Source organism: Emys orbicularis, chromosome 1, assembly GCF_028017835.1.
Source record: "Emys orbicularis isolate rEmyOrb1 chromosome 1, rEmyOrb1.hap1, whole genome shotgun sequence".
Taxonomy (NCBI): domain Eukaryota; kingdom Metazoa; phylum Chordata; order Testudines; family Emydidae; genus Emys; species Emys orbicularis.
Window position 1 is genome coordinate 232113064 of NC_088683.1, and position 144179 is coordinate 232257242.

General features: G+C 42.6%; 1 protein-coding gene across 1 annotated transcript; it reads right to left on the reverse strand.

Annotated features, from left to right (window-relative positions):
* Positions 1-541: 541 nt before the first annotated feature.
* Positions 542-73670, reverse strand: EGFL6 (EGF like domain multiple 6). The gene is made up of 13 exons (XM_065423369.1): positions 73594-73670; positions 52622-52731; positions 48097-48189; positions 44083-44202; positions 38106-38225; positions 35487-35579; positions 33314-33448; positions 31356-31478; positions 21185-21502; positions 7309-7389; positions 5695-5781; positions 2524-2789; positions 542-652 (listed from the first exon to the last, which is right to left on the reverse strand). The coding sequence occupies exons 1-13, from the start codon at positions 73668-73670 to the stop codon at positions 542-544; spliced, it is 1734 nt and encodes a 577-aa protein (XP_065279441.1).
* Between the last annotated feature and the right edge of the window lie 70509 nt (positions 73671-144179).

The window sequence follows — 144179 nt, forward strand, 5'->3', positions numbered from 1 at the left end:
GGTAACAGTGAAGAATCAGGACCATTGAATCTCCTAAAAACACTTAAAAACATAAATATTACAGTTTGAGATAAAATGTTATATTGTTAATAATCACTGTTAGTAATCACACTTGAGGCACTTAGGGGAGAAAAGTTGTTCTCGGGTCACGTAAATGTCATTAGAGGTAACAAAGTTCTCTTAAATACTGCTTTGTGCTCCTTTGAAGTGAACAAAGTGGAATATAAGACATAAGGACATCATTAAAAAGGAATTTTATGTAAACAAAGCATACATACTGTAGAAAAGCAAGACAAATAGCGCCATACATTATAAACCCTTACCTTGAATTATAGAATAAAGTAGTGCTAGACTCAAAGCAAGTATTAGCATATCTGATAGAAAAATGTGTGCTTAAAAGGATTTTGCACACTTTGTGCATGTCAGTTTGCATTATTGCATTAAGTTCAAGACATTTTCCAGATTTATTTCCATCTGTCATGATGTAACAAAATACAGTACTAGTAAGGCAAATATTAAAATAGGAATAGAAATAACAAGCTCAGATATCCATTATCAAGTGATCTTTAGGGCACAAGCCTGAAACCAAACTTACAGTGTCCACTCCAATTTCTCCAGTTTTGCCCTTCCCACGTTCTGATTCAAAAATGATCTGACATAAGAAAGGAAAAGCATTAATTATGAGGCGGTAGCAAATGTGAAGATTTAACCACTGTTAAAGAGGAAACAAAGTTATTTAACTAGATTGAGATGATGCATCAACTGAAAGTTGTATTCTTATCACTATCCAGGAAGATTTACCCACTTAAATCCTTGATCTTTTTATAACTCTTATAATATCTGAACTAGAGCTAGACTGATTGTCCTCTATGCTAATCTACAATACTAAATTGATTCTCATAATGGAATTTACTATTGTTATAGTACAAACAAAATGCTGTCTCTCTCAAAAAACTAAGACTACATTATAATAAAGTAACAAATATATATGTTGCTGATATGTGATGTTTGTGTGTATTCCTTTCTTTGGGGACATTACAATTGTGAGTTTGCCCTCTATTTGTATGTTTGGTTATTGAGTGCAATATTTATTTTAGATATTTCTTTGTGCTTATCTACAGGGTATTTAGGCCCAGATCCTCAAAGATATTTAGGCTCCTAACTTCTACTGAAATAGTTCCATTGAAATCAATTGAAGTTAAAAGCCTAAATACCATTCAGAATCTGGGTCTTAGTATTTTAGGGCCTGATAGTGCAAAAGGGCCTTAAAGTGGCCACAGATGAAATGTATGTCCTCATTAAAGCCCTTTACACTTCCAAAGCTGTGTAAAGGGACTTTGACCTAAATGAAAATCTGACCATAAAGTGTCAAGAGGAAACCTTAATTATACCTGTTGCAATTCTTGGAGCAGGTTCTGGCCCCTGCTTGGCTTAACTGGCTACCTGTGGATTCTCCTTTTTTTTTTTTTTTTTTAAATAAGGGAATCCCAAGGTGGTGAGGGCTGGCAAAATAGCTTTACACCACCCATCTCCTGTCCATATTGGGAGTGGCGTGTATTCTGGTGATCCACAGCTGCCAGAATAACCCCTTGGAGATATGGGGTTTGGGCTGCTCTAACTAATTCCCAGGACCATCCCGTTGCCTCACCAGTTCCAGGAACTAGGAGTTGCAAAGGAGGGATAAACTGACCTTTAAAGTCACATCCCCTCCAGTCTGGCACAGAACACCGCTTATATGGACAGAGAAACTGGCCCCTAGTGTATTTGTGTCATATGGAGGAAGCAAGTCTGTGTGTATGCAATATCAGGAGTGGAGGTACCACCACATGTATCATGAACTTAACTAAAGGAGACAAAACTAGTAAGCATGTCAACACACACTGGAAACAGGCTCTGGACAAACACTGAGGATTGCATCTGCATTAGATGGCTTTCCCCTCCCCCCTTCCCTGATTAAAGGGCATTCATGCAAACACCCAAAACCCAGGGTATCTGATGATGAGGATCATTCTGCACACACGATCAAATTATCAGGAAATGTTGCAAGCAGGACTGAAAGCTCTCATCCTTCACCACCTATGCCATAGTTCAATCTTTAAAAGCAGTTGTGGTGGCGGTAACAAATCATAATCTCTCAGTGCACATATTTATACCTTTTTTTTGCACTGAGACATAAATCAGAGGCCACAACTAGTTGTGATCATTAAAGATCTGATGGAACTTTCACAAAAGGATAAGGTTCTTATTCTTAACATCCTGAGCAACTCAGGTAATTAAATTCTCTCTAGTTAAATTGCACATGAAGACGAAGTTTCAAGAGAATATTATTCTTTCTTTTGTCTCCTAGAAATTATTTGGTGGTGTTGCTAGCATAGAATGGCTCCCATTTTCTAACTTGGGGATGGCTTTTATAGTTGGTAATTGGTATACCTACAAAACGGTCTATAGGATGCTTAAAAATCAGTGAGGATGAAATGTAAGCTATTGTGTTAGTTATTGTAATTGGTTTCTGTCTTTACTTACATTCTTAGTAGTCTCCGCTCCCTGAAGCATTTCTATTTTTCCAGTCCTCCACCTTTCATCTTTTCCTCTGCTCTGCTCCCAGGCAGGAGCACTTCTGTGGCTGCCCAGGAATACTCTGAGTTTCCCCACCCTGTCTCCAGCAAGGCGATAACTGAAAATCAAACAGTAGCTCCTCTTCGGCTTGAGGTCAGTCAGAAGAAGTTTCAGACGGCCAACGTTCTTTTTGTGCCCCACAAAGGCTGGAACTGCCATATAATATCCATCACCTTGTGAGGGGAAGAAACAGACATCTTCATACATTTTGTTGCGTTTTGTGAAATACTTTTCTTAGTAAATTGAATAACAGTTTGCCAAGACAATAATAAGTGCAAGTTTCATCACTTAAATAACTAAAATCTAGCCTACAAAAAACAGCATCAAATATACTAAGTAGGGAACAATCCTGCACTGCTAGAAGGATGGATTAGATAGCTTAATCTTTTGTCTATACTTACGCCAATTCTTTGAACAAACTTGCATTTTGTTTTCTTATATGTTTCAAGGGAAATAAAGACTCAACACAGCAGTTAATCTCGCTCTGTATTGTAAACAGTCTGAAACATCCAAAATTTGTTTTGAGTGACTCTACATATTCTCCTTCTTAACATTATTGATTATATTTATTATGGTAATACCTAGGATCAAACAACATTGGAATTTGATTGTGCTAACCACTGTACAGACAGAGTAATTAACAGTCCCTGTCCCAAAATGCTTACAATCTAAATAGATGAGACAGACAAAAAATAGGGAAAAGGGATCGAACACAGGAGCAAAGCAAACAGAGTGATTGATTGGGAGCAAACATCATATTAGTTCCATTGTTTTGGGATGAGGTGTTCCTGGGAGGGAATTTGTAGATGGAAAGGCACAGGAAGGGAGAAGGGACATGGAAGGGAAAAGGGTAGGGGGAAAGAGGAAGGGAAGGAAGGAAGAGGATATGAAGGCCAAGTGGAGAGAGGCTGAGGTGAAGAGACTGTGAGGGGGAGCACAGGAGATAGCTGGACCAAATGGCCAATCAGTACAAGGAAGAGAATGTCCAGAGTGAAAATTGTGGTGTGTGACAGGGAATTAAACCCCCCACAGATGGCTTGGGTCAGCTGACACGGGCTCACGAGGCTTGGGCTGAAAGGCTGTAAAACTGCCATGTAGACATTTGGGCTCTGGCTGGAGCCTGAGCTCAGGGACCTGTGAGGGGGGAGGGTCCCAGAGCCTGGGTTCTAGCCTGAGCCCAAACAGCTACGTAGCAATTTTACAGCCCCCAGCCTGAGTGCCCAAGTCATCTGACCCAAATCAGTCGTGGCTGTGGCATGGGTCTTTTATTTCAGGGTAGACATACCCAAAGTGGCCTGCCCTGCGCCTTTAAGAGCCAAGAGGCCCTGGGGCTAGCCAGCCGTGCATAATTAGCCTTATCCTGAGCTGGGTGTAGGGCTTAAAAAGGGAGGAAGCCGAGCAGGCAGGGACTGGCTGTGGAAGTGAACAGTTGAGCTTGGTTGTGGCTGAAGAGCCAAGCCACAGGACAGGAGCTAATTCCTGTGGTGGGCCCAGAACAAAGGGACAGGATCCAGGGAGGCAGTCCTGGGCCCAGTATTCAGAAGGAACAGGGAGCTGACGAGGAGACCAAAAGGGATGAGAGGCTCAAGCCTAGAGAGCGGTGAAAGATGTTGGGTGATGTTTAATCTTGTTTGGAGTTTTGGAGTTCTACGGAGGGGCCGTGGGACAAGCCCTGGGACCTACTGCTCTGCAAAAGGAGAGTGAAATTCTGTTTGATTTGGAAGGGCTTTGCTGCCAGACCAGGGAAGCCAGGCAAAGGGACTTTGAAGAGGCCAGTTGAGAGAAGCCAGCCTGGGGCCTATCCAGTTACAGCTGCACTTGCAGACCCTAGAAGGGGACTGACCTGGCCGGAGGGCTGGTCACAGAAGCCCCAGACAGAGACAGGCCATTGTGTGAGAGAAGAGGCGACCAACAGGCAGAGCCACCAAGGGGAAAGCCCAGCAACACCATAATCTAGCCATATGCACTGGCAAGCAATACCTTTCTGTGTCCGTAGGGTTTGCTCTGGGGCAGAACCCTATAACATGGAGCAATAGGACAGCAACAGTGTGAGCTGGTCCCTGTTGCAATATTTTTTGTATCTCAACAAGAATATATCTAATCACTTTAGGTAATGTCTTCAGCCATGCTTTTTGTTATCTGAATACAAGAACATTAATCACATGTAGCACTCACGGAATGTTTTGTCATGTTTTACCAGGGTCTGGAATAATATTTGTTATACGTTATATGGTTTTGAATAGTACCTTACCATTATCTCTCTGTCAGGAGTGGAATACCTGTACACTTGGCTATCTTAACTTGTAGTGTTTGGCAATTCTGAACTGTTACCACAGTCACTTGTGTTCAATATACATGACTATAAACTTGAAATTAAGGGGAGATGTGTGGTTAAGTTCCTAGCTGTCTGTGGAAAGTCTCAACTGACATCTCTAATACCTTGTCTCTCTTACTACTTTATTTAAAGTCAGTTGTGCTGAAATAGGTTGTGGAGCATCCATTGCCCCAAAATAGATTAAAACAACTTCCCACCCATCCAAAAAACCCTCTTCTATTTTTTTTAAATATTTTTTGCATTTCCCCTCTCCCCCCAAACCTAAAACACTGATTGGAATTCCAACACCTGATTACAGCCAGTTTCTTATTTTTGGACTAGAAACTCATAGGCGTCAACTCCATGGGTGCTCCGGGGCTGGAGCACCAATGGGAAAAAAATAGTGGGTGCTCAGCACCTACCAGCCACCTCCCGATCAGCTGTTTGGTTGGCCCCGCTGAGCAGCTCCTCTCCTTTTCCCCCCGTGCCCCCTGCCCACCGCCAGTCAGCTCTTCGGCAGTGGGCAGGAGGTACAGGAGCAGGGTGTGCTGAGGTGAAGGAGCGGGGAAAGGGGCGGGTACTTAGGGGAGGGGTGAAGTGGGGGCAAGAAGAGGCAGTGCAAAGGTGGGGCCTTGGGGGAAGAGACAGAATGGGGGTGGGGACTTGGGGCAGAACAGGAATGGAGCACCCCTGAGGAAAGCTGAAAGTTGGTGCATGTGTAGAAACTATACATTTATCTTAGCAACAGTATATATTTTAAATACCATTATCTCGATCAGCAGGATTCCAGTCAAAGTCATCGTCAGTACCTTGTTTCCAGTTACAAATTCCTTGACTGAAGCTGCAATCAACTGAAAAATTTGAAAAACATCATTTGAGGAAAAAGAGAAAAAAGGCAATACCCTATATTATGATGTGACTCTGTTATGAAGTTATGTTTGAACAGTTAATAATAAAATTATCCCAAATCTGCATTCAAATAGCATTGACCTAGATTAAACCCGATAAAGGTATAGCATTGAGATCAATGAAGCAATTCCTACCTTAACTCTTAATATCATCTGCGGTGTTTAGTTACTGCAAGAGTCTCCCACCTGCACATGATTTCATGCTGTTTTTTGTTCACAGGTGGCCTGCTGGTTTCCTAGTGCAGTTTAAAGTGTTAGTTTTGAGCTGGAAAGCCTTGAATGACCTGGGACCTGCCATTTTGAGAAACTCTCTCTCTTGTTATAGGATACTGCTGCAGTTTTGATCAGCTCCTTCCATTTAAAAGAGAGCCAGGACATCCACTGTGAGGGGCCCTTGAGTTTGTAACTCACTCCCCACGCACCACTTGGTTTGAAATAGCATTAATCGATTGACTTTTAGGGCATACCAAAATGACCATATTGTTTGTCACAACATAGACTTTCTAATTCTGTTTTTTTAATTTGTACAAATTAGAAGAAATGAAATAAAAACGGCACTGTACAATGCAGTAAACAAGCACAATGGGCCAGATTCAGAATGGTGTATCAGCCATTCCTCTGAGTTTACTAGCTTTTGTGGCTTTAAACCAAACCATTCCAATTCTTTTAATGTACTTTATTATGGGGCTGAGAGAGAGGATTCAGAAGACATTATCTCTGGTGCCTATCATTACTGTAAATGCCCATTTTCACATGATTACAGCTTTCTGGAAAAAAATATTATTCTTTGGGCTGAAATGTCTCATGCTTGTTCTCAGAGAAAAAGTATGGTGGGTTTTTGTTTGTTATTTTTAAGATTTGGTAAAATGTCACTGGGTCATTTTTTACTCAAATCCTACCCTTGAAAGACACTCAAACTTTAGCTAGCCCCAAATTCTCATCCCACTGCCCAGCCTAAGTAACTGTGTTGAGTGCTCAATAGCTCCACAGGAGACCTTTCCCCCAGCTACACAGCATGGCCTGTGGCAGCACTGAGTATGTAGTTGCCCCCCTGCAACTCCTCTAGCCCACCACATGGGTTTGGGCTTTCTCCACACCTCTCAGCATCAGGCCCTTAAATATCTTCAACTTCCTGACGTTCCCAGTGTGCCCCACATCATGTTTGTAATTGATAGTTGGTTTCACCTTCCTCAGGAGTGCTGAACAGGTGAAAATCAGGTGGTCAAATCACACATGATCAGTTTACTACATGTACAGAGTGGGTCCTGTTGACCCTTGGTCCCTCCCATCTTTTTCTATGTTCTGCCTACTGCAAAGTTGCAGTGCCATGCATTATAAGTCCCAGCAACTACTGGTGTTCTTTGCAGCCACAAGCTTGGTTTGAAACAGGAGAGGTAGGGAAAAAAAGGGTGCCATGAAAACACACACTGCACAAGAAAATCAATATTGTAGCAAAGAATAATAATTTACCTTCCTGCTCTGGTTTTGATACTGGAACTTTTCTCTGTGCCAGGACAGGACCAAAGGCAGCTGCTTCTTTAACCTTAGGAACTAATAAAAAAAACTTGTCAGTGCCAAATAATTTACAGGGAGCAGAGAATTAAACTTTTTCAGCATATCAGTTACCATCATATAGGTTTCATGATGTAATATGTTTACCAGCAACACTACCAAACCCACACACCTAGCCACCAGTTATATACCAACTTTAAACTTTAAAAGTTTGTTGTTGTTTTTTTTAAATGTTGACCAAGCTATCAAATGAAATGCATTTAAACTGCAAACTACCACCACCTTATATTTTACTCTGGAGCCGAAAGAGCAACAGAGTCAAGTATCCATGAACATTTTTTTGACGTAATGATCAGACCCCTCTTGCCGCAATGTTTAGCCCCGTGATTAAAGCACATAAGCTGTGGGATACAGCAAAGTCAATGACATCATGATTTGGCAGCAAACTGAAAACAGTAGCCATAGAAAACTCAAGATGTTAAAAATTTCACAAAAGCCATAAAACATTGTAGGCTCAGTTGTGCTTTGAATGTGCAGCCCTGCATTAGGGTCAGTGGCAAGTGCACTGCCAGAGTAGGAGCTTAGGAGGCACTGTATCTACAGAGGCACCACCTGTTAGAAGATACAGTGCATGCTCCCCTCCAAACCTGGCCGGCTCCGCTGGCTAGTGCAGAGGGAAGGGAGGGCCATACCCCTGCCTTCTTTGTGATGTCTGTAATCAATGAGCAGGTTTACTGCAGCATTGGAGATAGGCATGTGTTCTCTGTTATCCATATCAGTGTTGTTCCATACACTGTCCAACAGGGGGTGCTCAAACAAGTCACGGTGCTTTCCTCAGCATCAGCCCAAGAGATGGAGCCAAATTCCCTTCAACCTGCATGATCTACACCGCTCTGGGGAACTGGAAAACAGATTGTTTTCAACTGATTGTCAGCCTGATGTACCGTAAGTATTTTTGACAATTTGAGATACAGTCTGTCGTTGTTTTGCACTATTTTAAGTGATTACTAGAAGAGGAACAGTGTTATTGTAGAAGACAGGTGGCATGGAGCTCTCTACATAGAAACAGTACAACTACTCACAAATGGCATGATAGAGAATTCAGCTTCCAGTGATGGAGGATATAATAATGCATATATGATAACATTAAGAGCTTGAATGTACAACTTTAAGGTGGAAAAAACCTTGAATTATTGCTTATTAACAGTGTTGGCTGGACAGTTCTCTAGGCAGGAGTCCACTAGTCATCCACAGAACACATGCAGCGTAGTGAGGAGAATTTCAGGTTTCCTTCACACTGCCAGATAACAGGAGGTACAGAATTATAAAATTGCTTATCTGTGCCTCAGGATTATATTGTTCACCTACATTGTAATGTTTTAAAAACTATTTCTTTCCCATGCATAAACATGACATATACACCTCTGACCCGATATAACACGAATTCGGATATAATGCGGTAAAGCAGTGCTCCGGGGGGGGGGGGGGGGGGGGGGGCTGCGCGCTCCGGCGGATCAAAGCAAGTTCAATATAACGTGGTTTCACCTATAACGCGGTAAGATTTTTTGGCTCCCGAGAACAGCGTTATATTGGGGTAGAGGTGTAGTTTAGATTCAAGTATGTACCACTAATCTAGAGCTTGTTTCACCAAAACACTTAAGCATGTACTTGAGTCCCACTGAAATCAAGATCTTCTGAATCTCTCTCTTACTGCCAAAATGACAAAAAGATTTTCCTGTACCTAAGTCTGCTTGAGGTTTGTGACAGCTGTTACTAAAAGAACCAATCCCACAATCCTGTGCACCCATTAGAAAACACACACACATACAAATAGGCCCTACAGGCAGTTATAGAGGTGCTGAACTGAGCAGAGAAGAGAGACCTTCGAAATGCTATGTGAACTTTGATGGATTGCTAAGAGCTTGTCTTCTCTTGTTGCACTTGCAGCCTTAGCTCACCAAGATCATTGCTTAAATCACTTGGATAATGATCTTACCTCAAGCTAAGACTAATATATATATTTTCTGTTTCTTTACTTAGGAACAAGTACATAGAGACTGGGTTTAAGGCCTGCAAAAACATTTTACTGTCATTCCACATAGCTGGGCCCACCGTTAGCAAAAGGAGCTGAGACTCTAAGAACGCTTGCCAAACTGAAAAAGCAACTTCAGTATGACCTGTTCTGGGAAGAGCAAAGTGATTTTACTAAAGACAGGAGCTACCAGAATGATTTGTTTACTGAATACAGTACGCCTTCACTTGGGAGACATACATGCAAGTGTATGCAAAGTGTGCTGCAAATGCTCCAAGTGAAGAACTGTCTTGTAAATACAGTATAACAAGGAGGCAAACTTTGTCTCTGAGCCTATTTTTTGTTTTCAGTGTCAAGTGTTACACTCAGGCTCTCATTCTCCAACTATCAGGTGCCTTCAGGGAATTACAAAAAAGTTTGTGACCTTCAGACATATTAGAGCATGTAAAAAGGAGAAGGACAAAAAGCTGCTTGCAAAACTTTTATACAAATACAAAAGTTCTGCTGACTTACACAGCTATGGTTATGTCAGGAGAATTTATCCTCTAGCCTGTCAGGGTAGGTAGCTATCTCTGGAACCAGAAGAGAAACTGTCATGTTCTGCATATGCCCAAATAAAGGCACATTCTTTCTGAAGTGCCCAGCATGGCCGTTGCTTTTCAGAGTCTTTGCAGACCTCAGGTTAGGTGTTCAATGTTGTTATTGTCCATGACATTTTTTTAAATGCAGCACCAATCTTGTGTAAGGCCCCTGTTCTAACAGGACACCATGGCATTTCACAGATGACAGTATTAGTACATGAAGTACATGAGTTAAGGAGAATTGTGATTTCTGCACAATGGAACAAACAATCAGCACCACTAAGACTTAGGCTAGCTAGAGAATTGTATTGGATCAAAAATAGCAGGAATGACATAATGCAACACTGGAACAATTCAGGAAAACTGCATTCACGGAAACACATTTTTAGCAACTGTTTCAGATAGTAAGAAAACAGTGCAGCCAAAAAAGGGAGATCAAACATTCTGCCATTATAAAAAGGCTTGTACAAAGTGCCACCAAGGGAATTTAGGAATACGGTACGTGGTCAAGCAAATATCAAAAGTCCATCTGAAGAAAATGCCGGGGTTCAGTGCTTGGTGGCAGTGTTGCATATTATAGCGCAAAAGATGCAGGTTTGAGATCCATCTCGTAAGCCATTCCTTGAGGCAGTGGATTTCTGAGTAGCTGTGTCAGTGGAGGTGACAGGGTGGCCCTCTAGAGTGTTGGTGATCACGTTAGCTCACTTTGAGCACATCCTTCATTCCTATTCCAGCAGGGCCTTGGCACAAACCTTAGAGGCAGCTTGGCTAGACACTGAAGGGTCAATGATCTAAAGATGACAAAAGCAGTGGGGAATTTTCAGGACCCCATCTGGAAAAGCATAGGTTGGACAAAGCTACAGCATGAAAAAGCCAAAAGTAAAAATAAAAAAATTAATAGATAAAATGAGATAGTTCGCTAGAATGTGATATGGAATTGGTGGAACAATATTTTATAGAATGCTGTACAGAAACAGTACGGACAAGTGAGTCATTATAGAGCAAAAGGCACTCATCCAAAACAAAGATAAGTTTTCCTTTACCTGCACTTGGTTTCACCTCTTTGCATAAGCAACTACTGTACATAAACTTATTTGTAGTACATTTTGTACTCACAGAAGTGTCATTTTGTTTTAAAAATAGGATTTGGTTTATAATTTGAAGGTAGTTCTCTATTTTTCCTCCAGTAATGCATATGTTATCCTTAAAGTTTTAGTCTCCACCTGCCTCTGCACACACACATAAATATGATTATATTTCTTATATCTCATCTATGGTATCACAATGACCTCTTAATGAGGCAGCCATCCTGGAAGAACAACTGCATGGCAGAACAGAAGCATTGCCATTTATTTAAGGGAATTTGTAAGGAATGTAGTTTCTTTTATTTATTATTAGTAGTAATATCATAACACATAGGAGCCCCAGTCATGGACCAGGACCCCATTGTACAAGGCTCTGTACAAACACAGAACAAAAAGGTGGTCTCTGCCCCAGGGGTTTTTCCTGGCTGTTACAGCTGTTTTTGCCTTTTTCAGGGAATGGTGAAAGCATTCTGAACAGGTAAGCAAATCAGTAGTTGATTGTATCTCAGTGTTGGGGTTAGTGTAATTATAAAATGAACATACAAATCTTTCATCTTGTGAAGCAAATAAATATGTATATTAGTTGTAATTACACACATTTCTAAATAGTCTGACACTATAATACAGGAACCTCTTACAAAACAGTACCTTCACCTACTCTCTTATGTTTGGGTCATATAACAGCTTCAGAAAACACAGTCATTGGCACTATTTTTCTTGCAATTTTCTCCATGAAGCATTTTAAAACAGTAAAAAGCCTTGCAAAAATAAAATAATAAAATTAAGTTCAGCTGCCTAAATCTACAAAGTCGCCTAGAAAATGTTTTAGAAACTCTAGAAAACCTTGAAGAACTGCATCCATATTGTATCACTATGTAAAAGAAATATACTCCATCTAGAGTTGCCAACTGTCTAATCGCACAAACCCAAACACCCTTGCCCCACCCCCTTCCCTGCCTCTTCCCCAAGGCCATGCCCCTGCCCCACCCCTTCTCCGAGGCCCTGCCTCCACTCACTCCATCCCTCCTCCCTCCCCCCACCCTCACTCACTTTCACCATACTGGGGCAGGGGGTTGGGGTGCAGGAGGGGATGCGGGCTCTGGGCTGAGACTGAGGGGTTTGGAGTGTGGGAGGGGGCTCTGGGCTGAGGCTGGGGTAGGGGGTTAGGGTACAGGAGGGGGTGAGGGGTGTGGGCTCTGGGAGGGAGTTTGGATGTGGGAGGGGGCTCGGATGTGGGAGGGGGCTCAGGGCTGGGGCAGGGGGTTGGGATACAGGCTCCAGCCAGGCGGTGCTTACCTTGGGCAGCTCCCGGAAGCGACCAGCATGTCCAGCTCCTAAGTGGAGGGGCCAGGCAGCTCTGCACACTGCCCCGGCCTGCAGGCACCGCCCCTGCAGCTCCCATTGGCTGAGGTTTCTGGCCAATGGGAGCTGCGGCACCAGCGCTTGGGGCAGAGGCAGTGTGCAGAGATCCCCTGGCCACTCCTGTGCCTAGGAGCCAGAGGGATGTGCCTGTCGCTCTGGGAGCTGCGTGGAGCCAGGGCAGGTAGGGAGCCTGCCTTAGCCCTTCTGTGCCGCTGACCGGACTTTTAGCGGCCTATTAAAATCTCCCGGATTGGTTTCAGTAACCACCGAGAGATCGATTCCGATTCTGGGAGACTCCCGGCCAATCCGGGATGGTTGGCAACCCTACTTCCATCTCTGCTGGCACCATCATGTCCATCTCCCAGATGACTTCATTTGCCAGATGGCTGACATTATGAGGCTTTTATCTAGTTGTGGAGTATCTAAGCATTATTTGCACTTGTAATGGGTCAATTATCAAAGAAGAATAAAACTAGCGGCAAACAACCTGCTTAGCTGAGATGCTTCACTTGTGATTAAGAACATAATAATGTAGAATCTGTGAGAGAAGACGATTGTATTCAATATTGTGAAAAAAAAAAAAAAGGGAAACCAAAACCTTCTTAACTTTTGGTGCAAGCAAGTCAAGAGGTCCTGTTATTTTCACAGTATGCTAGGCCATTTTGTGGTTGTTTTAAACACACTGTATTTCCATAAACGGATACAGTTAATGTAGAACATGAGATTCAGCACAAGTTAATAGCACCGCTCTCTATACCTTATTCAGCGTACAGGGTGGACAGTGCTCCTTTAATGGACTGCTGTTCAAAATTCTGTTTTCCCCTCATTACTCAATGTGTAGCCCATGCTGTATCTACAGCACAGTATCCAAATCCTGCTCTGAAGGATTTCAGGTCTCAGAAAATGAGGGACAATCAGTGAAGAGTTTATTTTAAGTGATTTGCCTAGCATCACATAGGAACTCTGAAGCAGAGGCCGGGATAGAACTCAATTCTCCTGGGCAGCATTCAGCTCCCTTATCTATCAGTCCATCCTTTCTCTTCCTGCAGTCCCCTGCCTCAGCTGCTAAACACCTTCCAACATCTTCAACAAATGAAGCAGGGACCCTTCAGACAACAGCCTCTCTACGGATTCATCCCCAGAGCAGGTCTATCTTGTGCATATTGTGGCATTTCACTTTTGTGTGCTTGACTTTGCAAATTTTAAAATGTTCTTTTAATATTGTTTTAGGTGTATAATTTAAAGGGTGGCTATCAAGATTGATAGGCCCTATGTTTGTTGTAACTGGCCTGGGCCATTTTTAATCATTTCAATCTCCATATGGTATTTCTGTTGTATTTCTCTGCTGCTCCTTACAGCTATATTACACAACTGATCCATTATGCATATAAGTGATCTACTGTACTTTCACGTAAACCAGTGGTTCTCAAACGTATTTGATGCACCTCCTTCTTTGTGTCTGTCTGTAGTAGTTTATGCCCCTCCCCTTCACCACCCAAGTACATATACCGATAAAAAAAAAAAATCAACATGCAACTCTCACTAAATACTAAAAACAGTAAGACATTGATTCAAACAGAGCCAATGATCCATTGTGATAAGAGCGCTCCTCTCCCCTTTCCCCTCAGTGCCTCCTGACCCCACGAAACATCTGATTTGCAGCAGGCAGTAGGTGCTGAGAGGAAGGGGGAGGCACTGATCGGCGGGGCCCACCGGCGGGCAGGAGGTGCTGGGGGGAGGTTCTGGTAGAGGGGCTGCCGGTGGCTGCCGCTCGCCTCCTCACCACCCCCTGCCCGCCGCTCTCCTCCTCGCCGTCCGCCTGCCTGCTGATTGCCTCCTCACTCTACTTGCCTGCCCGCCTCACCTCCCTGCCCCCCGAAGCGCGGGCTGCCCTGATTCGCTGTACCCAAGGGACAGCTCTGCCTACATTGTTTGGAGGCAGTGGAGTAAGGCTTTTGTGAATCCTGATTCTGAGTTTTAGACACCTGAAGAGGCAGTTAGGTGCCTACATTCTTTTGTGAATCTAACCCTTAGGCTCCTAAGTCCCATTAACTTTTACTGAGACTTATGTTCCCAAGTCCCTTAGGCCTTATTGAAAATTTAACCTTATTCTGTAAGATTTTTGATTGTTTATTTGAGGAAATTACTCGCTGGCGTTCCCAAATTAAATGGAATTCTGTCTTCAAGGGATGCAGAAAAAAACCCTGAACCAGTTAATGGCACAGGAACACCAAGTAATCTCAGGAAATGATATTCCATCACAATGGCTTTGTCAGTGGAATGACACTGGTGAAAAGCTGGAGTAATGTAGTAGTGAATCAGGCTCAATAATCCTATATTTGATGTATAATATATGATTTTTAAAAATATATATGCAGATTTTTTCAATTTGATCTTTTATTTAAACAGAATACCATTTTAGTTTTGACTTCAGCCTATTCTGTTAGTATTTTCACACTGAGATCAAAGAGACTGTGGCTTTGACTGTGTATTTTGTACGGTAGATAGAGGAAACACTTATGTTAAATACACACTGGGAGTTAAACCAAGAACAAACACATGAGCAAATTATGACCAGAAATATACAACCAAATATGAGCAAAAGTAAATGTTTCCTTGTGTTTGCCTTAGAATTTGCTAGGAAAACACATGACAATTAAATTTTTTTCTTATGAACCAGTCCTTGGCAGCACATTTTATCAAATTAAATGATACTAGGTGAAGTGTCTGTCCAAAAAGCCAGGCAGATAACAATCTGATACAAACCATGAGGTAACATGCAACTTCAAGAGATCATGATATTGCCTGAAAAGAACATTAAGGCTTTGAGAGAAAACAATAGAAGCAAGGAAATTCCATATTTAAAGCAGAAATGTATCCTACTCAAACGTATATAGTGAAACAGGAGGAAGTTAAGAACAATTCTGTAGTGCCAAGGTACTGAAGCTAATTAAACTCCACCTCAAATGAAGAGCAGTGCTTACATATGCCCATGTAGAGCTGGGTGAAAATTTCCAGCTGAAACTTTTTTTTCCCCCCTGAAAAAAATGCAGATTGGTGTTGATTATAGCAAATTATTTTTGCTGAAATGAGCCTCCCCACCAAACCCACACATCGGAAGTGTTGAAACAAGAAACATGTCGATTTTTCAGGCTAGATTTACAAGAGGATTTATGTGCTAGTCACAAAACTGAGCAGGAGGAAGAGAAGGACAAGCAGCCAGAAGATGAGCCATTAAGAAATAGGGAAGGTTGTGAAATAAATTTCTGATACAACAGAAGACTTTTCCCTTTTTTTGGTGGAAATATACAAAAACTACATTTTGATCCCTATTAAGGGGGGGGGGGGAACCTAGTGTATGTGTGTACTAAAGCATATGGTACAGCCACTAGGAGCTTCTTAAAGATTGTCACCATACTGAATCCCTCTCTCATAAAGAGTAACTTGTTTTGGTAATATAGGATCATGCCTTCCCCAAAGTTTTTCCTATGTTGACTTATCAACAGCACATATAATGAGAAAAATAAAGAGATGTATTTATACAGTATGCATCTCTAAGCGAGCTGTGTGCTCCTAAGCATCCAGCAATATCATAAAAACTAAAGTGATTTCATAGTCCAAGGTTCAAGCAAATAAGGCCCTAAATCAAGACTGGAGTTTGTTATAACAAAGTAGGTGAAATATAGTATTTGGACATTATACAGGAATGGAAATACAATTAATATGTATACCCTGAATTGAAAGAAAGGCTGTTTGAATGCCACAAAGGGTAAAATTTCTGACGTCCTGTTTATAGTAGGGATCAAATCAGAAAGCCATAAAACACAACACACACACACACACACACACACACACACACACACACACACACACACACACACACACACAGAGTCAGGCTCTGGACTGAGATTTATTGCATAGTACTCTTCCCATATACAGCAAGATGCCAATTTGGTTACCAGTACCCTTCGGCACAACAAAAATTCCTCTGCAATATTCAGTATCTAAATACGTTAAATTATTAATGGAAAATTTCAGCCAATTAGAATAGAACTGGAATGGCACACAGTACAAACACAAGCTCTGATTGTGCAGTAAGGTGTATGTGGACAGAGCCCAGCACCTGTGCAGAGTAGAGCTGCCCAGAGGGGGGGGGCAAGTGGGGCAATTTGCCCCAGGCCCCGGGCCCTGTAGGGGCCCCCACGAGAGTTTTTCGAGGCCCCTGGAGCAGGGTCCTTCACTTGCTCCGGGGGCCCCGGAAAACTCTCGCGGGGCCCGGGCCCCCGGAGCTTCTTCCGCTCCGGGTCTTCGGCGGCAGTTCGGCGGCGGGGGGTCCTTCCGCTCCAGGACCCGCCGCCAAAATGCCTTGAAGACCCACGGCGGGGGGTCCTTCTGCCCCGGGACCCGCCGCCGAAGTGCCGGGTCTTCGGCGGCGATTCGGCGGCGGGGGCCCCCTGCCGCCGAAGACCCCAGGCCCCCTGAATCCTCTGGGCGGCCCCGGTGCAGAGTCTAAAGAAGCTGTGCATTAAAGTAAACGGAATTCTGTGCTGGGATCCACCCGGCCGCATCGCCTGCCAGGTTCAATGAAGTGAATGCCATGCACTCAAAAACAATACAGAAATGTGAAAAGTGAGCAGAACAAATTCATCCAGTTACTATTCTGAATCCTGAGCATGGTGTGTAAAATAAAATTAGTGGGCACTTAAAAAAAAGTACCAAATATGCAGCTGCTGGCATGATATGAAAAGTCTGGCAGTGATGGGAGAAGGATAAAAAATAATAATAATAAATTAATTAATATATAGCACTTATATAGTGCTTTTCATCAGTAGATCACAAAGAGCTTTACAAATGAGGTCAGTATTATTAGCCTCATTTTGCAGATAAAGAAACTGAGGCACAAATAGATAATGGCACTTAGGAGCCAAAATCCCCTCTGAAAATATTTAGGCTCCTAAATCTTAGGCATTGCAACCCTGAGTGTAGCAATGCCTAAATACCTCCAAAAAACTGGGTTCAACTGGCATAGTCTGGAACAGAACCCAGGTCTGCTGAGCCCCGGTTCAGTGCTCTATCCACTAGGAAACACTACATTCTCAGATGACCTAATAGTTCATTTCCATTTCTAATTTCTAGGATTCGGTTATAATTGCGTAAATTATTACTCAACCATTTGTTATAAAAATTCAGCAACTTTTTAAAAACAGAAGGAATGACATACTTCAAGAAATTATACTAGATACCTAAACTAATCAGGTGGATGAAATAATATGTTATTCTTACCTTCTCTGAAAGATATCTTATTTTAGACACCCATGATTATTACTGTAGTTAGCCTGTTCTCAACAGCATCTTACGTAGATATCTTTCTTGAAGAAATTCATACTCAATAAACTTCTTTCTAAAAATATGTAGCCGGTAGGAAAAGGCCAAAAATTACTAAGGGATATTGCCCCTCAGCTAGAATGTATACTATATTATCTTATTTAACAACCTGTTATTTGAACTTCAAAGCCAGGCATCTGGATGTGTTTATGTATGTACTGTATGTCTCACAGTACTAAATGTTAGCTCTATCGATTCAGGGACTGAATTTCGTTCTGATCCATCATTCTGTTTCCTAAACAGCTGATATCTTGCTAAAATTGAATAACTATGTTGCCCTAATTTCAACCACACTAGTTAGAGCTTTATTCTCCCCCTAGCTCTTCCATGGCCTTCCATGTAGGCCCTGGAACAGGCCTGCATATGTGGTTGAGCTATTCCTGAAGCTTGTCCATATCTTGGAATAGTTTTTCATTCATTCATCAAGATGTGCACTGCAGAGTCAAAAGGGCTAGGAGATTTGATCTGAATGAGTTTCTTCTACTCCACTGCACCTTTCCCCAGATCACCATAGCCTAAAATGTATATACACCTCTACCCCGATATAACACGAATTTGGATATAATGTAGTAAAGCAGTGCTCCGGGGGGGAGGGGCTGCGCACTCTGGCGGATCAAAGCAAGTTCGATATAACACGATTTCACCTATAACACGGTAAGATTTTTTGGCTCCCAAGGACAGCGTTATATCGGGGTAGAGATGTATATAAAATCTATTCAGCTCTACAGTGACAACCAGTGGATATCACCCAGCAATACTACCCTCCCAAAAAGACTTGAATACTCGTATTTCTTCTTCATTCGTGTGTAGTGAAAGGAATGGGTCTTGCTCCTGCAGAAAGCAGATCCTCGGCAAATCACTCCTGAAAGTCATGTTCTGATGGTGTAATTTTCTAGTGGAAGCATGCGTAAGGCAGCCTATTCAAGTGATTAGAGCATGAGACTACCACTCAGGAGACCTGGGTTCTATTGCTTATCCAGAGTGAGTAGGGACAAATCACTTAATCACTATGTGCCTCAGTTTCTCCACCTTTGTAAAGTATTTTGAGATCCTAAATAGACATATGCTGTAAGAGCTCAGTATTATTAATATGTGGTGGAATGGAAGGGCTTTGAACAAAGGCCAGATTTCAGACTTCCTGTTGGCTCTGCTGCACAATCTTGTGTAATATCTGGAATTTTATCCTCTGACTGAGCTGAAATATCCTCCAATTATCACTGAACCTTGAAAGAGGGTAATTTTAGGAGAATAGTGCCTTCGGCAAGTAGACTAGTATTCTCAAATGTATTCCATGTTAATAAATGTATTTGTACTTGGGTTTATTGCTACTGCAATAAAAGACTTTTTGTTCTGGCAGCAGCAAACATAACCTTTTCCTTAAAAAAAAGCGTTGATATTATTTGAAAGGGTTTCTTTGACACAAGAAGGGTTTCTTTGATTCTTTGTATCAACAATTCCAGTGCTGGCTAAACTGAATATGTCTTCATAAATAATACCATGGGACATAAATATATCATTTTAATCAGTTTAGGAGATCACTGATACGTTATTATGTCCCTATTCTTGGGAAGGGAGAACATTTCCTGGATTAGCTAAGAGCAAGGCATGACTTTTATAGTATCTGTTTAGTTAGCCACCAGCCTGAAGAATCTGAGCTAGAGATATTACAAATATTATTTAAAAGTGCATTTAAAAGTTCCTTCAACAAAGGAGATGACTTTCCAGTTGAACAACAGAGAGGAACACTTGTTTTCCAAGGAAGTAACTGAACTGAAATGCTTTGAGGGCTTGCTGAAGAAATATATGTACATCTTTCTGATGTCAGACTAGTGTTAGAAATTCCCATCCAAGCACGACCAATGTTTTCAGCTGTATCCTTCTGATAAATTTCCACATTCAAATTAAAGACCTGAGAAACTCTGTAATGTATAGCTAGTGACTTTTATATGACATGAATAACAATGATTCATGTTGAATAAGCCTTGCTATATGAAACACAAAGACACAAAACTCTGTTTTTCTTTTCTGTATGATGCCTACTCGTCATCTAGGATGACAAACATGGAATCAGGAAACTAACTTAATGTAGAGCTTATTCTTAATAAAGCAGCACAATTTGCCAGGGGCTTTTGTAGAGAGGATGGGAAAAAGCTATTAAGCTACATTCCTTTGTTACTCTGCTTTGGCTGGGCTAGGTCTTAGTTACAGTTGGAGGTTCTGGACTTAATGGTTATCTCCAAAAGGAATTATACTAGATAGCTTTGTGAAACAGCCCTCCTCAAGAAATGTATCAATAAAACAGCATTTCTCCAAGTGAACATAGGCCTTGGCTACACTTGCAGCTGTACAGCGCTGTGAGTTAAACCTGTCTTCGTACAGCTGAGTAGGGAAAAGCGCTGCAGTCTGTCCACACTGACAGCTGACAGCACAGTGGCGTGGCCACACTTGTAACATTTGCAGCTGTGTTGGGAGCAGTGCATTATGGGCAGCTATCCCAGCATTCATGTGGCTGCAACGTGCTTTTCAAAACGGGAGGTGGGGTGGATTGTGACAGGGAGTGTGGGGGGAGAGAGAGTGCTTTTTGGAGCATGTCAGCTCTCTATTTTGCAAGTTCCGAACTCCCGGCCCCCTGCTCATTCATTTACTCACTCAAAGCAAGCTGCAAACTGTTTGCTTTTCTCTGTGGTACGAGCTTTGAAACCGGCACTTCCGCATTCCTGCAGCGGGTCACAACAATGGAGAGGATTGGCCACTTGACAAGGTGATTAGTACAGCACTGCAAGCATTTACACTCACACCCGTGAGTCGTAGCCACTCCGCTGCAGCTGTTATTCCTCTCGGGGAGGTGGAGTACCTGCAGCGGTGTACCCAGGGAGATACAGCGCTGTACGTGCCTTGCCAGTGTAGCCGGTCAGTGAGTTACAGTGCTGGGGGAGGCTTTACAGCGCTGTAACTTGCAAGTGTAGCCAAGGCCTCACTTTCTCTCTCTCTCTCTCCTCCACTCCTAGCCTTTGTCTCTCTCACATTACAGTCACCCTGTATTTAAGTTTATCTATTTCCCTTAGGCATTCTCAGAACACCCATCACTGAAGAATGTAGATGCTAATGTGCAACTAGTGTCACTAAAGCATATTATTAATGCCATTGATTTATGTCTCCACTAATGGATCTGTTTTAAACACCTAATTGTCTGATACCCTATAAAGGAGATTCAAAGTTTTTAATCTTTAGACTATGTACCTGTTTACTTTTCCTCCTTTGCCAGTAAACACATGTAAAGTATATGATATATAATATTTGACTGTAATCTTGTTAATATTTATATGTACTTTCACATAAAAATCAGTACAGATTTATTCACATAAATAAGAAATGATGGTAACACTTACTAAAGACATCTCCTCTAAGGCTTTGTTCATGACCAATCTGGTTCTCAAGGTCCTCTTGTTCTTCCTCCTGTTCCTCCTCTACAGCATCTTCAGTCTCTTTCTCCTCTACATCATATGTCCCTCCAATGTAAACACCATCTTCATAGTCAAAGGATGGCAAGTGAACCTTAGAAGCTGGTGTCATGGCTGGTTCTGGGATCACATTCTTGATCTCTTCATGTTTTTTCACACTGCTCTTGTGTGCAAGAAGTTTCTTGATTGTGTCCTTGATGGCTCCAGGGATTCTTGTGACTTCCTTCACCAAATTTTCAGGGATAACTAGAACCAACAATGAAATGTCAAATATACACTTGAAGTAACTGGACCACCCCAGAACCTTAGTGCTTTTAAACCGATAACACACGATCCACTGCAATTTTCAAAGAAACTATATGGCCAAATTCACTGTTGTCATATGTAGGTGGAACATAGAGCTGAACCTGCGTACGCTAACCAGTGAACTTGGCCCATAGTACATACAACCTTTCCCCACTGTTTGATTACATTTTAGTGAAAATGTTCTAGTCTTATCTGCTGCAATTTAAAAAGCAATACTCAGTAGTGATGGGTGAACGTCAAAATGTTCAATTCAAATGGGCACCCAGAAGTTCAGGAGCTTATCTAGCTTATCATAACTTCCTGCTTTTGCAGGAGTTGCCTAGAAGTCTTACACAAATATTCTGTCTCCAGAGATTTCCAATATTTCTGCTGCCAGCTGGCCACAAAATACCATAAGAACATCCAGTTTTGTGGTATTTTGGAACTTCTGCCATTGTCCAGAATCCAAAAACTACAGAAGCTGCTGGAAATGAAAAACCATGAGTGTGTATGTGTGTGAGAGAGAAAATATTAACCAAGCTTTTTCAAACCTGAAAAAAAGAGGGAATGGGATTCGAATTTGGGGTGGTTTTGCCCATCCCTCCTACCTAGTAGAGTATAATTAAGCCAAATATCATTTATACCTAGACAGAAAACTACAAAGAACATCACTGGTAAAATTTCCTAAGGGATGCTTTTAAATTTAAGCAGCAGCCCCATTTTTCGTGCAATGTTTTCCTTGGCAATGTTTTGACCTCCAAACTTAAATTTATTTCTTAATTTTTGTTTTTACATTCCTCTCTCCTGTCTCCATGAACCCCAAACTATGCTGGAATTGCACAAGTGGTGGGGTGAGGGCAGCTTCCTTAAAAGCCTTCTGCTGCATTTCCAGGGGAAGGAGCAGCCAGGATTGCTATCACACCGATGGTGGGTTGGAAGAGAAGGGCATATATTTTCCTTCTGTGAGTGATGACACAGGTAAGGAGCAGGGTTACGGTAGAGGGGGAGATCGGGGCACGTTTTGTGTCTCTGGGCCTGGGGGGGAGTGGGTTGGTTATGTAGAGCTGAGATTTTATTTAGAGTGCTTTTGTTTGGCTGTTTTTCTCCCCCTGTGCAGATATTGGGGATTACTTTCCTCTGCACCTTACACTAGTTCATACCCTTTATTCCAACCTTGGTGATGGGGGATTTGGCTCTGATGGATTAGCTGACATCCCTCCCATTTAGGTGTTCACTGGGCAGAGGAGCTTTCACCTCTCTCCTTACTAAGGAAAGCTTTAGATGTTATATCTCAGAATAGGTATCAGAGGGTGGGCCTCATCCTCTGTTATTGTTAAATGAAAGATTGGTTCTATCTAAAATACTTATATGCCCCCTATTACTGTAGCATCTGAGAGCCTCGCAAGCTTTAATGTATTTAACCTCACAACACCCGTGAGGTGAGGTAGTGCTATTATGCCCATTTTACAGATGGGGAACTGAGTCACAGAAAGACAATGTATTTTCCAACCTCACAGAGGAAGCCTAGTGGGACAGGGAATTGAACCCAGGACTCCCAAATCTTAGGCTAGAGCTCTAACCACCAGGTCACCCTTCCTGGTTGATGATAAAACACTGGCCATCCATGATGTGACAAAGGATGAAACTCTGACTTCACACATATGGCAGAGATGTGGTGGGATGACAACACAGGACCAACTTTGGCTAACAGATACCAGATGGGTATGTGGTAGAGCATGAACTGAAGGGAATAATTAAGAAGGATGCCATGGCACAACTGTTTACATCTGACCAAAAGCACAGGAAAGCCACTGCCCCAAAATTACACCTGATAGTGCTTCTCCATGTGATCTGCAAGTCCCAGGAAAGAGATGGGAACAGATCTGGTGATATAGATCACTCACTGATACAGCAGAAGTTCCTGTACAAGCTGAGGAAGTTCCTACTTATGGCATCAGAGGCACTGAGGGAGACAGTGCCTAAGGAGTTTTAAAATCCACACAGATAGGGTGACCAGATGTCCCGATTTTATAGGGACAGTCCTGATTTTTGGGTCTTTTTCTTATATAGGATCCTATTACCTCCCACCCCCGTCCCGATTTTTCACACTTGCTGTCTGGTCACCCTACACACAGATAACAAGTCTTCCAAATCAGCTCAGGACTTCATGGCTGCCATGACAATCCTAGGATTATCCCATGTCATTGTATGTTCCAGCCACACTCTGAATCTGTTTGGGTTAGGAACATACATTGACATGCTTCTTCTGGTTTGAGTTCAGAGCCCCTCTCTCCTGTTGGGGTGGGGGATCTGCTTTCATGGTCTGCCCTTAGAGGTTAATGAGACCTGAGCATTCCAGAGAGTTCTAGAGGAGAAGACTTTCTTGCTCACAGAACACTTTCAGTAGGTTGGCAGAACTTTATTATAGTCTTTGAAGACATTGGAGGTGATGGGGGATGAAGTTTCTTTTAGGAATTTGAGGGATAGGGAGAAGTGGATATTTTCCCCTTTGTTTCTGCTGTCTAGTGGTTGTATATCTGGGGAGGGGTATGCTGTTTTGAATTTATGATTTTTGAATTGCATTTTTAATTGATGGCAAGGATATCTAGAATCTAGGATAGGTTCTCTTTTCTGAGTGTTTCTTTAAATAGTAGTAGCAGAAAAAAAATCAGCAATTACAAATAAAATAATTAAATGTGTAACATGGAGAGTAGGGGAAAAGGTAGAGAGATCACATCAGCTCCCCTTTAACGCATTGCTATTAGTTTGAATTTGTCCCTTTTTCAAAAGCCCAAAAGTGGCTACATTTTCTTTGTCAATGAACTGTCCCACGTAGACAAAAACAGTTTCTCTGGGAGGTACTTAGTGATGTATTCAGGTTTTATGAGGCTGCAGCTGCAGGTATAAAGCAAACCAGTGCCAGTATAAATAAATCAAAATCTCAGATGTTATTTTTCTTTCCTTTGGATAATAGTTCCAGGCTCATTTGCCATACATCTGCATGTCATGACTTTCTTAATGTGTTGCTTAGCAAGCCTTCCCCCTGGAGGATGGTGCTATAAAGAACGTACTGTATAATTTAGCCGATATGGTTCGCTGAGTCTTTACTCAGAACACAGCAAGAAAAATTAACAGGAAAACCCCATTCCCAACAAATTTCCTCTCAACAATCAGTAACACAAAACTCGAGGCTTTTAATAAAGAGCCTATGGAGGTTTTCAAGTCAAGTCTGACTGCCCAGCAAACTTGAACATCTGCTTTCAGTTTCTGCTTTGAAGTCTTCCTTTTGAAATGAAAAATTCTTATAGCTCAACCTAATAACCTTTATGGTGCCAAAAAGAAAGAAAATAGGGGCAAGGAAACCAACCTACAGATGTGATAAAAATATGGGGACAAAGGTGCACAGTCCACACACCTTTTTGGTTTGTAATAATATTATGAAAAGCTGCATACTCTCATTTTAGAATCACGGGTGAATGGAGGTTGGGCTGGGGGCAGCTTTTTGGAGATATCACTAATCGTTTTTCCAATCGGATTCCTGTCTTAAAGTAGCCTAAGGTGCTAAATTTAAGCCTTCTTAAGTCTGGATGTCAGCAACAGCTGGAGAGGATCCTTCCCCATATTCATCTGGAAAATCTTATGATCCCACAACATGTTCTGTAGAATCTACTGTCATCAGAGTTTGCTAACTTCCACATGTGGACATCACAGGAAGGAACAACCTGAGCCTCCATGAGAAGGTGGAATGCAGTGGAGAAAGCCAAAGGCCAAACTGCTTAAGACTAAGGCTGTGAGGCTGGAATTTTTGAGACAAACCCTCAATATATAATCCTATATTTATTGAACACAAACCTGCATGCATTTATCAACAACTTTGATCCATTTCTCCCCTGCCATTCTTTATAAATCTCATATCTGGCAGTATATAGATTAGTACCTGTCAGTCATTCTTTTACATTGTGTTTATAATGCCTATAGGAAAATGCATCAGCTTTCAAAGGTACTTTAATTCACAGAGAACTAAAACAAAAGAGCTGTGCAAGCAACAATGCCAGTGGAGGCTAAGGGCTAAAAGTGAGTTTTTTCTGTAAACACGTTCTGTGCAAGATTAAGAAACCAAGGAATTGGTGACTAATGCCAGAGTTAAGCAGGTTGAGTTGTAAAGAACATAGAACAATTGCTAGACTCCAGCTTTTCATGTGCTGTGCTATACAAAGAGGGATGTTGTTCCTGAGAGCAAAAACAAAAAGATGGAGATGTACATTCCTTTCTCTCACACGTGCCTCTGTAACCATGGCTGGGAATTGGTACATAAGAACTAACTGTTCCCAACAGAGAAGAGTGATTGCTGTCAACTCCTATACGCTATATATTGCTTCCTCCTTGACACCTAGCCTCACGTTAGGATTATCACCTGCCAGGTTTTCTAAGAGGTTAGTTTATAAAACAAGTTTATAACTTCTGTATATAAAAGTGAAAGAGTGAGCATGCACGTGTGTGTGTGTATATATATATATATATATATATTCCATAAGGTTAGGAAATTTTAAATTTAAATATAAAATTTCCTAACCTTATGGAAAATTTCTATAGAACTTAGTAGGGATGCAACCACTAGGATTCCAGAGTAATAACTCTAAAAATCTATTGCATGTAGTAGAAAATGCTTCTGTTTCTACAGAATTTTGAAACTATCCTATAAATTTCAAAAATTACATAGGTTGGTTTACAAATCCTATAGAAAGACTACCACTCTTCTTTAGGAATTATTGCAAAATAGTCTGACAATGCACAAAAACTTGATGATATTTCCAAAACTCCCATTAAGACATTTCAAGAGTTGATCCAGGAACAAGCTCATTTAATTTTTAAGATATATACAATTTTAAGTGAAAAAAGATGTTGACAACATTGATGAAAAGATGGTGGAGGGATTTGGCCAAATAAATTGATCTGTATGAATGGGTCTTTTCAGTGTGTGTAGCACATAGAAAAAAATGTATAAATTACTGTACTGATAGCCTCTGACTCCAGTGAAGATAGCAAAAATATTATGTATCAGGGAGGTGCTTTCTTGGAGGGGGTTGTGGGTAAAGGGGTACATATTGCTCATGTTGTGATTGTGTCCAGGAACTAGGCAGTTTGGGGAAGAAGTTGCTAGAGAGTTTCATTTTATGACAAAATGCCAGCATTCTAAAGATCCCTTGACCTGCTTACTTAATGCTCCAGTAAAGGACCTTCATTTTAAACAAAACTGCAAATTAATTTTTTTAAATCGTTAACAGCTAGACTGTTTTGGACATTATTGGAAAAAATGTGACCCTTCCTCCTATGGTATTGTGATATAGTAAAATATGGATTGTCCTCGTAATGGAAGAGCTTTCACACACAAGAGAAGTGCCAAAATGAGGATAGGTACTTAGGAATTTGGTCACCCTCTCTTGTGTATTCAGAGGAAGAGGGCACCCAGCCAGCACGCCAGAATCTTTATCCAAGTTCTTTGAATAGTAACCTGATCCTGAATAAATAATGTAGTATGTTAATTGAAACTTTGCCTCAATAAAAAGTTTCAAAATAAATAAATTCCCATTAAAAATCTGACCACCTCGGGTAGGGAAAGAGTGAGACTTAGAGAAACTGCGGCATTTCCACAATACTGGATTACACTTGCCTAAAGCAAGCAGCAAGACTTTCAGCAGGCAATACCTGAGACAGCAAATGGATCACAGTTATTGAATAAAGGATGGTAGCAGTACTGGGCTACATTTTAAACAGAATTAGAAGAGTCTCACGGTGACAGGGTTAGAACAGCTTTTTAAGCTTCTGGAAATCCTGTGATGTCGGCCTATGCTGTGTTGAGGATTGGTGAGTTAGTAGGAAAACAGAACCAGCCTTAGGTTTTTCATGTTCTGAGATGAACAAAATCACCTTGAACAATGTGATATGCTAGACAGAGGGGAGACAAGGACAGTTGTGTTCATGTGCTGCTATTTAGCAACCTAACAAAGAACAACAAGACAAGAATGCAGAGGTCTCCAGCTGGGTAATACAAATAAAGTACCATTGCATGACAGAATGCTGGATGAAACTTCTAGTTTCAAAGTTAGCACTGCCTTTTCCTTGCTCCTTTAATAACTTAATACAAAGAGTGAATTAAAAGAAGCAGTTCCTGTTTTCCCAGGAATCCATATTGCTTATGTAAAAACTCTTGGGATTCTATTCTCAAATAAAAGACTGAAACACACACGAGTGTGTGATGGAAGAAATGTACTTAGTCAATACACAATCAGAAGTCAGGAGAAACAGAGACCTGACAAAAGCTGTGGACTGGAATAAGATGAAGGCCAGATGTGAGAATGGTTAACAACACCCCTTTAGGTAAAGGGTTACAATTTTTGTAGGTTCTAAGAGGCAGTTCAGAAACACACTTCAACATGCCATTCAAATCTACAAACAGAGGCAAAAGTAAGCCTGAAGTACCACAGACAGTATCATGGAATCATAGAAGATTAGAGTTGGAAGAGACCTCATAAGGTTATCTAGTCCAACCCCCTGCTCAAAGCAGGACCAACCCCATCTAAATCATCCCAGCCAGGCTTTGTCATGTATACATGCAGTATTCTGTATGCAGTTCACTGTAGTAGCCATGTTCCATTCTATATATAGATTAAAAAACACCAACCCACATCTGGATTTTACATTTATTAACCTCTGTAATTATTCAGTAATTTTAAGAGGTTTAGCCACACGATTCTCATTACAAGCAATGAGAGCTACCTGGCTAACCTCTCACATAACACTTTGATTTATCATGCATTAGTAAAATCTAATGCCATTGCAATGGAAAATCATTTATAGTATCCTGTAGAAAACTGTTATCCAGACCTAGTGATTCCTCTCCCAAATATGGTATAGTTTTAGGACTAATCATGCAAGATACCAAGTACCCTAAGCTACCAGGGTGAAATCCTGACCCTGATGAAGTCAATAGCAAAACTCCCATTGACTTCAATAAGTCCAGGATTTCACTCCCATTGCCTTTTGAATTGGGAGCACTTAGCTGCTCAGTATAAGTCTGTATGTCTATTTTGCTGTCAGCTGCTACACACGTCTCTTTTAGCACCAATGCTGTCCAGGTTTGCCCTCCCACTGAGTACGTTTTAGATTATTTTCTCTACCTAGACTTGCATACATTTTCCCAATTGAACTCTCATTTTATTCCTTTCTGTTCATATTTCTAATTTCTCTATTTATCTGTGTTATTTCTCTGCTCTCTCTGGAGTTCATACCTCTTAATTCACTATCCTCTGCAAATTTTAATAATGTGCTACTTTTTATCCCTCTTCTGGATAATTAACAAACTTCAGTAAGTTAGGACAGAATACTAGAAACTGTATTGTAGTGAACAGTCCCAGACTAGCAGAGAGACGGAGTAGATGGTCTAACAGGATTTTTCAGTCTCTAACATTGATGATTCTATAGGACTAGCCCTTGTAGAATGTGCAATAACCACCGCATATGCTCAAAAATTCTTCCTTTGTTCTCATTCAAGTAACTTGTAAAATGTAACAAAGTGATGCATATTCATCTTTGAAATATTTCTGTTTAAGTAAAAATAACTCATGCATAGATTTGGTCAGAAAATAGGGTTCCCCTTTGATACAGAAACATTTTGACATTTCTGCATCTATTTTTGTTTTGTTTGTGGACCCAAATAGAAACATTTTGTTTCAGTTTAGTTTGACGTTAGACTGTATTGTAAGGCAAACTACGTCTCCCATGATGCTCCACAGTGTCCCCTCTTGCTGAACCACTGGGGTGCATCAAGGGTGATGAAGTCTGGCTGGGGAGCCCTGTCTGTAGGGGAGAATATGGGCATGAGGCACCTGAACTACAACTCCCATGAGAGACTGAACTTCCAAATCTAAATTTTTAGATTTTGGTCAAAGAATTTTTGGTTGTTTGTTTTTTTTAAAATGAAAAGTCAATATTTTCCACAGAACATAGATACTTCTCACGAAAAATTTAATTCAGTCAAAAATCCAATTTTCCATGAAAATATAGTTTCAATGGAAATTTTTCAACTAGCCATATTTATGCAAAAGTATCAATTTCACTTTTGTCTTGTATTTAAAGTACTATAAAGGTGCCCGGTGCTACCATGGTAGGTACTAGGGACCATTAAAAGTGTATGGAAAACTCCCCTATAGGGTGCGTTTCACAGGATTGTCCCAGGTTTGAGCAAGCTAGGTTTTCACTGTATTTGCACTGAGTTTTGATGTTACACTTAGAAGATGTTGCAACATCATAATTTGTCCCAAAGGACAAACTTGTAAAACTGTCAACTCAAAGTAGAATTCAGTATATTTTGCTACAAGTTCTGGCAGTATACTTTTTTTCTCTCTCACACACACTCACTCTTTTGGCATGTCAGAGTCATGCTCTTAAACCGAACTATGTACAAAATCTGACCAAAATTAGATATTTTTGCTTGATCCTGGGTAAATCAGTTTGATGTGGTCCAAATTTCTGAATCTTTAGCTGTCATGCAAGTCAGATTTACCTGATGGAAAGGTATGTCAAACAGTGGTGACAAAGCTGGGATAAGATTAACGCTGTAATCTTAACACCCTTTCAATGTTGACTACATTCTTGTCATTGGCAACTTTGAAGGTGTAGTTAGTATATAGTGTTCACTGAACTTGAAAACTGTTCTCCATGGCCATATACCTTTGCACTAGCATTAAGAAATTAAAGACAATGGGCCAAATTCAGCCCTGAAATAGTAGTGTCCTTATTGACTTCACTCATGTTGGGTCTGAATTGAGCCTAACAGATTCAGTACTGATGCAAAAAAAGGATTCTGCATAAATTGTCACTATGTACAGCATCTAGAACATGATAGGTGCTAGTCAACTTTTTAAGGCATCATTGCAAGGTTTGAGATACCACAGTAATGGGAATAAGAACCTGTATAGAATATAACATCACAGCACATTTTGGCGGTGCTAGTGAAATATAAATAAATAATAGAATTACATAGAATCATTGAAATGCAGGGCTAGAAGGGACTTTGAGAGGTCCAGCTGAGGGAGGTCCATACCCAATCACCTAAAGTTTAAAAGGATTAATGGAGCAGGACCCATGGAAAGGGCTACTGTGACATACAAAGTAGATAAGAGCTTATCAGAATATTTTCACAACATTCTTCCTCTGATGAATGGAAACATTTTCTGATCTCCCCTGAGGAAGATTTATTGAATTAAGTTGTAGGAGAAACTTTCCCCAGAAAATAAAACGGTGCACTTAAATAGGCTGCTCTTGACTTTATGTTTAATTTTTTCTTTTTTGGAGGGTCATTTTCATTTAGGAGTTGGCATACACATCTCTGTGGACAGAAAAGACATAAGACAAAACTATAAACAAAAACATTTTAGCACGAAAAGCAAGCCCTGTTCCCTCCACACCCATTTTACCTGAGCTTGTTTGCAACTCTTCTAGAAAGGTCTGAATAGTTCAAGAGGCCAAGCCTTTGAGGAAAAACTGCAGCAGATTTCTTTAGAGAGAGAAGATGGATAAGACCATATTCTGCTCACCATTACATCAGTGGGATTCCACCGGTGTAACAGAACATAATTTGGCCAAAAAAATACTTTTATTATATATGCAATAAGAGATTACTCTTGTAATATGTGTGTGACTTCAGTGGGAGTTTTGTCTGGCTAAGAAATAAAGGACTGGGTTCTAATAATCATCCTGTAGTTACCTGAGAAGAGTAAAAGCAATGCACCTCCAGGGATCAGCAGTTACTTACCAGAACATTCAAATCCACTACCTCTGTAGCCCTGTTTACATTTGCACTTGAAGGATCCCTGAGTATTGAGGCACCCTGCATGGACGTTACACTTGTGTATGCTTGCAGCACATTCATTTATATCTAGAAAAGGGATACTTCAGTGAAAATTTCAGTCAGTCATCTGTTTTCAGACAATTTAAGCACCAGCATCAGAACAAGAATGTCCTGAAACCACCACTAACAGAAGAATCCGCTCTGGGTATGGACTCTTGCTTCTTTCTCAAGACCACAACTTTTGGCCTCCGTTTCTGAGCATGACTTTTAGTACAATAATTTTAGGGCCTGCTCCTGGTCCTAGTGAAGTCAATGGAGGTTTTGCTTATGCCTTCAGTGAGAGCAGGATTGGGCCCTGAGATTGTAAATGTTGCTCTCCTAACAAAATACAAAGGGCCCATGAGAATAAGCATGACTGTGATGAAATGCAGTCATTTTGGCCCTAGTTCTGCCCTCCTTGCATGGAATAGCACCTCACTCCAAGAACAATCCATTGCAAGTAAGGGTGGCAGAACTGTGCCTGTAGATTGTAAGATCCCTAGGGCAGGGGGTTCTTGTATTTGTTTGAGAAGTGCCAGGCACTTACAGAATGCTGTTGGAAAATATAATTGAGCTATTCAGTAAGCCATTATGTTAAATTGACATCAGAACATTTTAAACAGTGGCAGTAACTGATTTAATTGTTTTGTTCCATTTGATTTTGCTACTGAATGGCACAAGAGCTTTTCTGGTTTCTCCCACATGAGGGAGCTAAGTTCTTACAAAGTTAAAGTTTTGCACCCATTCATATGTTACCCACCCATGATTCACACCCGGCAGGTCAAAGGTACAGATGCAAAGCATGGATCAGCGTGGACAAACATGTAACAGAGGAGAACTCTGCATCAAACGGCTGATGTATTTGTCAATAAGATTCAGACCTGCAAGCTTTAGGCCAGGTCTCACCATTTTGTCTATGCACATACATACATAAGGAGGTGGGGGGAAGGATATCATTTTCAGTTTTAAGGCACCTGGGATTTGATTACAACAGGAAACCAAGACTCCACTCCGAAATCTGCCTTAAAAAATCTCTCAAAAAACAAGAGGACATTAGTTCTCCTTTGTATGTGCTCAGTGTAATTCCAATTCTCTCAGGCCCTTACGACTGTATCATTAGAGCAACATTTTTCAATGCCTGCCACATCAACTACAAATTTGGTCTTCTCACGCAATATGTGAGGCCTCTAGTTAATGGACTGCAACAGGGGACTAGGGAGGTTTTTGTTTTTGCATCTGTGTATGTTAAGATGATTTAAGAGTATTTTCATCTGTATTTGTCTCTGCATCTGAAAGATCAGAGATGTAACACAGTTCTTCAAAGTAATTAAAACCTGCTTTTTCCAGCCAGTTATTTTTTCTTATTTGAGCTGGACAAACAAACATCTCTTTCCATTGTGTTACAACTTAATGAAAGCATCGGAAGCTGCACCTCCCTATGCTGATCAGAGCCAAAAAACTAATTTACCCCTTTTGGTTTTAATCCAAACAAGCGAGCTTTCAATTAGCAGCCTTAAATCAAAACTGAGCACTCCCTTGTAATCCATTGTTCCCTTGTTGCAGACTTGATTACAAATAATTGTACATCTTGTGTGAAATTTCCTAGAGAGGTCTTGGCAAGAGAAGGCAATATAAATTGCAGTTGCCATTGTAAATTTTCATTGATATCATTATATATAGTTTTTCAGTCATCACGCTGCAGAGATTAGTCAGTGTCCCAAGGAGGGTTCTAAATGATATTTTACATCTGGTTCTGAGCTGCACTCTCAAGCAGAAGCCAATATTCATGCTTAAAGCAAAATCCACTGATCACCATGCAATAACATGAAAGATTTACATTGAGGAAAGGGAAGAGACAAACCAACCTACTGCCTAAATCTTACCTACACAGTCATAATGGCCGCTGACATATTTCAGTTCATAACCAATCTGACACTTGCAATAGTAGCTTCCAAATGTGTTGACACATCTGCGGTTATAGGAGCAAATAGCTTTGCCAGTGGAGCACTCATCAATATCTAGGGCAAGGAAAATGGAAATTCGTAAGATCAAGCAGAAACAAATGCAGTGCTAGTTGTCACTTGCAAGGTGTGCTTTGGTCACAGCTGTCACTGGAACCACACGTTTCAAAATGTCCATGTTATAAAACATGTCCTGTGACTTTTATATTTGGGGATTGTTTTGCATATGATTACGTGGTAAGATGGTAACAGTAAAGCCAAGTTCACTGAAAACCTTGAGAGCTGCCAAATTAAAAATTAGGTTGCGTGAAAGGCTGGGAGATAGCAGGAACCATTAAAGGTAATGGTTTGTCATATGGTCATGCAATATGCATTAGGGAGGGGAGTACTTCACAGATTGTGATTTCTCTTCTGGGGCGGGGGCAGTTGGGAGGAAACAGCAGAAGACTCTTAAGATAAGGCCTTTTGCAGAGGTGGGAAAGCATCAGTGAAGAAAAAAAACAGCAGTTTTCTCTCCTGATTTCCTGCACTGCTGCTTGCAGGGGTAAATCCTTTGGCTCTGACAGAAAAGTATGAAATTATGGGTAGAACTCAGGCTGGAAGTCGTGAGTCCCAGGGGGTAGCAGACAGCTGTCAGGGACATGCGACCACCCTGCCCTTCCCGATAAATGGGAAAGGGGCCCTGGTATGGAAAATGCCTGAGAACCACTGTTTGAAAGGTTCTTCAATGATCTGGAGTGGCTATATGTTAAATTGGTTTTAATTTTTTTTCTTATTGCAAAATGAAGTAACATTTTCATTAAAATAATACAACTGGTGACATATGGCATTTAAAAATTGATGGTATTTGCCTTCCCTTTCCCTCCCCCCACATGACCAAATTGTGACGTTAGATAGATTTTGCCATGACAAACCACTATCCTTAACTACAGTAACTCCTCGCTTAACGTTGTAGTTATGTTCCTGAAAAATGCAACTTTAAGCAAAACGATGTTAAGTGAATCCAATTTCCCCATAAGAATTAATGTAAATGGGGGAGTTAGGTTCCAGGGAATTTTTTTTCACCAGACAAAAGACTATTTTTTTATTATATATATACATATATACACACACAAATACACCGTATAAGTTTTAAACAAACAATTTAATACCATACACAGCAATGATGATTGTGAAGCTTGGTTGAGGTGGTGGAATCAGACGGTGGGGTATTTCCCAGGAAATGTCTTACTGCTAAATGTTGAACTAGCACTCGGCTGAGCCCTCAAGGGTTAACACTCTACAATGTAGCACGAATGAAGAGAGGAGACACAGTATGATAGAGAGAGACAGAGACACACACCGTGTGTGTGTGTGTGAGAGAGAGAGAGAGAGAGAGAGAGACGTGCATTGCCCCTTTAAGTATGCTGAACCCACTCTAAGTACATTGCCTTTTTAAGTAGGTCAGCAAGTTGAGACAGCAGCTGTGGCCAGCAAGCTCCCTCCATCCTGAGCCCTGTTGTTTCCCTCCCCCGCTCTATGGAGATGGGATACAGGAGCAGGGGGAGGGGGATACCCTGACATTACCCCTCCTTTCTCCCCCCCCCCCCGCACAGCAAGCAGGAGGCTCCCAGGAGCAGTTCCAAGGCAGAGGGCAGGAGCAGCACATGGCAGTGGGGGGAGGGACACCTGAACTGCCTGGCAATTGATAGCCTGCTGGGCAGCTGCCGCACAGGGAACTTAGGGGAACTGATAGGGGGGTTGCTGGCCCACCCTGGTTTCAAACCCCCACCAGCTAGCTCCAACGGGCTGCTCTTTCTGCAAGCAGTGGACAAAGCAGGAGGCTGCCAAACAACGTTATAAGGGAGCATTGCGCAACTTTAAACGAGCATGTTCTCTAAGTGATCAGGAATGTAACAACGAAACAAGGTTAACCGGGACGTTAAGTGAGGCGTTACTGTATTATTATTACTTATGTAGCATTGTGAAGTGGTATATTAAATGTATCTGACACCACAGTCAAATATCCAAACCTGATGGTGTAGGCCAGGGATCGGCAACCTTTGGCACGTGGCCATCAGGGAAATACGCTGACGGGCCGGGACGGTTTGTTTACCTGCAGCGTCCACAGGTTCGGCCGATCGCAGCTCCCACTGGCCCCGGTTTGCCATTCCCTTGGCCCGCACTGCTTCCCGCGGCCCCCATTGGCCTGGAATGGCGAACCTTACATTAAACTAAACATTTCCTGTTGGGCTGCTTGTCTATTGTAAGTACTTACATGATCCCTACTACTTTGGTATCTGAGCCTTGCACAATATTTAATGTATTTATCCTCACAATACTCCTATGAGGTTGGAAGTACTTTTATCCCCATTTCACAGATGGGAAACTGAGTCACAGAGCAACCAAACAACTTGCCCCAGGTCACACAGGAGGTTTGTGACAGAGAAAGGAATTGAATACAGATCTCTCAAGTCCCAGGCTAATACTCTAACCACTGGACCATCCTTCCTTTTGCTCAAGTTTACACCATTTCTATTGGAGCATTACATTTATCTAAACTCCTTTTTAGTGTTTTAAGGTGTATGCTGAATGTACCGAGATACTTCATAAGCTAAACAAACATATGAAACAATCAAAATGGATGTATGAATAGCTAAAAGAAAGATTTAGGAGAAGCCCTAGACTTGTCTGTTGTATTTAAACACATGCTTCCTGACTGTCTGCCTTCAAATAGCTCTTAAATAATTCAAACAAATGTTAATAATAAAACTACAATGGGAGGCTGGTTAGGGAATCCTGCTGATTCACCCCAAAACAGGACATTTCCAATCACATTCATTTCATTTTCAAGGAAAGAAACATTGTTCCCATCATGGCATGTTTATGGTTTGGAAGCTGAGCCAAATGTCCATATGGGTTCACTCTATAGCTCATAGAGCGATAAAACACTCAGGTCATGTGAAATTTGTGTATGGCGTGCTGTTGCAGCTGTGTGTCAAAAGGACAACTCCTATGGTAACTGTCTCTCCTTAGAAAAAGTGTGTCTAGGTTGACGTGCTTAATTGATCTGTTGCTTGAAAGGCTATGCATGTTTTTTTGCCTATATAGTTACAATTCATTTCCTGTGTGTTTGACATGTCAAACCTCTCCAAGATTCAAAATATTCTTTGGGCTGCAGAGTGCATTCCTATAAAATGTATTTCTCAGCAACATCTGAAATTGAATAGCTACTGTATTCCTCTGCTTCTATCAGATATTGCCTGCACAGCTGTTCTTTATAATCTGGACCCCAACCCAAACCATGTGTAGTGTGATCAGATACAATTGTGATAGGCACTGTGTACGTGCATGAAATCATCATCATCATCATCATCTCCTCTATGTCAGAGACATTTTCACAAGTAATACTGTATGTGCAAGAGGAGGTATTTCTACTGTACCTTTGGGTCAACCACAGAAAATACAGCTTTCTTAGTTATGAGTGGAGCTATGTGAAGTTTTTTTGAATGAAAAGTTTATTCAACAAAACGTGCAGTTGCAGTCAACCTGAAACTATATGGAAAATGTCACACAAATAATTTCAGCCATTCAGAAAACAGCCAGAGAAGGAGAAGAAAGAGGTGCTGTTGCTCATGTCTGTTCCCCACCCCTCATAATCTTTAGCCCAGTGGCTAGGGCACTTAACTGGGATGTTGGGGCCCCATGTTTGAATCCCTGCTCTGCAACAAAACCAAGATAGACTTTTTCACTTCACCGCAAATTCAAAAACAAATTCAGATTCAGTTCTACCTGAATTAAATTTGTTTTTCAGTGTTTTGGAACTACTACCAAACTGGAAAAAAAAAATCAATTATTGCCCAGCTCTAGTTATGAGTTTCAATCGTCTAAATTTGCCTGACTGGAATGGAAGTTACACAAACTTTCTGCGCATTTTTGTGGGATACAGAACTAGTCTTGGAATGCCAAAATTGCAAAGTTTGCAGATGCCTGGTGCACCTAAATCTCTTGCGGAAGCTTGCAAATGAACTTGTGTGCCTAATGATTTTTGTTGTGTGAAATGGAGTACAGTGTTCTGAAAATAAATTTTTCTGATAGTCTCAAGCCAGTGGCACAGACAAACCTGAAGGAGTTCTTTTGCCCTCCCTTTAAGAAGACATAAGTATGAAGTTTAAGATTTCTGCTGTGTATCTAGTGCATGCTGTTGACTATGTTCCCTCTTAAAATGAAATAAGTATCCTTAGGGTTACCTTAAATGAAATAAAATGACCTTTGAATGTACAGATAACCTAACTGAAACAAGTGGTGATCTTCAGACAGAAACAAAGTGGAAGCCTTGCAGTCAGCTCTAAATATGCTATACAACTAGCAGTGGGCCCCCAGGTCCCAACTGTGGGGTCAATTGTGGCTTTGCCATGAGCCCTGAGCAAGGGGCTGTGCATTGTTGGGAAGGAGATTCCTATTTTACTTCTGCACTGTTGGTCATTCGTCAGCGATGAGACTGACCTTTGGATCTTAAGCACATTACTATTCTTTCCTATGTTCTGAAAATAGTAGGGATAATTTCTTTGTCACACACTGAAAACAAGAGGCCCTAACCTTAAGCCTGCGAGGAGGGATCAGTAGTCCAACACCAGCTGCCATACAGAGTTTTTTTAAGATTCAGGACTTCATTCTGAATGGGCTCTGCAGAAAAAATTGAGAGTAGGAAAAAAAAAAATCACGCCACACATACCTATACACGTCCTTCCATTTGGTCCCAACTGAAGTCCAGTTGATGGACACAAACACCGCACCTCCTCTTTGACTTCTTCACATCCATACTGGCAGTTCACCATAGCACAGGTCCTGGAATCTGAAGACAAAACACACCCTTCTTGGAATCTAGACTGGAACAAGACCAGCCCTTTTCCTAAACTAAAAGACACAAATAAGTGCCAACTCCAAAGATCAAAATGCAAAATATCAAGTACAGCAAAATAAACCAACCAACTGTCATCACCTCAGTAGTGTTGCAGTAGGGTGATAATATCCCTAAACATAACATGTCCGTTCTCCCCACTACACCCCCACAAACTGCTAAGTAGCCCAGCTTGTGACAGATTCAGGGCTGCCCCATGTAACTAATGTACCCCCATTCGTCTGCTTCTGTGATAGAGCTGGGTGAGTGGTTGTACAAAAGATCTGGACAAGCATACTGTGAATCTGTATTCCTCTGTCCAAAGTCCCAGTCAACTCAGGACTCTCTCTTCTGGGCCCAAGAGTTATCTGTCTACTTAGCCAGTCCACGTTCAACTCATAGGGCAGTAGATGGTTACAGAACATTATGGTGACCTTAATACCTGGTCTCATCAGGGGAACCACCACCACCACCTGCTGCCAGACCCTCTTACCCTGCACCCTTGCGTACACCCTCCAAAAACCTTTCCATTATCTCATTTGACCATTAGCACAAGTAGATTTCCCTGTATGCAGGTAGATTGATCACTGCTACCAGATTCACTGAAGAGAACTGCATACCCCTCAAATCAGTGTGTTCACCAATACATCCCTCTGCAGCATGGAGTGACCCAGACCCACCACTGTGAACCATAACTGCACTCTGTATTTCTCTGCTATTTCCACCCTGTAGCCGCCCCCACTTGTTCACCCCAAACAGCCTCCCATGACTCCCCACCCTCCAGATCAATCCCAAGCCCCACACTTTCTAGGCTACGTCCTTGCCTCACATTGCCACCCACAGCAGCAGCACAGGATTCAAAGGGCTGTTTGCAAGCCACTGCTGTAAGGTCTGAGGCCTTTTTCTGCAGCCGTATTAGGAGAGCAGCAGCCATGAACCAAGAAGCAGAAAGTCACATCCTCATACTCCACCTAAATTACATTAAAACAATGTAATATCAGGCTGTTCAGAAGGCGCTCCTGTCCCAATAGCACCCACCCACTCACCAGACAATGAAACAGACCTTAAGATGTTTAAAGAAAACTTTGTTTGATAGCATTCGCTCTGGCAAGGAATCGCTTATCCTTGAGGGTGATTGTGAAATCTCTACTTCTTTATTGTTTTGCCTTTTTGGACCCCCTACTTCTCCATTGTTTATCTGTGTGGTTTCTGTTTGGTTCTTTGATTGTTTGTTGCAGAACTAATTTTGCAAGATTTAAATCAACTAAGGTGGTGGGGTCTGATGGGGTAAAAAATTGTTTCATAATGGGCTAGGATTGTAATACTGTTTTGTAATACTTTAGTTTAAAATGCTTGGTTAAGGTCTAGCTAAGCAGGACTCAAGTTTCACTATATAAACTGGGGTCCAAAAGGAAGTTCTTTGGAACCAACTCCAGGAAACAGCCCAAGGTCAGAGCTGTCAGACCTCAACACCCTACCAACTATATTGTGCAGAAGCTGGAGTCCCCAGATGACCTGATCCTGACCACCAGGAAAAGTTCATCTGCTTTATTCGGAGTGGTGACCATTATATGCTTAGCGTGTGCATTCTGTTTTGGTGATTGTTAATAACTAGAGGTTAAGGATATTATTGTGTAAGGCTCTTTCACTGGTAAAAGGTACTGCAAATCCACAGATTACGCCCTGAGCCCTAGGAACTGGGTAAGGGTGGATGCCTTATACCCTAAGCCCAGCACGGGAAAGGGCCCGGTGCCTAAATTAAGGGTTATACCTTGAGCCCAGGAAGGGTAAAGGTGAGTGCCCTCGAGTATGTGGGTAACACCACTAGTCCAGTCTGTAAGCTACTGGCTTTTTCTTCCTGGGCAGTTGCAAGACTGACAGGGTCTGTTCTTCCTGCTGCTCCCAAGGTTCTGGTTTGGGCATAGACTTTGTTGTGCCAACTAGGCCCACCGCACTCCCCATCAATGGCCATGGCTCTTTGGCCCGGTTCTCTGAGGATTCCTGATCTACAATTCAAGACAGCAGAGTCCAACTGGTCCATCCAAGTCCCCTTTCCTCTCCTTCCTCATCTGATTCACCTCTTGGGCATCTCAAGCTACCGCATGCTCCACCATAACTCCCTGCTCTCTCCCCTTGAGGGAGACAGGGGAGAGACAAAGTAGCACTGTCATGAGATGCAGTTCCCCTCACTCCCCAGTCCCCTATTGTCCCCCTCACCTCCTCCCATCTCTCTGCTGGTATCTCCAGCTCCATGCAAAGGAGAGGCCACTAGAGCCCCCTCCCCCCCCCCCCCCCGCCCTTGTTCCTCAGATCCAGCAATGCTCCAGGGTGAAACTGCACCATCCTCTCCTTTGCCCATTACTAAATTTCCACACCTAATGCCAGCCTCAGGAACACATACTGGGAAACCCAGTAGGGAGACTATGCTACCATTTCCCTTTAACAGTGCTTGTTCTGCCTGCCCCATATTGGGAACAGCTGGCTTCTGCCCCCTTGCTAACTCCTCCTCACCTTGTGCTTGGGACAATGACTCTGTTACCCCAACCACCTGGCTTCATATCACTGCCCTCCATTTGGCAGTCCCTCTGGCACTGCCACCAGTGTCTCTGCCAGACCATTTTGGGACCATCACTCCTCTTCCTGGGGTGTGTCCAACTTGCAGCTGTTGCTGCCCACTCTAGGCATCAGCCACCAGCAGGTGACTCACCTTCCTTGCTGCTCCTTCCCTGGCAACAGTCCCCACAGCTACCAGTGCATACTCTGCCAGCAGGATTCTCACTTGGCACTCTAACGTCTGGGTTACTTGCAGTCACCAGTGCATAGTCCTCCATGGTTGCCTGCAGAGCTTTGGCTGCTACCAGCACTCCTGTGACAGCTACTCTCACTTCTACTCCCCAAGCAGCCATTACTGGAGCTCCCTTTGGCTGCTCATCCTCCCTCACTGATCTTGCCCTAGAGACAGTCTCTTGCTGCTCCCTGGCTACAGGCTTGACCTGCCATTTTCCAATTCCAGCAGCCACTGTGCTAGTATCCTGCTGTCCTCTGCTTCCCAAATACCTCGCTCACAACTGCATCCCTTGAGGGAGCCCACAGGACTCCTCTAAACCACCAGGCACTCCAGGGTCCCCACTGTACCCTCCTGCTCCAAACTATGGCAGGGCCCCCAGAGAAGCATGCTGCTCTCTCCACCTCCTCTGCCTCTCAGTAGCTTTACCCAGCTCTCTCTGGACAGCACCTAAGGCACACCCCTCACCTACAGGGTAGGAGAAGCCATATAGGCAGCTAAGAACCTTGCTACAGAACCAGCAGTCTATAACATCAACTTCCTCCCAGCCAAAGGTAATCATGTGGACTTGAGACCAATTAACCCACCTGCTTGCACCTGTTTGGGAGGGCCAGGCCTAATTAGAGACAAAGCCCAGCTGGGGAAGAGCTGGTTTAGTTCCACCCCCACCCACCCCATGAAGAGTTGGGAAAGCCCCATCTTTATCTCTAGAAACTAGGCTGAGAAGGAGAGAAGAACAGACAGGCTACTCAAGGGGTGAGTTGGAAGCTTAACTAGACACAGGGAACCTGAGGAGCTCTAGCCTGTCTGCACCCTTGAGTGAGGTGAGGAATGTGCCAGCCCCGGGGCTGTGGGGTTGATCAAGTTATAGCTCTTGGAACTGTGAGTAAAGACACCACCTCTTCCTGTTTGATTCCTACTGCAATCAGTAAAACAAGACTTTAGGGTATGTTCTCTATAAATAGATAGGATTGCACCAAAGAAATACCTGATTCTATCACCAAACATCTAAACAACCTGGAAGACCCAGAATGTTGGCTAACTGCTTGGGTTAAAAGGGGCAAAAGTATGAATAAAAAAAGCTTGCTTACTGTCACTCTCAGAACTCTTTGCAACAACACTGTATAAACAAGCCAACTGTGCAGTATATGGGTATATGTGTACCTATAAATGTCTTGTACATACAGTATTGTACATATTACTTCTAGATGCCTTTGTACACGTTTAAAGAAACCACACTCAGGAAAGTGAATTTTGTCTATGAAGATAAGCAATACATATCATTGTCGTCAAGTGCTTGGTGGATTCCTAAAAGTATTCAACATTTATATGGATGAGAATATTCACAGGTGCAGTAGATAGATATGATAAAAAAATTGGATGGGCCACAAGTCATTTTACTTCAGTACATAAAACTAACTTCTAAGTGACACAGGATTAGGAAGAAATTTCCCAAATGAGAAGATTACTTCCTAATTGTCCATTATGTTCACCTCTCTATGAAGCAGCTGGTACTGATTTGTTTCAGACAGGACATTGAATTAGATGGACCGATCTAGTATAACAATTTCTATGGAAGGCTGACTACTAAATTTAGGTACTAGGTTATTAATGGCTTAGTGCTTCAGGGAGGAGGAGGGCTGTGCCTAGCTTAAAGCTGGGTGGAAGACTGATTTGGTTTTTTTTTATTGTTGTAAATAAACCAGACACCAAGAAGGGCTGTGACTATGTGGGGTTTGTTCATGGAGCCCTGAAGAAGAGGAAAACGGACAGGGGACTGCATAGGGCCGCTGGCCGCAAGGGAATGCTTGGGTGGTGGCCAGTGCATTACAGTATGTCGACAATGCAGCTGGAAGCATCTTGGGTTGACAGACATGTGCTAGGTCAAGCAGAGCTAGCACATGAAAAATAGCAGTGTAGCAGGGGTCAGCAGTGGCTCAGGATAGCCACTACGGAATGTGCCAGGAATTCTGGCTGGGTTTGTGCTCTGGCAGCTAGCCCGAGCCACCCCCTGCACTACTCCTGACTACATGGCTATTTTTAGTGTGCCAGCTCTACTTGAGCTAGCGCACGTCTGTCGACACAAGCTGGTAGACAGACAACACACCAGGAAAAGAGAGATGATGCAGGGTGCTACGAAGGACTATAACAAGGAGTACTAGGATAAAATTATGCATGGGAAAATGGAGGCCAAATATTAGGAAAAGTTTCTTAATGGTGGGACTTTTAGTATGAAAGTCTTCCAAAGAAGTACTGTGAACACCAGGGCTTGGGTCGTGTCAGACAGAACTAGAGAGAGCACTAGAAAGTAATTTCTAGGATATTAAATTGGCACTTTCACTTTGGGGTGGAAAAAGGCCATTCCAAAGTGGAAGAACACTGTTTCCCCATGTTTTAAGAAGCTTACTGAACACTGTGAACCTCACTAAAAATTCAGTTTGAATTCTGTATCTATAGTTTATTGTACTGGGCTCATTCATCCCTAGTCAATAAGGATATTGGTCCCAGGATATCAGAGAGACAAGGTGAGTGAGGTAATATCTTTTATTGGACCAACTTTTGCTGGTGAAAGAGACAAGCTTTGGAGCTTACATAGGTCTGAAGAAGAGCTCTGTGTAAAAACAAAAGCTTGTCTGTCTCATCAACAGAAGCTGGTCCAATAAAAGATATTACCTCACCCGCCTTGTCTTTCTAATATGGTGCACTAGCAGAGTTGTGGACAGAGGCTATGCAAGCTACCCTACATTTGAACTAAGCCTGTAGAACTGTCTAATGATTTTATTTTTAAGGACTAACATTCCCCTAAAAACACAACTGTACCCTAGATTAGTTTAATCTATCCCTTTAAAAATACAGCCACAGGAGAGCACATCCTTTAGTGTTGACAGCACTAGGAACCTGAGAGAGATACCCTGTCACAGAAACTAGCTGCCAGCCATCATTACACAGGAGTCATTTGTGATAAGATATTGATTGGATAATCTGTGTATCTAAATTACTACCTATCCTGCGATATGTGGTACTTACTTGCACACGTGCCATCTGGCATGAGCATGTAGCCATTGAGACAATAGCACTTGTAGCTGCCATGGGTGTTCATACATCTATGCTCACAGGGACGCGGTTTCAATCCACATTCATTTGTATCTGCAGAAATAATTTGAATGAAATGAGAGCAGAGATTTTTGCTATTTTAAATATATGGTTATAATGTTGCTTCATGCCTAAAATTCCCCAAAGTAAAAGCTCTGGGATAGAAAATGAGCCAACCCTTTGCAAGAAAGGAATTCAGCAGACCATCTGCCTAAGTGAGTGCTATAAAAACTAGCAAGGAGAGCCGGCTGCACCTGACAGACTGCAGTGCAACCTCTGGCAGACTGCAAGTGGAGAGAGAACTGCAATTACAGTATTTGCTAACAGCAGGGTTTTTATTATTCTAGCTAGAGACTTTAGTCCCCCATCTGACATTCATTAAAAAAAAAAAAAAGTGAAAACAAGTCAATCACACAGCACGGGGAAAAGAGGACTAAAAGATTTCACGGGCCAAGCATCAGCTGTGATGTCGTGGCAAGAGCAAATCGTTAAGGGAGACAGAGGTGATCATATGTTAAGAATTGTCTGTTTCCTTAACAAAACAAAACAAAACAAACAAACAAAACCTCATGCAGCTGAGTTCTTTACCATTCTCAAAACCCAACCTGTCAATAAAATCTGAAAAGTATCAGTGTAGCTGAGGGTAAACCCACTTCTCATTTGGGGAATATGGAGTTTAGGTTAGTTTACCCACTTTATTTTTTTAAACTACTCCTGAAAAGGGCAAGAAAGAAACAATATTAGTTTTTAATTGCCCAGGAACCAGCTTTTGTAGACAAGGAAATCACCTAGCTGAATTTAATTTGCCTGGAGTGAAATACAGTGCTGACAATGGAGGCTACACTCCTGTTATATGTGAACAGTATCTGCATTTGTGACTTTCATAAACTGTTTGGCAACTGCCCCTCTTTCACTATTTTGAAACCTGTTTATCAAATACTGAAGAGTTCATTAACAAAATACATCACTGCACATAGTCCACACACCATGTGTTTACAGTAATGTGATTTCAATAAAAAAAACATCTCAGAGGGCTGAGTGGGCTCAATTCCAGTTCTAATGGTCTCAGCATCTGTTCATGTGTCAGTGTGGCCTGCAGGCCAGAGGAAAATCTCCAGGCCACAAAGAGCAAACCGTCTGGGTAGTGATATGTCTGCAAAAGTATTTGTCAGAGCCCATTCCAACAAAAAAAAGGAAACATGATATTATTCAAAATATTGTTGTTTCATACATCTTTAGAGACACACCAATTTGGAAATTACAACTGAAAGTTTTGTAGCTAATACAGTTCCATGTAACAGCCAGGATTACTGTAACAAAGATGAGCAGAAATTTGTTTATTCAACTAGACAATGGACACATTTTTCAAAGTTACCAAAGTGACTTAGGAGCCTAAGTCCTATTGCCTTTCAGTGATTCTTAGCCTCTTATGAAAAATGGGACTTAGGTGCTTTAGAAATTTTTACCCATTGCATATAGTCAATTTTATCATTTCCTCTAGAGTCAGTCGGTTAGTTTTTTCCTTGCTGAAAATTCCTTATAAATAGTGTCAACATGGAAGAAGAAAAATTGAAGGGCTTTTCTGAAGGGTTTTTCTAATAGCACCCTTCAAATAATGTTCTGCAGTGATCTCAGAAATTGGACTGTTTAATTTTTTTGCAAACTGTTAATATTCAAAGTTGACAGTGTCCTTTTAATCTGATTGCTTAACATTTTAAAGCAGAGCCTAAAAACACTGTGAAAAAGTAACAGTATATTCCCTTTTCAAAATTTTCAAAGGCTACCTGTAAACTTATGAAGCCAAAACTATGCACTCAAGTTTCTGAATGTACAAGTTTGGATGCCCTAATTTCGGAGTTCTCAAAAATTCAAATTAGCATGTATAAACAAAGGGTATTTGCCCATGTAAATTGTGAAGTGTCCATCAAGTCAGTTCAGAAGAAAAACTTGTGGTCATGGAACTAGAGTGGGATTTCTGGGTTCAATTCCTGTTTATGAGAAGTTCTTGTGGGTCTTTGGGGACGTCTCTAATCACTCTTCATCTCATTTCTCCATTCATAAAATGGGGAAGATAATTTATTTAATTAGTAAGATGCCTATACAAGACTCTAGGTGCCCTAACCTATACTACAATAAAATTTCAACAGCATGAAAATAATTCTGAGCAGGAACTCAGCAAGCCTACCATCTAGAGAACTCATTTCCACCCCTTAATTGTAGTGGGAAGCATGCTCTCAGCCCTGTCCACAAATCCTCTCAAACATGTGTCTTTTGAAGTGTGCCTGGGCTATTTTGAACTAGTAGGGGTGCAAATTTATAATGCTTCCTTTCTTTCATGTCTATTCTGGCTATAAACTCTTGGATTATGTTTTTTTACTATGCTTAAGCACCGTGCCTAGCATGATGGGATCTTGATCAAGACCTTTTGGCACTACTGTACTATAAATAGGGCTGCCAACTTTCTAATGGCACAAAACCGAACACCCCTGCCCCGCCCCTTCTCCGAGGCCCCGTCCCCACTCGTTCCGTTCCCCCCTCCCTTTGTCGCTCGCTCTCCCCCACCCTCACTCACTTTCACCGGGCTCCGGCTGGGGGTGGGGCCGGGGATGAGGGGTTTGGGGTGAGGGAGAGGGTGCCAGGCTGGGGTGGGGGTTGGGGCAGGGGTTTGGGCTGTGTGGCCGGGGTATGGACTCTGAGTGGGGCTAGAAATGAGGGGTTCAGGGTGCGGGAGAGGGCTCTGGGCTGTGGCAGGGGGTTGGGCTGCAGAGGAGGGGGAGGACTCTGGCTGGGGTGCAGGCTCTGAGTATGGGGCTGGGGATGAGAGATTTGGGGTTCAGGAGGGGGCTCAGGGCTGGGGCAGGGGGTGTGCGGGGTCCCAGCAGCGCTTACTGTGACTCCCAGGAAGCAGCCGCCAGGTCCCTGCAGCCCCTAGGTGCATGGGCGGCCAGGGAGGCTCCACGTGCTGCCCTTATGCCCACCCTCGCAGCTCCCATTGGCCGTGGTTCCCGGCCAATGGGAGCTGCGGAGCCGACGCTTGGGGTGGGGACACATGGAGCCTCTCTGGCTTCCCATGCACCCCAGGGCTGCTTCCGGGAGCCACAGGGAGCTTGCTTTAGCCCCAGACCCCCGCTGCACCGCCGACCAGACTTTTAATGGCCCCGTCAGCAGTGCCGACCAAAGCTGCCAGGGTCCCTTTTTGACCGGGCATTCTGGTCGAAAACTGGATGCCTGGCAACCCTAACTATAAACAATACAAAAACTGTTTGCATACATCCGATATTCTGAGCAAAGATATAGGACAGCCAACAACATACACCCCAAATCCTGGCTGCATGAGCAGAAGAAAGGAAATGTACAGGAGGGGTTCAGAACACTGAACACTTGCACTTTAAGTGGATTTTATATACTGTAAAGATACTGAAGAACAAGTATGGTTCAATGGCTTGGGCACTAGCCTAGGACCTGGGAAACCCCTAGGTTCAATTCCTTGCTCTGCCCCAGCTGTCCTGACATACCTTGGGCAAGTCACTTAGCTGCTCTGTGCCTCAGTTCCCCCTCTGTACAATGGAGCTAATGGCACTGCCCTGTCTTACAGGAGTACCGTCAGTAAAAATACATGAAAGATTGTGAGGCACTCAGATACTAGAGCGATGGGGGCCATGTAAGTACTATAGATAAGTACAGTATCTAGAAGAAAGATGCTTGTTGAGGGAACAGGTAAGTAGAACGTTTTCACTGAAGACTATTACCTGTTTTAGTTTCCATATTTATCCTTTAATCATCCATGACAATTCAGAATTCCTAAGTCAGTTAAAGTTGTAGCTGCAAACAAATGGCTGAGATTTCCCCTCCCACACACACACTTTTCCATAGGGAGCTGAAGACAAGGAGACAGACTGTCAATGATCAAAGTCTCTTTTCTGGAGAAGAACTATAATGTGTACAAACCTTGACTGCAGGTTTTCCCTGTAAATCCAGGAAAACATTTGCATTTGTTTGGCCCCACGCACTCGCCATACTTGCACCCATGTTCACAGGTGGCTGGAGGGCAAAACAGAGAGAAATTAAAGGTGTTGTTGCTGGAAGGTAGAGACCTTTCTGCATTACAAGAGAACCTAGTGTGAACTAAAGTTGTCAAAGTCTTTAATCTGCATCACTCCATGATACCCAGAGGACATTTTAATTGAACAGGACAAAACTCAAGGCAGCACAGATAGCTTGCTCTGCACTGGTAAATTTTTGTTGAGTGGGGAGCAGGAGGAAGATACTGGCTAAGCATGAGCATGGGAGGGAAAAGAAGGAATTTGGCACTGATGTGGAGCAGAAGAGAGTAGTGTTGCAGGCAGAAGAGGTTGGCAGGGCTTTGGGGCTGAAGGGAAAGGAAGGGGAGATGATGCTGCCATTGGCTTACAAAGAGCTGTATGCACTGAAAGGAATCTCATAGCTTTCTTCCTTCGTCCCCTCCAGAACAATCCCCTCACTTTCTTTCCCCCTGCCAAAAATGGGGTTGCATCAGTAAGAGGCTGCATCAATTTCCTCTTTAGCACTTTCCCTGTCCCTCAGCACAATGGAGCTTGACCGTAGGAGAGCGTGGAGCCACTGGAAGAATAGAGCTGTAGTCTAAGGCAGCTGCCAGGGTTCTGCTACATCATAGTACATGTTTCTGCTCATCCATTCAAAGAGTTTACTTGCTGTGGGGGAGCAGGTGAATGGAAATATGTAAGGCTGTTAGAAGCTTAGAAATTTGGAACTAAAATGTGCATCTCTCAAAAAAAGTCTCAAACTCATCTACATTCGTTCATTATCATGTGTTTGTAAGTGCTGTATTAGAGATCTATTTAGCATTTTAAAACCCAAGAGTCAGTTGTAATGTCTATTATTCATAAGTCAGAGGTCTGAGCTTTTCTCCCTTTTCCTCTGAATTCCCCTTCACTGTCCTTTGTCCATGCCTCTTCCTTCCTTTTTCTACCCACCCTGGAGTTCCACTTATGAACTTCTCCAGAGAGGCTTTATCTCTATAGAATACTGCTGAATTGTCTTCTTTTCTAAGCCATTCTAGAGCAGCTTCAGGTTACTGTAGATAAGCAGAGTCAGACTATCTGCCAATTGATTTAGACCCCATGCAGTTCCCTTGGAAATCAGATTACATAAAGATTGAATTGGCACAGAATTTTTCTGATGTGTCTGAACATTTTCTAATTACGGGGTCTGACATGCCACCCGAGAATTGCAGTGACTGTCTGACACAATGCCCATGTAGCACAATATCTTTCTGTATGCAGTAGTAAGATGTTTAACGTCTAATGGTAAAGCACACACAGTATTTAAAGTCTTCCCATATAGTCTGAGCATACTGGAGAAACTAATGATGTCAAGACAGCTTCAAATACACTTGTGCATCCTGGTATGCAAAGAGAGCAAAAATTTAGGCCTGGATTCTAAATTACTAACTAAATGCTTTATTATGTCTTTGGACTGGGCAGTTGTATGTCCCATCCCATGCTGAGGGTTACATTTTTCTTTTAAAAGAATACCAAACAATTTGGCTAGATTTACTGGCAGGGGGGAATTTAAAATTACTCCTTCCATCATCAAGGTCCTCCACACAAGGTTGACTCACTCTAAGGAAGGTCAGGCCAAATAGCTCGAACTCCTGCCAGGAACTTCATAGAAGCTCCCAGGTAGGTGAGTGTGTAGAGCCATCAGAGACTCAGGAGCATATCTAGTCCATACTCTAAGTACTCTCTCCCTGTGTGGGGGTGCAGGTGTAAAAATAAAACCAAAAACCTTTGCTTTGTCCTGTTCAAGGTGAAATATTGCCTACCTAATTCAGTGCCCCCAACCTACTTGCTAGATTCACCTCTGGATTCTAGCCTCACCTTTATCTATAACCTTGCCTCTGGCTTGTGCATGGTGGTTACTAAGTTGTGCTTTATATCTTTTGCTCGGAAGCGGTTTCTTTTGGGAGAAACATGCAGCGCACTAGAGCAGATTATAAATTACGATACCTCTTCCACCTGTTAAGCCTGAACATTTATGAGTTTAAGCTTTTTAATTCACAACCCAGAACGTTATTAGCCAGTAGGTGGGTGCCCTTCTTTCTACTACTTCCAAATTGTTCTGAGGGCTTGGCACTTCTTTAAAAAACCTGCTCACATGAGCAAGAAATTCAGTGTGATTACTAACATCAGTAAGTGCTACACAGCATGCAAAAGACTTAATGAACCAGTACTTTAAAATATACCCAGACTTTTAACTGTTTAATATTTCACTAACCATTATGGCTTAATTTTCAGTGCATCCAATATTGTACACCACTAAGCACTGCAGAACTGGAAAACTGCCATCTTAACATTTTTGGTATCCATGAGCTAGTGGGTTGTAAGAATGTCAGCTTTTGCTGTTCAAGATCTAGATCTCTCCAATCTCCCTTTTTGCTAAAGCAATAAAAAATAAGAGCAAAAATTTCAAATGTGTGTTCAATGTTAGGCACCTAAATTCTTGTCTAGACGCCTAAATAAATACCTTGTTTTTTTTCCCCCGGAGGTTTTGAGCACCAGACTACTTAAGGGCCTAAATAAGATTTAGATGCCTAACTTTGGACACCCAAGTTTGAAAAATTTGACCTAAACTAGCACTGGTGCTCAGAACAGTGGTTATGAGTAGTCTGGGGGAATGTGGATTTTTGTTTGGTAAATCAGGACTTAACTGATTTGTCACAAGTCTGTTGTGAAACACCTATTTCCCCAGTGCTTTACAAGTTTCTTACCCTGCTACAGAGCTGTTATTTTATTTTCCAGAGGAGCTCATAAAATGGTATTTAGTAATCGAGAATCCGAGCATTGTATCTTGAACATGAGACCCTAAAATATTTTACAAAAGCAGATATTCTCCAGTATGACACATTTTCTTTTTTAAATTGAAGACCTAATTGTGCAATGCATAGATACAAGTAACTCCTGCTGAAGTCAGTGGGATATTGTTGCTGTTGGTTATTTGCATTACCATAGCACCTAGGAGCCCTGGAGATGTGCACAAAGTTTATAGGATCTTGTCCCAATTCTCTTGTGTACCTGTATTACCAGTTAAAGCACATAGGAAAGCCACAATTTAGAATTTGCCAGAAGTAGCACAATGGAATTTTGGTCTCTTTTTTAAGTTCTTTAAAAATTTGTTAAACATTTATTAAATGTATTAATCCTTTGCGTTTAAATCACCTCGTACCTCAAATTAATGAAGAATTTCACCGTACCTAAACTGACATAAACCCTGAATGAAAAGTTGCACACTGTGAAATCAAATGAGTATAAAAAAAAAAAATCCTCACCGAGAGTGAAGAGCTACTGCATCTTTATTTACAGTTTAGATTTACATCCTGGTTGACTCAAACCAGAAATCTGCCAGGTGAAGAATTTCAAGAACTTGTGAAAACTGGACACCAATAGGAGGTCATCTGAATGCTTTTTGGGGAAAAAAGTGACTAGTTGCATTTGCTCATCCAAATTACTTTTGCTTATTGCCATATTTACCTCTGTGTATTCTTCAGAACTAGAGTTATACAAACAATGCAAAATTATTAAGGAATCCCTTTGCTCAAGTTTTTTTTTTTTTTAAACTAGCATTGCTATCTGAAAAGCATATTAATACAATTATAAGGAGAAAAGGTTTTTGGGCATCAGTCCCTTTTAGACGGCAGTCTACTGATTTTTACCAATTATACACTGAACCTTTATTAAACTTCGACAGATAGTCAGCGCTAAGTTTATCGGCACAGCAGATGGAGCAGCTGAGAAATTGACTCCTCCTAAAGTCTGGCATTTTATGAGTTCATTGTGCTTTGCCTAAATACAGCTGGGGAGAGATTTCATATTACCCTCTTCCTAGCATTTGTATGCCCTTAACAGATTGGAAGCCTCTTAAAAGCCATTGATCCTTCATGAAACCAGCTCCCCAGGGACCAGAATACTGGCTGGCAACATAAGTTCTATTCAGATGGACTTGTTGCTTGAATTTTATTCTCTTTTTAGAAGGGTGGAAACTATTGCTTCCCAGAGAATCTGAAGATAAAGGCTGCTACTTAATGAAAAGCATCTGTCTGTAAATATAGTTTTAGTGATTACAGTCTGCATTTCTGATTTTTTGGATCTTGTTCTAATTTTCGATGGCTATCTTGGTACAGGCATTCTCCAATTCTCATCTTTCGGTGTTATGCAGAAGGTCAGGCCAGATAATCCTAATGGTCCCTTCTGGTGTTAAAGTTATGAATCTATTTTACTGGGTGCTTCTGTTTATCCAATTCTGCATTTTTAAAGGGATGCTCTCTAAAAACCACTTATTTTCTTCATGCTCCTACAGGATATTGAATCCTCACTTGTTCTGCTTCCTATAACCTGTGGTGGGCCCATAAGGAGCCACATTATTAAAAGCGAAGCACACAGTCATGAAGATGTCAATGGTTATTTGCTAATGTTACCTTCGCAATGCCCATTGTTCTTTCTCCAGCCATAGCAGCACTCGAGCTTAGAACCGTAGCGACAAACCCCAGGCTGGCTCACACTCATCAGCTGCCTGTGACCTCTTGAGCTGTGCACGAAGCATAACATTAGCTGCAGCAGAGGAACACATTTTAATCCACCATCACACTGCCTCCTTTGCATGTTTTAATCAAATTTCATCCACCACCACACATTTTAATGTTGCTGACGTGCGTCACTGAAGTAGTCAGCAGGGTTCATTGAAGGGATGCTTAGTAGGCGGTTCAGGGTTTTCAAACTGTAACTAACTTACAGCTTTTCTATTAAAATTGCAAAGTAGAAAATAGGGCCAGATCCTCAGCTCGTACAAGTCAGTGTAGCTTCACTGGAGTCAATGGGGTGATTCCATTTTGCACCAGATGAGGAAATGGGCCGCCGTGACTAATTCTACAATGCTAATGACCAAATTACAATACTTATGGAAAATCAGTGTTGCATAAATCCTGAGGTGGTTACTATGCAGTGATGGTTTTGGGGTCCCCCACCCACCCATTAACCTCCCCCCAGCCCATCTGTTTTTCCTCCTCCAACTCTTGTCCATAAGGTCTTCTGCCATTCAGCCACCTATGCACGAAACTCCGTCCCTGACCTGAAATCCCATGCGTCCACCCCCTTCTCCACGCCCCTCCTTAATACACTTCTTTGACAAAGTCTACAAATATTTGTCCTTCCTCAAAGAAAATGTTGCCTCATTAGAGATAGTTCAGTAGCTAGAATTTCCAGGTGAAGGTGTGGGTATTTACAGGGCAATTTGCGGGAACATATAAGTCCTATACTGAAAATAAGACTCATGAATTTTTGTACTTCCTCTGATACATATTAACGTCATCGCTTTATCTCCTGATGATAGTGTCATTAATGCCTGTCACCCTGTATTGAGTTGTAATATAACTTTTATTAGAGCAACTATGGAGTTACAATACTCATTACAGATTTCTCAGGCACTCATCCCCACAGGAACCAGTCACATAAATTAAGAGAAAAAGAATACTTCCAAAGATAGGGAATGATATTTCCCTCAGCAAAACTGCCTTCTGAAATGGAACTGTCACCAGAGGCAGGCCAGCCAGGAGACAGGTCAGCAGAAGGAATCCAAGAGCTCATAGTTATTGGCGAGCCTAAACAAAGTGTTGCATCTCACCCTGGGGCAAAGACTTGGGGGTTTGATGGAGCTCTGTAAAGTCTATTCGATAGAGGTTTTTATAACACGCTCACCACCATAGTATCTGAGCGCCTTCCAGCAGTGCATTAAGGCACGTGACTCATCTCTCACGTAGTGCTTATTCTCTCATTCCTCTCCCCAAAGGAAGAAGCATGTGCAGTGAAGTGTCTTGGTCTGGTAGGGTGCGTCTTAAAATATAAATATACCTGTTGCAACAGGTTTGTTAGAAAAGGCAAGATCAAAGAAATGTCTTGCTGATCGTTAGTTCTTGGAAGGTCATGTCAGGTTTCATTGAAGCCTGCTACCATAATGGCTGTAGAAAGATGATACTGTAACCCACACACCTCCTGCGTGTGGTGTTCGGTCCTCTCTAGTGGCACTGAGACCACTTAGCTAATGCTGTAGCAAACTCATTAATTTCTAAGGGCCAGGTAGCTTTTAGCTCATGCAGTAGAGGCTCATGCACTAAGCTTCAGAGATCCCAGGTTCGATCCCGCCCACTGACGACCGGGGTCTGTCGGTGCTACAGTGCCACCTGTGGCTGGCTGACACCATTAACTTTACAAATGCATGTTAAAGTTTCTGATGTCATTCCACTAATCAGTTCATTATTCACAGCCTCTGAATTTGGGGCTGTTTGGCTTTTATTCAAAAAAGCTTTGCCTTTCCCTTTCTTTAACAAACGAATATTCCTTTGTAAAACTCAAGGGGCAGATGCTGAGCCAGTGTATACCAGCACAGTTCCATAGACTTCAATGATGTTCTGTGCCTTAACATTGAGGGAAGGCATTTTATGCTGCTCAGATTTAAAGAAATTCTGTTGGGGGTGTATTTTCTACTTTAAAAATCATTCTACTTATGGCTAAAAAGCTTTCTGTTAGGAAAGGGTCTTGAAAACACACCTGAGTCCGTTCTGCCCATGTAGACAAATGACACTACTCCAAAGTCATCTGCAGGAGTCAGGAATCTCATGTGTGATATGAAGAGATTAATGCACAAACCATTAATTCAGTACAAGAATCTAATGGTTTGAGGTAACTGACACTGCACTCCATATTACCATTCTTATATAAAATCCCCTGGATGTACCATGGCTTGATATTGCAGGAACTGCAGATAAAAAGATTATATTTTCCACTAAATCTTCAACATTTTTGTGACTCTCAGGTCCCAGAAGATGAACATATTCCACTAATCAAATTTTTGATTTGAGGACACACAAGGAAAAATTTATCCAGACAATCCTGCCTCTTTAAGGACATGACAGAATGCTCAGTTGGTGAGGGGAGATTTAGCTGTCTGGCCATGGATTTTGTTTAAGAGCAATCCAGCTCTAGTCTTCAATATCAGACCATACCTATGGATTCCTCCTTGGAATGGAAGAACGTAGGCATTGCTACAGAAGATCAGGCCTCTTCCCCACCGTGGTCAGTACCAGAGGCTTCACAGAGAGGTGCAAGAAATCCAGCCGAACACAGGTTGGGATCACCTGTCCCTGGAGGACCTTTTTCACTATTCCCCGCCCATCAATCAGATCTATCCCCATTATTGGATGATACCCTGAAGCACAAGAGTTTATATCCTTGCCAAACTTGAAGAAATATAGTAAATCCATCTCAGTCTCCATTTGCTCTGGAGTACCACAAGCACCATTCTGTCCACGTCACCAAGAGAGATGTCTCAACTCATCCCCCTCCTTTGAGATACACCAGGATCAATGACGAATTTAAAGCTGTAGCATTAAAGACCTGAACTGCTGAGGAATAAACCTTTTGCCATTAAGCAATGAGCCTTTCACCCCCAGCTCACAAACTTCATTGAGAACAAATGCCCTAATATAATCTATGTTCCTTTTAGTTTTTTTGTTTTTGTTTTTAAATTGGAAGGCCTAGCTACTCTGATCCTTTAAATTCCAGTGACAATATTTCATGCAAGACTTCAGACCTAACAGAACAAATCAGCAAATATTCCAATGATCTCACTTCTGGATACAGCTAAGCCAACCTCTTTCCAAAGGAGCCATTAATTTTAGAGGCCTGACAGGAGAGGCTCCAGGCCTATTTTTCTGAAGTGCTGAGGACTCAGAAGTCCCACTGAAGCTAACGGGAGCTGTTCATACTCAACATTTTTTGATAACAGGCCACAATCTTTCCTGAGATGTGCACCAACCCTGGAAGTATCCAAAACTGGAGAACACTTTTGGCCAAGTGGTGTGTAAGCCTTTGGTGAAACTGGAAGATCAATTAAAACCAGAAGACCAATAGTAAGATGTGGTATATTTTTGAACTGGAAATAAAGGGGAGTAGAAAATTATCAAAACATTAAGAATAAAGAAAGCAGAGTAGCAAGACTATTTCCATGGTTGCATGAAGGGCTGCATCCTATCACCAGCTCCAAAGTGATGCATTTCCTCACATGGTTATCTGTCTTCTTTACTGCAGCTGTAAAGTTTGACAATCAAGGCTATTTCCCACCATTTTGAATTACTTGTTTCAATCTGGTCAGTCTCAACTAAAACAAAACAATAAAAGCAGACACTCGAAAAGCTTCTCTGTTGTGCAGCTGCAGTTAGAAAGTTAAAAGGCAGAAAGAAATGGTACATATTCATGGATAGGATGAAGTGGGCATTCACCCACGAAAGCTTATGCTCCAATACTTCTGTTAGTCTTAAAGGTGCCACAGGACCCTCTGTTGCTTTTTACAGATTCAGACTAACATGGCTACCCCTCTGTTACATGGATAGGAGGTAACACAGCCTAATTCTCATTGACACTGACGTCTTTTGACATGCCTCTGGCATTGGAAAGAAGCATTAAAGTCAATGTAAATGTAGGTAACATACACCTTAAGATGCCTGCTCCATTCGCACTTTACAGAGTGGTGTAAAAACCCATAGGGTAGTTGAGAATCAGGCCCACTGTGCTGATAATAGAGGAAGCACATAGCCAGGAAGGCATTAGAAGAAAGACATATCAAGTGAAACATGGGGAAACATTAGGAATGTTTGCAGAAGTACTGATTAAATGCAACTCTCTCATTATTTCACACAGAGTTCGATGTACTCAACACTTCTCAAAGCCAGGCCTATGTGCTGAGAGGTGAATCTGTATCTTACCACTCATTTCCTTGTTCTTCCTTTTTCCATGGATATGCCTGCTGGGTTTAACATAGCCCACAGTTTCCACGGCCCTCTGTGTCCATATAACCTCCACAACCATATGGCCCCCTGTTACCATAGAACCCCCTCTAACTGTATGGGCCCCCATAACCACAGGGACCCCCCCTAATCATATAATCCTTCATAACATTATAAGCCTCTATCACCACGTGCTCCCATAACCATATCAGCTGCTCCAGAGGATCCCACTATGCTTTCCTAAAGGAAAGAGCTGAGAATTGGTCCTGGGAAGGTCATGACAGCCAGTGGTGGTTGGATCAGCATTATGGCTTGTTGCAGCAGTCCGTACGTGCTTTGTGGAATATCACCTCACACGTTTATGAAGCAAGATGTGTTTCTGCAGTGGAGATAAATCTGAACACACAGCAGGCAAGACAGTAAACTTAAGGTACATGGGTCAGTGGAATAAAAATGTTAATAATAAGCTCCTATTGCAATTGAAATCACAGAGACCCAAAGAGAGACCTAACCAGCTCTTTTGAATCCTTGTTACTCTTTCCTAAAAAGTCCTGTCTCTAAAAAGTAGAAATTTTATATATTTATATCACTAATGATTGGGATTTCCAGTCAATTAAAATAAAATGAAGTACATTGCTAGGATAGCATTAATAATGCTAGTTTCCTTGTTAGGACGTAATCTTTACTTACAAACGAGTTCAGTCCAGCATCAGAATGTGGTGCTTTGGTTTGTAAACCTTAGTGAGTCACCAATACTTGCTGATAACTAAAAGGTTTTTTTTTAATCAAAACAAAATACTAACCACCAGATCAGCTGGTGTAAATCTGCGCTGTTCCACCGGAGCTACAATGAGTTATACCAGATGACGATCTGCATCTATAATTACTTCTGCACATGAGAATGTAGCAATTGCCATGCTGAAAGAAATAAGTGGCCCATCTAATCCAGTATCCTGTCTCAGTGAGCTGCTTCAGAAGAACAATGAATTAGTCCTTCATGGAGTCAATTTAAGGAGTTTCTTCCTAAACCCTACATTAACAAGTGGAGATCAGATTTTTCAGAGCTACCCAAGGGATTTGAATGCCCAAGTTCCAACTAAAAATCAATAGGTTCCAGAGTCCCAAATGTATACCTTGCTCTGAAAATCCAAGCCTTAACTTCTAAAACATGAAAACGGGCTCACAGGTAGTTTCAGCACATCAGGTGACACTCCCAAGGGGGGTCTCTGTGACCAAACCCATCACAAGCCTCCATGGGAAGAAAAGCTAGGGGAGAAAGAAGTTCAGGAGAGCTGGCAGTTTCTCAAAGTAACAACATTAAAGGCACAATAGTCAACTATTCCTCAGCATGGGGGCTGGATTAGATGACCTCTTGAGTTCTCTTTCAGTCCTACATTTCTAGGATTCTATAGAACATAAATCCAGAGCACATAACTGTCTAACTCTTCACATGTGTAGAAGGGGCCTGTACTGTGGATGATGTAAGCCAGCTGGATGGTAAGAGAACAAACCTCAATCACACGCAATACCTCTAAAATTGTAAGAAGTGACCTCCCCACTCTCCTGATCTACCACTTTCCCATTGAGATAAATTAATTGATATGGTAGGACAGACACTCCAGATAGGATAAATACAGCAACACTCATGAAGGGAAATAGGCTACATACAGCAGTTTAGGGATGAAGGTGAGCAAAGTGCACCCAAATTTTGGAGATAACTCACCCTACGGACACCCTCTTCCCCCAGTATTTTTGTATTATTTCAGACCTGTGACAAAGGAAAAAGAGCAAATTCTACATCTGAAATTGCATTCATTTCTCATAAGTCATACTTTGACAGTGTGACACAGAGGCCCGTTAGCGGTTCATTACTCTGTGTCAGCAACTCTTGTCAGGCCTGACATACTCACTACACCTAACACACTGTTGTCATAATCTGTATCATATACAAACTGGTAACATGCCAGTCCCAAAAATCATTGAATGGTTGTCACATTCTGGAGTGCAATTCAGACCAGTGAGAGGTTGTGTCACCATCTGCTCTGTAACCCTGGGTGCCTTAAATGCTCTGCAGCTATGGTTCACAGCTCAGACACCAACACCCGTCAGATAAACATACAGTGCCCTGAGTGTCTGTGTGCAGTGCAGCCCTGGTTCAGCGCTCTGACCCCAGCAGCCTATCTACAACCCAACAGCTCCATTGTGGTCTCCACTAGCCAAGTAACCCCAACACACCCCCAGTCCCGAATTTCCCCAATCCATCTGCCCTGAAGTATCCAGCCCTCTCTTGGGACACTCAGAGCACTAATAAGGTTTACTGCTACTTAAAGAGACAAAAGCACAGCACCTTATTTAACTGGACTTCATTATCACTTCAATTCAAACACAGCACAGGGCTGGTTTAGATGAAAAGTAAAACAATTTTATTAACAAAGAGGTTTTAACTGAGTTCAAGTACAAGGGATAATGACAAAATGGTTACAGGCAAATAAAAGTAAAATACACTTCCTAGTGGCTAAGATTTAACTCAACAAGCTATAACTTTAGTTCAAGGTAAATTTCTTTTAAATCTTTTTCTTTCCTGCCATGGCTGACTTTCAGTCAGGATCTTCCACAGAAGGTACAAGGTGCTGGTTTCCCGAGCCTTACCTAGTTGAAAGATCTTTGCCTAAGCAGGTTTCTCAGCTATATTCAGTTCCAAGAGACCTCAGCCCCCTGGGCTGAAGAATCCACCCTTCTCAGCTTGTAAGAGCTCTGGACCCCTTGTGTCTGTCCAGTGATAGAGAAGAAGCCATCTTGGCATCTATCTTCCCAAACTTACTGTTTTGTCCTCAGACTCGGGATGGCCTCATGCTGTTCTTCCCTTCCTGTGGGCTACCCATTCCCCTGCTGATGCATATTGAAATGGGGCTTCCATTGTTTTTGGACACACTTTGCTTCATTTCACTGGTAACAGGTAGTGAGCTGTCTTCCCTCCTGTCTGGGAGAAAACATGTTTCTCCTTTTGTTTGGTCATAGACTTTAAAGCATAATATCAGGGAGCATCCATAATTCCTCATATAGCATTAATACTTAAATTTTACAATGATATCAGTCACTAGTGTGTCATTAGCTTTTGTAAAAGACCTTACTAGACACACGTTTATAATACAGTAATAGTGTATACAGTTGATTCAATTACTTATATTTGAGGTTCAGAGCCCCTCTCTTTATAATTAAGAGGTTACTATCTCCCCCACTTGCTAACCTGATGGCTTTGTTTACTTTTTATGTAAGTGTGCCTTCATTGGGTCTGCCTGATGATTAGGCTGGTCAGAAAAATGAATACATATTCCTTTGTCTAGGGCAGACTGGGTTTATGCATTGCTTGCCAAACACATTTTTAAAATATAATTTATCACATATCCATAACTTAGTATACAACCCATACATACATTATGCAAGAATATTAATGAGTGAGTAAGTTATTAGTTTTCCAATGTTGTATTACATGCCACCTTTTGGGTATACATCATGACAACAATGTGTTAAGTGTAGTGAGTATGTCAGGCCTGATGAGTTGCTGACACAGAATAATGAACCACAAATAGGCCTCTATGTCACAGTGGTGTGTATGGGATGAGTACAAACAGTTATAAATAGGTGCTAGAATTACATTCTAAAATGTGTTTGTCAAGCAATGCTTAAGCCCAGTCTGCCTTAGACAAAGGAATGTGTATTTGCTTGTGTGACCTGCCTGGTCATCAGGCAGAGACAAAGGTATATTTACATATAAGGTAAACAAAGCTAACCAGGTGAAGAGAAAACTTTGTCTGGGGCTTATGTCTCAAAGAATACATTTCAAAAGTTTACTGGACTATAAAAAGAAGAGGACAGAACCCCTAAGCTACCCTTCACCTTAGGAGTCAAAGAAACCAAGCACTTTGAGCTCAGTGAGCTGGGTCATGGCTAAAGAATGGGCTAGCCATGCTGGAAGAATTACTGTGTTGAGAAAAACTTCTTTGAACAAAAGACTCTAGTTTGCTAAGTTGAGTTTTAGTCTGAGAAGCGTGTTTTTACTTTTGTTTGTTTCTAACCATTTCTATTTTAATTCTTTATACTTGATATCACTTTAACCTATTTCCTTTTGTCAGTGAACTTACTTTTACTATAAACCAACTCAGTGCTTTGACTGAAAGAGTGCCGGTTAACCTCAGATAAAGGTAATCAGCTGCTGTGTGCTGTCTTTTAGAGGAGCAGCAAACTTGATAAGGTTTTGCGAGAATTACAGTAAGAAGACTTTGTGGGGTGAGAACTCAGGGCTCAAAGGGTTGTTGAGGTCCGCCTGCAAAGAGTAACTGGATGGCGGAAGCCAGGGTGTGACCTGCATGCTTGTAAGACTGGCTGTTAGTGTCAGAGCTGGGAACCACAGCAGCAGAACATTTAAGACACCCAGAGCTGCAAGGCAGGTGTTGACTCAACCCCTTACCGGCCTGAGCGAACCCCAAAGCAGCATAGATAGTATAAAAGAATCCAAAGCTAATCCATTAAAAATGTTAATGACTACTACTTGGGTCGTCAAAAACATTATTAAATACAAGAACTCTGCAGGACTATAAACCCCAAAACCCTGTTCCATACTTCTGCCTACATCCAACAACCCTCCAAGTTCACACCTAGGCTCCTTCCCTTTCCCTCAGGTCCTCCATTACCCCGACTCAGCCAAGCCTTTGCATTGCTTCAGAAGGGTGCGGGAAATACATTTCTGTATTGTAGTTTAGATGTATTACTCAGAATTCTGTATTAATATGACTAGTAAGGAATCTATTTGACAAAAAAAAAAAAACATTTCCTGGATCTTTTTTGTTGTCTGTATTGTTACAGACATAGTTGCTGACAAGTATTTTGAAATAAATTACCAAAATAATTGAAGCTGGTGTGATTATATTGTTATTTTGACAAATAAAATGTGCAGAATTTTAAAATATTGTACGCAGAATTTTAATTTTTTGGTGCAGAATTCCCCCAGGAGTAACTGAGGAAGTGACCCAATCAGTGTTAAGGATGATATGAGAGAAAAAAAATAGAGTTGGCTCTCTTCTTACCCCAGACTATGTTGCTAACTTGTGACAGATACACCCATAAATAATAGGTATGCTTTATGGTATGTACTCTATACATACACTTAAGCACTGTGTCATTTGAAGCCGTGTGTTTGTTTTACTTTGAGTTATGACCTCTCATGAAAAACAAATCAATCTGCACAAATCCTTGTCATTTATCTTCTGTTATCATTTGATTTAGTTGGGGTTGGTTCTGCTTTGAGCAGGGGGTTGGACTGGATGACCTCCAACCCTAATATTCTAGGATATTCCCAACTTTGCCCTAGCCAACTCTGGTTATGAGACATGGGGCTGGTCTACACTGTGGGGGGATCGATCTAAGATACGCAACTTCAGCTACGCGAATAGCATAGCTGAAGTCGAAGTATCTTAGATCGAATTACCTGAGGTCCACACGGCGTGGGATCGACAGCCGCGGCTCCCCCGTCGACTGCGCTACCGCTGCTTGCACTGGTGGAGTTCCGGAGTCGACGGTGAGCGCATTCGGGGATCGATATATCGCGTCTCGTTAAGACGCGATATATCGATCCCGGATAAATCGATTGCTACCCACCGATACGGCGGGTAGTGAAGACGTACCCATGGTGAAGCTTCATCTTCAGTGAGAGCTCCTTCAGAACCCTAGGAGGAATTCTGGCTGAGTCAGCAAGAATTTGCCTAAGGTTTCCATCATGCCCTTCCTCCTCCTCCTCCCAGCCCTTCTCCCCCCCCAAAAAAACCCTCTACAGCATGGTTATGCCTCAAAGGCACAACTCAGCCCTGGTTTTTTTACCCTTTAAATAACTGTAGACTGTTTTCATGCCCATCTCCCTCTAATCACATTATACAAATCTAGTTCTTTTAATTCTTTCCCTAATGTTTAGCCATTCTTTTCAGCATGTCACCATTTTGTCACTATTCTCTGAACTGTTTCCAGTTCAAATATATTTTCTGGTAATGAAAGACCTAGAACTAAACACAGTATTCAAATGGATTGATTCTACAGTCCTTTTGCTGACAACATTCCCGTCTAAATCAATGGGAGTTTTTCCTGAGTTAGTACTGCAAGACTAGGGCCTAGGGTGAAATCCTGGCCCCAATGAAATCAATGGAAGTTTTACTAGAATTTCATCCCTAATATGTAGAATAACCTGAACTTTAAAGAAAAGAACCATTTTCATCTGCTCCACAATGATGCCTCTGACCACACTGCAAAAATCGTATCGATCTTTTCTTCTTGTCTTTCTTAGCTCTCTGCAAGCTTGTTTCTTAACAATTTATGACCTGTATGTTTCCTTTTGTTATCATTTCTTTCCAGGACTCGGCCTTTTCAGTGACTGATTATTTTTCCTTTTAGAAAAATAATATTAGTATTAACTTCAGTTTTTCAAGGCTGATTCTAATTTTGCTATTTCCTGTCCATATTTCTAAACTCTATAGGACACTTGGTATTTTTGAGTCCCTTTAATTTAGTATCCTCTACAAAATCTATTTAACATGCTGTTTAACCCTTCTATCTAGATGTTTAAAGTCTGTTTTTATTAGAACAAGATGCAACTCTGATCTTGGCCAAAAAAACCCACTGGGAACCGCCACCACCAATCTGTCTTGTCATACCTATGCATTGGACATGGAGCAAGCATCAGTCTTCAAATTTCCTGGTTTAATGTTATATAATTGAGGTTTTTATACAACACATCACTGGTTCAGATAAAAAAAAAATCAAAGAAACATTTTCTGTTGAAATGCTTTCATTCTGCAATTTCAGGCCTCTGAAAAAGCTTGAAACACAAATGCATAAAACCTCAAGAAATAACTAACACAAACATAATGCTGGTTACGGATGCCCTGCTTGAAGTGCAAAATGTGTTTTCTATATGAGCAGCTCTGGAGTTCATACACTTGAGTCCCTGTTCAGTTCCTGAAAAACTGAGCACTTGACAGCTCTGAACATGCTGGAACAGCACACTTCCACTTGCTGATAAGAAACATACCAGTTCATGACCCTAATGCTAAACAAATAAACCATGCTACATCTTGAAAACTTCATCTCTAATTGCTATGAATTCTCCTTTTTAATAGTTACTATTTTATTGGGGTCTTTATGGCTTTTTGCTTAACTCTGAATGTGAAGCCCTGGAAAAGTTTGTCTGATACTGAATAACTTCGTTAATTCCCTCTCAAAATTGTATGCTGGACCTTACCTCGATGTTCTCCTTGTGGGATACAAATGTTTAAAAACCTTTAACATATGGTTATTAAGAGTGTCTATTTCTACAAGCAAATTTAAGAGAAGGACAATTTATAGCTTTCTGTATTTTGCTTACCCTCTTTGTATTCATCTATATCTCCTGAGTTTTTTTAAGTTAGAGCCAGAGCCATCCCCAGTGAAACCCCATTGACTTCAGTGGAATTACTCCAGGGAAAGTTTAGTCTATAGTCTGTAAAATAGAGGGAAGGTCTTAATAACTGTCTCTTCAGTAGCGTTATACTTAGGGTGACCAGATGTCCTGATTTTATAGGGACAGTCCTGATATTTGGGGCTTTTTCTTATGTAGGCACCTATTGCCCCCCACCCCCATCCCGATTTTTCACACTTGCTATCTGGTGAACCTAGCTATACTCAGCTTTATAAAAATCAGAGTTGTACCAACAAGAAGTTCTTAATTTAACACATCTATCTGCACCTACTTACTGGAAAATGCTTGAGGGTTTGATGCATCCAAAGCTCTGGGGGAAAACACATGAAGATATAGATGCCTATGGAAAGTCTATTAAATCCTTGTCAGTCAAAGTACCATACAAGAATCTCTCTGCTTAGGCAGAAACAGCATAAATAGGAAAAGCTGATCACCACAAACCGCTGCTTGCACCCAATCAAAGTTGAAGAGGATCATTGCCCTCCAGAATCAGCTGCTGCAACAGCCACTGATAAGAAACCAGTTAAAGAAGGAAAAAGCAAAAGCAGGTGTTCAAAACTGAATTGAATAATACACATTAAAGCTAGTGATAGGCTTGAAACAAAACTCCAGGTATGGCCACCCATGAAGTTGCAAATTCCTAACTAGAATCCACATTTCACACCCCCTCCTCACTATCGTTATAATGGATTGTTGTGGACAAAGACCCCCACGCAGTCATTTTAGTTCAAAGACTCAAGCCTGAGGCCAGTTTATTGACATACATACCAGTGCACTGGGGTGTAGTCCGAAGACTGACACCCCGAGCAGCAGCTCGCAGGCTGCTTTATTTCGTCAAACCGCAAGCCAAGTACAAACAATAGTCATGAGTTAAGAAATTAGGGTTGGGGTTAGTCCCTCCCCCAAACCGCAAGTTAAGAAAGTAGGGTCGGGGTCAGTCTCTCCCCCCCCCCCGTACCTTCCTTATTAATTTTCCGAGAAGTGGTTTTCCCCAGGGGTGGTACTTGGCACCAGTTTGGGTACATTTCTCAAGACACGTTATTTTCCGGGGTCTTTTGGTTAAAGATTGGGGGGGGGGGGGTTCCATGGGACGCCTAAAGAGGATCTATGATTGGCTATTTTTGCAGATAGCTGGAATCACGGAGTGGGTCACAGATCACGCAAAGGAGAAGCTGCATGAGTCAGTTTGCATTTAGCTAAAGTTACCTATTGCTTCACACAAGCGGTTATTATATTTCATTAGCCATGAACATATTTCACCAGTGCTGCTGTTGGGGCTTTTCACTCTTTCCCCCCTCCCCCCTCCTCTGGACATGGCACTTGACCGAGTTTGGCAGAAAACTGTGTTTTTTTAGTCTAGTTCAGGCTTTAGGCCTGCCCTACTCTGTGTAAAGGCCATCAGCATAACAGATCTCTGTTGGAGGGTTTATTTGGGGCCCACAGATTCAAAGCTCTGGCTATCAAAAAGAAGGCCCCCCTGTTCTATTTCCCCACAATTTCCCTCCTCTGATGCCATATAGGCATCACTATCCTTATTTAGAAAAGAGGCCATAGGACACTATTTAGATTCAGAATTAATACTAAGGTGGTTAATTTCCGGATCTGAGGGACAATATAGTGTGGGGTGGGGAACATCTGTGAAAATAAAAAGGGCTTTCAGTGGTGGTCGGGGCTGAACCGGGAGCCGGGGCAAATGGCAAAATTTACATAGACAACAAGCAACAGCCGACATTAATCCGCAACAAATTGCTAGAACAATTTAAAATAGAATGTGAAGGGCAGAAGAGGTTAGCCAACTGGGTGTAACTTGGGCAATTTCCTTAGAGGCAAAGCACGCGATGTCGTGGGAGAAGCATAAGGTATGTACTCGATAAGCAGTTTGGAAGGCTTTGGCCTCTTTGTTGTATTCTATTTCTATTACATGCATTTGGGTCTTGCAGGTGAGATAAGTTGGAGAGCAGAGGGAGTAGAGAAGTGAGGTTTAGGAAGCGGTTAGGGATAGGGGAAGTCCAATTAAATGTAAAAGGAACACTTGGATGGAGGGTTACATAAACCTGAGGATTAGCAGGCCATACAATAAAGCGGCTTCCTTGTGCAGTGGTTAAGTTAAGGTGAAAGGGGATAGGGATGTGGGGGTCCGATGGCAGGGCACATCCATGGCTCTTACTAAATAGTAATTTTCCCTCTGGATCTTTACCTATCGCTTCCCCTTCCCAACATGCCAAATCAAAACGTTAACCACTTCTTTAGGATGCAATTTGCGGAGGCAAAATAGCTGTGGGGGTTCCAAGGGCCATAATGACCACAAGGTTCCAATACCCACCCAGATATGTTGAGCAGCGAAATCATAGGGAGTGGTGATGAAATGGCTAGGTTTATGGGGTGGTTTAACTTCCCAGACCTGCCGGTGGATAACCCAATCCCATAGACAATTCGCCCAGGGTTCTGGCACAAGTAAGTGCACTGGAGCCCAGGTGCCATTAATAGGTTCCGAAGCTTGGAAGGTACATGCAACAGAGTCACAGCTCCATTTTGACAATGTCCACGTATTTCTCCACTTCCACAGCTCGGGTGGCACTCCCACAGTAGTGGTAAGGGTTTCAGGCCACCGCTGATTTAAAACATCTGTTTGCATTTTTTTTCCAAGAGACCGTTAAAGAAATTCTGCATTTGACTACAAGCTGAATCCCAGACAGTGTCCTTTCCTGCTAAGGCAAGGGTGTTTATTAATTTTGATAGAAGGGTTTGGGTTGTGGTTCCCAGTCCTGACAAGGCATGGACGGCTTTTATATTGGTATAGGTGTTGGTTAACCCTGCCTCAGTAAGGAGGCCTGATGCTTTTTTCAAATTTTCCAGGCGTTCTTTATGATCTTGGGCCTTGTCTATTGTCCAAATAGCGGCTGCTTCAGTTAGGCCATGTAAGATCCCTTCTACTACGCCTCCTTTTCCTCAATAAAAACTTTTCCACTGCACAAGCTGGGCCAGTCGAATGGCCGCTCTCTGAGAACAATCAGGGTACTGGGTAGTTATTTGGAAAGCAGAAAGGGACATGAGAAAGTGGTGGTTCTCATAGTAGCATTTAGCACAATCCACCACTGGAAACAACAATTCCATCGGTAGGGTGTGCTATACCACATTTGTTGTTTTTAGACCTGAATTTCTCTGAGGCCACGGCCAGACAGATTTGTATGGGAATTGGAGAAGGTATGAGGGGGAGTAGCTGGGGGGCGGGGACTACAACAATGGGCAACCATGTAGAGCCAGGGTACACTGCAATATGACACAGGCCAAACCAGAGGCTACTGATTGGCCAAGATTTAGAAGAAAAAAAAAATTACTTTTTCCCTCCCCACCCCAAGTTCGTTAAGGAGGAGAGGCTGAGGAATATTAAAAGTTTCATTTTCAGGTAGTTTTGGCTAGCTTCCGCAAGCTATTCTTCAAGATTTCGTAGTCTTAGTTCACTTAGCTGTCCGGCAATGAGGCTGCAAGGGAGGGGTTACCAGCACAATCACCTTGCTTGGTTGGAGGCTTTATTATGGCCTCAGGTGGAGAAGTTGTTTTCTTAGCAAGGTCCGAAGGCTTAATGGATTTGTCAGCGGACAAGAGTCCCTTAGCATGGGGCCAGGACAGTTCTTTGCTGATGGACCTTTATGCAGACCCAGTCTCTGGTTTCAGTGAGTGGCAGGACTGCTGTATATAAAAAGACCTAACACATTTTGTTAGTGCCTGACTATTGTGTAATTTATTAAACGGCTGTTTATTTGAGCCAGGCCAGCAGGGCACTGTTGGTAGCTGCATTGGGTGCCCTGGTAAAAAATTTTATGAGGGCTGAATTTGGTCCCTTGATTGGGAGTGGCCTTTAAAGGGCATTTGGCCATACTGGATCTGTGAAGCTGCACACATACTGGATCTGTGAAGCTGCACATAGCTTTCTTATAATCAATTTAGATATGCCAGATTGTGACACAAAATCCTTAAGCAAAAGCTTTACAACAGCCCCAGCATGACATATTTTACCAATGCAAAAACTGCTGCAAAACCTCCGCCCAAGATCCTGCATTTTCCCTTCTTGCAAGAAAATATATTACTAAAACCAACACACACTTACAATTATAACATTTAAACATTTGAATAAAATTAATTCAAATAGTTAGAAAGAGTTCCCAAAGAGGGAAAAGTGCTGCCTGCCCAATTATTACGTCGCTGGCAGTAGTGCTGGGCCACAGAGGAAAAGTTTTACTTAACTGCAGCAATCAACGGTGCACGGTCATCCGGTGATGCACGCGGGCAAATAGGGCCAGAGCACCTGAGGCGCAACCGTCCGGGGAGCGCCAAAGGTGATCAGGGTATAAGGTGTACCCAGCAACACTTTAAGATTTCTATTTGTGGCTTTTTAGTTGATATTAGCTTTTATTTGCTATTTGTTACCAAAACAGATTTAAAATTTTCCATTCTCCTGGCTTTGACTACCCTGCTGCAGCCACAACTTTGGTCTTTATTTAAAACAATTTATATCTTATAAAGCATTAAGTCACCTTAAGGATTAAATGCTAAATACCAAAACCAAACAACACTAGTTTACTTTGTTTGGCAAAAGTATTTTTCTTGGTTCTATAACCCCAAAACAACATTTATTTATCCTAAACTTATAAAACAAAAATTATACACAACAGGAGTGTTTCTTAACAAACTCAACTAACTTTTTTTTAATAGTTAAATGATTTTACCTTAATAACCTTTTGCCTGGATTATTTACAGACACTCCCAAAGGAATGGCTGCAAAGAAACCAAGAATTTCTTTTTTAACATTTATTTATAGTTTTACAGCTTATGCCATTTGTGACGGGTTGGATCACAGAAACCCCCTTGGGAGTTGCCACCCAATGTACCAAGACTACTTCTGCTCCTGTTTTCCCTGCCAGCTCAGGACTCCAGCACCCTGTCTTGCTGAGCCAGACACTCCAGTCTGCTCTAACACAGACCCAGGGTCTGAATCACTTGTCCCAAAGCTGCAAGTTTACCTGAAAACAGCTCACAGAAGTGTGCTTGTCTTTAGCACTCAGATGCCCAACTCCCAATGGGGTCTAAACCCAAATAAATCCGTTTTACCCTGCATAAGCTTATGCAGGGCAAACTCATAAATTGTTCGCCCTCTATAACACTGATAGAGAGATACATTTTATATTTCTAGTTTTAGATACAAGAGTGGTACATTTATACAAATCAGATGATTATACTCAGTAGATTATAAGCTCTGTAATGATACCTTACAAGAGACCTTTTGCATGAAGCATATCCCAGTTGCATTATATTGACTTATTATCAAGTTTTTATAAAACCATATAGACTGCACAAGGTCACACCATTATTCAAGCAATTACTATTATAAAAGAAAGAAAGCAAGAAGCCAACTCTGCAATTACTTAATTTCCACCAGCAACTATAGAGTTAACCCCTCAACCCCCCCCTCTTAACTTCCTTAAACTGTCGTTGCCTGCCCGTTTGGGCCCAATCCTTTTTTTCACGGGCACAGGCATTGTTTTACTATCAATTCAGCAAGGAGGGTGGGCTGTTTTTACCAACCCTCCTTGTAGAAGAGGATTAATTATTTAACAAAGCAATTACTATTATACTTAAAGAGTGGTTAAACAACACAACAACACTAAAACACTTGCTATCATGCTTGAAGAATAGTTAAACAACACTAAAACACAGCAATAAGCCTTAGTCTCCTTTCCAGGCGAGACCAATTTTCCTAGCCTCCGTTACTCGGGGTGAGGCCAACCCCTCCCAACATTCACACCACTGGCGAGGATTTATAAGGGGGGGGTCCTCGCCTGCACCCTGTCCGGCAACGAGTTACCAATCCGCCTCTGAGAGGAACGGGGTAGGATGCCCGATTGCCCCAGGTTTTGGCAAACGATTTACAGGGGCTGGAGCTCATTCCATACGCGAGTCCATGCTCCAAAGGAAGGGAAGAGAGCTCACTCCACACGCGAGTCCATGCTCCCAAAGGAAGATTTGGGGAAGGGTTTCGGTCGTAGGCCAACCACACAGAAGATTAGGAAAGACTTGGTCCCCGTACACCTCTCCCCCAGTAGAGAGCACCGGCCCGCCTTCAAGAGAACAGGATGGGATACTCTACTACCTAGGAGTACGTGGACGGTTTCCCGGGGCTTCCCCGCTCTCCGAGCGAGGAGGGACACAATTGTCACTTAACGGGTAGAAAAGGGTGAGGACCTACTACTCACACAAAGCGGGGGTCTCCACTATTCTCGGTCCCTTACCCCGCCCGTAGCAGGTCCCGGAACCACCTTACGACTTACAATTACACCACACCTAAACCGGGATCTTTGCTATAACAGTCCTACCCAGCCACACAGCCTACTGCTGGTGGCGAGGGCTGCCAATCCCCGGGCCGCAGGTCTCACCAGTCCACACAGCCTATTGCTGGTGGGAGCCACCCCGGCCCCTTCGGCTGCTCCGGGACTTCCTGGATTACGCCCTACCTCCTGTTAGGGTCCAGGTAGTGGATTCCGCCCCCCCTCACTATGGGGTCCACTTTCCCGGGGTTCCTCAGCAGCCGGCCCTTCACTCCCCCCTGGGGAAACCACCTCCCAGAAGGCGAGAGCCACAGAGCTGACTAAGACAAAGTAGAAAGCTTAAAAAGGCAAAGCATAGGAGTTTGGCGTACTTCTTGTTCTTATCGAGATTAGAAACCTCAATTTACACTCTCTCACGCTGTTCGTGCACAGCCTCTCCCTTAATAGGATAGTGAGCTATGCCCGGACATAGGGAGAAGGCATTAAATGCCTCCCTCTCAGTTGTTTACCTCTAGTCCTCGGGCCACTCAGTTCTGGAGTGAGTTGTGGTTTCCTTTATGTCCCGGAGAGATCACCCAGCCTATTTAGCCTCTGTTCCTGCCTGAATAATCTCCTGTCATCCGAAACTTGTTTTTATTCTGGGCTGGCACTCTAAAAGTGTTTAACTGCCAGACGGATGTCCCAGTAATTTCACCGAGGCTGTTCCAAGGAAACCGTTGGGTCTAAGACCTCGTGTACACACCACAAAACAGACAGTTCCCTACGCCCCCCCTAGCTTATAGCCTAAGGAAACAATGATAGAGATAGCGCAGCATGATGCAAGAATTTAAACAGACAAGTTACAGAACGGACACACACAAAACGAACAGGCGTCAGGCAAATGAGTCTAACCTTAAAAGGTTCGGATCACAGCGCGTTCTCACCTGAACCTAGAGCCTATAGGCAGCTCCTCACCGAATCCCAAATAGAGACAAGGGTCTCTTACCTGGCGCCTGGGATCGGTGTGAGAGCGGTCCACGGTCCTCCGGTCCGGTGGGACGTCGAGTGATCCCGGACGAGCCCCCAAATTGTTGTGGACAAAGACCCCCACGCAGTCATTTTAGTTCAAAGACTCAAGCCTGAGGCCAGTTTATTGACATACATACCAGTGCACTGGGGTGTAGTCCGAAGACTGACACCCCGAGCAGCAGCTCGCAGGCTGCTTTATTTCGTCAAACCGCAAGCCAAGTACAAACAATAGTCATGAGTTAAGAAATTAGGGTTGGGGTTAGTCCCTCCCCCAAACCGCAAGTTAAGAAAGTAGGGTCGGGGTCAGTCTCCCCCCCCCCCCCCCCCGTACCTTCCTTATTAATTTTCCAAGAAGTGGTTTTCCCCAGGGGTGGTACTTGGCACCAGTTTGGGTACATTTCTCAAGACACGTTATTTTCCGGGGTCTTTTGGTTAAAGATTGGGGGGGGGGGGGTTCCATGGGACGCCTAAAGAGGATCTATGATTGGCTATTTTTGCAGATAGCTGGAATCACGGAGTGGGTCACAGATCACGCAAAGGAGAAGCTGCATGAGTCAGTTTGCATTTAGCTAAAGTTACCTATTGCTTCACACAAGCGGTTATTATATTTCATTAGCCATGAACATATTTCACCAGTGCTGCTGTTGGGGCTTTTCACTCTTTCCCCCCTCCCCCCTCCTCTGGACATGACACTTGACCGAGTTTGGCAGAAAACTGTGTTTTTTTAGTCTAGTTCAGGCTTTAGGCCTGCCCTACTCTGTGTAAAGGCCATCAGCATAACAGATCTCTGTTGGAGGGTTTATTTGGGGTTCTATTTCCCCACAGGATCAACCTAAAACTCTAGATCCAAATGCTCCAAAACTTTGCGGTGTTAGGAATCTGATTCTGAAATGTTCAGCTTGGGTCTCTCTCTAATTGCAATTCACATAATATATGTTTTACACTTATACCTAGGTATCATGAGATAGGTACATATATTTGTAATGTACCAATGTACATATAGCAATACACATCCAATACACACACATTATATAATCCATCCCCAACATATATATTGTTAAAAAGGATCATCATGTAGAGGAATAGGGGAAAAACTTAAATTAACACACATTTGAGTAGAACTGGGAAAATACTGAAGAAAAAATTGCAAATACTGTATTAATTTAATAAAAAAAATCAACAGCCCTTTGTATTAGTTTTCTGTTATCATTAGCACAAGTGATTTTTCTTGTTCTCATGAATGGTTGCAGAAAGAAAAACAGTCTCACCAGGAGAGGTGGACAGGTGTCTGTGCAAATGTTCATAGGAAAAGTGTTTCTATCGCCACCTTGATCTCTCTGATTTCCCTCCTCTTAATTTGAAGAGATTCACTCACCCATCAGAGCAGAAACACTGGGGTGACCAATCACACATCCCCGACAGCGAACCGTGGAAGAGACGGCCAAAGCAAACAGCTGGCGGACAACCCACAGGGTGAAATACGTCCCAGGAAGCGTTCAGCAACCAGATGAGACTAACCAACACATCTGTACTGCGCCCGTTCCCTGATCGCTGGCCAGCAGAAACAAAGGGCGGATACTCGGCGCATTAAAGGTTCGCACGACTTCTGCTCTAGTCACTGCAGAGAGCTTGTCCCGCTCTCGCCTAGGGTCTGAGCGCTCCTTCGCTGGGAGAGACAGGCAGACCACCCCCCCAATTTCACCCACCCCTGCCTGGCCCCCGCGGGGCTTCCGTGCAATGCAGAGGAAGGCAGTGCCCTGGGCCGGTCCTGGTCTACTAACCTGGCTGTGTCAGCAAATCCGCGGGTAACAAAGGGCAGCAGGGTGGCTAGCAAAGCGCTGCAAGCGATCGGCCCCATGTCTGAGCTGCAAGGAGAAGCGGGGAGGGGGGGGGGAAGCTCTGTGCTGCTGCTTTTGTGGGTGTTATTTGCCTCCCCCTCCAGTGCCAGCTCGGGGCTCCTGAGCGAGGTTTAGCAGCAGCCAGGGACAGCCAGCACCGGCGGCGGGCGGGCGGGTGAGCAAAGGAGGATTGCGGGAAGCTCCGCCAGCGGGGACATCCACACCGCTGCCCCCCCACCCTCCCAAACGCTGCTAGTCCGGGATCTGGTTAAATAAGACACGGGTAGGCTGGGGGCGGGTCACTCGCTTCCACTGGGGGACCCGCCTACAGCAACACACACGCTGGGCTTTGCACGCTGCTGCCGCTTCACAGCAAGTGACATACAGTGACCGCTGAGCTTGGGATGCGGGGAAAGGTGGGCCCGGGTTGGCCCCAACCAACCCAGTAATTAACCCCCCCCCCAACCCACCGCAAAGAGAGAGAAAAGAAATTCAGCATTACCCAGATTCTTGCTTGCCGAGAGGAGGGGAAGGAAGAGAAAGGCAGACTGTGTTTAACACAGCTTCACCTGTGAAGTGGAGGCTGATGGCACCTAATTCAGGAGGTAAAACAAGGGTGACACTGACAAGTCCGACTCCTGACAAACCCCGCTTACAAAAGTGGTTAATCATGGATTATTAGCGATGGACAGTACAAATTCCCATAAACATTCCCACGCGTTTTGTGCTGGCTTTCTGCAAACAGCGATTGATTTTAGTGGTGCAAACATGAAGGAAAATGAATTTCAGGCATAAGTGTATTTACAAACCAAGAGTTTCATATTTGCCTGTATGGGTATTCTCTCCTCCAGCTGCCCCCGACCTCCCTGCCATGGCAAACATTTATTGTTATTTAACATGTTTAGTATGACAGTGCTTAAGACCAGCCAAGAATGGGACTCCCTTGTGCTAGACACTGTACAAACAGAGCGGGAGATGGTCCCTGCCCTGAAGGGCAAGAGCATTCATTCTTAACACATCCCACCAGGGGTGCTGGAACAATTTATATAATGGGGTGCTGAGCCTGTAAACCCTGTATATAATGGAAACCCCTTCAAACAGGGGGCACAGCAGCACCTCCAGCAACCCCGGTTCCAGCACCTATGCATCCACATATTTCCATTTTCTTTTCTAGATAACTTTGGAGATAAGAAGCTGTTGAACTTCCTAGGGAATCTTGGCATTTGTTATATATCTAGTATTCTCCTGAGGCATTTTTTCTTCCAAAGACATTTAGACATGTGTCTATACCTTTGGTGGATTTCCAGCTTTCACATTCCTATACTAAGGTGGAAATAACATTTAAGTTAAAGAGTGAGAGTTTGGTCTTTAAACTGTAGATTTTCAGTGACCAAGTCTTGTTCAAGCTAATGAAAGCAGCTGCCACCTTGGCAATTCATGACATTATTTCCTTCTGGACATCCCCCTGGGCTTCAGTGCTACTGCCAAGATATGAGAATTGACTCACCCTGGTATTCCTTTGCCTTCTAACATAATGTGTGAGTTCAGAGCTGCTGGGGTTCTCAGATTTATTTATTTTTTCATAACTATTAATCCTTTCTTTTGTGATACTTTCAATCTTGACTTGCACGTTGGCTGAACAGTCACTCAGAAGAGCTGTGTTGTCAGCAAAATTTAATCTTCTAGTGTCCTGTTGTTGACCCATGCAATGCCTGTTTTGCATTGGTCTACGCTTTCTCTCATAATGAGGTCAGTGGTAATGCCAAACAGAAGAGGTGAGAGAATGCATCATTGTTTGACACCAGTGTCTGTGTTAAACCATCAACATTCTTTGTAAATGAAAAGGTTTGCATCAAATAAATACCCAATTCCATCTTCTATTTTCTCCTCCTTATAGAAACAAACCACAAGACCCCAAACATTGGCTAATCACCTGATTTCAAAGGGACTTAACACAGAGGACAGGCAAAGAGCAGTCCAGGATAGACAGGGATGGCAGAGCCTTATTTGTGCCTTAATGTAGCATTTGGCTCTGGCAGCATGGGAAGGATTCAGATTCAGTTTTCTCACCAGCAATATCTGGGCAAGGGTTCGGTCAGTGAACAGAAACAATGGGCAAACTTTCAATCCCATTTATAGCTGTGCAAATGCAGAGTTACAACAGTATGGATCTTGAGTAACTGATGCCAGAATCTGACTTGATGCAATGTAACTTATCTGAGTAACCACAACAGCTCAAACTTTACCATACTATACCAAGTATATGCAATGCTGTTCACAAACAATTCAGAAAGGTAAAGTATTCTCAAAAAGATGTGTGAAATACAGTCATATGACAAATTCAAAATCTGCTATGACATTTCCAGAGCTGAAAAACCCTCCCATAAATTTGTGAAGTAATTTATTCTTTGCAGATTATTCACCCATTTCTAATCACAATAATGAATCTGACTCAATAGAGAGCAGGCAAAGCTGTGCCTTAAGGCAGTGCTTCTCAAAGTGGTGGTCTGCGGACCGGTGCCGGTCCACGAGCCATCGGCTGCCGGTCCGCGGCGAGTTTCCTCATAAGAGCGTCAAATAGGATAATAATATAGCATCGGTCCCTGGCACATTGGGAAAAAAAATTGCTGGTCCCCCACATCAGATAGCTTGAGAAGCACTGCCTTAAGGAACCTTGTCTAGTAAAAATACTTTGCACTTGTATAACACCTTCCAGTCAATGATATCTTAGCTCTTTATAAACAATTAAGTCTTGCAACACCCTTGTGAGCTAGGTAAGAAGCACTATCCTCATTTGACAGAAGCAGCAGCTAAGACAAGTTAAATGACATGCCCAAGATCCCACAGGACATCTGTGGCAGAGACAGGAATAGAACCCAGATCTTTGATAGCAACTTCTGTTCCTTAACCACAGGATCAACCCTTTCTACTCTTTGTAAGTACAAGTGTTTTAAGCAGAAATGCCTGTTCAACTCTATCTGAACTCTACCCAGCGTGATCATTAAGTCTCCCCACCATGCTCACATTAAAAAAAAAAAAACAAAAAACTTACCAAAATATAATATTTTATCCAAAACCCATACAATAGTCTGACATTTCTCTGCATTTCTCATCCAGTCTTGATGTTAAATATCCCATGATGGGCTCCCCTGCTGATTTTTCCTTTGTCTCCTGTGACTGCAGACTTCCTCCCAAAGTGGCCTTATGCAGACTCTATATCATCTCATAGATTGCCAATTTTAGTTAGGGGTATTCCTGAAGGTTTCATCACATGACAATCTTTAATTAAAGTCTAATCTTTAATTCCTGGAGACTCCAGGACAATCCTGGAGGGTTGGCAACCCTATCATCTCATCAGAGAGGGGGCAACATCAAAACTTTAGAGTTCCTTATTGAAAACCATAATTGTAACAAGATATAAAATTGTTGAAAATTAAAATGATCCATAAGCATTTTAAAATGTGTAAATGCCATCCATTGGGGGACTGTATAGGACTGGTAATGGGATACAGCCCTTTCATCTCTAGGTCACTGGTTCAAATACAGCCCTGGACAGTAGGGAAGACACACTGTTGCCATTTGACAGCTGGTCAGTGGCCATTGTGAAGTGTATTGGCATTGACGTTGATTGAATGTGTGGTGACTAACTCACCAAAGGGTGGTTACTTCAGGATAGGCTTAAGGTACTTTGGTGAGACAGACTGGGGAAATATGCATTGCCAATATGAGTGTCCTCATATTTGGCTGCCTGTGTGGTCGACAAAGAGAGGAATTCAATCAGTTCAGTACCGTTTAAGGGCACTACATTTCCTTAAAATGTATATTATAAAAACATGGAGATTTCATCATGCATGTGCACTTCTATAGACACTCAATTAATGCAGCCTTTGATGCAAGACATGCCATTAAAATAATGATCAGTGTTTTACTGAGTGAAGGTGAATTTGATTCTGAATTTTAAAATTACATAGTTGTGCACTGTAATTCTTCCCTTCAAAATCATTTTAGATTATACTAATCTATTGATAGGTAATAGCTAGACTACCCAAAGGGCTGCCTTATATTTAGTAAGATAAATTGAAATACTAGATTTCATACAGAATGTTTAGCTTTTGCCAGTACATTAATATTTGCAATTCTGTTTCCTTTTAAGGATTCAGTCCTGGAAGGTACTGAACTATCCTGTGAGATGTTGAGTGTTCCCACTCAGCATTTGCCAGATTAATCCCAAAGGCAGGGTTCAAATGAGAGGCTTTAAACAGTGAAAGAACCCAGTGAAATGGGACATAGACTTTACTCATGCTTGGCATCTGAGTTTGGTTTTACTCTAGGCCTCCCTTATACAAAACCTACCCCCAGAGTGCAATGGCCTTCTTCTGAAGCTACCAAGGCCCAATCTACATTGTTAGCTTTATTGCAACTATAAAGGAGTCAGGGAACTTGGTTACAACATATTTCTCCCCTAATCGCCAGTAGTTTAAAAAAAAAAAAAGTGAGTAAACTAACCTAAACCAATCCCCATATTCCCCAAATGGGCAAACTCCATTTTCCTGTGTTTACATCAACAACACTACTGCCAATCTGGTTACAACATGATTAAAAAGTGTAGGTGGTTACCACAGAGCCATGTCCCTTTAAACATGTTCCACAGTACAACATTAAAACAGGTTGTAATCAGGTCCCTCGATTCGATTATAGTAATATTGTAGACAAGGCTTGAGAGTGTGACATCTTCAAGCCATGTGACCTCCACTTTGCCAAACACTCCAGAGGTTCTTCCCAAACACAGACCTCCTGCTTTGCTGTGGGGCCTGCCCGTCAATGGGTTTCCTTTCAATGGAAGTCAGTACTCACACTCATCCATAGTAAATGTTTACTCAGCTAGCTCAGAGATGGTTTGGGGCCTGTCCACTTTGTGAGATCAGACTGAAGTTTATTCCGAGGACAAAAGGAAAAAGTGAGAACCCAGCTTCTAGCAACTCCTCCACCCTATACTCTTTCTTCCTGTCTTCCACCCTCAAATGCCTTGCACTAACTGGGCAATTACCTTTCAAAGACTTGGGGCAATCGGTCATCTGATGAGAGCCATCTGAGCTTTGGTATAAATACTGCAATGTCATTTTAGTGCCGGTGGAAAAGGTGACGCAATATCCTGAGAAACAGGGGAGCTGATATCAGTCTTCTGTCATTCCTATTTATTATCTGAGATCATCCTACTCAGATATGGTAGAGTCATATGAGAAACAGGTGTGTACTGCAGACTCTTTTGAATTGTTCATTAATGTCATTAAAGGAGCAACAGGATGTTTAATTTCCCCCTGGGATGGATTACTAGCCCCTCAAAGCAGAACCCTTACCAAACACTTATACAAGGCTGACTATATCCCTGGCTGATTTCTCCAGGATTTCTCCACTTCACCTCTCTCTGGGCTATTATTTTGTTTTCCTTCCTGACCTTCCACACTACTGAACTCTAAATGTTTCTAATCTCTGGTGTGTAGAAAGCTCAGTGAGGTGATGATAAAATTTCCACCCAGACCTTTCATTTTTTCCTCTCTAAACAAAGCACACAGGCATAATGTAAATTCCCAAAGTGACAGATTTACACTGCTTACACATTCTATGGCCTCCCTTTGGGTAACAAAAGTATTATGCTGACAGCATGGAAAGCACAAGAATCAACAATACTGGGAGGTTATCGCAATAAACATAGTATAGCTAAATAATTAGCACATAAAATGTCCAACCCAAACTTCCTGGATTCCAGCCAGCCCCCCAAACAATACACAAGGAACATGCATTTAATAGTCTAGTGCTTCAAAAGGCACTACTACCCAGGTTTAAAATGATGGGACAAATTCTGCTCTTTCAAAATTCAGCTGTATGATTGGGCAAAATCTGAACTAAATTTACAGCAAATTCAATTTACAATGTTTCCTTTTCAAATAGTTACAAAAATAAGTGATTTGTTTTCCCCCACAACAGACATACACATTCTCTTTTGTACCAATGGCAGCATATAATTTTAAAATTCACTAACTCATGGTCACTAGGATTAGCTGCTGTAAAGGCCCTGCATGAGTCTCTGCAGCAGTTATCCGAGGTCCCCCCGCCCCACACACTCACACACTATGGGGAACCTTAGTTAAGAGTTTCCTGTTTCTTATTCTACATAATTAAATGAACCCTGGACACAAACTGAACTTGCTGAGTGGTGTCAATGATGTCATAACCATGTCAATTATACCTAGTAATTGCTCAGATATGACCCTTTCCCCTTATTTTAAGAAAATATTTTCCAAAATAATAATAGAACATGACAGGCAATACATTTACAAAGGATTAGTGCACTTCTGGGGCCTTGTATATCTAGCAATTCATCCAAGACATGCACTAATCCCTGCGTAACAAACTATTTCTTAGGTATCCTGGCTATCTGACAGGTCGGTTTCTCCTCTCCCACACATCAGCTTTACACCAGAGTATCACCATTGATTTCAGTGAAGTCACTCCTCATTTACACCAGTGAAGTGAGAGGAGAATCAGGCCCACTGTCTGTTAGGCACAGACCCACGTTGTAGAGTTCAAGGCCCACACGTTGTAGCGTTCAAGGAAGTGCACTACATTGCTACACCCCTTCAAGGGGTCAGCATGAGCTCTTTTGCATGGTCAGTCAGCTGTGGTGGCCTATGCCACATGTACACTAACTGCTCCCTGCGAATGCCCACGGGAACATCTGACTTGTCCCACCCCCTGCTTCCCAACCCCTTTGGGAGTGGCACATGTTCCAGTGGGCATTAGCGGGGAGTAATCTCTCTGCTAAAGAAGGGCAACTGTGGGACTGCAACTAGGGCTGGCCCTCCATGTGAGGGGCTATGGAAGGACTCTTTTTGTACCCTTCCCTCGGTACTCACACAGGGCCACTCACAATACAGACCAGATGAGAGTGGTCCACAAGGTCACATTAAATAAATATGACCTTGTGGACCACTTCCACAAATCCAAAATCTCTCACAGCTTTTCTTTATTCAGCCATAGATCCCATCTTTTCAGCTGCAGTTTACTTCTGTATCAGGGCACTACTGTTAGCCCACTTTTTACTGATACACTTTATTGGAATCAGAAATGGCAAATCAGGAAAACATGGCCAAGGAATAAGCTCCTCATTGTTTCCTGAAGGTTATTTATGAGTGTTGATGAGTCCCTCATTTGGGGTTCTGGACTTGTTTTCAAGGCCCATTTCCTACCTTGGATTCAAGCAGGTTGAGGGGTATGCACTGAAAAGGCTGAGTTTTCAGTGTTATGCACACTACGGCTCCACTTCTACAAAAAATGTATGACTATATGCACATGAGCAACCCTGTTGACTTCAGTGGGACTACTCACATGTGTAAGGTTAAACACATGCATAAGCCTTTGCAGGATTGTAACCTATAATGCCATTGGCTTCAGTGGAAGTCATGTCTCTATAAAGCTGCAGGGTCAGGCCCTGTATGAAACATTGCTGACTGAGCTGAAGTGGTACATATACTGAAAATGGAACAAATTCTACACGTACGGGCCCAATCCTGTTCTTGTTAAATCAGTAGGGAGTGTTGTAGTTGATTTCAATGGTGTTTGGGCCCCATAACAAGAAAACCCTTCTCCTGGGCCTCTTTGACCTATAGAACCCTTGTCTACATGGAATGAAATCCTGCTTGCCTTACTGACACAAAGTTGCCCTTGAGTTCAACAGAGCCTTGCATGAGTAAAGCAAACAATTTAGCCCATAGACTGTGGCTGTGGGATTAACTTGATTTCTCACTAACACTGAATAATCCCTCTGTATTTCACTTGTCAGTCACATAATATCACTACCATGTTCATATCCATAAGGCTGCATTCACTCACACATACACAGTGATCTCTGTAAAATTCCCTGATCAATACTAAGGTAATGTAAAACAAGTTTTCATTTGGCTTATGTGATACAATTTACAGTGATTTAAAATACAGATAAGCCTTTTATCCTTCTCTTAAACATTAGAAAGACATTTAATTCATAACACATTTTAATTTACAGATATTTCATTGTGTTTAAAATCAACAGTTCTCTCACTGCGGGATTTCCACATTACTACACAGTTTTTTATACTCCACAAGCCAAATCTTGCTCCTAATAATCACTTGAGCAGTCCCATGCTAAGTACATAAAACTGCTCCTGTGGGTAAGGCAAGCAGGGTTAAACCTAACATAAGCCTCAGCTAGGTATTCTACTGAACTTTGTTTCTCATGGCTATGGCTACTAGCAACAATTCCTGCTGAACTGGTATTGAAATGGTTTATTACTAGTGGAGATGGGACAAATTCATTTTCAGAGCCATTACAGAAAAAAAATATTTTTGAGACTTAAAAACCAAGCGGCATTGTGACCTGGCATATGGGGTTACAGCACCACTCACGTTTGGCCTGGTGGCCCATTCATCAGGACAGTTTAACTGTCAGATCCAAAATTTAGATTCTAAAAATCCACGCTCGTTTGCCATCCAACCCCGTAGGCACCTAAATTCTCTAGATGCCTAAATTTCTGCCAATATAGTCCCTGGATGCCTAAAAATATGCCAGTGGGAATGTGCACAGCTACCTAAACCCTGATGGTTGGTGCTGAATTAACACCTAAGCCCCAGCAGCATCCTCAAACAAGGCATTCTCTCTCCTATCTCACCTGATCTAGTAGGCATGCATAGAGGCTTCCTTAGAACATGCCTACTGGAGGAGAGCAGCATCAAACACAGGTAGAGGAGATGGTGTCTCCTTTTATCCTGTAATCCCAGAGTTAGAGCATTCACTCAGGATGTGGGCAACTCTGCCTGAGAGGAACAAGGACTTAAACTCGGGTCTCCCCACCCCCAAGGTGAATCTCCTAGTCACTGGACTATGAAATATTCTGGGTCAGTTGACACACATATAGACTCGCTGCTATAGTTGTTTTCTCTCCACACCCCAGTGTAGACATACACTAAGTCCTCTTTGTGGATCTAGCACTTAGGTGTCTAACTCCTATTGGCTTTCAGTGGGAGCTGGATACCTAAGTGCCATTTGTGCCTTTAAAAACATCTATCTACCCCCTTAAAAGAGCCATTCAAGTGTTTTAACATTGGTTCCTAGGGACCCTATACTGACAACCTTTGCCAGTTTCCTTGTATAGAGTGCCAAACTAGCTGTGCACATCCACCATACCAAATCTACTTAACCGACTCAGTGGTGAACGACAATGACAACATAACAGAGGAAAAGTGCAAAAAAACAAAAAACAAAAAACAAGTGAGAATAAAAAGGACAATTTTTAAAAATTAGAGCCATTTTTACTAAGACTTTCTAGGATTCAATGTTCTTATGATAGTTTACCATTGTTACTTTTTTCTTAAAAGTTGGTTGTTTTAAGATGCTGTTAAGACAGATGAGTGAAGTTGTCATGTCTGTTAGAATATCATACGATTGCTTCAGTCTGTCTAATTTCAGCATAGACAAAAGTGCATGGATTTACCATAGGAAGGCGATTTCCACAGCCCCTGACAGGCCCAGAAACTCAGGCTCAATGGGTTATTCTGCATAGCACTGGGAAAGGAAGCAAGTTTGCACTTGGTTAGTTTTATCCTAGTTGTTCAGCCTCTCTCACTCCCAGTAGAAATGACAGAGACATTAAGGGCCAAAAGCAAGGGCCATTCAGGGAGGATACTGCAAGACACTACTCAGGTTCACCCAGCTCTGTGGCATGGTAGAATGGCTTTGACTGAGCCATGCTTTTCTCTTCCTGACCCTCCTCTTCCACTTCTCTGGAGCCCATATAGTCCATGTAAATGCTTCATTGGGAATGGGGGCTGGGGGACGGGGAAATGAAATCACGTGGAGCCAGAATTCTCCCCTTCCTTGCTTCTTTGGTCCAGGCTGCAGATGTCCCTTCCACATTCACAAGAGAAAGGGGAGCATTTAGGACTTTTATTTTTTAAAATGAAATCCTTGATCCTGAAGAATGCTGCAAGTTCAGGGTGAAGAACCTAACACCAAACATTCAACATATAAAGCCCCACATTTGAGATCATATTTCCCCCATCAGGTTTTTTAAACATTGATTCCTATGCAGTCTGCCCATACAACAGGGATTGCCATTTTCAGCAGCTTTATGAATGAATGTAATAAGAGACCCCTATGTGGTTTTGACTGAGAATTTTTACAAGTATAAATTCCTGGCTTTTGTCATGATTCTTTGGTTTCGGCTCCCCTTGCTAAAAAGCTGAGGACTATTTTACTATTTTTTTTACATACCGAAATGTAGGTCTTTTGCTCCTTGACTACATACATCTGTAACAAGAAAATTCAAGTACTGTTGATCCTCTTTATATGAGATTTTCCATATGTTTGTCTAATAAAATAGAATCTCTGTCATAGCTGTCTTCTTTCTGACAGAAAAAGATGACTTTAAAGCCCATGCAGTGAAACTACCTTTAAAAATGAAAGGGTGCAAAATGTACAAATTTACTAGGTTACATTAATGTGTTAAATGGTAACTGATTGCCTTGTAATTCAACCCTTTGGAGCTTTAAACTTTAACAGCTTAACTCCTTTTGATGTTTTTAAATAAAATGGCTAGCACAGCATGGAGGGGGGGAGGTCTAGCTCAGTGGTTTGAGCATTGGCCTGCTAAACCCAGGGTTATGAGTTCAATCCTTGAGGGGGCCATTTAGGGATATAGGGCAAAAATCTGTTGGATGATTTAATAGAGGATTGGTCCTGCTTTGAGCAGGGGGTTAGACTAGATGATCTCCTTAGGTCCCTTCCAACCCTGATATTCTATGATCCTATGGAAGAAAGGTGAAATTCATCTGGCCCCACCAGGAAGCTGGGTTTTGTACCAGGGACTAGGCAGGAATGAAAGTAACTTAAAGGACTTACTGGTTCACAGGGTGGCCGGGGTCCTAGGGAAGGTGGGGGGCAGCTCTGGCGGCCCAGAAGGGGCAGGCCCTCAGGCAGAAGGAGCGGGGCTGGGGCCAGACAGCCCTTCAGCACTGTCTGGCCCACGCTGCCTGGGGCTCCAGCTGCTGCTGGGAGCCCCAGGCCCTTTTAAATCACCAGGCTCCAGGGCAGCTGCCCCTTTTGCCCATCAGCAGCCCTGCCAGTACCTGCTGTGTACCGGCCCACACTGACGGCCACTATCTTACCGGTACACCATACCTGCCCACTTTCACCTCTGGGACTAGGCGAGGATTGTCTGGATGGAATTTACCCCACATGTTCTACAGGAAACATGACACCACAGCTACTGTTTGTCCAGTGTATTGGATAAAATAGTCACTGCTGCCCAGATCGATCCCTATAGAGGGTTTGGGCCATCAGATCTGTGTAAGCTTGCCTCCTGTGGATACTACCTGGCCTCAATGACCATCTCAATACTGGCTTGTTCAGTACCAACATGGAAATTCCTTCCTCAACACACAGGGGAAGCAGAGGACCTCCATCTAGTAACCTTGACCTCACACAACTGGTTGACAGGAGGGAGAATATGGGAATCCCTTTTTCACAGAAGTGATATCTGAAGGAGATCCTCAGTTTCTAATTAAAAAAAATTAAATGTCTAGCCCTTTCTCTTGCAAGGACAGTTATGAAAACATAGACAGTTATAAACCAGTTGTTAGGGTTATTATGAGAGCTGTCGAGAACTGGAATTTCACATTTCTGAAAATTCTTCTGTTCTGAATTGGAATGAAGAGATGGGAATGGAAAGTTTTCCACAGGAAGGACAATTTTTAAAAAAATTGCTGAACTGAAAAGGAATTTTTTCAAAGCTTCCTCCCTGGCCAGGGGGCCTAGGAACTGAGCAACAGCCTGCTTATCAGGTGGGTAGTCCAGGGAGTCAGCTAGCCTGGCAGCCCAGAGAAGGGGCCAGTCAGGGAGCCAACCAGCTGGCTTCCTAAGTAGCCTGCCAACCAGAGAGCCCTGAGAGCTGGGGATCCCGGTAGCTCTGGCTCTGTGGCAACCCACCTGACAGGCTGCAGAGGAGCCAAGTGCTTTTGAAGCCTGGAGAGCTCCAACTCAAGTCCCCTGCCCCGTAGACTGCTGGGGAAGTTGGCAGAAAATAGTTTGGTTTCCATTAAAAGTTTTAATGGAATAAACATGTTTCCAAGGAACATTTTGATTCCATTATTTCAGCATTTTCCATCAGAAAATTTTCAACCAGTTCTAGTTATTGTTCCATAACTTTTCTACTGGAGTAGTACTTATAGGCCACAACCACATTAGGCCCTTTGTAATGAACACCTGTAAAGGGGGTTTCACTCATCACAGGTGTGCCTCCTCAGGGATGGGACCAGGAATTAGTTCTCACTCCATCTGGTACCCCCTTCCGTCATTTGCTCACACTATGGTCCCGCTCTGTGTCTGTTTTGGGGTGCTCCCTCTTCATGACTCAGACCAGGTCATTATGTTGTCCTCCCACCACTTCTGGGATAGTAACATCTCCCCACCCCCACAAGCTGCCTATATGCCATCTTAGGCAGTCTTCTGTTCCAGCTTCTCCTGCTGTGCTAGTGGCTAGTAAACAAAGCTAGACCAACCCACTACTCTGGGTTCCGGCCCAGGGACCTTATGACTAGCAACATAAGTGTGCTCAGTGATAGACCTTGTTGATGTTTCCCTGGATTCCTTCCTACCCCTCTCTATCTCCTTGCCTATCTCTGGATTTACTGCCAGAGCTTCCTCTGCTCCCCATAGCTACTTCACCTCTCTAGGCCTCTTATAAGACTCCCTAGGGCTTATTCTCTTTATGGATCACCTCCTTATCCCTGAGCAACTCATTTTCCATCCTAGGAGTAGCCCCTTCCTGGCAAATTATAATGCTACCCCACCTGGGCTTCATCTGCCATTAGGCCCTAGCAAGCCCTGGTTTCCCTCCAGCTAAAGCATCTAAAGTTAATTGGCCCTTTCTGGCCCACATTAACTCACAGAGGGCTTGTGTGGAGTGGATATTCCATCATAGCACCTTAGAAGCATATAAGAAGTGACCTGCCCCCCAATCATGAAATTTCAAGTAATAATAGAGTTGTAATCTTTTGTTGTTGTTCTTTATAGAAATATTTTCAAGCTTTTCTCCACAGCTATGAGGGTTAGATACTTTTTTTTCAAAATATGAAAGCTGAGATACTCCATCAGCTAGGATCTATTTCTGCAGCAAAAGGCTGGAGAGCTACAGGTGCCTATGTAAAATGAGCCAGTTTGGGGTGCAACTAAAAAATCCTCTCCCCAATAGCTGAGGCTGACCCCAAGCACAGTGGTGGGAATGTGATTACATCTGTTACCTTTTGGAGACTGGTGCAAACTTCTTTTTGCAGGCTGGCTCCGGTTGTTAAAATATTCTGCCCTCCCTGGGTTAGTCTAAACTAGAGGATGCCCCCCACTCCCTTCCCTGTTGTAACTGGAGTTGATTGCCAATTAACTTCAGTTAGCTAACACCTTTGTAAATGTCATCAACTCAACAAAAACTCAATCCAGGACACAGCTAAAATAAACCACAAATGTTTGTGGATTATCTAGATTGTCATCTAAAAAGGTATTCACTAGAAGTCAATTTGAGCCTCAATAAAAGCAAAATCTATAGTCTAGGACAGGGGTGGGCAAACTTTTTGGCCTGAGGGCCACATCGGGGTTGTGCAACTGTATGGAGGGCTAGGTAGGAAAGGCTGTGCCTCCCCAAACAGCCTAGCCCCCCGCCCCCTATCTGCCCCCTCCCACTTCCCGCCCCCTGACTGCCCCCCTCAGAACTCCCAACCCATCCAACCCCCTCTGTTCCTTGTCCCCTGACCACTCCCTCCTGGGACCCCCACCCCCTATTTAACCCCCCTGTCCCCTGACCCCATCCATATCCCTGCCCCCTAACAGGTCCCCCGGGACTCCCACTCCCAACCCTCCCTGTTCCCCATCCCCTGACCGCCCCCCCCAGAACCTCTACCCCATCCAACTGCCCCCTCATCCCTGACTGCCCCCCAGGACTCCCCCCCCTCCCTTACTAGCAGCAGGAGCTCGCAGCCGCGACACCGGGCCAGAGTCAGCTGCACTCCCCACGCTGCCCAGCAGGAGTGGCGGGCCAGAGCATGGCCCGTGCAGCTGTGGGGGAGGGGCCGGGGACTAGGCTTCCCGGCTGGGAGCTCAGGGGCCAGGCAGGATGCTCCTGCGGGCCATAGTTTGCCCACATCTGGTCTAGGACATACTCTCTCGGCCTGGGACAGATGTGACTGTAGTTTACATGCTGTGGATGCATCTGCCCTTGTTTCCTCAGATGTTGCTACCCTCCTTTCCTGTAATCCCACCCTCCCCCAGGACTGTTTGGACTCAGAGACGTACCGCCATCTCTGCTCTCATGCCCCTCCGCTGGCTAGCTACTCCTACAGAGGGGTCAAGCTGTCACCACCTTGAGTGGGACTCCTACAGCCACTATAATGGAGCACCCTGCAGTGCTGGTGCCTATCTGGATCCTGAAGAGTTGGGATTGGGAGAGAGCCTGGTGTCCCCCTCCCCTAATACTCTTCACCAATCAAGAGAAACCAGCTTCCCCACCCACTTGGGTCAATTAGTACTGATCAGTCAAGGAAGATCGGTCTATAACAAGAACTAAAGGAAAATCATCCCCAAGTTCCAAGCAGGCCCCCAGCATGACAAGAGGAGACTTGCTCTTTTGTCAGAGTAGCTACCCCAAAGCCAGAAACCCCAGATGACCTGTCTGCCACCATTGTTGCTGAAAAATACTGCAGAGCAATTTGTTTGCTATCATCACTGCTTCTGTGAGGAAAAGCTGTAAGGTAAGGGTAAAGCCTAGAGGTACTGAGCCAGAGGTGGAAGGATTATTGGATTCTTTTGGCAGGGGGCTTAGGGTAAGAAGAGTATGGAATTGATGGGGGGGAGGTTGGTTATTTTATTTATTTTTAGAGAGAGGAGGGATTTATTTTATTTATTTTCCCTTTTGAATATTTCATGTGCCTGCCAGCTGGAATTCCCAACAGGCCAACTTGGCTTTGGAACAGAGCAATGGATGGGGTAAAGCAGGGATTGGCAACCTTCGGCATGCGGCTCGCCAGGGTAAGCACCCTGGCAGTCCGGGCCGGTTTGTTTACCTGCCGCGTCCGCAGGTTCGGCCAATTGCAGTTCCCACTGGCCGTGGTTCGCCACTCCAGGCCATTGAGGGTGGCGGGTAGCGGCGGCCAGCACATCCCTCGGCCTGCGCCACTTCCTGCAGCCCCCATTGGTCTGGAGCGGCGAACCGCGGCTAGTGGGAGCCGCAATTGGCCAAACCCGTGGATGCGGCAGGTAAACAAACCGGCCTGGCCCGCCAGGGTGCTTACCCTGGCGAGCCGCGTGCCAAAAGTTGCCGATCCCCGGGGGAAAGGTACACAGGCTGCTAGGACAGCTGATTCTCAAGCAAAAACAGTCTAATGGAATCAGTTAGATCATCCATTCAAGTTAGCAGTGAAAAAGGTGATATGTGGGTGTGTTTTGCCTAAAAAGCAGCATAAATATGTTGTGATTTACTTAGCATGCAGGCAGAACTGAATCCAAATAAAACCTTTGACTGAGTTAGAGTAAGTTACGTGTTCTGTGTGCAGCTGTCAAGAGATTTTTGGAGACATGCCTCTACTTTATACACAGGAGGGTATATTTGCCATGATACTGGCCAGAATTTGTTTGTTATCACAACTGCTGGTGTGCATACTCTACTTACAAAAGAATGAACAAAACTCAGGGCATCGGGATTTATAGCTATTAAAGTACTGGCAATAAAAAAATTCAGTAGCTGACAAATTAATTAGATGTATTGCTTAGTCTTCTGAAGGAAATCTCTTTATTAGTTAGAGTTTTTTCAGATTAAACGTGTTCCAGGTAAATTAGGAAAGCATGGATGTGATGAAGCATAAGGGGCTGATTTCATAGGAGAAGGGAGTAGAAACAATGTCCTTCCGTCAAACCCAGAGGAAGAAAGTTGAGTATTATTTATTATACCCAATGCTCCTTATCTAACCAGCAAAGGGAACTATGCACCTGACCTGTGCACTAGAACAACTAGAGAGAGTTTGGTTACAGTCTGTCGTGAACATTAGTGGTTATATAATACCTGTCAGCTGAAGCAGACTGATAGTCTTTGAAATAAAGTCTTCTCATGGGTCTCCCTTCAAACCTCTGTTTTTGCCTCCTGCCTCTCTACCCTTGCTCCTTGTGCCATGTGGGGGGCACGCATCCCCTCAAAACCCCACTTCCAGTCCTTTATAATGTCTTTCTCCCCCCTCCCCCAAAAGCAGGCACCCAAAGAGGTTCAAGCAAGCAAAAGAAAAGTCCTCTCCCTTCCCTTATGAGAGAGGGGAGTCTATAGGAAAAGAGAGAGGCAAGAGTGATGTGGATCTCAGGTAGTCTTCCTGGGTCAGCCCTTTGGGCTTAGTCTAAAATGGGATCTACCTCCAACCCTTTCTCATGAGGCATATTGCTTTGAGGCTGGGTCTTGCAGCTTTAGGAGCAGTAGAGTCTGCTGCTGTCTCCGTCTCAGCTGTCTGTGGCATGGCAGCCTTCTTCCTGTTCACCCCCCCCCCCCTTCCTCTGGCAGGTTTTCCCTTCTAAGCTCCTCCAGGCCGAACAAGCCTTCCAGGTGTGCCTTTTGGTGTTGAACAGGCCCAGTGGAGCTTGTCAGTCACCTCTTGCCCTCTGCCAAAGTGAGGGTGTGTCCCATCACATGCCAATACCATTGTTGCTCCTCTTTGACCTGAGTGGCTAGTCAGAGTTTTGGGCCCTGTGGGTGTTCCAGTTGGGAGCAGAAATTCATGGAGTCTGGTATTTGACTATGCAGTTTTATTTATTTGCACAGAATGTACAAATCCCTGTGTTTCTGAGCTCTGAGGGAATCAAATAGCAGGAAACCACTTCTTTTGCTCACAGCACTAAGAGCACTCTTTTAGCCAGCCCCCGTGACCCAAAAATCTCTTCCCAGGTTCATAGGTGCTGGAACTAGGAGTTCTGGGGGTGCTGCCTCAGTGCCTCCTCCCCTGGCTTGAAGTGGTTTGTATTATATACACGGTTGACAGTTTGGTTAAATGGCTCTCAGCACCCCCACTATAAAAGTTGTTCCAGCGCTCCTGCCCAGGTTTCTCCCAGGGTCAGTCACCATGATTTCAGTTGCCCTTTCAGACTGCCTTTCTCCCTCAGTCATCAATCCATTCTTGTTTGATCTCAGTTTCTGTATGATCACTTCCCAGGCACATCTACCCAAAACAGTACTCAGCCAAAAGCTCCTGGGTGGCTTCACACATACGTTTTATCTTAGGTGGGGTTTAGGTGTACAGTTATGTTAATTGAAGGGTGAGTTCAGACCTAGCCAGTCTCAATGAGGTTTTAACCCAACGTATAACAAGGTTTCCCCCGCTCATAACTAGGATTACCAAGTGTCCAGTTTTCGACTGGAAAGTCTGGTCGAAAGGGAACCTGTGAAGTGTCTGGTCAGATGTATTCACCAGACACCAAAAGTCCAGTTACTGCGGGTGGGGGTAGGGTCATCACCCCACGCCAGTCCCTGCTTATCTGGGGCCACCTCCTACCTGCATCTCGTGGGCAGGCAGGCTCCGTTTCAGGGGCTGCAGCTCCCATCCCAGCCCTGGACCAAAGGGAGCCCAGCTTAGGGACGGTGGGGAGGGAGGTGGAGAGGATCAAGTGACAAGGAAGGGGAAGGGGGAAGAGCAGTGAGGGAGGGGAAGGAAGCAGAGGAGCGAGCTGGGGGTAGGGCCTTGGGGGAAGAGGTGGAGTGGGTGGCGGGGCCTTGGGGGAAGAGGCAGAGCAGGAGTCGGGGGAGGTTCCTGCGCTCCTGCTGTAGTGTCCAGTTTTCAGACATTAGAAAGTTGGCAACCCTAGTCAACACTATCATCAAACCACTCCATTGCCACTATGTCTTCCCCATATATATCAAATCTTTTGCTATCATCCTACTTCTAAAAAACTCTTTCCTGACCTCCTCAGCTCTCTTAAACAATCATCCTGTCACAAGCTTCTGGAGAAAGAGGTCTCATCTTAGACTCCTACCCTCATCTCTTAGCTTAATGCCCATCACTATTTTCACAGAACTGAGAGTGCTTCTCTCTGGATGGTAAATGACTGACTTCTTGCTTCTGAACATAGATCATTCTCCAGTCATTCTATTTAATCTTGATGTGGCTTTCAATATGACTGACCAGTCTGTTCTCTTTGAACAAGAGGCTGGTGTTTCTGGCACTGTCATCCTGGTTTGAACCTAACTCTTTTATATTTCTGATTATTTTATCCTTCTCTCATTCCCTCTGAAATGGAATGTTTCAAGGCTCTTCATTTGGTTCTCTCTATCACCTGTTGTCTTCTGGAATGTCTCATAGCCAGGCTTTCACTGCCATGCAGAAGACACTTGCTGACATTACTCTTATTCATCTCCCTGTTTTCCTGGTCTGCTGAGACTCCTGCCAAAATTGCCCTTGAGATTTTTCTCCTGCTTCCCTCTCCTGGTTTATTTGCCATCAACGCCTCACTATTTGTTCAGGTCACTGTTCACCAATTTCCTTTCAAATGCATGGGCAGAGTAGGAAGTGTAGGGTCCATCAGAGGTGTGTTGTGTGCTGCCCTGATTGGTGCTCCGCTCCTTATTCTTCTCATGTGTTTCAGATAGAACAGAAAGTATTGATGATGCTTAGGCAGATTGAGAGAGAGGGGAGATAACTGGTGTTAACCCCTTCCCCATGCCAGGAGGATCAGAGGGTAGTTGTGAGCCATGGGACATGACCAGGTTTGGCGGGTGTGTGTGTGTGCGGGGGGGTGAAGGTAGAGAAAGCAAAGCAGATCTCCCTCATGCCTCTGCCTGGAATTTACTCAAAACTGCCATAAGCTCCTGCGTATACAATAACTCCCTAGTACAGAATGCTTTATAATAGCATCCTTCTGGTGGCACTTTAGGTGAAATAGGAGCTGGTAGACTGGTTCATCTCGTCCACTCTAGCTTACTTCCTACACAATATATAAATTAGAGAAAGTGGAGAGATGAGAACCAGGCAAGGATTATCCAAGCAAATTCTACTTGGGAAGGAAGGGATATGCTCAGAGGTCTTATTCAAATGCTCTAACTACTGTGCAACTAGTCTAGCTGGAGTTATTTGAGAAATCCAGATTTTGGGATGCCAAGATATGGTTCTGAAAAAAGGTGATGTCTTGCTTTTCAGCTGAGCTTTGTGAACCCTCTCTCAGTCTCTGTTCAGTATCATGTTGTGATGTTGTGCAGTCTATATGGTTTTATAAAAATATGATAATAAGTGAATATAATGTAACTGGGATATGCTTCATGCAAAAGGTCTCTTGTAAGGTATCATTACAAAGCTTATAATCTACTGAGTGTGATCATCCTATTTGTATAAATGTACCACTCTTGTATCTAAAACTAGAAATATAAAATATAACTCTGAGGGCCTACTGTAATTATGCAAAGTGTGGGCCATTAATGGTGGTTTGGAATCTTGATGACTCCCATTAACCAGGACCATTGTCTGCAGATGGCTGTGTTTTACCTGTTAGTCTTCCTGTGTGTGCTGGCAAGTAGGTAATGAAGTCTTGCAGTGACATGTGATCATGTCACCTGAACTGGAATCCATCTTTAACCTGGTGCTTTTCCAGTGAGGGGGGGGGTAGAAACCCAGAGGGACAAAGGGTTCCCACCTTATGGAAAAGATATATGAAGGGGTGGAACAGAACAAAGAAGGAGAGAGGAGCCATCATGAAGAATCCCCTAGCTACCACCTGAGCTGGAACAAGAGCTGTACCAGGGGAAAGAATTGTGCCCAGGCCTGGAAGGTGTCCAGTCTGAGAAAAAAACTTACTGAAGCATCTCTGAGGGTGCGATTATCTGTATTCAGTTTGATTAGACATAGATTTGTGCATTTTATTTTATTTTGCTTGGTGATTTACTTTGTTCTGTCTGTTACTACTTGGAACCACTTACATCCTACTTTCTGTATTTAATAAAATCACTTTTTACTTATTAATTAACTCAGAGTATGTATTAATACCTGGGGGAGCAAACAACTGTGCATATCTCTCTATCAGTGTTATAGAGGGTGAACAATTTATGAGTTTACCCTGCATAAGCTTTATACAGGGTAAAACGGATTTATTTGGGTTTAGACCCCTTTGGGAGTTGGGCATCTGAGCGCTAAAGACAAGCACACTTTTGTGAGCTGTTTTCAGGTAAACCTGTAGCTTTGGGGTAAGTAATTTAGGCCCTGGGTCTTTGTTGGAGGAGACGTGAGTGTCTGGCTCAGCAAGACAGGGTCCTGGAGTCCTGAGCTGGCAGGGAAAACAGAAGCAGGGGTAGTCTTGGCACATCAGGTGGCAGCTCCCAGGGGATTTCTGTGATCCAACCCGTCACACATGTAAACCACTTTTCTTGTAACTTTTAAAGCATTCCCCTTCTCTCAGATAAATCTTGGTAGAATCAGTAGTATATCCAAGAAAAATACAAACATTCAAATGAACAAATGTGTGATTAGACACTTACAGAAATTCTTATGTAACTTGAATTCTTTTAGTGAAGACCATTCACATGAACAATCTATTTATGCAATTTCTCTCTCTCTCTCTTTTTTTCTCTGTTTTCAGTCAGTGTCTCTGAAAATATTGTTGGCCCCAATCCTGTGCTGAGCTTCATGCAAGTGACCCCCTGTGCAGCGTTCAGTGCAGGATCAGGGCTAGATCTCAAATTTGCTCTCAAGGCTAGAAATCTCAGCAGTATTTTTTGAGTTCAAAAAATTACTTTTCTTCCCACATTTCCCTTTGTCAGTATAAGTGCTTATCGTCTCCAGATTACCTGTTGGGACCTGTTCTTAAATTGATTCTGTCCTCTGCTAGAAGCCTCCTTTAATATAATAACTAATACATTGTAATAAATCTGTGTGCAATGTCCTAGGGCCTCTGAGATCTTAACCAAATTAACAATGAATCAATCATACAGTCAATGCAAGGTAATACATCTGGGAACCAAGAATGTAAGTTATTTCTTTAGGGTGGGAGACTCTGTGTTGGAGAGAGCAGTGACTCAGAGAATGACTTTGGGGTCATTGCAGAGAATTGCCTCATTGTGAGCTCTCAGTGCAGACATTTTCTTTCGTATGGCATTTTGAAAAACAATGGGCTGGGATTGTAATTAATTTTTGAGATTTGAAAGCTGTTCTAATGCTTCTTGGATAGCTAGATGGATTCCCACTTGTGCCATCACTGTAAGAACGAATGGGGCAGTTGTCCAGGACGTGTCACATGGCTTGTTCCTCACCACAGTCACAATTTGATGATTCTTTGATTTTCTTTTCCCATTTGTGGCAGCGATATCCACATCTTCTGTGAGTTGTCCGAACGTGGTTAAATGATATTCACCACGTACAGGGAAGGCAGAATCCCGGGAATTCTTTTGTCGGTTCTTCAATCAGGTCTTTGTTTGGGACATCACAAGCGGCCCACGATTCGAGCCAGCGAGTGCTGTGTTCTTTCCATTGGCCAATAGCATTGACGCATGTATCCAGAAAGTCTTCCTGGATTTGATTCGGGGGAGTGGCAGTGAATTGAGGTCTTGGCATATTGGCAGGTGAGGAGGAGCCAGGATTTTGTTGTACTCCTGGACCACAGTAGTGTCTCACCTGATGTTGGCTGGCATGATGCCCACCAAAACTGGAAGTCACGGTTGTGACGGGTTGGATCACAGAAACCCCCTTGGGAGCTGCCACCTGACGTACCAAGACTACCCCTGCTCCTTTTTCCCTGCCAGCTCAGGACAAAATGGAGGGGTCTCCCACGGGTTTAAATAGACTCTCTCTTGTGGGTGGAGACCCCCCTCCTCCCTCCTATGCAAAGTCCAGCTCCAAGATGGAGTTCTGGAGTCACCTGGGCAAGTCATATGTCCCTGCATGACTCAGTCTTTACAGGCTGAAGCCATTGTCCACATGGTATCTTGCATGTCTCCAGGAAGACTTCTTATGTGGATTGGAGCATTCCAAGATGCATTGTTCCCCAAGTGTTTCCTGATAAAGTACTTAACCTGGCGAATTCCTTCCTAAAGAAGCTGACCAAATGCCTCACAAAGCTTACTTAGAAACCAAGCAAGCATACAGCCCATATTCTTAACCTCAAGTAGAAAATGATATATATGTACAAATAGGATGAATAGATATAGTAGACCATAACCTTTATGGAGATATAACGTAGAGAATTTTTTCACTTCAAGGTCCCAGAAGCAAAGACAAGGTTTTCATCTCGAGGCCAAAAGACCAAAAACATCGACATTTGATCACGGCCTTGGATAGACCAAGAGACTACCTACACTTGACCAGAGCTCGGAGAGCTGAGATATTACATGGCACAGGCAACACAAAACATATTCCAGTTATGTCATACATACATTTATAAGCACACACCCCCATAAACCCTTATGGGGTACACTGTCACAACGGTATTAGTGTTGATTTGAGAGAGCTGCTAACAATCCTGAGCACAGCATTAATTTGAGTGTCAATGAGATGGTGTGGGAGCTGTTGCACCGAACCGGTGCACAATACTCAGCTGATAGCATGACCAGGACTTGTACTGACATTCAAAGCATGTGTGCACCCCATCCCCAGGTGCACCAGTGTCCTGCTGGATGATGTTAGTCCTTGTCTTTATCTGCTTTCTGGTGTTGTCAAAGCGTTGGTGATAGCTCATCATCCAGTGGAAGGTAACTGTGGATTGTGGTCATGTGAAAAAGGCAGATCACTAAAGTCCACTTTCAATGGCACTTTGACCTCATGATTTTTCAAGTGAAAGGCAGAGACTAGTATTTTTTGAAGTGTTGGATTTCAGTCATCAAGCTTTGAAATACGTGTCAAGTGTCTGGAGGTCGTTGTTCATGACATTTTCTGTGGTCTTTAGAGAGGACGCTTGTGCTGCTAGCGCCGTGTCATCTACATAGATGAATTTACAGGACGATGTGACTGGAATGTCACTGGCATAGAGATGGAACAAGGCAGGTGCTAAAATGGATCCCTATGGGAGGCTGTTGTTCAATCTCCGTGATTTACTGGCAAACTCACCAAGGTGTACAGTTAATCTTCTATTATTCAGCATCTTGGTTGGTTGGCATGGGAAAGCTAATGATAAGTTTAGCAGAAGACATTTGCACCATACAGTATCATATGCAGAAGAAAGACCAGTGAACGCTACTGCTGTTTTTAATTTTCTCTGGTAGCCAGATTCTGTGTAGTTGGTTAAGGCAAGCACCTGGTCACAGCAATTGTGACCAGTTCTAAATCCAGCCTGCTTACTGGGGACCCACTGCTCAAGTATGGGCTGTAAGCTTTGAAGTAGGTGCCGCGCCAACAGTTTATAGCAACAGCTCAGGAGGGAGATGGCCCAGTAGCTTTTTGGGTCAGTGGCTTCTTTTCTGGGCTTCAAAATGGCTATAATCTTGGCTACCTTCCCCTCTTTGGGTATTCTGCCAGAAGAGTGGATGTTGCTGAAGATGTCTGCCAGTCACCTTCTTGTCTTTGGATCAAGATTCTTTGGGAATTCTGGGTATATCGCATCCATTCCTGCTACTTTCCCAGACTTAGTTTTGGAGAGACCCTTGTCCACTTCATCAGTGCAGTAGTGCAGCAAAAAGGGCCAATTCAATCCCTGGATGTATAAATAAGGGGACTATCAAGAAGAAGTACAGAGGCAAGATCACTTCCCTACACTGCACTGGTAAGACCATTACTAGACTACTCTGTCCAGTTCTGGTGTCCACACTTAAGGAAGAATGTGGAAATACTGGAGAGCGTAGGGAGGGCTCCAGAAATGACCCAGGGACTGGAAAACAAGCCTTATGATGTGAGGCTTAAACTGAATAGATTGAGCTCCTTATCTAAGAGAGGGTTGAGAGGTGATCTGATCACTGCATATTGTTACTTACACATGGAAAATATCGGATGGAGGGGCTTTTCAACCTTGCTGGCAAAGGCATAACAAGATACACAAATTCAATCTTTAAATAAGAGGCAATTTCTTGGCTGTGAAGGCAATTAAACATTGGAACAGCTTAGCAGGGGAGGTGATGGATGAGCCATCAGTTGGTATTAAGCTATGCGGTGTCTTAAAAAGTATGCTTTACTCCAGCTTCTCAGAGAAATTTGATGACCTTTTTGTGTGCTGGGGATCAGGCTGGGGGGTCAGCATGGTCCCTTGTGCCCTTGGAAACTAGGAATCTCTCTGTTCATCCCCTTTCTTCATGGGCCATAGGAGACAGGATTGTCTGCATTGTTCTCGGCATTCTCCTAACACATGCAGTGCTGCATTAAGACCATGTCTATAAAAATTCTTATGCTTCAGTGCTTCAGACAGTTACCTACAGGGGTCAGGAAGGAATTTTTCCCCCTGATGCAACAGTTGGCCAGATGTATTCTTGTTTTTTTCCCCACCTTCCTTTGAAGCCTCAGAGATTGGCCACAGTTGCAGACAGAACACCAGATGGCGTGTACCAATGCGCTGAGGTGGTACAGAGAACTCTCTTTCTTAGATGCCTGATTGGTGTGTCTTGCTCACATGCTCAGGGTCAAACTGATCATAGAGTTGGGGTCTAGAAGGAATTTTCCCCAGGTCAAATTGTCAGGGACACAGGGTTTTTTGCCTTCCTCTGCAGCATGGGGCATGGATCACCTGTTAGGATCATCTATGCATGTCTCGTCTAATTAATTCCCTGCCATTGCAGGGGCTTTGGGCACCTTGGTCTCTCCTGTTCTCTGTCTGTGGCACCTAACAGTATAATCTCTTGAGGACTGAAATGCATTAGTTTAAAGTCATCGGGCTCATCACAGGGGTAACTGCATGAAATTTAATGGACTGTGATATACATAAGGTCAGACTTCTGGCCTTAAACTCTGTGAAATAATTTTCCATCTTGACTATCACAATTTCCTCTTTTATGGACTTTCTAAATACCCATTCTCTTCTTTGCACATAATCTAGCTGCAGCATTGTGAATTAATTTTTCCCAGTAAAATGAGATCACTTCCATCATCCAACACTTTCTATTGTCATTCCATTTTTACCTCCTCAACCACATATCCACCTACTTACCCTGCTCCTTCAGTCTTGACATTCTCTCGTATCTCCCTCTGATGCTCCATTGTTGAAAGCCACTTGACCAATCTATCTTGGAACTTTTCCCACCAAACCCGTCAGTCATTTCCTCTCTTTAAATCTCACATGTTAGCCATTTATTTCTCATTAGCATATATTTGAGTGTCTATGATTATGTATTAAGGATATTTTCTCTCACATGCATCCGTTTAAAATCTATCTGTTGCTAATATCCAGAGTGTAAAACTAGACCTAATGGCAGCAGTATTTATTAGATCCCTGTTGCAAAAATGTCTTTAAATATGAAATTACCCAACTTTTTTTTTTGTCTCTTCAGCTGTGTATAGCCTGTAAATAAAGTAGCACTTCCAAACCTACTGCATCCTACTGCCTCTCCCATCCCCAATCCAAGGCGGCTGCTCTGAGACATCTGCTTTTTATTACTCTCTGTGTCAAACAGAAAACAATTATAGCTCTCATTAAGGAGTTTCAATGCTTAACCTCTGCCTGGCATCCTTCACAGAAGGCAGACCTCCCTGTTCTTTCCCTGAAGAGCCTTGTTATTTTCTCACCATAAACTCTATAAGGCTTTAAGCAACTCTTCCGTGGTGCTTGGTAGTTTACCCACAAATCCAGCAAATTATAATCTCTTATTCATAAATACTCAGCCTTAAAGTTATGATGTGTGGTGTATTTGATACAGTAAATGGCAAACAGCTGTTATGAAAGTAAATGTTACCCAGGCTTATTATGTGTTTCAGAATCTCTTTGTCCACCTCCCTAAAAAGCTCTTCCAAGGAATCTATAGCATTGCTCTGAATGAACACAACCATTGTACCTTCTAAAAGAAGCTGCTTTCAAGGCGCTCCCTCTGCTCATATGTAACTTCTTGTGAGTATAACTGGAGAACCTGTGCTTCCCTCCCCCCACCCATAGTCAAGGAACCGTTGAGAACTTTAGCTTGAGAACTTAGCAGGAAAGTGAAGTTGGCAAAATTAACTGGTGACTGTTATATCCTCACAGCTTTTATTATTTGTCACAAAGTTTTTTAAACTCTGTAACTCTTCCAAGGGCTTGCCACCTTTGAGGACCTTGGTACACAGTCTCTGTGTGGTGGAAATTTATGCAGGTAGCCTTTTTCGTTTGCAGGAAGAATGGAATTAGAACAGTACAGGACTTGAGGGAGGGAGGGAGAGTCTCAAAAGTAGTTTTGCATCACTCACATGCTAAAAACACATCATAGAGACATTTTTGACTCTCACAGCGGTAACTAGCTCTAGAACTCTTGAGGAACCAGAATTTAACTAATCAGAGCACCAGCTCCTAATCATGATCTAAAAAATAATCTGTACCAAATGTAAGGCGCTACAGCTGAAAGCAGTATTGGGCAGGAGAAGGCCATCTCTGGCAGGCCCTACCCAATCAGCCTGAAGATCTATTCCTCCTTCCACTGCTATCATGGCATGGCAGGTGGTGCTGAGAGTGGGTAACCATGTGGGGCAGAGAGAAGTGATTTCCGTCAAGTCCCTGTCCTCACAGCCTCAGGACTACCTTTTCTTCAAGGAACACAAGCTATTCCCTTAACTACCATGAATATGTGATCATGAAGATTCCCATCAGCCTTTACAGCTCTTCAAGTTCTTACCTTTTGTATTTCAGACTTCTGTAGCCAGCCAGGACATAACTCCTTTGATCTTGCCGTAGAGCTAGTCCTCTTCTATTTGTATTTGTTTCCCTTCTTGCTTGGTTGTCACTGTGGTGCCTTCTTAAATCCCAGGTATAGGTCTTGCTACTTTATATGGTGATGTGTGGGATCCTATGTGGTTTCACTTTATTTCTGCTGAATAAGCTGTGGGATTTGGAGAGCCCAATATGTCAGGAAATGGAGGCTTCCTGCCAAAAAACTGAGGAAAAGAGAGAGAAACTGGGTCAGCAGCAGAAGGGGATGGTGACTGGTGGAGTGGCAGAACCCGGACTTGGGTAGCTGGCATTTCTATTTGTAATGAAGAACCCCACTTGTATGTATTCTGTTTAAAAATATATCTGAGCTTCTCAGTTTTTATTTTCTTACAGCAGGACAGAGCCCCAGCTGGTGTAAATGGGAGCAGCTCCATTGTAATCTGAGGATCTGGCCCAATATGTGGATTAGAATGTTGTAATCATCCATCCCTCAGTGGTGGATGGATTTTCGTGTTTGTTTGGTATTTTATTTCATGGCTGTTCTCTGAATGGGTAAGCTAGGAGTGGAAGGCATAGACACTGAATGGGTGCCTTTGTAATGCCAGATGTGGGAACAATGCCTACGTCCGTTCCTAAATGCTCATATGGCAGACCTGAAGTAAGCAGCAAGCCTCAACAGTATTAGTAACACAAATATATTCAAATCCCTCACCTCAACACCAAAGTTGGAACAAATGCCCTAGTATGATGTTAACAGGCATCATGTGGCTGGAGCTGCCAGTTTTTGTTGCTTGTAAAACGTGGGTCTTCACCATGGGTAGTAACTAGACATGTCTTCTTCATGAGAGGGAGTGATGGTTAATCTTGACTGCTTGATCAAATCTCAATTTAGGTTGGCTGGAGGTAATAAACTCTCTACTTTCATCTGTAACTTCAGTTGGATGGGTCCTAAATTGTAGCATTGTTCTTTGCTGTTTAATAGTTGCCATGTTCTTCCCAGAAATGGCTGTACTGCAGCAATAGGCACAGGGATTTCCTGTTTGCAAACTTTGCCCCTACCTGTACAGATAAATGGAAGTTCCCTGGCTCCATCTGAGCGAAAGGTGTAATGCAAACAAAGATCATTCACACTCTAACAAATGTTTTGTAATGTTTCTAACATGTAATACAGAGTCTTAAAACAAGGTGCACAGATTTGATGAGAATCTTTAAAAACATAACTGAATATTAAAATATTTAGGCACATTAGCTTTATTATCATTCTTTCTAGGATTTGCGTTCATTGTTGTTCTTAAGTGTCTCTAAGTAACTCAAAGGACTATCTTATCTAAATTGTGTCATTTCCCTCACTTCAGGTACGATATATCAGTGCCTTTCTAATGTTCAGTTTTCTACATGAAGAAGTATACTAAGTATTGATCCATACATAACTCATTACTATCTGAGTGCTATCCTGTTACAAGATACTGGCTTTTCCCATGGCCAGCACACTCACTCACTCACTCACTCACTCTCTCTCTCTCTCTCTCTCTTTCTTTTAACCACTATAATATAATCTCCATTTCCCAAAATTTGTTCTGGGAAATTCCACTTGTGGAAGACAATTCTTCATTGTCTGATCGTTATCTTGACTGTAAGTGCTTTAATAAATAATGATGGATGAAAACTGATAGCCTCAAATTAGTCGTTTCAATCCTTTAACTTGCTCAATAATTTGGAATTGAATTTCTGTAATTTAAGATTCAATCAGCACATCCAAAAATTGACAGCCATGTTGCAAAAGGCAATAGAAAATGTAATAACATTGTTATGAGTTAGCTGGTAAAATTCTACTAGGTTTGTTTTTAATTCCCATGCCACACTATAAAGAGCCCATTTGCATTATATATCCAAACAATCTCCTGTAGCAATAAAGTTATCAGTTGAATGGATGTGCTTATTAAATTTAAAGATAAGAAATTCAATACCCTATTATTTAGGAAGCTAATAGATGAAAAAAATGGACTAATTCTAGCAGTTTTCATCCTGCTATATATTTGCGTGTGTGTATGTTACATGTGTATGTGCACACAATGGAATCTGATGAGGGTGAACTTGGATAGAGTGAAGTTTTGTTCACAGTGAAATACAATGAGGGACATGAATAGTTTCAATATTTTGTAAAGTGCAAATTTCGAATTCAACCAGTGCCATGTTGCCGCTACTGCTGTTTCTGGAGTGGATACTTCACTGTAGGAAATATCGCTTTTATATGCACATGGGGCCAGACTTTCAAAAGGGGTCAGCACCCTCAAGCTCCACTTCCTGGCCATTTATTTTGTCACCTAAATGGCAGCTGACCTCTTTGATAATCTGGTCCATGTTGGGAAAGAGGTAAAGCCTTGGTCACGATTAGTCAATAGAGATCCCCACCTCCCCTCCCCCCCCCCCCGCCCCCCCAGCATTCATGAAGGTTCAGAATCTATGATAGGTAATGTAATAGGAAGCCTTGAACAGAAGTGCTTCAGGCGAAGGTCAATAAATATATGAAGTAAGTTATCAAGAAAGACAGAGGAATCAAAGAATAAATTCAAGAGACGCTAGATTTGTTTTTGAAAAACAGCCTTGCCCTTTCCTCTGTGATGGTGGAAGCCATGCCCAGCCTGTATCTGTGGAGATACATTAAACTTCCACTGTTGGATCATTTATCAGGAGTGCTCTGGCCCACTGGAAGCAACTGGCCCATTGGAGGACAGGGAAGGAGCAATTGCCTCTCTTGAAGAGGGATGTTTGGCCTAGCTACGCAGTTGGGCACTAAGGAAATGAGGCTTGAATCAAATCAGCAGTCTGAGAGTTTGTTGGACAGAATGTCTGACTCTCAGGGATTGTACATTCGTATTGCTTGGATGACTGCGTCATTGAGTGACCATGATGTTTCACCTAGAAGAATCAACTGAGGGGTATGATGGAAAAAGGAGTGGGATTAAGATAAACCAAAAAAGGAAAGCATGTTCAACCAGACATGTGAGAATAGGTATATTGTTTGTTTAAATCTGAAATCAGGCTGGTTGGGAGATGGGGGAAGGTTCTAAGTAGAAGCTATGCAGTGAAGCGAGAAACACGGGGATAGCACTGTTCAGGGGTGCTGGAACAATTTTTTATAGAGGGGTTGCTGAGAGCCATTGACCCAGGTTGTAAACTCCATATATAATGGAAACCACTTCAAGCCGGGGGTGCAGCAGCACCCCTAGTTCCAGCACCTATGGTAGTGTTCGTGATCAAACTGTTTTGGGGGATGTTTTAGTGTTAAAAGATAGTGACCATCTGTGATTCTTATTATTGGCAGATTTTTTTTCTGTTTATAAAATTGATGACCTTGTCAGTCTGAATCTCAGAAGTAAGTAATGTACAGCGAGGCAGCAGCATATTTGCTTCTCTTGGAAATGAATCCCAATCTACAATGCCCTGTTCCTCTCTTGCAGATTGTGTAAACAGAGCTACAGTGTCTTTTAGAAGGCTGCTGTCATATGGAGCAAATCTCTTCCCCAGGTGCAGTTCCCTTCGGTTTTAAATCATGGGGTTTTTTTTAATCAGGCTCCGTGGATGACATTTTCTTTCTTTCTTGATGAACAAATACCAATACCAGTTTGAACTGATGTTGTTGTTGTGGGTTTTTTTTTTTTTGACTAAACTTTATTTGCGAGGTGTACTTGTAATTGATAAAACAGCATTGTATGAAGAATTACAGGACATTGGGAAATGTAAAGTGAATAAATCCAGGTCACCTTCTGCCTAAGCTTTCTCCCTTTTGTGCCCTACACAATAGGATGAATTCTCTTTTCCCTTCAGGAATGCTTACATTCTGTTTGTCTGGGATGGGGAGCACCTTTTGGAGTTCAGCAGGTCGAATCCCTTCAATCCTGGGGGTGCTGTTCCAGAGAAACTCAACTGGGTGGCAAGCGGTCCTTAATTTGAAATGAAAGAGGTGCCAGGGCTCAAGCAATTTTTTTACTTCCATGACTGACACGCCAAGCCCAGAGGTGCCGGGGCTATGAACTGCCAAACCTAGAGGTGTCGGGGCACATGTGGTCCTTTACATAATGATCCAGAGCTTTTTTTTCATCTCAGGAACCGATTTCTTAATATACTGTAAAAGAAACACAGGCCATGCCATAAGAACATTTGGAAATGTCAGTTGATGCAGAATGTGGTGCTTCTCCCAGGGAGTACATCACACCTGCTCTTTGTGCTCGTGCTATGGTGCTGGATAGGAGTATAAAACCCCTAAGAGAGCCTGCACTAGCTTCCAGTTTGTTTCTGGGAGAAGTTGGTATTTCTGCAAAGTGCTGGTTTTGATTGATAGGATTCAAATCAATGAGTTTCTTGCTGTTCCCTTTCTCCCCATCGCTGGTCTGACAAAGCCTGAATCTGTTGACTTTCAGGACATTCCGCGGGGACTACTTATTCTCTCAGGCTTTCCTTTTGGGGGTGGACTGAATGTGGTATGAGTGAGTGGAGAAAGGAGACCTGTGTGGGGAAACTCCCTTTCTGTATTCCAATCCATTTGATTTAATTTTAGTATTGATTTCTCTGAAAGAATGTATGGCACCTCAAATACTAGATAAGTTCCTGTAGTTAATCTGATATAAAAGTTGTCAGTTTTAAATGACATGTAAATAAAGAAATCACATGTCTTCTATTTAGCATTTCTTGGCTAATAAGGGGAACAGCTCATACACCCTGGCATGCTAGAACCAACATATGAAGTTACATTAGTGACTGGTGAGCCGGGTGATGCAGAACAGATACCACTGAAACGTAGTCAGAATGCTCTGCTGTCAAAAATATCATCCAGACCAGTATGGAGCTCTGAGTCTTCCTTTCCAGTGTCTTTAAAACCACTCAATATATCACCAGAGAAACTGTCTCGCTTTCCAGTGCTATGAAAGCCCTGAGTTATTACTTCCCCATCCCCATTCCTTAATAACAGTCATGGCAACAAAGAGGAGTAAAAATAAAATAAAACCCACAGGTGAGCCAGCCATAAGTATGAAGCATAAATCACTTCTCTCAATTACAGTAGCCTTTTTTGGGGGTGGGGAGAGAAGGCAAATGGGAACCTAGGGAGCGATTAAATATCACTCGTTTGTGCCTTTCAGGAGAAAATTTTTTTTATTGCAAGTACCCATAGTAATCCCCAGCTTGCATTCTGATTTGAAACCTAACTCTTCTTGGCCCCAAGTACAGTAGAACCTCAGTTATGAACACCTTGGGGATGGATGTTGTTCATAACTCTGAAATGTTTGTAACTCTGAACAAAATGTTATGATTGTTCTTTCAAAAATTTACAACTGAACATTGACTTAATACAGCTTTGAAACTTGACTATGCAGAAAAAAAATTCTGTTTTCCCTTTATTTTGTTAGTAGTTTATGTTTAATACAGTACTGTACTGTATTTGCTTTTGTTTTGTTTTTCTGCAGCTGCCTGATTGTGTACTTCTGGTTCCAAATGAAGTGTGTGGTCGATTGGTCAGTTCGTAACTCTGAGGTTCTACTGTGCCCATGCTCAGAGTTTGTTCCTAAACTATGTAGAAACGTAGAATAACCAAACTAGGGGAAAACTTCTCCTAGATAAATCAGTCATGGCCAGGAAATAACAGTAATGTGCAGCTGATTGACACAATGATAAGTAACAAAGTGGAATCAAGGGACTAAAATCCTTTAATTTCAACTTGAAAAAATGATACATTTTAAGAGGTTGAAGCCAGAATGTTCGTGTCTAAACACTCTGACCAACTTTTAATCTCTTACCTATAGAGCCAAGCTTCAGATCAATGTCATTACAGTGTGCGCGTATGTATGTATATATAGTATACTAACTTTTTGGCCTTGGTTGACTTCCTGAAGAGGGTTTTTCTTTCTTTCTCCCCAAGTCAAAACCTTCACATCCTGAAATCATGTTCTTTCTGAGTTTTGGCTAGTGGTGTTTGCAGCACTATTCTTAGCTTTCCAGCAGGAGACTCTACAAGGCAATGAATTCCCTACAGCAATTTGCCTTCTCCTCTATAGAAAGGCTGCACTGCAAGTGAAAGTATGACCCTAGCACAGGTTAGCATACCTGTGCTTGTTTTTATCCAGCTAGCATGGGTAACAATAGCAGCTGCAGCCCAGACTTCAGCTCCAGCCCGAACCCAAACATCTGCACAGAGATTTTTATCCCTTCAGCCCAAGCCCCGGGAGTCCAAGCCAGCTGACCTGGGCCAGCCGCGAACGTGCTGTGGTCTTTTATTCATGTGCAGATGTATCCCCAGAGTACAAACCTGCCACAAAGCCTGGGTATGTACTTTGGTTGCTATCCCATATTGCCACATCTACACTGCTATTGTTAGCCCTGCAAGCTAGATTAAAGCAAGCATGGCTAAGCCAACCTGTAGTAAAGTGCGAGCTTCACTTGCAGTGTAGGCTTGGACTCCTATTCTGTTCCTTGGGAATGATTGAACATTCCAGATTTGGATGTTCACTCTGCTGTTGAGTGCTTTTCTAATTCCCCACTAAACACCTTCATCTTCTCCCCACCCTCACTTAAAATCCTCTCAGTGATAACTCCCATCCGTGTCTCAGTTTTTCACTTTGAAAAGCTAGTCAACTGTGGGGTGAGGTATAAGAGGTACGGGGGGATGGACGGACGACGACTGTGTTACAAGCAGCCCTGCACTTATGTCAGTTATTGTTGACTGACAGAATCCACAAGCTTTTAAGTAACAGAAGGTGCTTTGGAAGTGTTAAGTATCATACTTTCTGTCACTACATACACTTGAAAGTTGAGAAACCCTAAGACTAAATAAATTTTCACTGTTTTTTTTCTTCTTTATCCTCTGCTGAAGTTAACAGTAAAAGGAATGAACCATACATGTTCCCTCAGCTTTGAAAATTATAAAGAAAGGATCTACCCTGCAGGGATACCCTGTAGCTATTGGCAAAAAGAGGCTGCATGGTGACTGTTGCGAAGTGGAGGTACATTATAACATCAAGGGTTTGTTTGAAATGTAAACTTGAGATCATCTTTCTACTAAATCACACCTCTAAATATTCATTCAATCTGCCACATTTTGGCAAGCTGATAGTTAAAATATGCTCCTGATCAATTGCTTGGCTGTGCATGGATTGTTTCTGAAAACAATCCTGGGTGCAGACTGTTGAACTTTCTAACTCAATAGGCAAGTTCACAACTTTGTTGGAAGCCTTGAACAGAATCTCGTCAATATCTAATTCTTTGAACAAGAGGCTAAGTTCATGGAGGATAGGTCAATCAATGGCTATTAGCCAAGAGGATCAGGGATGTGACTCCATGTTCTGGGTGTCCCCAAGCCTCTGACTGCTAGCTGCTGGGACTGGATGACGGGATGGATCACTCAACAATTGCCCTGTTCTGAAGTATCTGGCACTGGTCACTGTCAGAAGACAGGATACTGGGCTAGATGGACCATTGGTCTGACCCAATATGGTCGTTCTTATGTCAATCTCCCTCCCCTCCCCCAATTGCTTTCAGTGTTGAGATGGAACTGAGCTGCCAAGTTCTGATCAGGAGTCAAAGTCTGAGGGGTTCAGATCAGGGATATTGATTAGGCCTGTTACTGAGATGGAAGAAAACTGTGAAGTTTATCTTCAGATCTGAAATACAGGATGACAGATGGTTCAGACCCATTTCTGTATTAGGGCAGGAAGGATGGTCTTGTGATGAAGATGCTAGACTGAGACATAGGAGATCTCTGTTCAGTTTCTGGTTCTGCCATACTCTTCTTGTGTGATGCTGGGCAAATCGTGTAACTTCTTTGTGTCACCCTTCCCTATTTCATGGGGGATATTGTGAAGATAAATTCAGTAATGTCTTTAAACTGCTCACATTCTATGATAGGGATCAAATAAGTACTTAGTGATTGTGAAAAAGTGTTAGGGTGAAAGTGTGGAATACAAAAAGTCCATTCTCCAGCCACAGAATGGATAAGGAAATGTGCACTTGCGCTGTCTATTTCTCCACACTGCTAGCTCAATATGCCTCAGCTCTATTTATATAAACTGGCATTTAATCTGGGTCCCGCTGGGATTGCTAAAGTGGTAACAGCTGGGGAATTGTCTTTTGTCACGTGGAAAACAGCCGGATTGTGAGCAGCGCCTCATATTGGCCACAGAACGGCCTTCAAATGGTAACTTCCATACTAAGAAGCTTGGCTGAACTCAAAGTAGCAGCTTTGCGGTGAAAGGCTTGGAGTCCATATCTCACTACCACATTCCTTCTCATTCTTATTAACAAAAACACGCTACAGCAAAAATGTGTCAGAAAGTTACCAAGTTGTGGATAATTTCTAGAAAGATAGCAAATGAGGGCTTCAGTAAGACTGTATAGAGACAACTCTAGATTATATACCACAGTCTGTAGGACTTCTTTCAAAAAGTGGTACAGTAATCAAATGACACACTAGCATGCACGCTTGTTCAAATCACATCAATGGGCTTTGCATGGAAAAGTTTGCATTGAGTGAAGGACAATAAGGATTCTCCCCTGGCTAAAGACTGATCATATGTCTCTACAGTAGCAGAACTTCTCCTGCAGCTCATGGGCTGTAGTAGTCTCTATGCCCTGAATCTCCCTACTTGGTTAGAGTGGGGATAACTGGCCAAAAGATCTGTGTAGTTATAGAGTCACTGGCCACATCTACTCCACTCTGAATCTGATCCAACTCTGACTGGAGTTTTTCCATTTACTGTAAAGAGTTGGATGAAGCAGGCTGTGAACTTGCTGAGAAAGCTGCCATGAAACACTGGAAATGTGAAGTGTGACCCCCCCCCCTCTCTCTCTTGTTCCTCCCTGCTCAGTTGGACCACACTGGCTCTGCTGCATTCAGGGCCTTCCATAACTCTTAATGGCCCAGAGTGTATGGCCCTTCAATTGTACAGATAGAGGTGAATCTGCCTTATTTAGCTGCAAGAAACACCAAACTGCATGGAAATGGTCAACATATAGGCTCATTCTCAAACACACACATGCCTATGTGCAGGAGCGGCGCCAGGGTTTTTGCCGCCCTAGGCAGCAGCGCTCCTCCTCTGAGCATTCAGCGGCGGGGGTCCTTCCGCTCCGCGTCTTCGGGGCACTTTGGTGGCGGGCAGGGCCGGCTCCAGGCACCAGCTTGCCGAGCAGGTGCTTGGGGCGGCCACTCCGGAGAGGGGCGGCACGTCCAGCTATTCGGCGGCAATTCGGCGGACGGTCCCTCACTCCCACTCGGAGCGAAGGACCTCCCGCCGCTTGGGGCGGCAAAAACCCTGGAGCCGGCCCTGGTGGCGGGTCCCGGAGCGAGTGAAGGACCCACCGCCGAATTTCCGCCGAAGACCCGGAGTGGAAGGACCCCCCGCTGCTGAATTTCCACCGAGGGTGGCAAAATGCCGCCCCCCAAATCCTGCCGCCCTAGGTGACCGCCTAGGGTCGCCTAGTGGAAGCGCCGGCCCTGCCTATGTGCATAGGCACTTAAATGTGCACCCATTTTGAAGTATGGGGTCCTAAGGTACTGATTTCCTTCTCTTCCCACCGCTTCCTGCTCTGGCACTAGTGGGTGCCAAAGATGCCCATCAGCCTAGACAAGGATGCAAAAATGAAGCAAACAATTTTTTCCAAGTAAACTTACACTCTTCCAAGCATTGCCATTGCCATTCTAGGGCTTTTAATGTGGCACTTTAGTGTCATATTGGTAAATAAGCTCTCTCTCTCTCTCTCTCTCTCTCTCTCTCTGTGTGGCTACTTTGTAACATCCTTGTAAGTGAGGCAAAGAGTGTATTGAAATTTACCCTATTGTAATGTGTTCATTTTGCACTGCAATTCTATCAATTAGCAAAGCTGTCCATTCCAATTTTAGCCCATCGGTTAAAAGCTATCAAGAGGGTTTGAGAACATAAAGGCCCAAATTCTGTTGTTGGATGTAGGCGTGTGATTTGCCAGTGAAGTCAATGGGAATTTACCATGTGCACCTTGAAGGCCAAATTTGGCCTCAAAGCAAGATTTTTCAGGCCTAATACTTTATGAATAGCCCCCAGAGAATGACAGCATAAACCCTGCTGTCCGTTATGAAACCATATTTCTTGAAGAAGCTACTCCTCTCACTCCACTTCTCATTTGTGTGGTTATTGTTCTCTGCCCTTAAGAAAGGAAGGGGGGGAGTGTAGGGGAAGAAAACTGTGTGAATACTTATCTTTTTTGTCTCAGATGCTTTTCCTCCTCCACACTGGATATGTTATATTGAAAAAATTAAAACCATATTTCATTTAGCTCTTGAAATACCCCAGGTTATTTCAAATTACCCTCCATATCCTACCACTCTTGATAGAGGAACAGGATTCACATATGGAAAAACTGTTAAAAGGAACCCAAGGGAGGTGGGACAGCTCTGTCTCCTGGGAGTTTCACTTTCATCTGCATGAGGCACAGCAAATATCCTGATTGAAAGAGCATGCTAAGAGACTTTTCCTAGTGCAGTAAGACCCATTGTGCAGGGAGACCAATGAATTTCCTATTATGTTTCTATCTTTGTTGAGAGGGTTGACTGAAAGCAACTTATGATATCAGGCTTTATTTTTGAAGTGGCTATACATGCCATGGCATGCACGCTGGAGTTGGTTTTGTGTTTGTGTTAGCAGTTACTGCATCTGGCTTTGGTACAATGCATATGGGAAAAGCTGGCTTAAATGCATCTCTCTGGTTCTCAGGCAAAGTCAGGATGATTGCTACTGGGCACGCTCGGGGTAAAAACCACAACTCTGAACTCTTTAAGTAGTTTTCAGAAGGTAATTAGATGTGAACTGTTTGTAGCATTCCAAGTAGTGTGTCTGCTTCAATTTGTGTAATGGTTTATCAGATTCTGTCAGACTTGTAGTCTTGAAGCCTGATACTTCAGACAAAGGACCAAGGTAGTGTATAAATGTGTGTGATGGTATGCAGTCAACAGATTTGAACATGAGTTGGAGCTTATAATTCACTGTCATTTAATTGAGCGTAGTCGCTCGGACTCCAGGATCTTACTCTAAAAAGATGCCCGTCTTCATTTATATCTCAGCAATTTTGACATAACCTCTTTGTGGCAGACCCAGATAACCAGGCCTTCACCTCCTGCACATTATTAAGCTAACTAGATGATTTCATCTACCTATCTGCAAAGACTAAGGTCTACACTGCTGCCATGTAGGCTTGCTTAACTCGCAAGCACTTTTCAGAAATACCATCTCTGATATAAAACCCAGTTAAGTTAAATTGATGAACTACCTTTGCACCACAGAGGGGCAATTTGTCAAACACCTCAGATCTGCACCTAACTTGAAATCCTAAGTAATTTTATATGCAATCAGCCATAAATACACTCTGTTTCTTTTTTCTCTTTCTTTTAATAGCATGTTGTAAGTGAACATGGTTATTACATAACACCTAGAGAGACAAAGTATCCTGCTGGGAGATACTGGTGACTGCTTGGATCACACACCTCTTTGAGATTGGGTGTGAACGCACCCTGCAATTAACATAACGGTCAGGATGAGTTAATCTGAAGCCCCTTACCTAAGGGCATGTCTACACTGGCAGAGCTACAGCCCTGGGAGTTACAGTGAAGGGAAACTTCTGTTGTGTGTTCACACTGTCAGCTGCCTGTGCAATAGTGTGTTCACACTTGCAGCACTTGCAGTGGTATTCAGAGCGGTGCACTTTGGGGAGCTATCCCACAGAGCGTATCTTCCTCTTCTGTTGCTAAGAGTTGTGGGAAGACGGAGGGGGGTCATGGGGCATCCTGGGTCCTGTCCCAATGCCCCGTGATACATTGCTTCGCATCCCAGTAATCCCTGTGCTTCCCTCCGCATTTGGCACCATCTTTCAACGGTTTGTGTACTGCGTGTTCTGCCTCTTCGGTCTGCAGGAATGGATCCTGCACTGTTGACCAGTATGCTGCTCACTCTGACTAACACGTCACGAGTGGCAGTGGAGTTATTCCTTAACTACAAAGGCAAGAGGAGTGTGACATTGATCTCGCCACGTGTAGTAGCTACGACACGAGATTGCTTGTGACATTCACGGAGGTGCTGACCACAGTGAAACGCTGCTTTTGAGCTCAGGAAATGAGCACTGAGTGGTGGGATCACATCGTGATGCACGTCTGGGACGACGAGCAGTGGCTGCAGAACTTTCGGATGAAGAAAGCCACATTCATGAGCTCACCCCAGCCCTGCGGCGCAAGGACATGAGAATGAGAGCTGCCCTGTCACTGGAGAAGTGCGTGGCGATTGCACTGTGGAAGCTGGTTACTCCAGACTGCTACCGATCAGTCGCTAACCAGTTCGGAGTGGGAAAGTTGACGATTGGACTCGTGTTGATGGAAGTCTGCAGGGCCATTAATTGCATCCTGCTCCGAAAGACCGTGACTCTGGGCAACGTGCATGACATTGTGGATGGTTTTGCACAAATGGGCTTCCCTAACTGCAGAGGGGCGATAGATGGCAGCATATCTCAATTCTGGCACCAGACCACTTAGCCACCGAGTACATTTCTCAATGGTTCTCCAGGCACTTGTGGATCAGCGTGGGCATTTCTCAGGCATTAACGCAGGCTGGTCCGGAAAGGTGCATGATGCACACATCTTTCGGAACACTGGCCTGTTCAGGAAGCTGCAAGCTTCAAGATCTTCCTGGACCAGAAGATTACCGTAGAGGAAGTCAAAATGCCCATTGTGATCCTGGGAGACCCTGCCTACCCCTTAATGCCGTGGCTTATGAAGCCATACATGGGGCAACTTGACAGCAGCAAGGAGCGATTCAACAACAGGCTGAGCAAATGCAGAATGACTGTTGACTGTGCTTTTGGCCGTTTAAAAACCCGCTGGTGCTGCCTCTGTGGGAAGCTGGACCTGGCCAATGACAATATTCTTATGCTTATAGCTGCGTGCTGTACGCTCCATAATATTTGTGAAGGGAAGGGTGAAAGCTTCACTCAGGGCTGGACCACAGAGGCTCAGCGCTTGGAGACTGAGTTTGAACAGCCAGAGACCAGGGCTATTAGAGGGGTGCAGCGCAGGGTCATAAGGATCAGGGATGCTTTGAGGCACCAATTTGAAGCTGAAACCCACTCATATTTGTTGCTATGCTCGGGAGTGCAGTGCTTGTAATGCTAGGAGGTGACTGGGATTGGTGCAGATGATGCACTATGAAGGTTTAACATAATTGTCTGTTGCTTTGCAGGGCTCTGTTTGATTTCAATTAATAGACTAAAGATTGCTTTCAAACCCACACAATTCTTTTATTTAAAAAAACAACAACAATGGAGGAGAGAGCCACACAAACAAACAAACAAACAAAAAACATCAGCAGTGAGAGGGATGGGGAAAGGGAAGGTCCCAGGAGGAGGTGGGGTCCCGGGACAGCTAAAGATTTGTGTATGTCCAGGGATCATACCCAGCCTTCTCCTTTGGAGTACACTACAGCGAATACTGTACTTCAGCAGGGCTAAACTGCAGAGGGACGGGTGTTGAGTGCAGTGAGTACTGGGAGTGTGCAGGGCTGGACTGTGATGGGGCAGGAGTGGAATGCAGTGGGTACAGACTGGAGCCAGGAGGTTGATAAGAGTGTTGGTGGTGTCTGGGGGGAGCATGGAAAAGAGTTTTGTGACAGCGGCTGCAGGGGAGGGCAGGCACAGAGCTGCTCGGTTTGCAGAGCTAGTATTGCCTGGAGCGTGTCTGCTTGGTGCGCCATAACCTTTAAGAGCCGCTCCATTACTTCATTGTGGCGTGCCGCGTTCTCCTTTCATTCCCTCTTCTCGCTGTCCTGCCACTCCTTCAATTCCTGTTTCTCGGCGGCGGAGTGCATCATGACATCACGCAGAAAGTCCTTCTTAGTTCTTCATGGCCACTTTCTAATTCCGCGCAGCCGTTCTGCCGCCGATAACAAAGAGGGAGGCTGGGCTCCCAAGGTCCGATCTGTGAAGTTTAAACGCAACATTTTACAGAAGCAGTATTGTTTGCAACACAGACAACACTGATTGTGATTTAAAACACAGCCAGTACTCACACACCTGTCACTAACTAGCTGGCCCCAGGCAAGCACACATGAGCCACAAGACCCCCAAAATGATGAGTAGCTACAGGGGCAGGGTAAATCGCTCTTCCCGGACCCTGCTATACACTGGGCACGTGGCTCTTGTGGAGAGCCAGCACTGTAGGGGGGGCCTGATAATCATTCCTGTCCCCACCACTTTCCATGGGCTGTGATCATTATGGAAGATATCTCACTGCTGAGGGTGAGCAGGAAATCAAAGGAGGGCCTTCTCCAAGCTTGCGGCTTCCGCCCTGGCCCTTATGCGGCTCGCCTGTGTGCAGCAATGGTCCTCCTCCCCCCGGTATGGCACAGTGGCGTGGGAAAGTTACCATTAATGGGGCAAGGAACAAAGCAGCTCTGCCAAAGAACCTGCGGCAGCGGATTGCCCAGTATCTCCACGAGAGTTTCCTGGAGATCTCTGTGGGAGATTCCTGTGAAGTGAAGGAGTCAATCAACAGCCTGTTCTGCTGCTCAGACTAGGCATGCGGTGGGAGACAAGCCTGCTTTCTGCAACCCTCCTGCAGCTAACAACTCGCTTCAGCGATTCCCCAAAGCAGATCCACTTACCAGGGGCCTCCGCTACTGTTTGTGCTTCACCAAGCTCCGACAGCTGTGACTGGCTAGGCTCTTTCGGGGTAGAAAAGAGCTCCTGGCTGCATGCAACTCTGACATCCCAGTCATCTGGATCCCCCTCCACATCCTCATCAAGATTTCCTCCTCCTGGCTCGGTCCACTCTCGACTGGCATGCGAGCCACTGAAGTATCCACAGTGGCCCTCGCAGCGGAGGTGGGGTCGCCACCGAGTATCGCATCCAGCTCTTTGTAGAACTGGCAGCTCATGGGCGCAGCACCGGAGTGGCGCTTTGCCTCCCGCGCCTTGTGGTAGGCATTCCGCAGCTCCTTCACTTTGACCCTGCACTGCAGTGTGTCCCGGTCATGGCCCCTTTCTGTCATGCATTGTGAGATCTGTCTGTAAGTATCATAATTCCTATGGCTGGAGCGCAGCTGGGACTGGACAGCCTCCTCTCCCCAAATGCTGATGAGGTCCAACAGCTCAGCATTGCTCCAAATGGGGATCACCTGGTGCATGGAGCAGGCATGGTCACCTGGAAAGATGCGCTGAGACCACTGCATGTGTCACCAAGCAAACAGGAAGGGGACTTTCAAAATTCCAAAGAATTTACAGGGTGGGAATGATGGTTGGTTACCTGAGGGCAGGGCAGTAGAGTTCAAACTGATGACCAGAGAGGCGAGAACAGGCATTGTGGGACACCGCCCAGAGGCCAGTTGCAGCGCTGTAATCGACCATGGTGTCTACACTGGCAATGCACACTGTAGCCCCGGTGCAGAAAGCTGTACGACTCTTGTTGGGGTGTTTTTTTTACAGCACTGCAACTGTGCAGTTTCTGCGCACTAAGTGGCTTGGCAGTGTGTACCCCTCGGGAGTTACAGCACAGAAACCTGCTTTACTGTGCAGAAACTTGCCAGTGTAGACAGGGCCTAAGACAAAACAGGGTCGTGAACCCGCCTTTGGACTGAGTGGGTGGAGGGGTTTTGCTGAGTAGTGTGTGACAGGGAGAGAGAGCGCTTGCTAGCTAGAAACTGAGAGATTTTATGGCAGGAAGAAAGCCAAGCAGCAGCCTGTAAGCACAGTGTGACCCTGGAAAAGCTAGAGAGAGAGCTTTTGGGTCTCTTTGCTGAAGAGACTTGAGGCTGCAAGCTAGTTCTTGGTTCCTCCTGTGTTCAGGCTTTTTACATTCTATGTAAATAAACAAGACTGCATCTAAGAAAATACCAGACTCCATCGATTTATGCTTCCAACCAGAACCTCCCCAGGATCCAGAAGTTTGACTAGCTGCTCTGGTCAAAAAGGGGGCAAGAAAGTGATTTGAGGGCTGCAGCCTGAGGTAGCGTTATTAGGAATGAGGCTGATGCTTCTTCAGATCTGGCATTATGTTTGAGGTCGTTGTGTGCAATAAGATGCAGGCTTGCTCTGTGTTGCTTTGATTTCTTCAAAAGTGTGATAGCAAAGGTCTATTTATAAATGTAAGTGTTTCCATGGAGACTCTCACAAAAGCTGTCCCAAACTCTGGATTTGTCATTCTGTAGGCATTTTACTGAGTTCATGTCTCAGCCCCTGAAGCAGCTGTTGGATGTGCTCTGCTTTGTACTTTGGGGGATCCACAGAAGTTACATTAGAAAAAGTTGCATTAGGAAGCATGCCTGGTTAAATCTAACATTTTGATTAGGAGAGCATTAAACAATTGCATCAACCTCTGCAACTCCAGGAAGATATGAAAGGGCTGAGAGGATTTGTTGTTCTTGAAAGCTGCACTCTGTATAAAATCCATGTTGTATTATTTGAGTGAAATGTGATTCTGTAACTAAATACTATGTGGTAATGCATGCCCATGTGTGAGTGGAGTTAATGTTCCCTGGGTAACTTTCAAATTTAGCACTTCTGACTGCTTGTCTGTGGAACTTTAATACTCTCAATGTAGCTCTTAAAGGAGATAATATACTGCTGAAGAGAACTCTGATACCATAACTATATATGAGCAAATACTAAAGTGAGGCTTCAGATTATTTGGAAAGCTTGGTTTCTGAGGATATTTGTGAAGTGTCTTATGGATAAGAAACTCTCCTGGCTGTGTTCTTTACTCTTCATTGCTGAATATTGAAAATTCCATGAAATTGAAAAGTCAACTAGATTTTTTTTTAAAGGAACTGACTAATAAAAGGCACCTCAAACTGGCCCCCAATTCACCAATTTTATTCCCTCAACTAATAGCACCCACAAGTGTCTCCCGATCCACCAGGACCTCAACAACATCTCTCACCACTGCTTGAAATCACGCAAGCCCTTTTGGACCTAAGAGCTTAAACTTCGATTATGTAACTTCAACCCTGATGAAGCTTGGGAAGCCAAACGGAGGTCACAAGAAGTCACAAACACCTTGTGAAAGACCCGATGCAGAAGATCCCTGGCTTCGATCTTCCGCGAAGGTCATGGGCGACCCTAAACCACATCCGCACAAACTATGGCGGATGCAGATATTTGAGGCACAAATGGAAAATTAAAAACTCTCCAGTATGTGACTGTGGTCACCCAAAGCATATAACGACTCAATGGAACATACAATGACTTAATGCCTGATTCACAAATACGAAGGAGGCATCACAGCAATGTACGCTGCTACTCCTGAGGCAATTATCTGGCTTAACCAGCTAAATGTAAACGTATAGTTGTTGTTCTACATCTACAGCAGCCATACCAAGAAGAAGATAGCTCCCACCATTAATTATATTCTACTTAACTGGTGGGAGCAATCAGGTGAACATTTCAAGTGCAAGTAGTTACACCCCCAACTTATTGAGACACAGTTTAATTGAGGGTGAAAAATTTATGTCCACAATAACTAACTTCATGTTTCAAAATCAGGCCCATAGACCAAATTGTGGTTTAATGCTTCAGCTATGACGTGAACAGAACTTAACCCAACTAAACTTCTTTTAATTTAAATGGAATGTTAATGTTTTGCAAAAGGTGCAGGAATGACACACTGGACATGGAAGCCCTTTCTCTATTGGCAGGACAGACACCTGTGAAAGCACAGACACTAGGGGTATGTCTACACTGCAGCTGGGAGTGTGCTTCACAGCCTGGCTAGACAGACCCAGGCTTGCTCTGCTTGAGCTAGCACGCTAAAATGAACAGCGTGGTTACTGCGGCGTGGGTAGTGATATGGGCTAGCTGCCAGAGTATGGACCCGGGGTGCTGGGCAGGCTTGTACTCAGGCAGCTCATCTGGGCTGCCACCTGTGCGGCAACAGCCACACCACTCTTTTTAGCATGCCATCTTCAGTAGAGCTAGCTCAGGTCTGTCTAATAGGGCTGGGAGGCCTGGTCCCAGCTGCAGTGTAGACATACCCTAGTAGCACAAGCTTCCTTACCACACTGCCAGTATGCTTCAGCTCTAAGCCATCTCTAGGGTGTGCGACTGTGGCTCACTTTCCATGCCTTTCTGCTGAGGTTGTAAAAAGATAGCAGCTCATACTATTTGGGATGTAGCGCTCTGTCTGCTAACAGTTGGGCTGAGACTACAAAATTAATTTTATGTAGGCTACTAAACAACCATCCAATTATGATAATTTTGGCCATAAGTTTATCTGTGCCATATTGGAACCTGTGACATTATTTATTATGTATGTAGTGCCTTAAATGTACATGGGTGTTTATAAAACATAAAAATGTGGTAGGTTTCGTACTCTATTGCCAGTTTTCTGAGCTGTCCAATCCTGTTGGAAGCTTAAGAAAATGTTGGTAACTACTACTTCTTCTTTTTTTTTTTCAAAATAAAATACAGTCAAAATCTCACTCCAGAAACTTGAGCAGGAGCGAAAGAGGACTTACCAAAATACTGCAAGAGAGGATGTTTTTGCCCATCTGGAAGCAAGAATAACTGGAAACCTTAAAAGAAAGTGTTATGAGATTTCTGAGTGACTAGTCCAAAGAATTTTGGATAAATATCTGACTCAGACATTTTGAGGATCACTCATCAGTATAGGATACATGCAAACATCTGTAAACCTCTTTTCAGGTGAAATATTTTAATTAGCAGATACTTTTTTTCTTCTTTGCAGTAGTGGTGAAAGCCAGTAGCTGGTTAAGGATATGCATAGGTGGGTAATCTCGGGAAATATATTTCTGGGCCTGTTTCCAATCTAAATGTGGTAGTCAGAACTCAAATAAGACAAACCAGTGATCTGCTAAGATTGGATATTTTTCTATTTTACAGCTGGGGTTACCTAACCAACTATGAGGGTGACTTGTACTTTACAATACATATCCTCTTATTGTGAAACTGTAAGGAAACAGAATTATGGTAGTAGTGCAGTTCATAATGCTAGTTTAATGGTTTATTGATGTTTCTATCATAAATCTTCATGGTTAGAGTTGACTATAAAAATCTGATCCAGGATGAAACTCAATGTATAATATTTGATGGAAGGAAATTGTACTTTTAAAAAATTAAATATTCTGGCGGTAAATTGTTTAGTTTTTTTAATTTTATAAAGCAAAATAATTGAAACAAGTGGGATTTTTAGCCTTTTTTGCATTTCTATAACTTAGATCAGGTACTGGTAATTGTTGGAGCTGGATTTTGTGATTTGATTTTTTTTTTTTTAAAATGCTACTGGTCCTGAGCCAAAGCCAATTGTAGGGCTTGTTTACACTTAAAGTGCTACAGAAATGCCACTACAGTATTTCACAGTAGATGCTACCTACACCAGTGGGATGGGCTCTCCCGTCACTAATCCACCTCTCTGAGAGGGCAGTAGCTAGGGTGATGGAAGAATTCTTCCATGAACCTTGTGCTGTCTACAAGGGAACTTAGATCAGTTTAACTGCATCACTTGGGTGTGGATTTTTCACACCTCTGACCAACATAGTAATTAAACCGACTTAATTTTTAGTGTAGACCTGGGCGTAATCAGTGGAAAGGCACCTGGGTAAATTCAATGGCCTTTGGATCAGGCTTATTGTCAGACTGCAACCCTGCTTGGAATCCCCCATGTATGCCTTTGTTGCATTGAGCTTGACCTGCAGCATGTTCCATCTTGCTCCTTCTTGGCTTCAGTTAGGGAAGAAAGTGTCTTGCAGATGATAGAACTTGCGTGTACACAACCTTTGAACAGTCAATGGGCTATCTAGCACAAACATCTCTTTTGGGATCAGTGATTTCTTCCCCACCTCCTCCTCCTTGCATATACAATTTCTACAGATCTTTTTTATGAAATTGTCTGAGGTAGCACCTGTGATTGGGTTACTTACCTTATGTTAAAATGTAATAGAAAAACCTGAAGAAGGCATGTTACAAGGGAGCAGTGTCAACATTAAACTCTATAGGCAACCTCCCAGTTTTCCCTACAACCACATTTTTCTTAATATATTTTTCTTTTTCTTTTTCTTTTTTTGGTTAGATGTTAAAGCCACAGAAAATAGGAATTCAGAGTTAAGGCTGAAGCTTACTTAACCCCTTTATGCATTGCGGCACACAAGATATAGCCCACCCAGAACTGGGTGAGAAAAGACATTTCTGTCATACAGTGCAGTTTTTGTGGCTTTGGTACAGTCATGAAGGTCTCACTTCACTTCCGCTAAAAAGCACTTTTAAAAAAAGTTCTTGTTATCATATCATACCACAATAAAAATGTAATTATTTTTACGTTAAAGGGTTGTGAAAAGTACGTAGGCTTTCTGGAAACAATGGAAGTAATAACACCAAAGGGACAGATTCAATATGCTTACTCACTACTCAAGGAGTACTATTAAATGCATCTGTGATGTTGCACTCTATATAATTTTATGAAAATATGCTAATGAGTGTGAATATAATGTAACTGTAATATGCTTCATGCAAAAGGTCTCTTGTAAGGTATCATTACAAAGCTTATAATCTACTGAATGTGGTCATCCTATTTGTATAAATGTATCACTCTTGCATCTGAAACTAGAAATATGAAATATAACTCTGAGGTCCTATTGTAATTATGCAAAGTGTGGGCCATTAATGGTGGTTTGGAATCTTGATGGCTCCCATCAACTAGGACAATTGACTGTAAATGGCTCTGTTTACTTGTAAGTCTTCCTGTATAGGTGTGTGCTGGCATGTGGGTAATGAAGTCTTACAGTGACATGTGATCATGTCACCTGAACGGGAATCCATCTTTAACCGGGTGCTTTTCCATTTAGAAGGAGGGGTGGGAACCCAGAGAGACAAAAGATTCCTGCCTTGTGCAAAAGATATATAAGAGGGTGGAACAGAACAAAGGGGGCTGCAGTCATGAGAAATCCCCTAACTACCACCTGAGCTGGAACAAGGACTGTATCAGGGGAAAGGATTGTGCCCAGACTAGGAAGGCATCCAGTCTGTGAAAGCAGCTTATTGAAACATCTCTGAGGGTGAGATTTTATCTGTATTCAGTTTTCTTACTGTATTAGGCTTAGACTTGCATGTTTTATTTTATTTTGCTTGATAATTCACTTTGTTCTGTCTGTTATTACTTGGAACACCTTAAATCCTACCTTTTGTATTTAATAAAATCACTTTTTACTTATTAATTAACCCAGAGTAAGTATTAATATCTGGGGGGACAAACAGCTGTGCATATCTCTCTATCAGTGTTATAGAGTGCGAACAATTTATGAGTTTACCTGGTATAAGCTTTATACATGGTATAATGTATAACCCCACTTGGGGTTTGGACCCCACTGGGAGTTGGGTATCTGAGTGCTGGAGACAGGAGCACTTCTTAAGCTGTTTTCAGTTTAGCCTGCAGCTTGTGGGGGACGTGGTTCAGACTTGGATCTGTGTTTGTAGCAGGCAAGTGTGTCTGGCTCAAACCAGGCAAGGGACTGAAGTCCCAAGCTGGCAGGGAAAACAGGCTCAGAGGTAGTCTAGGCACTTCAGGTGGCAGTGCCAAAGGGGTTTCTGTGATCACAGTATCTTACCCATTGCTCTTTGAAAGCAACAAGTAGGATACTACTCAACATGAGCACAGATGGCAAAATTGGATCCAGAGTTTCCATTTTTCATTAACTTTTTAAAAACATTAACAGTTCCTTGTGTTAATATCCTAAATAACTCCATAATCTTTGTCATTGTGCTACTCTGGGGGAGATTCATTCAGTAATACTTCTGTGTACAGATACAAATGACACTTTGTGATGCTAATGGCACTCTTGTGCTTGTGTCTAGCTAACAATATATGGTTAAATCTAAAAAATAGACTGGGAAATTCTTCATATTAATGGAAATGATAGTTAAACTGGAAAAATCGTACGCAACTTACTTTTTTTCATAACACCCCATAAATGTCTTCTCGAGCGTTCCTTTTGCATGATTGCCTAGCCACAAGCTTGTTTCCTGAGAGGATTGAGAATATGCTGATTAAAAATTTCACACATGAAAATCTACAGCATACATTTCAACTGAAAAGAAAAAAAGCTTGCAGGCATACAGTTAATAGCTGTCAGTTGCTTATGGACATTTTCATACCTTTTATCATTATCCATATCTTCTTGAAATTTACAGCCTGGGGAAAATGTCACTTGCAGCTGCAAACATCCTTGCAGCTCCAGGTGCACAGTTGTTGTTGTGTCTGAGAATATATAAGATTGGGTGTCTTTGATATGGCAGTTCCATTGCCTTACAGAGGACGGATGGTCCAGTGGCTAAGGTGCTAGCTTGGCCCGTGGGAGACCCAGGTTAAATTCCTGCTCTGCTACAAACCTCAGTGTGACCCTGGGAAAGTCACTGAGGCCTGGTCTTAGGGTTGACCAGACAGCAAGTCTGAAAAATCGGGATGGGGGTGGGGGTAATAGCCAAAAATCAGGACTGTCCCTATAAAATCAGGACATCTGGTCACCCTACCTGGTCTGCACTACAGGGTTTGGTCAATGTAAGCTGCCTTGTGTCAACCTAGCTGCGGAAGTGTCTTCACTTATATTTGGCTCCTGCCGACGTAAGTACCTCTCTATGCCGATTTAGAAACACTACCTCCCTGAGCAGCATAGAGACACAGTTGATGTAATTAGGTCGACGCAGTGTCAGTGTAGACTCTGCATTGCTTACATCAGCTGTTACTGGCTTTCAGGACCCATCCCACAATGCCCCACTCTAACAATACAATTGATACATGCGCTCCTGGTGAGGATGCTCACTGCCGACACAAGGAGTCAAGTGCGCACACACACACACAAGCGGTTTAATAACTCTGGTGGTTGTATGCTGACATAAGTTAGGTTGACATAATTTTGTAGTGTAGCCATGGCCTTAGTTCCTTTGTGACTTCTCCATATGTAAAATGTGGATAACAGTACTTCATAGGGGTGTTTTGAGAATAAATAAGAAAGACTAGTGATCCTGATTCGATCGTGACTTATGGTCTCTGACAAATTCCCTAAGCCTGGATAAAGGACCACAGCACTCCACCCACAGGACGAGAAGCTAAGGCCCTGGTGAATCATTACTGTTATGCACTGGCCTTGACTATTGGCATGCTGACTCCTGAACAGCCCCTTCACTCTCACAGATCTCCTTGGTTTTCTGACACCATTCAACAGATGAAAAGAGAGGGGCTGAAACTCGAATGCTGCTGACGGGAAAAACAAAGGCTAATTCAGACAGTATGAAACACAATGAATTCCTCAAAGGCTATGCTGAGGCTGTATTACAGAGCAAGAGAACCTTTTGTCAACATCCACTGAAACTGCCAAATCCCTCCCCAATGAGTTCTCCAGGGTGGTGAACTGCTTCATTAGTCCTGAGTGTCTCGAACCTGCATCAGAGCTGAGCACCAAGTGCTGTGAAGAATGAACATCCTACTCAGCTGAAAAGATCACACGTTTGGGAAGGCTTCTCAAAGAGCATGAATCCACTCCTTCTATAGTCACCAACCAACAGCCCACCTGAATTCCCAGAGTTCAGTACTTTCTCTCATTAAGAAGTTCTGGACAGCCCAAAGGAGTCTCAACCCAAGTCTGCTGAATCTGAACCATGCCCTTCCTGGCTTGTGATGAACAACAGGTGCCCACTTGTGACTGAAATAGCCAATATCTCATTCAGAGACGAAACCTTCTCTTTCACATTCAACCATGCCATAGTCCGATGAACACTGAAGAAAGCCACCCTGGATCCTTCAGTCCTAGCCAACTACCACCCACTGTTAAACCTCCCATTCCTGGGCAAGTTCGTAGAGAAGCAAGCTGAAGGCCAGCTACCAGTTCAAAGAATGGAAGCCAATATTCTACATCTGGCACAGTCTGGATTCAGGCCAGGACACGGAACTGAAATGGCTTTGGTGCCAGTGATGGATGATCTCTTCCTGTCAGTGGATAAAGGACAGATATCCATTCTCATCCTGCTGGACCTCTCTGTAGCACTCAATACTGCTGATCATGAGATTCTGCTGTTTCACCTGCTGTGGCAGGGTTCACAATTATCCACTAAAATGGTTCGAGTCCTTCCTGGAGGGATGCAGCCAGTGAATAGTGAGGGGAAACTGCACCTCTTCTGCTAGATCTCTCACTTGCAGAGTTCAACAAGGATCAGTTCTCTCTCCAGCCCTTTCCAACGTCTAAATGCAACCAATAGGTGAACTGGTCAGATGATATAGACTCAAGTGCCAGCAATATGCAGAAGATACACAGCTCAACCTGTCCTCCACTATGTATGTCTACAGCACTACCACTAAGGTGGCCCAGTGCTTGGATGAGATCAGCTCTTGGATAAAGAATAACTGGCAGCAGCTGAACCAGACCAAGACAGAAGTGATGCTGGTGGGCAGAGGAAAGTATTTTGAAGAACTTGAGGCCATGGTGCAGTCTCTGTTGGTTGAAGATAACACCCACCATTGGTTGGTCAGTCTGTGGTCTTGGATGTACTCTTGGATGCCTTGCTGACATTGAACTCTCACATAACCGCATCCATGTGTGATACTTCTACCATCTCCACTTGGCAAGGAAAATCAGACCCATCCTGGTGGATAGTGACCTAGCCTCAGTTATTTATGCTTTCTTCATCTCTCTGCTAGATTACAGCAATGCAATATACTTGGTCATGAAGCCTTCAGCACTTGGGAAATGCCAGCTAGTACAGAACACCACAGACATGTCTCCTCAGCAACATAGGCTACTGTGAACACATCAGAACCATCTTCTCTCTCTATACTGGCTTCCCATAGAACTTTGAATGAAGTTCAAATCTCACTCATGAATCTCAGTCCTTACCTTCAAAGCACTTCATGGGCTGGGCTCAGGATACCTAAAAGATCATCTAAAGCTCCAGGACGAAGACTATGATTGACAACTACACTCCTCTAGCAAAATGGAACTCTCTCAAATCAGCATAGTGCTAGTCTGTGCAGGAGACCAAATCTTCCCCGGGGGCAAGTTCGAGACTGTGGAATGAACTCCCCCAGGGGCTAAGGACGATCAAAACCTCACCACCTTCTGCTCCAAGTGAAAGGTTTATTTCTTTTGACCTTGTTTTCTCTAACATAAACATATAGCAACTGGTGTGTATATATACATAACTCACCCCCCACCCTCCCCAAACCTAGACACTTCATTGCACATGCTTTCCCTCTAAGGACTGGCTGAGACAACAAACACATGACCAATGTATAGCCATGTGGCTTAATGTGCTACTGGAAGGCTCTAAAATACTACAGTGATGAGGATGGTGTTCTATGCAGAACAGAATGGATAAATACATTGATTATTGTGATGTGCTCAGAGACTACATTGAAGGGGACCATATAAGCAACTAAAACAGATTATCCACTGTTCATGCTGAATAATGCTGTGTATAAGCTTAGACTGAACTAGATGGAATATCATACAAAGTTATGTACAACTTCACTCCGTATTAGAACTGGCCGAACTTTTGAAATCTTGTTATTCATATTTTTTTTATCAGCTCTATTCATTAGGCTTCAGATTCTCAGCTCATATATATATATATATATATATATATATATATATATATATATATATATATATATATATATATATATATATATTAGTAGAGTTGGTCAAAATATGGGATGAGAATTTTTCAACATTTCAGCTAGCTCTAATATGGAGAAAAGTTGCACGTCATGACAGCTCTGTTGATGCCAGCAGAGCTGTGCTGTTTTACACTGGCTGAGGATCTGGTCCATAGCTCCGAATATGATTTACATAACATCACATATCAAAAGGACACTTCTTTGTAATACTAATGCCCAAATGTGGTGCAAATCAAGAATGCTTTTTACGATTAATTAGCCCTGAATTTTCATACTTCTCTTGGTTTTTCCACCTTTAAAAAAGCCAGTAATAATAATACTTAATGATTTTTTAAAAATTCATAGATCTCCTTTTTAGGTCTAAAGACAGATTCAGTTTTATAATGATCTTATCTGAAAGATTTTATTTTCCATCTCTTATTCTTTCAAAGTGAAACTTAGGGCTTGAGTACACTAGAAATGCTGCAGCTATAGCACTTCTGTGTAGACACTCTGCCTAGGGTTGCCAACCCTCCAGGATTGTCCTGAAGTCTCCAGGAACTAAAGACTAATGTTTATTTAAAGATTATGTCATGTGATGAAACCTCCAGGAATATGTCCAACCAAAAACTGGCAACCCTACTATGTTGGCGGGAGGAATTCTCCCACTGGTGTAGGTAATCCACCTCCCCAAGGGGGGTAGCTAGACTGACGGAAGGATTCTTCTGTCGAACTTGCGCTGTCTCTGCAGCGGGTTAGGTTGGCTTAACTATGTCACTCAGGAGTGTGGATTTTTCATGTAGTTGGATCGACATAACTTTTTAGTGTAGACTAGATGTATGTGGAGTGAATCTGTGAGACTCAAGGGATCTTCTTGTTCCATGAGAGTACTGATGTCTTTCTTACACTGCTCTAAGGTCTAAATATTTGAAACAATACAAGACTAACTGTCAGAGTGAAAAAGAGAGAGCTGGAATTATAGTGACTGTGATATACATTACAAAAGTATTACAGCTGGTTTAAAATTGTCCCTCCAAAACGGTTTTTGACAGAAAATTGAGTTTGCAGCAAAAACAAAATTTTTCACAGAAAGTGTCTGTCTGCTTTCCTTGGAAAACGTTTGTGTTGTTGAAAACTGAAATATTTCTGTCAAAGCTGAATATTTTTGGTATTTGAATTTCAGCTGAAAAACCCATTTTAAAATTGTGTGTGTTTTGGAGGAGAGAAGAGGAATCCTGTTGTTTGTTTGTTTTTTCTAACCAGCTGTAAGTAGTATGGTGCTGTAGTTTCTATGTGTTAACATCACTCTCTGGAATAGTTATAATCTCAGTGGAAGTGCACAATAAAATGTCATTGACAGCCTTCTCCTTCCCCTAAAAGCCCTGCATACAGTTTACAAAGAGAACCATGGTTGTTCAGTGGAGGTTTAATTCACTTACATTTCCAGGTCAAAGCTGGCATAGCTCTTATTGCAACTGACTTTCAAATCTTCAGGAGCTGGCAGTGACAGTACTATTATAAAGAATAGAAAAACAATGAAAGACGATAGTGGGCTAAATTCAGCTCTGAAATAGTTTTTTTTCCTGAATAATAACAAGGAAATCAAAGGCGTTATATCAGTTATAATTACATATGGAATATCCCTACTTCATCAAAAATTAGCTCACCTGCTCAAGGACAAGAAAGGTGCTATTTAGAATTGACTAGAAAAAGTTAAGGATGCTGACATAGTTTTGTGTAAGTGGATTCCAAAGTTGCCAATACAGAACATAGTAACCTGAATAACTCCATTTTCTGAGGTTTATTGCTCATTACTCTGATTACTAGTACCACTTACTGCATGAAGAGGAAATTGCCATGATACAGTTATGCTGATAATATATTTTGGTATGGTTTATCTGTATATACATTGCTATTTGTATCCTGTTTGGAGGGTTCATCATTTGTCTGCTCATAATACTTCCTTGGGAATTCTTAAATTAAAGATTTCATAGCTTATGTCAGCCTGTCTGCTTCATCATCAGACATTACATTTTTTCCCTATTAATGTCTTTTGAAGCACTTGATTTTCAGCCAAGTATCTGACAGTGAAATCAGTGTGAAGCATTATTGCCATTTCTAGAAATTGGTTAATTAGACTCCCTCAGGGCCCCAAGTGAAAAGCCTCTTATCTTTAATCAGTTTAATTTCTGCTGTATCCATTTGTGTTAGTGCGTTGTGAAAGAATATTTCTCTTCTGTTCCTTTTTATTGTTCAGTTTGATTTTTTTCTTCAGTTCTGTTTGTTCTTCAGTGTCCGAAAGGATTTCAAAGTTCTATTCACCCTAGGAAGTTGAATGCAGTTTTAAAATCTTGTCTCTCTTTAGTTCTTCTTCCTTCACAAACCTCTTCTTGTGGCCCTGCCATTTATGCATATTTGAAGCGAGGTTGGGGCTACTACTTTAGCCCTGGGAATTACTAAGAATGTGTGGAGGCAGCACAAAGTCCTCCCATTCTTTCAGTCTACTTTAGCCACAGAATAACTCACCAGGAAACTCTGAAGTAGCATGAAATATGAAAAGACCTGGTTGTCAGGAAGGGGACGATCTAGAGGGGTGCATAGGATAAGTAAACGATAAATTGAGCAGCACCCACTGCGATGGTATTGGTTATAACCATTTACTGTATAGTCTCTTCCTGTGTATGTCGCACCAATTGTAATTATATCCAGGTGGTAAGTTAGTAAGGAATTTTCATGCTGTTGGGAATTTACTCCTGTGCATGGAAAATTAGAGGTTCGGTTCTGTTAGGGTGACCAGACGTCCCATTTTTAAAGGGACAGTCCTGTTTTTTGGGACCTTTTCTTATATAAGCACCTATTACCCCCCATTCCCTGTCCCGTTTTTTCACAGTTGTTATCTGGTCACCCTAAGCCCTGTTACTATAAACTGGCAGTTCAGTGGCAAATGCTGGGTCTGATCCCATTGAAGTCGACGATAGCTTTGCCATTGACTTTAAAGGATGCTGGAATGGGCTGTCTGTAAACATGGAGTGCAATTCAGCAACTGATGCATAATATTCTCTGGTGTCTTGCTACTGGCGTATTCTAGTCTCATTCTTGTCATTAATATAAATCTCTGAAACAGCGGTTTTCAAATTTGTTGAGCTGAGCCCCCCTTTTGAGTAATAATTTTTGGTTGCGCGCCCACCCCCAACTCAGACAGGCTGGGTGGCTCGTTGAGGTGAGTCAGGGGGTGGCAGTTGTGCTCCCTCTGTGAGCCTGTTGTGTGGGGCTGGCGTGAACCGCTTGTCCCCTCCCCAAATGTTCCTCTGCACCCTACTAGGGGGCACACCCCACAGTTTGAAAACCTCTGATTCTGGGTCGCACAGCAGAAAGGAAATATACACCAATGCAACTGCAGTTTTAACTAAAAGGAGATTAAACGTTGATTAGATTGCCAAGTCTTACTAAATGAAATGCGTTGCCCACCATTTTTTCTCGCGTACCCCTAGAGTATGCATACCCCAGTGTGAATACCACTGCGAGTCGAAAACATTTTAGAGCACACACTGTGAATGAGGGGCTAATGCACTGAGTCTCTTATCTTTTGTGTGGGGAGAACCACAAATCAAAAATGGCATGGAGGAGTTGTTGATGATGACTTCAATCACCCCAGCTTCAGGGGCTTGGTCGTCTGTCTCTTACTGTAGCTTATACAAAGTCCATAGGTCCAGAGGACACCATAGTGATCTGTAACTGTGTGTGATTCCATCACAGCATAAAATAGCTTCTTTGTTGTAAGAGACCGAGTAGCACTGTAATACGGTCACTTCGGGGTCAATTTTGAGAGGAAAATTCTGCAGTAACATAAAAGAATGGGAAGCAGAAGAGAAGGAAGTGCATGCATGTTGGCCACTCATGTAATCCACAAATATGTGTGTGATTCAGCTTCAGAACCTGTCATTTGTTCAGCTGTTTCTGGTTTAGAATCAGTGGTCATTTTGCCTAAAGCAAATATAGACAAATTGGGTGTAATAATTAATACATATATATTTTTAAAAAGGGAAGAGTTCAACTTCAGTGACTTTCATCAACTTATTCCCAGGCATGCAATATTTAACAAATGAATGCACAGCTGTACTTGTAGTTTTCCCTGATTTAGGGAATACATTATTGAACTGAAAGGTTTCGCTTATATTTATATGTGAAAATATACTGTAAAGAAATGGGAAAACTGTTTAGGAAAGAGAAACAAACATTAGGTTATTTTCCAACTCTTAAATGTATGTAAGTAAAAATAGTATAAAGGCCAATACATGTTTTTAAAGTAATGTAGGGAAATGGCTGCATAGCTAACAGCCCTAGGGAAGAACAGGCCTATAAGAGAATAACGTGAACAATAATCTAAGAGGAGAACAGAATAATAGCCATAGAGAAGAACTCTCCCCTCAATCCTCCCAAACTGCATTGGCTATACAAGAAAACATAGTGAGCAATCCACAACTACCACTCACCTCCCTACCCCCAAAATACAACACCAACACACTATATGAAATTTCACTCTAACAAGAACTACAGTCTTCACACTGCAATGCACTGAGCTTTCATTCTACTTTATTATACACAAAATTTAATTGTATCTCAAGTCACTAGGGTCCCTTTGTTTCTAATGGAACAAGGCCATTAACTCCTTCAGTTCCCTGTGGGCACGTGATGTTCATCCAGTGAAGTGCTGTCTCTATGGCCCTTCAAAAGTATCAGGAGTTCTTGTATTCCATTCTCACTGGCATATAGTAGCCTTGAATGGACACAATAAGTGGTTTGAGCATTGGCCTGCTAAACCCAGGGTTGTGAGTTCAATCCTTGAGGGGGCCATTTAGGGAACTGGAATAAAAATCTGTCTGGAGATTGGTCCTGCTTTGAGCAGGGGGTTAGATTAGATGACCTCCTGAAGTCCCTTCCAACCCTGATATTCTATGATTCTATGCCCTCTGACATCTGAAGCAGCTTTTTTGGCCTTCCCAGAAAAGAGCTACAGGGAAAAAGACACATGCATCACTAAAAGTTGGACAAAAGCTTTGAAGAATCCAACATGGCAAATATGAAAGACCATATATATATTTAGAATGATCAGAAATACTTTTTTTTTTCATTCCCCCCCCTTGTATCCAGAGGTAAAACGTTTTAGACACATTGTGGCACTGTTTCTGAAAAAGAGGTAATTATAACTGTCAGATCTGATCAGACTTGACTTATGGCATCCAAAAGACACTAATCATAAATTAATGAAATTCAAAGTCAAGTTTATGATAATGTAAAACTTGAAGCAATGAATTCAGCATTCTCCAGTTTCTTATATTGTAACTTCTGTCTGTAATGACATTCAGAGTAGTTGGAATGCCTCTTAACTGGATGGGATTGAGTTCTTGGGAAAAGGAGTTTTTTTGTTTTTGTTTGTTTTTTTACATTTCTTATGTTCCAGTATTGCTTAAGCAAATTTAGCTTTCCCACGAGGACATAACGTAAGTTCATTTTGATATGGAACCCATAATGAGGGCTTTTTGTTAAGAATTAAGGTAATGTTTATATTTTCATTGGTGGTTGGTTATTTTTATAGGGCAGATCAGTGTGGTACGCACTTCATAGAGAACTAAGATTTCATCCCTGCTTCAAAGAGCTTACAATTTAAGGGTTTGTGTAAACACAGAAGTTGCACTGGTTTAATTTAAATTGGCTGCATTAAAATGTACAGGTGTAAACTAATCTGATATAAACCCGGTTTAAAGTTGAAAAATTAGGCTAGACAAATTCAGACTAGAAATAAGGCACACATTTTTGACAGTGAAAATAATTAACCATTGGAACAAGTTACCAAGGGTCATGGTGGATACTAAATCACTGACAAATTTTAGATCAAGATTGGATGTTTTTCAAAGATATGTTCTAGGAATTATTTTGGGGAAGTTACATGGTCTGTGTTTATACAGGCAGTCAGACTAGATGATCACAGTGGTCCCTTTTGCCCTTGGAATCTATGATAAACCAGCATAGGAAAGTCCACACTCAGTTGCATCAGTTTAACTTGTGGCATAAAGTTACACCTTTTTGTTTATATTGGTACAACTTTCTGTACAGGCCAGGCTTTAGATCTTGATCCTACATAAAGTCAATGGGGTTCATCACCACAGCACAGATCTCTACCACTTAAGATAGAACATCTTTACTGGTAGCAGTAGTAGGCTGTTATCCTCTGTGGATCAGCCACTGAGGGGGAGAGTGCATAATATACTTTACAGACACTCCCCCTTTTACGGCTTCTCATACTTTGTTTAGCCAGCAGAAGGGGCAGTGCGTGGATTAGCACCTCTTCCTGTTTGATCCTGCATTGAAGTCATGATGCTGAGTTTGTAAATTTTTTTCCCATAGCATTAGACTATGTGATGGCATAAACATGGAGTTATAATCTCACTGCAGTTTTGATCAGAGAAGGAGTCTGGATTATTGGGAAGAACCGTCTTATTCAGATACAGATATTTTCTACCGTATCTGTGGAGAAATAAAGAAACATTGCTATTAGAGAGAGAAAATAACATAGAGAGGCAGCATGGCCGAGAGGAATTAACATGACATAGATTTTTGTTTCTGGTCTCAAATTTTCGATGTGACCATGTGCACTTAATCTCTCTGTGACAATTTCCACTTCCATAAAATGAGGATAATAAGGTTTAATTCACTAAAGTTTACATAGTGATTTAAGATCTTCAAATGTAAGGAACTATAGAACTATAAATGTTGTTACATTAATTGCTGCTTGTATGAATACTCACTTTGTAAAGATTTTAACATAGAGAATTGTTTAAATAATAAAAAATCCAATAAGATCCCAGTCTAAACTAGTGACCTAGAGGTGTTATGTATCACAAAAGTTTTGCATATTTGCATGACTAACATCACTGTTGCCCAGTCCTGAATTACAAGACAACTTTCTTCATGACATCAACATAGTAGAATGTCAACTGTGACCTTTCCTCTGCCCCTTTACTTTCTCTTCTGCTTCCTTCACCTTTGAATTTGTCTCCCTTTGGTGGCCACATGTGTTATGGAGACTCCCATGGTGGGAGAAATCCAGAGAATCGGATTAGGGAATTCTGTGGTACCCATATATGACTGTGGACTCTGAAAGGCTTGGTAGCAGCCAGCCAGTTGTCACAGTTGCCTTTAACGTTGAGACACCTGGTGGCATAGTAGTAGTACTGTGCAACGCCATATGAAAGAATAACAGTGACAATTTTGGGTTCCTTGCATTAGCAGGTTCTGGGGAGGTTAATGCATTCAGCCTTGAGGAGAGCTTCAGATTGCTCAACAAGCTGCTTGATTAGGATTGTTGACAACCTCCAAAGGAAGTCTATATCTCTTGTCTAGGCTAGAAGAATGTTGATCTGTGACTGCAATCTTAGTCCTCCTTGTTAAAGATGAGAGTTTAAAACAGGGGTGGGGAAAAATTCTTAAGGTTCCAACATCTCTCAGTCTATTTGTTTCCAAAGAAGACTTTTTCCTGATACTTAACCATTAGCTGTAGGATCCAAAAAGCTTAGGTAGTGACTTTTGTGCTTTTTAGTAACATTCTTGCAATTGTTGGGGAGAGGGGAACCTGCACAGTAATAACTGTCTGATCTATCTCAGTCAGGTTTAGGATAGAGAGAGAAGGTGCTTTAGCGTCAAGAAACATCTAATAAATGTGTGTCAAATCTAATACCTCCTCTATTCCACCATCACTACCACTGAAAGGAGCAGGGAAATGCCAATGATTAAACTGAAGGACAATCAGGAAAAATGTAAGTGGAATAGCAGTAATAACATCTTATCTCAAATTCCTTTGGTTTTTAACTTCTAAAATCCACATTTTTCTGGCTTACAATAATAATGCCTAAGCTACTGAAGTATGTCATCGTGTTGTGACTGACCACCTTACATGGCAAAGATTATTTCCTGAGGATGACCATTTGCTCTTGTAGACTGTCCCTAGATGTACAATATAGTAGTTGGACACATGTCCATAAATTGCAGAAACCATTTCTTTCAGGAAAAAGAGATTTTTCGAGTTTCTACTGGATGAGTCTGACATGTTGAAGCACTTCACCTGCAATGACTGACCAGGGTGGGCAAGGCAACAGATAGTCTTCCATGTGTTCCTGTTTGGTTGGGTAGACATCTACAGCCACAGTAGCTTAACACTTCTTGCCATAAATTAAGAAAACACTAATAGGCTTTACAGGTTAACAGGAAGGATGTACATACTCTAAAAACAAAAACAATTCTCTGGATAGAAGGGAAGAAAGGAGACCTATTAAATATGCAGCCTAGCAACCTAAAAAACACTCTAAAATATTCATAGTCTACTGTTCCGAATCCCAAATCTTGTAATCGAGAGTATGGAATGTAAATTGTACATTCTGTTCCTATTGTTGTTATGTGATAGGCATAACAACGGCATGACCTTTGATCACTGTTGTGGCTAGCAGGACATGTACGTTCTTCTTAATGGGTCTACCATATGATTGTCTGGAGAACTGTTCAAGGTTAAATACTACATATGATCCACTGAAAAGTGTGTGGTTAGTTACAGGAAATGTCTAGCCATAAAATACAGCAGACACTGAGACTCCATTGGTACAAGTTTTCTTCGGGTTTGGCTTTTCATAAACACTTATATTGGATTTTGATACTTATAGTACAAATGCTTTTCTAAAGTCTGGGGGGAAAAATGCTGCCAAGTTTCTCTTGGAAACATTTTATTATATATATTGCTGCAGCACCTACAGTGGGCTGGTTCCAAACATGTATGAAGGCTCTTGACCTGCGCAGAAGAGTTCACAGAGTGAAATGTAACAATTTGCTATGAGATACACTATGCACCTTTAGCAAAAGAGGCATATAGTTGAAAAAACATGTAAGTTTGCAGGTAAACAAATACAGGTTGAAACATTTCAAAGATGCTACAGCAATATACTACTAACCTGTCTGAAAAAGCATTACTCTATTGATTCTTTTAAAAATAAAAACAGGTGTCCCATTACTATATAAGGGTGAAAAAGAGGACAACAGAAGTGCTTGCGGTACATTAAACTACATTTATTTGAGGCTTATTGGTTTTTATTCCTTTTGAATGTACCTAGTATTATGAGGCTTGATCCAAAGCCCATTGAATCAATGGAAATATTCTCATTGACTTTAATGGGCTTTGGCTCAGATCCTTAGTTGTTATTGTAATACGTGGTTTTGGAAATGTACATAGAGCAGCAGCTGAGCTTGGAGAGAAGGAAGGGCACTGAATTCTATTGTTCAGTTAACGGAGTCAGCTGACCCTGATACGCAAAACATCACTGAAAATGAGTTCTATAAAGCTTGTCTAATCTCTGGAAGGGGATGGACTTATCTGGAGAGACCCTTGGAGTAAGGAAGCCTGCAGAGGAAGCTTCTTTACTATCTTGAGCAGTATAAAAGAAGCTAGTTCATATCTTTATTTACATTTGTCATTTGTTTGTGCACCAACTGAAGGAAAAATGCCAACTGTGAATTGAAACCATAAATTCTATTTGAGCCTGAGGAGGAAAAAAAAGCAGAGTATAGACCTCAGGAAGGGGGTCTATTGTTCTTTCACCCAAACACTGTGACATATGTCTATGTAATAAAGGCCTTACAAAATAAAGATAAATCCTGAGTGGATGGCATTCTTAATATATATAGAGATATACCTATCTCATAGAACTGGAAGGGACCTTGAAAGGTTATGAAGTCCAGCCCCCTGCCTTCACTAGCAGGACCAAGTACTGATTTTTGCCCCAGATCCCTAAGTGGCCCCCTCAAGGATTGAACTCACAACACTGGGTTTAGCAGGCCAATGCTCGAACCACTGAGCTATCCCTCCCTCTTCTGAAATTTGTCATGTGACAACTTGCCCATGCTAGAAATAGTCTCCTGTTTTTATATGGCCAAGTGTCCAGGGAGTGTAGGTGTGCATAAACTTGATTCAGATTTGCTCTTTAGGGTAGGGTCTATGCTGATCTGTTTGTACAGTTCCCAGCACAATGTGGCCTTGATACTAATCAGGGCCTCTTGGCACTGTTATAATATAAATAAATAGGAAAAATATACAGTCATTCCATTGGATATGCTCATTTTTTTTCTTTGTACAAAGCAGCCAATTGAATGTGTTTTTCAATAGCACCCAGGCCATCACTCACCCATTTAACCTTACCTCCTGCAAAATGTATTTGATTGCATTATTAGCTTTAGATTCCAGGAGTAACCTAAAGCTTGTTAGGGACTTTGATGCTACTGTCACTTTAAACAGTATCTTCATGCTATTTGTTGCCATTTTGAAGTTTCCTTAATTTAGGGATCAACTGGCCTTTACATAGAAGCCAGCTTTTCAATTCGTCAGACTCCTTTGCTGATCTCACTCAAGCTTTAGTGTTTTCAAAAGTCAGCACCAATTAGAAAAATGGTGAGTTTTAGAAAAATTCAGCTTCTCTGAAATGCCCAGTCTCTCTTCAAGCTTCAGAAGCTTCAAAGCTGCCTGGGGATGGCATGTCTACAGAGTTTAAATTGGTGCTTTCAGTTGCAATGTTGCTAACTCTCACGATCCTGCCATGAGTCTCATGATATTTAGTGTGTTTTCTTAAAAGACCCAGCTCCTGGAGTCATGTGGTAATGTGAGAATCATAGTGAATGCTCTCTCTCTCCTTTTAAGGAAGTTTCTAAACTTCGTGGTTACAGGGGGAAGCTGGAAAATGTGAACCATAAAGACACCAACATTAAAAGGCATATCATAAGAACCCAAAATGTATTTTTAAAAATCTCATTTTTAAGCCAGTCTCATTTTTGGAGGGCCTTACTCATGATTTTAGAACATTTGGTGCAGCTGCAAGAGCATATTTTAGTGAAGATAGACAAATATATAGGGGCCAAATCCTGTGGCCCTTATTTGGGCAAAACTCCCATCGAGATCAAGGAACTTGAGGAAGGACCAGGGCTTGGCCCAATACTAAGGATGAACAGACTAGAATAGGGAAAAAAAAAAGATTATTTTACCTTGGATTTGCTGGTAGGGCAGAGAGTGATGTAGACAAGATCCAGCCCTTATTGTTATATTTCAAATAGCACAAGAATTATACAATCTGCAGTTCTTGTGTCTTGTCATCTGTGGAGTTCAGATTATACTCCTGGGGGAATTCTGTGCCAAAACATTAAAAATTATGTGCACAATATTTTAAAATTATGCAAAATTCTACATATTTCATTTGTCAAAATAACACAATATAATCACACCATTTTCAATTCATCCAGGCATACCTGACCCCATCCCCATTTGTTCCTGCACCTCCTGACCTCCTCCTGTCCCCATGTGGCCCTGCAGCACCCCTCCCATGCAGCCCCTGGCTTAGTGTTGTCACCACACTAGCTCCTGAGCCCATGCCCCAGTCTGTCCCCTCCACTAGCCCTTCTGAATCCCAGTCTTTGACCCCCCCAGCAGCCCTATGTGGCCTGCTCTGTCCATCTGTGCCTCCTCACCTGGCCCTACTATGAGGAATGCAGCCTCTCCCCCTCCCTCTCTGCCAGCTGGTTGCCCTCTCTTCTGGCACCACAGCAGCCCATAGTGGGAGGAAGGTGTAACTGCAGCACCTCTCCAGCAGAATCTATATTCCATGGAGGAAAAAATCTGTGAGGGACATGAATTCTGTGCATGCGCAGTGGCACAGAATTCCACCAGGAGTAAGATTAGTGTGCAGTGATGGCTGAATTCATTCAGGTAACACAGAAATTACAAAAACTTTCTATCTGAAATTTTAACCCAACCTCACACCTTTGTGGTTTGCAAACTTAACTTTTGTAAAATTTTACGTGCCTGCAGGCTTCCTGTTTTTTGTTGGGAGGTACTCCTAGATACTAATATGAAGTATGAGAGAGAATTCTCATTGCATATTCCAACCTGGTCAAAGTCAGGAGGTACTGGAAATGGCATGAGAAAAGCTGATCTTGTGATAATACATGATTCCAAACTACTTAGTAGTATTTTCCAATTTATCCAAATGCCTTAGATTTGGATAAATTGGAAAATATTACTAAGTAGTTTGGAATCATGAAGTTGTTGTCCCATAACAACACAGATTGCAGTTTTTAGGTCTATTCCAGCAAACCCATTGTATTAGAATCTCCAGGAGAGTTCTGTGCATGAAGGATGAACGTTTTCAAAAAAAGGAAATGAATGCATAAACTGTGCAATTACATATATTAAGATGCAGGCACTTTGAGTTCATGCCTATTTTGATTGTTTTCTAATATAACTAGTGTTGGAAGCATGTCTCATTTAATGATCTGTCTCCATTTTTGCAGTCCAAACAAATTTATTTCTAAAGTTTCAGCTGTGGCAAAACTTTCCCAATGTTTAGGAAATCTATCATTTCACTTGAGCAACGGGAATTGTCTGAGTAAAGCTTAGCAATTTTGCTTTGAACACTAAACAACACTATCTGTTGAAATCCAAACATTTTCCCCATGTGCTGAACTTAATTTTACCATCCACTGATATGCCTGAAAAAGCTATTTGCTCCTTCGTCTGTGCAGCACATGACACCAATTTGCTGCTGCATACCACTATCTGAAACTTCAACCGTGAACAATCTTTTTTTAATGTTTTTTCAAGACCTACATCTGGGTATATTTTACAATATCAAAACCCACCAGGAAAAGAGACATATAATATTAATCACAGACATGACTTGCTGTATGCATTCTGTATGTAAGATCCTTAAGCTGTCCTTGGATAGGAACCCATAGAAACAAATGATCCTGCAAAATCCAATGAGTGCTCCACACAGAGTGAGCCTCAAATGTCAAGCTCAATATTGCCAACCCCACGCACTTATTTTAAAAAAATAAAAAAGGAAAACTGAGAATCTTGTGTAATCCCATGACTCCAGGAATTGCTGCTGTGAGAAACATAGGAAATGGTTTGAAACTCAGGATTAAAATGGCAAGAGTTGCTAACACGGCATACTTAAATGGGAGATTCTGTAAATATACTATATTTTAAATTACGGCTGTCAATCGCAGTTAACTCACGTGATTAACTCAAAAAAATTAACCGCGATTAAAAAATTAATTGCGATTAATTGCCGTTTTAATCACACTGTTAAACAATAGAATACCAATTGAAATTTATTAAATTAGGCTTGAATAAAGACTGGGAGTGGATGGGTCATTACACAAGGTAAAACTATTTCCCCATGTTTATTTCCGCCCCCTACAGTTCCTCAGACCTTCTTGTCAACTGCTGGAAATGGGCCATTTTGACTACCACTACAAAAAGTTTTTTTTCCTCTCCTGCTGGTAATAGCTCACCTTAACTGATCACTCTCCTTACAGTGTGTATGGTAACACCCATTGTTTCATGTTCTCTCTCTCTCTCTCTCTCTCTCTGTGTGTGTGTGTGTGTGTGTGTGTGTGTGTGTGTGTGTGTGTGTTATATATAATCTTCCTACTGTATTTTCCACTGAATGCATCCGATGAAGTGGGTTTTAGCCCACGAAAGCTTATGCTCAAATAAATTTGTTAGTCTCTAAGGTGCCACAAATACTCCTGTTCTTTTTGTGGATACAGACTAACATGGCTGCTACTCTGAAACCTGTCATAAATAGTTATGTCATCCTAAACAAGTGTAAATAAAATTTCTATGTAATTTATTACATTACAGAGCCATGCATGTGAGTTATAAAATAGATGTGTATTACAGGAGAGATTTTTGTGAAGTATTTTGGAAAGGAAGGGGTGCTATGCAAGTGTAGTATATGCACAGCATATTTTAATGCAATAAAATTGGAAATAAAACTCCTATCCCAACTTAGATCTCAGACTTTTCTAAGGTGATGTAATGGAGCATTGACAGCTCTTCATTAGTTCACTTTTTATGAACTCTTCAAAGGAAAAGCCCATTATAAGAGCTAAACATTTATTATTAGCTCACCTAGTACAGAGAACTGGTGAATGCTCAACTAGGGATGGTATATCCTCCATCAGGTCAGTCAGAAGGATGAAGGTCATGAGTATTCATCCTAGTATGGGAAATCCACTGTAATTTATAATCTATTCACACACAATTGCTTTAGTTTTAAGTCTTTTTCTGTTCCATTGCCTTTTATTCATTCACAAAGTATATTTCTGATTCTGATGTATTATGTTTGAATAAGGGAAACCACTTGGGAAATTCAATATGAATTGTAGATTTCAGAGAACAAGCTGCATGAAACATTTTTAAGGTGATTCAGTAGAAGCAGAGTTGCTAACTTGCTGGTTTGTTAACTGATATATTTGATTCATATATAGCTATCCTCCTCATTTGGGTAAATGACCAGGCATTTTCCTTGGTAAAGTCAACACCCACATCTTCACTCTCTAGAATCTTTATATTTGGGAAGCTGACCTGCAACTACATGGCAATTGTTGTGGTTAGGGAGCAAGAGTTTAAGTAAAATCGAGGGATCTAGTCCTGTCTCTGATATTATGCCATAGTTCCCCCATCTGATAACCTTTATCATACCTACTTCACAGTAATATCCTGAAGCTTAATCAGTGATGCCTGGGAAACACTTTAAGATTATAAGGTACAGCATAGAAATAAATACGAAGATCTGAACATAAAGATTTTAACTGCTGCATACAAAAATGACTTGTCTGCATTAGAGTGCCAATAGATGGAACCTAAACAATTTCACTGATGGAAAATCTCCTTGAATGCTCATGTGTAGAAATAAGTGTTTTATATGTAATCCTTAATAGGATTTCCTGTAGCAGGTCTTGCCAACTCTTGGTGGATCAGAACAAGACTTCCTCTTCCTAGCTGGCAAAATCTTTGTAGCTCTGCTGACCACATGTGCAATCGGGAGAGGAGAAAGTGGAAGATTGTTTGAATTTTAATGAGAAACAACTGATCTGAAATGCTGGTACTGTGGCTGATGGACTGTAGTACCCGGTACATGGTTTTTAAGCTGCACTTGTGTGAAGCAAGGGTGACATCCAATGGCTGGTCACAGATTTGTTTTTATAGCCACTATAAGACAAAGTGCGTTCCCCTTACCATTTCTCATTGCAAAGTGGTGACATTAATACGTTGCATTACCTGCTAAATCTGTAATAAGGCTATGAGTGGAAGTGTTAACAGATTTTAAATATATTTTTATTTGATGGTCTGGAATTGTCGGAATCTTCTCCCTACCAAACCCCCTCAAAGGTTTCAACCATATCTATTTGTGTCTTATAGCTTTCATAACTAAGGGACTGAGCACGCAGATGGATTTAAAATGAAGCTACAGTATTTGGGAATCTCTAATGCATAGTGCTATATTTCCTCACTTGTGATAATTATTTGAAAATGTTTTGATAGCAGTTTGGCATAATAAATTAACTTCTAAATGTTATACCTGAGCTAAGGCCAAATTCATTCCTGACCAGAACAGGGCTCAGTGTAGGGAGTAAGAGGTGGGAGCCAAGGTGACTTTACCTCACCATTATGTTTTCCCTATGCTGGGGCTATTATCAGGGGATAGTTTAATGCATAACACAGGTTGGAGCAGCCACAGGAGCTCCCTAATTGGCACCTGGCTGCCTTTATGAAGGCTTTACAGCCACTTTCCCCTGGCAGAGCCATCATAAATTGACCATATGTCAGTGGTATAGTGGGCTCCAATAACTAGGCATTCTTTATAGAGTAGCGTTTTAATGCACCTTGATATAAAAGACAAACAGTTATTTTTGAAATAAATCCTCAAAACCCATCTAGCAGGGCGGGTTGTGCTCCTGCCTTTTCACACCACAGAAACTGGCTCAGACTCTACTAGTAGCATTTCCACCATGCCACGTCTTTGCGTTCCCTAACCAACACTTTCGCAGTCCCATGCAACAGCACTATTTACAGTATCCTCTGTGCTTTCGGCCCTCTCCTCAGGACCCGAGAGGAGCAGAGATCTCCCTTCCCTTCCCTGAGGCCTTTGTGAGGCTGGGCTCAGCTAGCCCTTTTCCTCTATCCCCTTGGTGCTTCCTTCCTGTTCCTCTTTATCAAACGGATGGGCTAATTGGCTCATTAGCTCACCCAGCTTTTTCCAGGGAAACTAATTGGTGCATAGTACTGTGTGTGGGCCCTTTCTCCTTGGGGTGAATTCCCCTTGCAATGTTAACTACTTCTGCCATTTTAACCAACCGTAACAATCTAGCATGGGTCTGTGTGGCATAGAAATGTATAATTTCTCTTCACTGCATTGTACTTGGCATGAACATAATGTGATCCTCTTAAAAAGGGACTAAAGTAGTTGTTGTGTGAGCCCTGTGAATGGAGGTGAATTTCCCTCGCAGTGAGTACTTTGTGGAGTTTTTATTTTGTACAGGCCATCTGGAAACTCAGGGTACGTTTACACTGCAAAGAAAGACCCACGGCAGCGATTCTCACAGCCTGGGTCAACTGACTCAGGCTAGTTGTATAGGGCTAAAAATAGCAGTGTAGATGTTCAGGCTGGGCCTAGAGCCTGGGCAATGAAACCCAGTGAGCAGGGAGAGTGGAAGCTTTTGCAATTGGGATCAACTAGTTACCTGTAGCTTCGATTAGTTTAAAACAAGCAAACAACCCCAGCTGCCATTCCAAATTCCCCCCACCTCCTCCCCAACCCCAAAATAGTCTAACAAAATAAAGTTAAATCGGAGAAAAAATAGCTTGAAATCTCTGGCATTGTGGAGGTTAATGTCAGAACATCACCACTAGATGGAAGCAAAGAGCATTAATTATTGAATTGATAATAAACTAAATAAAGTGTCTGTCTGACTTCCACGTTCTTGTTCACTTAGCCTCTCCACCCATTTGTGCTTTTAGAAGAATCCCTGGAGGCAATCTGTCATTGAGAATATTCTCAACACCATAAAGTATTTTTATAGGTTGGAGAAACCTGATATGCAGATGAGTAAAGTGACTTATCTGAGTAGTGACAGAGCTGGGACTAAATTCAAGTTCCAGACTCCTCGTCCTGAGCACCTTTCTCCAGACCGTATTGTCACATCAGGAATTTATGAATGTTTCATATTTTACCTTATATTCCATACTGATGACTTATTTTAAAACATCTAGCACAAATGCTTAATTTCTTTGTTCCTCTCTCTCTCTCTCTCTTTCTATTTTACATTTGTGTGTTTATACAGAAGAAAAACAAACCAAATTTTATAAATACACACGTGCACATAAACACACATGCGTGTGGATATATGTTAAAAATTAGTTTGTCTTTTTTCTTACTTACCCATGCATGTGCAAAAATATATATATTTATGTGACAGAGAAACAGAAAGAAGCTAAGAGATTGTATGTCAATATGAAGTATGTCTGAAAAATTCAGAAATTCACTCTGGGCAAAATTATGAGCCCTTACTTTAATGAGCAGTTCCACTGAAGTCATTGGGACTGCTTGTATGAGTAACTGCTCACTAATGCATGTAAAGATCTCATCAGCTGTCTGTTTGGTTGTTTGGTCCAGAGGTGCAGCTGTATCTATCACCAGTGAAAAATTTAACCGGAGGTGAGAATGATGGAGAGTGTCCAGGAGGATGGCCCAGCAACAGTAGACAGATGTTCCATTTGTGAGAGTCCCAGTGCTCACGGGTGGATTAAGACTTTCACCTGAGCTGTTATTTGATTACCCCAAAACAAGAAAAAAGGGTATGTTTTTGTTGGCTTTCTCAGAGCAGGAAAATCTGTTCTAGTCATCCATCATAAACATATTATTTATTTGCTAAGCTTGGTTTAGCAGCTGGATGCTTAAAATCTGACCTGTACTGGTGACCTATTGCAATATGTTACCTTTGGTGAAGTAAGTAGAGGGGAGAAACAAGTGGGGGGCATTTCTTTGCATGTTTCTTTCAAACAAACTGTCAGACTGATCTGAGCTTAGGTCAGAGCCAGAGAGATCAGTAAACTTCTTTTGAAAACCCAAGTATCTTAGTCTGATATTTCTCAGGCCTGGTAACCTG

Bases quoted from the DNA above. Each gene is read 5' to 3' on its own strand.
- EGFL6 (XM_065423369.1), bottom strand. From the start codon at position 73,670: ATGGGGCCGATCGCTTGCAGCGCTTTGCTAGCCACCCTGCTGCCCTTT. The intron at 48,190-52,621 runs GTAACATTAGCA...TTTGCCCTCCAG, and splicing joins GAACAATGGGCATTGCGAAG to CCACCTGTGAACATGGGTGC. The intron at 38,226-44,082 runs GTAAGTACCACA...TTTTGTCTTCAG, and splicing joins GCCAGATGGCACGTGTGCAA to ATTCCAGGACCTGTGCTATG.